Source organism: Argentina silus (assembly GCF_951799395.1).
Source record: "Argentina silus genome assembly, chromosome: 2".
NCBI lineage: Eukaryota > Metazoa > Chordata > Actinopteri > Argentiniformes > Argentinidae > Argentina > Argentina silus.
This window is the reverse complement of record NC_139656.1, coordinates 13,990,010-14,119,014: the sequence shown is the minus strand read 5'-3', so window position 1 is coordinate 14,119,014 and position 129,005 is coordinate 13,990,010. Positions and strand designations below refer to the sequence as shown.

Genomic DNA, 129,005 nt, shown 5'->3' with positions numbered 1-129,005 from the left:
TGGTCAATGGGCAAAGCTAGCGCCCACAGAGACCAGACTTCCTGGTAAACCACTGACAACAACATGGCTTAGATTTCTCACTCCAACAAACTGGCTCTCACCACTATTTGTGGTTGTGATGGCAACCAACACTTCCCAAGGATAATACCAACAAAATAATAAAAAGAACAGGTTGTCATTAACCCTCAGCTAATTCATAGTGGTGAAGACTATTTGCCCTCCCTTCTAGTGTATTAGGCTATGTGGACTGGTTATACATGCGATGTAATCTGTTTGTGGGTGTATTTTTTCTAAATTGATCTGTTTGGTTTAATTGATCCTGCATTTCAGTTTTTTTCTCATGTACAGCAGGACCTGCTTGAGATTTGTCATAGAACATTCACTGACCTAGTGACCTGTTAGGCAGAGGTTCAGTACATCTCAAAGCCAATATCACTGTATCATATAGCTTGAATCCTACACATTTAGAATGTTATTCATCACACTCTCAGTCTCTCATGAACATGCATCTTGATCATCAAGCAGCCCACAGACACACCCATCACCTTGCAGCGAAGAACTGATGAGCTGCTGATTGGCAGAGGCATTCTCACTCTGCTTCTGGGCAGCCATTAGGAAGGGACATTTCCTCCCAGAGCATAAATGTGGATGACCTTTGACCCCTAGCAAATCTGTCATGGGGAGACAGGGCAGGGCAGACCTGGTCACATAGCTGGTGGACATGGCTAGTGGCCACTGGAGCCAGAGTCTTCCAAAGGAGGCTCAATGATGGGAGGGCAGGGCAGAGGAGGATGGGCAGAAAACAGGAGGCTCTAAATCAAGAACAAACAAACAGGAAGCTAGAACATTATTTGTACCTTAATGTGTCACTGTCATAACAGAGCTGATCTCCTGTGGCTAGCCAGCATACTCCTGCTATTCAAACCAGCTGGTGGTCAAAGCCTTTTTTTATGAACATTTTAAATAATGTACTTCAAGTCTGCAGTGGTAATCACCTTGTGGTTAATATTATCCAATGCTGCTGCAAGCAAATAGGCGCCACAGCAGAGGTTGAGCCAGCTTTCTTCTCTGTCAAACTGATGAAAATCTCCCGTGGCTCTATGCCCTCAGATCATGTATTCTACAAAACAAGGGCAGGATTAGAGTGGGTTTAAAGCCTGGAGAACCTTCAGATGGTTTGAATGATTTCTCAGGTGGGCTCGGCCTGTGTGTTCTGTCTGTAAGCCCTCTCTTAAGTGTGCATTTAAACATGGGCTCAAATGCGCAGGAGGGAGATATTATCAGTCACCCACTGCTCTGGTTTGGACTTGCCTCTGTGCTTCCATTTATAACAAGCCACTGATACAGGCACAATTACATCATCAACTCTAGAATTAAGTCAGATTTTCCTATACAAAGACAAACATGTTTTTAATGTTTTTTGTTTGGTTAGGGTGAGATAGCGGGTGTCATTTAGGGCAATTGTAGTGTCATTGCTGTGTGTGTATGTAGTTATGTGTCTGTTTAGATGCCCCAACACACACTCTCACACACTCTTGATATCATCTGCTGGTCTCCTGACCTCTGCTGCTCTGTCACACTGACATGTTTAAAAAATACTGTCTGGACTAGGGGCATGAGATACTAGTACTGGGTGGGGTGGGAGCAATAAGTTGTTGTCTTTCTGGGTCGCAGTAACAAGCACTGTAATGACAAGTGTGACCAAGACTTTTTAAGATGATTTTGGTGTATTGTTTACATTCTATGCTTACTTGAGATGAACAATTAGCGGATAATTATTAATTATCATTGATGTGAAAACTATACTGATTCCTGTTTTTTCAATGTGCAATCTCAAATGTCACAATGTGCATCATCTACTTGAAGCTAAATATACAGATCATAATTTTTACATATACAATATGTACCTAGTGGACCATCAGCCGCATTGCAGTCTATTACTGTAGGCCTAGTAGAATGTACTAACAGAGAGGCATGAGGGATGGAGTCTCTCTCTCTCTCCAATCACTCCACACAAAAGCAACAAAAGGTGCGTCTGTAAATATTTCAGTTTCTTTGGCACCTCTGTAAAGTGGTGCAGCATGCTGTCTGCTGCCTCTCCGAGTGGCCCATTGTGTGGGTGAGGGAGGGCTACTTTGTCCTGTGTACTGGGCCTTGTGAGGAGGCAGCAGAGCCTGCATGCATGGAGCAGCAGCAGAGGATTAAGCCCAGGTTCTCTGTGTCTTAACTAGCTGCCATGCATGCTCTATCGCTTTGACACAGGGACACAGTGTGCCACAGTCAGCCGTTAACGGTACTTAAGTCAGCCGTGTCCCCTGATACCACCGTCACCAAGTCTTCAGGGAGAACTTTCCAATAAGAGTAATGTCCTCCCATGTGCAGCCACCATTCAACAATTTACGGGCAGATTACAGATGCTAATAAAAATATTGCAGTCTTAATTAAAGAATCTGCTCCCAATTTTATGACAGTTCAGTCCCCAATCCAATTTAATTATTCTGATGTGCATAATTAGCATGAGCTGGCCATTGTTAATCTCATTTGCATATTATATTGGATAATTGAATGAGAGCCTGATGATTAAATTAGGGGGAATGACAGATGATTCAGCTCAGTCCACGAAAAAGTTAACGGAATGACCAAGCTGGGAATAAGCTGGTTGCCTTTTGCATATTCATTTGTTCCCTGGCGCACTCTGCTAATTTAAAAAAAAATGTGCTGCTGTGAGGTGGCTAAACTTGTCTGCTGCAAGTCACAGACTGCTGTGTTCCTTCAGCCATGATTGCTCCTCATATAGAGACAACTGTGATGGCAGTGTCAGATGAAAGAAAACACATTGGTGATTTTTAACATGTTTTGAAAACCTAGCTCCATCAGTGACGCAAAACATTAACAGAATGATAAGACATTTGTACCAGTGAGGGGAAATTCATTTCTGAGCACTTTCAGAGTAAACACAGACTCCTGGTGCCTCGTAAGACACTGGCATGTCTTTATTTGATGGATGACTGGGAAATAAATGTTTGTTACCTTTATTAACTCCATCAATATTCACATTTTCAAATATTCCGATTTTGAAGTTAAACATTAATTTTGTTTTGAATAATGCATACACTTCTTAAGGCAATATCGATAGGCAAATGATATACATGTTCTATTTTTGTACCTAATTGGTCAATGTTAAAAAAGCTTCAGTACATTCATTGATATTCTTTATCATTTCCAGTATTTTATTAGTTCCTTGATCCCTCTTGTTACACCCTAGAGATGAGTCCTGGACAATGTTGGCTGGCTGGAATGTTTCCACGCTGGGTCTACACAGGATAAATGTTTAGAGGGGATATTCGGAACAGCTTTAGCCTTTCACATGCTAATGTAAGCACTGGCGGCACAAGAAAGCTGGTCTGACCCGGGGGCCATGCGGTGACACAGGCTGCTGATTCAGTGCTGGCAACCAGGGCTTTGTTTATGTGTGTGCACAAGAAATAATGCAGATCATAAAAAGGAGAACTTTGAAGGGGAACCACTACCCCAGATGATAAATGCCCCCTGCTCCAAGGGTATAAATAATTCTTCCCAATAGCACAAAAGCCATTTCAGCAGTGACTTATACACCGTCATTTGTACAATAACAGTGGGCTGTGTTTCCGTTCGGAGAGCTCATTCACTGGATGTTGAATCATCCTCTGGGAGTTTCTGAGGAGGACAGTTTGTAACAAGGTTATAACTTTTTATTTGGATGTTTTTACCTAAAATGCCTCATTTGCTACCATTTATATTTTCCCAATTACCATCATTCAGTCAATAGTTACATTAGCTGAATTGGTAAACTTAGTTACATAGGAAAATCATATCTTTTATGCCTTTATATCTCTATTACATTTCCCATGCTGTTATTTATTGAAGGTCCTGTTAGCTGCAACAGAACCATACATAAGTAATCTCTGCAGCAATTCCTGGAGAATGTGCAGTGAGTCTTTCTTCATGTTTTATGATATTGCCTGAGATATAGGTATGTATCGCTGACAAATACTGTACAGTAACAGTAGCAATAGGGTATAGATGTTTAACTGATGTAGATAAGCTCTTGTTTGTCTGTTTTCCGCAATATCTTGTGAAATGTCTTCTCTTTTCCTGGTATAGTGTACATTATTGCACAAACTGTCGTCTCTTTGTCTGAGCAGAGCCATCTCAGGGGGCAGAGGAATTTACACAGCCTTTTCTCACATCTCAGGATCTGTCAGTAGGTGGAAGGAATTGTTAAGATAAGTCCTTACAGCAGTAACTTCCTTTTCACAAGTGCTCTCATCATCTCTCAGATCTCCCAGATACGGCATGCCCTCTCTCTTATCAGTAACTTGACCGTGCCCACTTCCAGCTAATGCAAATGTTTGGAGAGAAGACGGAGATCTGCTGTGCGTTTAGGGGAGGGGGATTTTTAGCACATATGAGTTGTCAGAGTGAAGGATGCCAAGGGTGGCTAGAGAAGCCAGGTAACAGGACCTGTCCTGTAGCTCTGTGTGGGTTGATGTACTGTACTCCCAGTCTCCCTGTCTCCCACTCCCTCACAGAAAGTACAGTATTGACTCAGCTCAGCCCTCTGGGTTATTTGTATTGTGTTGCCCATAACAGTAAGCATTTGCCTCAGGCACATTTAGTTTTGTCCTGTGTGTGATATCATCGAGGAGTTGCCTTAGAATTACTGGTATATGGCAATAATATTATATTTAGTTTGGTGTGTACATTTTAGCTTGTGGCTTCACCCACTGTTCTTGAATTGGTATCATACACTACTGTAGTTGTTTATTCCTCAATATGCAACTGGACTGTATCACAGTTTTCTCAAATGTTTTGCTTAATCACCTAAATCAAGCTAAAGCTAATCCAGATTTACATCTTTAGTGCAGCCTTAACCTTAGTTCACAATCATTGTACACATAAGCTTTAAAACCAACTGGCCCATTTAGGACCCTCTGTTGACTCTCTTGAACCAGCTTGTCCGTGGCAGTGTTTATGTTTTACAAAGGTAAGTTTACACCCCCTTTGTTCTCCCAGAGTAACTTTAAGACTTGTGCAATGCTGTAAAAATAACAGTCCTGTTTGAAAACACCCGCTGTTTGTACTTCAGAAAGGGCATATCTGTCAGACAAGTCTCTTTTACGGGTGTCCCTGTAATTGAGGTGTGATTCATCAGTTCAAACGTTTGTCGCTCCTTTTATTACCGTAGGGCCTGGATAGATACGTACCTCTGTGAATGAGGTATGATTCAGTTTAGAGCTGAAGGCCTGCCTGGAACACTGAGAAGCTATGGCATTATTCTCCTCTGCTTTAGACACAAGCCCCTCGGCTCTGCCTGGCTGGCTGGTTGGCTGGCTGGTCGTGTTTTATGTCTTCCCTGCAGTGCACACTTGAGGAAGGACAATTTGTTTGGATGTTTGATGCTGCGGCGCTGGCTGGCGGAGGATTATATGAGATGGCCCAGTGATTTGTTGTGGCTTAGTTGTGTGCATTCGGTTCCAGGCCCTCGCCTTAACACAGACATCAGTTGTCCCAGGTCCTGCTTCTTCTGAATGCATACATTTATTAGGCTTGTAGTCCCACCAACCCTAAGGGTTATTCTATGTTTTTTATGGATTATTGTGTTAAATGTCCTGCTGAAAGATCGGCCTTGGCAGAGAGGAGTCATTGATTCATTCTGTGAAGCTTCACAAACTCTCAAACACAACCAAATGCTACTGTGAGGATACCCAGATCACACATGCTCAGAGGTGGAGAGAACTTAGTTGCACATCTGTAAAGAGGTTACATTCCCAGAGTGCCTTTCATTACTTCTTCAGATCATTGATAGAGAACAACTTTGTGTAATATTGTGTAGTCAGCAATATTTGAGCTTGGGAGTTCCCTTACTACTGAAGGGGATATAGAATTTACACTTTGACGATCAAATAAAAGATTCATGGATGGAATACATATCAAACTACTGGTGAGATGAAGAGAACTTTCATGATTGATACAAGATTTGTATCACTTGCTGCTTATATATTCTAGATTTCTCATTTCATTTCCTGTCACGTGTGTTTACCCTTGTGAGAGAGAATAGATGGGTGGTTATGTTTGAAATGTTTCAAAGCATCTTAAGATGATAGTCCTTCATGTGATACCACCATGTCGTCTGAGACCCTTTGAACGGTGCTGTAGAACCCAGGCCAGAAGGGCTTTACCTTTCAGATGATAAAAAAGTGAATTATTGGTTTGTTTATCATGCTCTTAAACCCCTAAAGTGCATTATTAAAGAGAGAGCGCATTAAAAGGGTATTGTTAAAAGTGTTTTAAAAATCTTGTAAATCCGGGTAATTTATGTCAGTGTAGTCGAGAAGCTTCACCCTGGCCTTCTGGTTTCAATTGGGGCTGAGCTCTGCTCTCTGGGTCTGTACCTGTTATGCTCCCTTTTTCCCAGCCACAATTTACTGACGTGACCTCCGGAGGGTCTCGATACCCTACTGACCACAAACTGCCCTACCCTGGCCTCTAGGGAGAGCCAACAATGGGTCAGAGCCATGCTGCTTTTGTATTGTCCCCCTCCTTAATCAAACTAGCTGGAGAGTGATTGGATTTTAATATTGCTGGGCCTGCCATAATGGTGTGATTGACGGGCCCTGGTGAATTGGAGCAAGATGTCAGCCTAGTGAGGGTTCCATTAATGGTATTGCTTCATTTCTTAAAGTGGCGATAACGCTGTGGGAGTAGAGGCCACCGTGGTTGGTAGAGCCTGTCTCTCTCCAGCTGTCCTGTCCTGTCCTGGGCTGTGTGGATGGATGCAGACCTCTCATGCAGAGCTGGAAACAAGGTTAATTCAGTCACGTTATCCAAGTGGTATTAGGGTTGGTTTACTGTATGATTCAGGGTTCAATTATATTTCAATTCGATGAATTCAGAAAGTGAGCTGAAATTCCTGTTGAAATTGAAAATAAAAGTAAGAACATTTTTCAATGCATGAATTAGAATTTAAATTAATCCCCTGAACAAAAATGTAATTGACCCCAACCCTGATACCATGTCTGTCAAAACATCTTTTGTATTTCAGCATTCACTATAACAGTTTGGTTTCTGTAGAAGTGGAAGTATAGGTTCACTGTGTTTTATAGCGAGTAATTGTTGAGTGGGTGGCTTTGACCTCTATTTCTCCTCTTAATGGGCGTTTGTGTGTTGTTTTTGCAGTAGATTTACGCATGGGTGGGGAGGCCTGATTTACGATGCTCTGACACTGTCGGCAGTGGGACTCAGGTGACTGACTGTGCTCTGTGTGTGTTCCAGGTGGTCCTGCAGTCTGACCACAAGCCCAGCATGTTGCACACATGCATGCATACACATCTCACCTTCCTCTCCTGCACTTTGTTGACCTGAGTCTGACCTCAATCCCGTATTCTCATCTAGGTTTGCTGTAACATTCCCTTAACAAAGTCATCTACAGTAGGATATGAATTGAACTGCTATCCATCTTCATGTAGGTATGGTCAAATGCCCAGATTGTACCATAACCATGCCAGTGTAACTTCTGTGTCACACCAAACATACTGTACACATAATATGATTTCAAATTACAGTATGTTACTTCTGAATAGAAACAGAATACATTGACTATGGTAAATTATGAAGTATATTCTGTGTTCAATAAATCATGTTGTCATAGCACATAAACCAAACCTTGAAAAAAAAAAAAAAAAAAAAGATCCACATTTGTACTTTAATAATTATTTTTGAAAGAAAGTCCTTGACCAGGGCTCCCTGCTTTTAAAGTAGCCTACTATCTGGATATTTACTTGTGGTGTCAGTTTCTCATAAAAGCTGCATCCATTCCCCAGATCAATAGAACACTAGTACCCCGGTATTACACAGAGATGTTGACACTGCCCTTTCATTATCTGTGTAACCTAAGAGTAGGGATGATTAAATTCTTGTCACTGTAAGTTAAATTGGCCATTACCGATCTAAGATAAATTGGTCCTTAAATTTCCTGTTTAAGAGACCTGACAAGAAATGGAGAAAACAAAGTGCAAATACAGTAATTTACTATTGTTGACAGATGAGTCAAAATAATCAATTTTTCTAGGAATGTGTCATGAAAAAATAGAAATACAGTACAGTACTATGAACCATTGAAAATATACTTGAATATACTTTACGTGTTAGTGTTTTGATTTATAACAATAAGAACTAATATTGTAGCTGAATATTGTAGTATGTAGCTAGTGATGGTGAAAAGTCCTCAGGGAGAGGCACATTATAAATGATTTGCATAATTACCCTCTCTTTCCCATCTGATTATAAGACAATGAGGATTTCTCATCTCTGTTCATAGATCGCATGGATAGTAACATCAACAGTTTATAATCCACTTTGACATAAGCTGTTGGGACACCCTCATTCCAAAGTTGTTTCTCCATGTGCTACCCTCCCAGTCTCTCCTCCCTCCCTCTTGTCCCTCTTTAGAAAAATAACCTGTAATCCCTGCATTAACTCAGACTGTCAAAATGCTTCCCCTGAGAGTTTGGATTTGCAACTTTTCCTCCAAGTTGACTGGTGGCCTCTCACCCTCACTCTCAACAGTGAGTGTCACACCATGAGATGAAGATCACACTTCACAACTGAGAGCAAAAGAATGTTGAATAGTACTGATGAATAGTATGTCATTATTCAACCTGTTATAACTTGATTTTACAGGTTGATACCCAGAAACGTTGAATTTTAGGATAAATTGAGATCTCATACAGTATGATAAACATCTGTTATATGTTCTATACAACAAACTACTAAGTTTTTTGACAGCCGAATACTCAAAATGCCTTCCTCCTCTGTATTTAGATTTTTATTATGGTAAGCTTAACCATTAAATCAGGCATGTACCAGTGGCCAATTTCCTAGTATAAGATCTACTAATTAGAAAACTTATGCGTCTCTAGGGCCAGATTGCGGAAGGGACCAGCCCTGGGTGGAACAGAGGACCTTCGGGGCAGGCGGGGACAAATGAAAGGTTGCTTGTCATTCCTCGCTGTGTGAGTCTGTCAGTCAGGATGGGCCTCAGTGACTGCGCTATACTGCTCAATTTAGCACTGCGCGAACAGGAAATCGCGCTGGAATACATCCAAACATGACTTGCCTATTCAATTACACAGTGTCCACCAATTACAGTGTTACATCACACCTTAATTTATGTAAATGCATGTGGTCTTATTTAATCATTCATTAAATGGCGCAATGCCTTCCAATAGCGTTCCAGGTGCACTGACTATGTAACGACCAAGTTACATTAACACCGAGTTTACTCTTGTTATCCAAGCTCAGTGTGTCTTGTCCCAACTTGGAGCACTAATGTCAAATAAAAATGTATAAATTCCATTGATTTTCTCTTTTTTTGTCTTATGGGCAAGCGTGAGAAAATGCTGCAAAGGAACTTGTCTAATTGACTACCCATTTTCTGAAAAGGCAGAGCTATTCATTCACGGGTTGCAGTGCTATACAAACGCGTTCCCGTTTGCTTAGACCATTTATTATTATATTGGTGAAATCCTGAAGTGTCTCTAGTGACGATTACTCCATTTATTTTCTTTCCCTCGCTATGAGTGCATGTGCGATCGCGACGCACCCTTGAGCGGGGATCACCACTGTTTGTTTTGGTCCTGAATTGACACACCCATTGAAAAAGCTGAGAAGATATAAGCCTATATCCCTACATGTTGCACTATCTTGCATTAGTCTCGTGCCAGATGGAAGTAACGTGCATGCTCTTCTTGAACGCTAGTCTACCTTTACTGCACAGTCGCCTTGCATGCAGTTACATTTTTTTGATTTTAGATTTTGCTGATCTAATGTGCGCGCGTCATAGCCTACCCTTATAGCCAATGTGGTCATTTGTGATTTAATCATGTGCATGCCTTAACTAGACTGACTGACAGCTCTTCGTGTGAAATATTTTGAGGGATGTTTTCTTTTAACAATTAAGTAGGCCTACTTTCGTATTCGTCCACTGCCTCAGTCGTTGCTGTCCTCAGGTGAGACAGTGCTCTGTGTGGGGGGAAAGATTTCAACTTATATCAAGTTGAAATCTATCGATATATTTGCTCTGTTATCCAAGACACACTCCCAATATAGTCTGCAGTTCATAGGCCCATAGAAGTCTAATGTAGCCTATACTGTTTTGGGGCAAGTTATGATATTTCCAACTTACGTTATTTAGCAAACTCATATGAAAAGATATACCTTGCAAATAGAGTAGGTAACACAATCTATCGTATGCATGCAACAATGAGAGTAACCTGATAGTCTGGCTTAATTTTAAGACGCCTTCAGGACAAATAAGTGGGCTATTCATATTCCAGTGCATTGCACGAAATTAGACATTATAGTATTTTTTCTGAAAATAATGACATGTATGAGACGTGTCCAAATGTAACGGTACGACATGATAGTTCACTGTGTTATTTGCGCTATTTTCTCCAGTAAAATTTAAATAATCTCTCAATTTCATTTTTGTCCAACTAGCAGTATTATCCACCCCTATATCCACATATGCAAATATCTTAAATCTGTCCTTTTAAACTTGAACTAAACTCATAGACATTTGGCAATAGCCTACTGCTGTAGGCTAATCATATCAGTCAGACAAAATCGTTACTCTTTTGTTTACATTATCGCATCTGCTTTTGCTTTGCCTTTTCGAGTGCGTTTCGAATGGCCACCATCAATTAATCCTAAAAAAAAGGATTCGATTTTTTATTAATTCATAAAAAAATTATATAGGACTACATTAAAGGATAACTATAATGGTTTTGCATAGAGGGAATTTGTTACATTCTCGACGGTGGCAAAACTGCATAGTTATTATTCAATCAGTTATCTTCTATCTCAAACAGCAATCATTGTTACCTTTAGCGTCTGAAATTGCTCAATTACACATCTATTATCTATCTTTTGTCATTCAAATTTCCGATTAAGATACAGCCTATTGTTGAGCTGAATTAAGATAACTAAGTTCCGTGGAGAACATTTTCCACAAGATTAGATGCTATGGTTTTACATCCATATATTTTGGAGATGGGCTGCCTACACAATATTTTTTAAAGAAAATTAATTAATCATAAATGTACGACTGAAACCTTTTTCACCTTTTGTTTTTTCATCATTGATCTGCTGCTGTATTTTGTGTCACTAGTCGTTATGGGCTAATAGGCTTTGGTCAGCCTACCTAAGCGTTTTATACACCGTGTTCGAGGTTGAGATTGACGTGGTCTAACGTCATTCCGTAACAACGCAATTAATTCCCTGGTATGAAAATAAACCAACAACACACCAGGGTGGGTTTACGAGCTTGTCTCTCCTCCAACTACCTCCTTTTAGAGAAGAAGTTGGTTTGTTGTGGCTTCATTCAATGTATCGTTTGCTTGCAGGAGATGCCAAACCCAGATAAGAGGCCGCCGGTGCTTGTTGGCTGTCTAGACTTGTGACTTAACCAGTGAAACTAGAAATTTACCCCGAGAAGGTAGTTGACCACGAGTCAATCCCTACTCTCTCAGCTACAGACGGTTACTATCAGCAGTTGCGATTCAACTCGATGATGTTCAAGCCTAGTCCTTAAATTGTTAGGCCAAGTGAATTTGGGTAATTTTATTATCTATTATTTGTAACTATGTTGGGTTGATAATCTATTGGGATTATTCTAGATCGATTCAACGCACGCTCTCTTAAGGTTTTTGACCTCAAATGGAGATCAATTTGTTAGCGAATGAATGATGTACACTCACCGGCCACTTTATTAGGTACACCTGTTCAACTGCTCGGTAACGCAAATATCTAATCAGCCAATCACATGGCAGCAACTCAATGCATTTAGGCATGTAGACATGGTCAAGACGACCTGCTGAAGTTCAAACCAAGCATCATAATGGGGAAGAAAGGTGATTTAAGTGACTTTGAACGTGGGATGATTGTTGGTGCCAGACGGGCTGGTCTGAGTATTTCAGAAACTGCTGATCTACTGGGATTTTCACGCACAACCATCTCTAGGGTTTACAGAGAATGGTCCGAAAAAGATAAAATATCCAGTGAGTGGCAGTTCTCTGGGCGAAAATGCCTTGTTGATGCCAGAGGTCAGAGGAGAATGGCCAGACTGGTTCGAGATGATAGAAAGGCAACAGTAACTCGTTGGTTGTAACCACTCGTTACAACCAAGGTATGCAGAAGACCATCTCTGAACGCACAACACGTCGAACCTTGAAGCAGATAAACTACAAAAGGGGGTCCAACCCAGTACTAGCAAGGTGTACCTAATAAAGTGGCCGGTGAGTGTATGCCTACGTCACCACTGCACGAGCAAGCCATAGGCCTAATCAGATAATAACAATGATGATAATCCAATTAAATCAATACCACTTTTCAATCAACAATCACAGTGCAAATTGGTTTAATTTGTAGACCTCCCAATTAAAATAATCATTTTATCCTCCAATACAGGCATATTAGGCTATCAAGTACAAAGTTATTTATTCGTTAACGATTGAATTAATTCTAAAATGTGTTTTCTGTTGCTTTAAGAAATACAGAGAGGGCTGGCAATTGGAATAGATCCTAAAGTTATATTCGCTCCGCCCCCATATGATTAAATTAATTAATTCTGAACTATGTTTGGTTTTGTTGCCAATAACGGTGTGGCCTTCAGAAATGCAGCGAAGCCATAGAGTATATGGTCCTTTAGCTATTAACTCTCTTGGGATCTTTTTTTGCAGGTACATTTTGAAAGCTTTTAAAGAATGCGCCAGTTGGACTACGCCTGACTAGGCTTTGATGGTCTTGGTTTCACGTCACGGGCTGGGTAAAAAAGGATGTGCGTTTGGAAGTTCGCCCTATTCATAAGATGCGTTTTTACAAAAAGAGTGTTCTTTAGACATAAGTATTTAACAGTTTATTTGATCAGCTATTAATTCCTTTATGAATCGTTGTCCTGACAATAAATAACAATAACTTACTTTTGTTCGATAGGCTCAAACAACCTGTCCTGATAAAATATTTAACAACAAGAATGTGTTTTATAATCCTCGGACATCATGCTCCTTAAGACAAACACAAGAGCCTCTGGACTCGATAACGAAATAAATGTATCAAAAATCACATGTTTGAAGAAACAAGACACAATATGATCACAATGAATTGCAGAATGTTCATCTTGTTCAACATCAAATGGCTCCAATTTAGTATTTAGAGGATCGGTTTGTATATCCATCAAAAGGTCTTCTATCTTCTCTCAAATTCAGTTCATGCAACGAAGTTCTGCTTTTTGTCACTGATATCCTCACAAAGCTGAGCTGTAAAGACCTATACACCGGAGTCTTGAGAAGGTCTTGTATTTCGCTTAGTGCCTTTTACGGCGATTCAGAACACGCTTTCTCCTCCATGTCAGAAACCTCTCTTCTCTGTCTTTTGGACGCTGTGGTGAGCTGGTCACATGCAGGGGACCGGGAACATGCTAGGCCTGGGACCAAGGCTGATGGCCCGGTCTCACGTCTCGACAGGACTGGGCACCATACTGTTCGGAGTGTCAGGTAACTGCGATGACAGCGAAGTCACATCGCTGCCCGAGGAGTTTCCCAGTGACCCCGATTCCGAGAAAGACACCTGAAAAATACATGTCAATAATGATGTGTCAAAGAATTAAGTTTTTCCATCCACTGAGGTTTTGAAAAAAGTAAGTATAGGCTACTGGTTGATTATTACTAGTTGATTATTCACCATTATTTGATGAAATATGCATACAGTACAAAATGTAACGTGTGTGTTTGAGTGTGTGCACGCGCGCGCGCATATCCATTGAAGTGCCTGCGTGTCACTCTTACCAATTGTTGAAAGGCTGGCTGGTCCAAGTCACTCTGCAGGGCGAACTCACTCAGGGCTTTCCACGGAGGCTGATACGTCTGTACCTCCACAAGGTTACCTTGGACCGTGTTGTCATGCCTGATTGGACTCCCAGCAACAAGAGGCGTACCTGTGAGACCCTGCAGATTCTAATAGAAGATTGAACAATAATTACATCTTAACTTGGTCTGGCAGAGGAAACGAAATAAAATGTGTCACACTGACTTTTTTCTCAGATTTTCAATACAGGTCATGGATAATTGAAGTTAAAACAGTTGATTATTTATTGACATGGAAGACAACAGCCATTTAAACACTTTAGTGTGTCATTGCAAAATTAGGTATAAGTATGATCATATTTGTTAGGATGGCGTTCAGTAAAAGTAAAAATGGCTTGATTATAGCTATGTATTTGTTGACAACAACGATTGAACAGTCTGAATGTAATGATCAAACATAAAATGAATACAAATATATATTTCGAGATCAACTTACGAAGATGCTTACAGTCTTATCACTGTGTTGCTGCTGCTGAAGTTGCTTCATGAAAATGGATCTCTTTTTGTCTTTGCATCTTTTATTCTGGAACCAAACTCGAATGACCCTTGGGCTCAGACCGGTCATTTCCACTAGTTGCTCCTTCATTAGCGCATCAGGTCGCGGATTGGCGTTGTAGCAGGTCCGTAATGTGTGAAGCTGTTTCTCATTCAAAACCGTTCTCACGCGTGTTGTCTTCTCTGATTGCTTGTGGCCGTGGTTTCGGTGCGGTGCCTGCCGAACTGTCACCGGGTCTGCTAAGGAGAGACACAATTAAAGATCATCAACCAATGTTTTGTATGTTAAGGAGCTTGATCCATTTACAGTTCACAAAACAATACATTATTATTATTATTAGTAGTAGTAGTAGTATTATTATTATTATTATTATTAATAATAATAATCATAATAACAATAATAACAAAATACTTGGCTATTATTTTTGCATTTTGTATAGGCTACATATATTATCGTTGTCTTGCGTTACAATATCGTTATAACGAAAACAAACATTTGCCTATGCCTACATGCAATAAAAACAATTGCACAAGTTATTCCACTGGACTATCTCCTGTGAAAAAGCATCACTCGTTGAGCAATAACACCGATGTCAAGGCCCCAACTCTTAACTGAGTTTTCTTCAATTAAGCCCTGTTAGGTAAATCCAACTAATTCAATTCCCATCCATGCACGTTAAAAACTGTACATTGGTAGACTACACTACACATTTTTTATGTAGATGTAGATACTGAGATCGAAATTGAAAAGACACCAACCGGCAAGATCCTCTTTATTTCTTTGTATGCGGTAGACTATATTTTCGATATGCTATGCCTATAATTATTTGTAGCCTACAGAAAGAACAGCTTCGCTTAGGTTAACGATGGCAGTCTTTACGAGATGATCCAGATAATGCCAAGTAGTTTATTTTAACCCATATAGGCCTAATTACATTAGTAGGCTATACTGTAGGCTTTAATGGTTAATCTCTGAACAACTCAAGGCATGCACTATTCAGGACAAAACATCACAAACACGCAACATTTCCCATCTTGTAAGGTCACTTAAAAAATTGACTAAATGGGATAAAGCATAGCCTAGGACAGTGATTTTTGTATCGGAGATCGAAGGTTCACTTATGATGTCATGCGTTGGCCTATTAGTTATTGATACTTTTTTAGACTTATGTTTTTCAGAATTTTAAGACATTTTAAAATACACCGTTATGATTGTGATAATTCTTATCATTAAGATACGTTTATCATTACGCATTATATTATTATTATTACTATTATTATGAATAATAATAACAATAACAACAATAATAATAATAATAATAATAATAATAATAATAATATACTATTCGCATACGAGTATTTTACGAGGTAAAACTGACCTGCCATGTGGAGTGATCTGCTGGAGTGAATATGACCGGGGCTGATGGGGCTTCCCGCGGAGCTCCGCTCCATCAGTAAGCTGTGGTCCGCCCGGCAGAGCAGCTCTTCGTCCCGCAGAGAGAACTCATCCCCCGGCAAAAGCTGCCTGCTGCACACCGAACATCGGAAACACTCGATGTGATACACGTTGTCTCGAGCTCTCATGACCAAATCGCTACTGCTGAATCCAAGGTTGCATTTCGCACACTTTATTCCGAATAACCTGCAAAGAACAATTGCAAGTTAGAAACTTAAAGAAACTGGCCTAAAATAACAGCCCCTAACAGGATTTGTTAGGCCTACATTAGCTTTTGGATAAGCTTTCCATAAGGTGTTACCAGATAGACTATAAGAAATATGTAAGATATATGTAATTACTGTGCACACCGTTTGCCAAGATCAAAGGATCAAAATGCATGTCTCAACGAATGATTATTGTGGAACTGTTTAATTTAAAGTCGCGTCTAGCGTAATTGAAATAACGCTGGCCGCGCATAGCAGTTTAACCTTCCATGCCATAGAAATTATTTGTTTTTGTTGTTTTTTCAAGAGGTAAAGGCATGTCATGATAACAATTTCATTTTTTATAATCTTTAGCCTAGCCACAACCATTTACAAACAAGTATTCCATGTAAATATGGATTTACTAGTTTTCACGTTCTCATTCCCTCAACGAAAAATTTAAATCCCTACCTTACATAATCTCGTTTGCAATAGGTCTTGCCGTCCCGGACGAAGCAAGTGCATGTCTCATCGAGGTATTGGCTGCACTCTGCACACTTCAAGCAAGCTGCGTGCCACTCCAGGTCCGGGGAGACTCTCAGTATATACTGGTCATGTATCTGACTTCCACAGCCTACACACATCGCGAATCCGGACTTCTCTGCAGAGAGTACAGCAATTGTAACCATAATGCCCTAAATCCACAGTTATCCACACCTCAGCCTTAAACCAAAAGACATACATGTGACTATCTCAATTTGCCACAATCTTTCACTGCCTATTAACTATTGTCTTGCAGGGTGGACAACTTAGAGTGTTATGTAAGATAACAAGATATTTCCAATATATGTCACTCTTCAGAACACATTCCAATTTCTGATAATGTTGTTGCGCCCAATAGTTGTATAAATGAAGAGAAAAGGCACCATTAAAATAACGTTTCCATTATGTAGCTTAGTATAATCAATGCAAATACGTTTTATATTACTTTTGCTGAAACAGGCTACAGCAACATTTTGAAAGCGATATCAGAATGAAGGATTAATTCTACAGTATAGCCTATATAACTTACACAAAACATAAACGAATAGCCTATGGCAACACATGACTTACTTTTGGAATGATCACCCATATCACCCAAGAAAGAAGAGTTGAAAATAATATCCACCATACAGGAAGGATGAGGGGATTGCGATAGATGCAGAAATGACGTGAGAAGCTGACTGGCCCGAGCCTGGCTGCCTGATAACTTTAGTCCGGACTGTCGGACGGGGAAGAGTCTGCAGTGTCCCATACGCGCTCTGACGTCACACGCAAAACTGGGCATACATTCGTCCCGTGCCTGCTCTCACTGTCTCGTCTCTTGACATTTGAAGTAGGCCTCAATGAAATATTACCTTGAAATAATACTTGATCATTAAAATGCATGTTATATTTAAGAGGTTTGGGGATTGGGGATTTCAATGTTTCTGCTTTAGATGTTAAGTGAGGCTTCTTCCTCATTGTCTCACGCATATGAGACTATCCTGCATGGTCATCAATTATCTTGCATGTCTGCACTTTGGTCGGGCATACATTTGAAGTGCAATGAGCAGGAGTATGCAGTAGCGTAAATAGGTTTTAGCATATTCTTCATGGGATAGAGAATGCAGGAGGAAAAACTCATGACATCTGACACCGCTCAGCCGGGTCAGTCCATTTATTCGAGAACAAGGACACCTACTGGAAGAAAATAAAAATTGCATTTGAATATGTTAGACCAGCGCAGTAGGTAATAGTTATATAGGCCCCACTACCTTATAGTAAACTAAGTTATACATCAAATTACAAGAAGTCACAAAACAATGTTGCAATATGTATCGATTTAATCACTTTAGGTTACTCTAAATGTTTCTCAATTTGCTATTCAGACGATATATGAATTTCAGCCTCATTATTTAAATAATAAATAATTAATACAAATAAATTCAAAATAGATGCATTAGTACAAAAATATCCTAAACAATCATTTTGTAGTTATTATTTCAATATCATTCAACGGTAGTAGCATCCATCATTTGTTATCATAATCTAAGAAGGTCGCTGGGAGGGATTACATTTTTGTTGCAGAATTAAAGTCAATGAAAAAATGTAGGCCTATGATATAAAGATAACTCCATCAAGTTTTCTAGAATGGTTGGAAATAAATAAACAAGCAGCCTTGCGCCAGTATAGACTACACACACGTAGGCTTATCAACCTAATTTGTATGTCATCATGTGTGCCCTGGTCGTTGTTTTTAACCTCTTAAATATATGGATTATATGTGTTTATGTTGATGTGGGTGTGTGTGTGTGTGTGTGTGTGTGTGTGTGTGTGTGTGTGTGTGTGTGTGTGTGTGTGTGTGTGTATGCATGCGCGCGCGTGTTGTATAGGTGATTTCAGTAAACTTTGTGTCTTGTTTTTATTTGACAATAGGTTTTCATTATTAAGACAAGTAGTAGACGCATTAGCTCAGAAAGACGCGCGAGATCATAGAACATCGCTCTCACGAGATGAGGAGAATTAACTGCGTTGCTTGCTTTCAATGGGCTTCTTCAAAATTGAATCCGACTAGAATTCAGGCTAGGCTAGGCGAGAACAGGCGGGGGCAGTGTATCTGTGCACTCAAGTTAGACTTGGAAGTGCAATTCTGACTGCACAGCTTGAAAACATGGCAGTGACAACATGACGGCTATTGAAATCCTCAATAAAATGTCTTATGAATTCGCTTTGAATAATCACCACATACTTGCAATCAATAGATCTCTCAAATGCCATAAGTCTATATCGCTGCATATAGGGCTTTTCCTGATTCAGGTACACGTGTCAAGATAACATTAATGATTGGCCATTAAAAGTGCGTCCACCATGAAGGCACTTGCTGCTTCATGCTGTCTGTGAAAAGTAACTTTGGGGATCCACTGCGCCTCGCTCTATAAACTGCGTGAGCCGTGATCTTGAGACTCCTAAATCTCAAGCAGCCAAAATGTTTTGAGCAAGTCGGACAGATTTTATCCTCATCATGCAACAGGTAGGCTATTGAAAGGCGCTGATCGGTACAGCTCAAAATTGATCCTTTCAAACACGCTCAATGGTTGCTTGACTGTTGATGCTACTGCTTGTGGATTATAGGGCAGTTAAAAGTTACATCTTCACAGCTATGTATAAAGCACTAAACAGAAGAAGTTTGGGACAATTGGTAAGTAAAACGTCAGCGTTGGTCTGTCAGTTATTCTGTTGTCAAATGCAGCAAATTCCACAGTTCTCAACCAGACCATAACGTCTAGTTGGCTAGGGAGTGAGGTCAGATGAGGATATGGCATGTCGTGAAAATGAAAATACTACTAGCCAGCTGTAAGCAAGTTATCACATCTAACTAAATAATGTTTGCAAAGGCAACTGCATTGTTAGTTGTAAAAGCAGAACACAATAAATTCACTGGCAGCTCAACTACAGTGTGTCACCTTGGATTAAGCTGGCCTTCTATTACTATAAACTTGTAATGATATGTATTAGCTAGCATGTACTTTAATGTCAGCCATATAGCATGGTTCGTTTTTGTAATAAAGAGAAGATGAGTTGGACAGAAGGGGTTAAATAATGTTATGGTTTGCTTGTTTCTTCATTGCAGCCATGTCTCCTTCAAAGGTTTCAGAGCACTTTGGTAGTGGTAGAGCACAACAATGACAAGCTGACACCAATTGAATGCTATCACTAAGGTTGCAGCTCAACCGATTTATGCAAATGCAAGGTAGTTAATATTGTAGCGAACGGCGGGGCAGAGCAGCTTGCCTTTAAGGCAAGCTACTCTACCCCGCCGTTCGCTACAATATTGTTACTGCAACTGCTACGGTATGTTGGTCATTCATGTTTATTTTTGTGTTTGATTCCTTCTTTAATAGGTTGCAGAAGAGATCAGTAAAGTGACGGGGGTCAAGAAGATTCTAGTGGCTCAACATGATTCCTACAAAGGCCTGCTACCAAGTGATGCTGGAAGGATGATTTTGGAAGTTATGTTTTTGTTGTATTCTGTCTATCATCTGTATGGGGGGACAGGAGCAACAGTTATTATGTAGGCCTATCTCTCTTTGGTTAATGGAAAAACTAAACACAGGTCTCTGTTTACTTCTTACAGAGGAGTTGACCCCTCTAATTCTTGCTACTCAGAAGCAGTTCAGCTTCACACACATCTGTGTCGAGACCTCTGCCTTTGGAAAGGTGAGTGACCTTAACACCTTCGGTAACACAGTGTTCAAAGTTTCCTCCCTCATTAGAGGAAATTATGAGATCCTTTCTTATCATAAGAAGTTTATTTTATGAAGTGTCCAGGCATGCGTGAATTATATAATATTTTATCGCCATAGCCATGTGTAGTTTATCTGATCTTGCATTTCTTAAGATTACGCTTTAATGCGTCTAAAAAAATGCGTCTTCTCCAATTTCACAAAGAGAAGATCTTCAGTAAGTGTAGCACTATCCTCAATTACTAGTCTTGCAATCTGTCATTCTGCAATAGAACTGTCAACTTGCTGATCTAATGGTATTTCAATTGAATTAGGATGCATTAAACAATATCTTATGTATTGTAATCCAACTCATATTGACTGAGGCTGGGTGGTCTCGATTTCCCTGAGTAGATGAATGCTTTACAGATGATGCATCCTAAACCATTGGATTTATTTCATTTCTTTTACTAAAAACATCAGCAATCATTTTTCAAAGATAACTGAATGAGTACCATCTTCCATCTCAGAGCAGAACTTCACATAGTTCTCTATGTGAGCACCATATTTACGTATCTTAGCAACATTTAACAATGTTAAATGACAATCTATTTCTGTCCCAAACTTCTGACAGTTTGTTTTTACCGAAGTGCCATGGTGACATTGACATCTTTTGCCTGTTTTTTTAGTGGGGACAACGTATTCATAATGCAGTTTTTGCTGTACTAAGATATGCCACGATGTTGACACAACTTCCCATTCAGAATACCCAATCCCTCCCGCTAACTTTGTATAATGCTTTGCAGAATCTCCTTCCCAGAGTGGCTGCTAAAATTGATGTTGCAACTATATAAGATGTCATTGAGGTCAAATGTCAAGACACTTTTGTCAGAACCATTTTTGCTGGCGAGGATCTCATTTTGATATCTTTGATAAAAAATTCTGTAAACAAAATCTATGCATATTATAAATATACAATTAATTCATATTATAAATATACAATTAATGTATAAAGACTACACTTTTAGCATTATTTGGTAAGCAATATCTATAATTACTGTAATTAGTGCATAGTGAATCAATATGACTAAATATCATATTAATTACAGTGTAGTTGTTTATTGATGTGGGCTTGTTCATACTGTATAGAGAAGGTCAGAGAAGGTCAAATGTTAAATCGTTACTACCTTGTTCCATATTCATTAGTAAGGTGATGAAAGAGTGCATTGCATGTAGTGTAGTTGTTTAGACCTGGTAATGAATTAGTGATCCCAGCTTTCACTCTGGCCTCCCAGAAGAAGGTCCAATCACATTCTGATTGGGCCCTTTTAAGTCATGAAATATGAATAGGTCTGACTGAAATTATTCACTTAAACTTTGGCAAGGCCTGAATGTCCCTGGTTGGAATTCAGTGGGGTTTTCATTGAACCGCATAGTTGAACATTTAACAGTGACTTTCTTATACTTGAATGTTTCAGAGTTCTTATTTGGCCCATTGCCTCTACTGTTAGTCCTAGAAGTAATTTTCAATGCATATGCCAAGAACCACTCCAGCTTGATACAGTGATAGTTGTGCCAATTTCTTCATTTGAGTGCTGTCATTGTATTTCACAGAACAGTTTTACATGTAAAACATACATTCACATTTCTTAGAAAATACTGTAGGTTAAACAACAGTACAAAAGTTGGCACTTTAGTATTAAATCACTAAATCTATCTAAACACTATACCTTTTTCTTTTTAAGACTCTTTTGCTTTATGGACATCTCCTAATGTATGCCAAGGAATCATGTTGTGGGCGATTGGGCATTTTGCTTGCTTTGCTATAGAGAATGCTCTGTGTGCAGTTAAGTGTGGTGAGAAAGTCAAGGTTTTCAAGGGGGACTTCCTTTAAAGCTTCGCCTGTGGAGGGAGGAAGTGCTACTACTGAACAGGGTAATTCACTACAGCAGAAACAGTCTGAAACTTTTTGATAATTGATTTACTATTTATTGGAAGTGACACATGATATTCAGAAGTTAATATAAAGAAGGAATATTTTTCACAGTAATTTGTCTTTTTCTCATTTGTTCTCTTGACTGTGTGTATTATTTTGTGGTCACTCCACCTTCTGCTGCGGGGCTGTCTGTATGGCTTAGGCAGAACCTGACCAAGAGCGATCGACCAGAGCTCACTAGTGCCAAAGTGGTGGTGTCCAGAGGTAAGGGCTTGGAGCACACTGTCTGCAACAATAATTTATTCAGAGAGACCCCCCCCATTCCCCGACTTCTCATTCTGCATTATGACAAAACACATGATTTCTTTGTCCAATTAGGACGAGGGCTGAAGAGCGGTGAGAACTTCAAACTGCTTTACGACCTGGCTGACAAAATGAATGCTGCAGGTAAAAATAAATAACTTTTTAAATTATCTTCAAAATAGACTTTTCAGATTCAGCCCAGAGACACAATACCTTCTCACTACGTGTGTGTGTGTGTGTGTGTGTGTGTGTGTGTGTGTGTGTGTGTGTGTGTGTGTGTGTGTGTGTGTGTGTGTGTGTGTGTGTGTGTGTGTGCACGCGTGTGTGTGTGTTTGAAGGACAGTATGTGCAACTCTTGTGGTCAGTTCCCTGTGTGTAAAAGTATGGTATGAGCAGATTTATTAATAACATCCTGTATGTTGGTGTAAGTGGGAGCTTCTAGAGCTGCTGTGGATGAATTTTGGTGTGATTTTGCTTACTTTATAGCCTATTGTGATATACAGTATTGCTTATCTTGATCAGAGAGAGACCTATTTGTCTCCTGAATTCAGTTGTGTATAGTACAGTATCTAGCCCTAGTGTGGGTGTTGATTGGTCTGGGCGCCATGCGTACCGGTTTTGCATGTTTTGGCATTGTCCACAAGACAGACTACCCCCACTGCTAAGGGAATTAACACAGACATGCATTATCCAATATTATACAAACAACATCACTGGTTGTGTGACATTCTCTGTATTGTACTGCAGTGATTGGACAGTATTTCATTATTTCAAATTGAATAAGCTTAAAAAGGTTAATTAGCCATTTTGGCTTGTAACAGGGATATCCCAGCTGTCATCATCCACACATTTGGGGCGTTTGAACCTGCTGAAATTTAGTTCATGACTGATTTAAAGTCCTAAATGATTTACCAGAGCCATTAGTGAATAGACTTTTAAGTGCTATGAGTCCACCCTGCCACCAGAATAGACAATCCTGCCAATATTGTACACAATGTAAACACTTACAGTATCATCCTAAACTAGTAAATAAACCATTAATTGCAAGTGTATTGCAATAAATAACATAAAATAAAAACGGTATATTTCTTACTGTATGTGGTAGCTGTGATGGTATGTCTGTGACAGGCCTTCAAAAACTCCTCTGGAAAAAAAAAAATCACATCCTCATGCAAGCTACTCTGAGAGGGGAACGATGTTGTGGATTTATAATTCATAATTCTTAATGCAGTATTCACATGATAATTAGTATGAATTTTTGATTGCTGCCTGCGGGCATTTCTGCATTGTTGGCTGAGGAAGCTGGGCCATTATTACCTTATTAGTGTAACTGTCAGTCGCCTGTTTTACTTTACAAATGCACGTCTTGTATTTTATTATGAACTGCATTCATCAATATAAAGCAACATTCCCATTGCTTATTAGTGGCTCTTACAAGACACCATGTCACTTTACTGAGGAGAGCAACACCTCAGCTTAACTCATTCAAAATAAAACTTTCTGACATTTCACATATGTGAAAGGATAGAGAAATACGTATTTTAATTAGTTCAAATGGGATAAGATAACAATTAAATAACAATTTTATTATAAATTTTAATTAAGAATTTAAGAATTTTGTTTAATCTGAATGTATTATTGATAAGGGAAAAGGGAAGATTTGCAGTATTCTTTTTTTGTTGTTGAGAATACTTGCTTAAATCAGGGCAGGGTTTCCTGATAACGATGGATCTTTGAGTTTCACCAACCACTTCACAAAGGACTTAGCTAACATGTGATGTAGTTTGGGGAGTGTTTCCGGCTCGTAACTCACACATTCGTGAAGTTCATCTTGAAGTACAGAGGAATATGGATCGATCAATGCATCAGATCAACTTTCTCCACTTAAATTCCGACCCAAGTATAATAGGTTACTATAGAAGACTGACACTGGACCAGTTCTTATAATAAACTTTTGTCTGTCGACATCGAGGCGTGCAACAATCTCAAAGCAGTTTCAATGCATGCTTTAGAGAATTTATGCTGTCAAAGAGTGACCATATTATGGGCTATCATAATCATGTTGATGAAGAAATGCCTGTTACACTTCACGATTCATAATGCAGGCCTACACAAAGTGCTTTATCCAAAATGTAGAATTTATGCTGAGCTATAAAAATATGCCCCACAATAAATCAACATATTCATCATTATGTCCATGTTTATGTAAAAATGTGTAAAAACTTTTTTTTGTTTTGCTTGCCAAGACCTATTTCTGAACATTGGCGAGATTTAAACTTGTAAGTTCTATGTTTGTGGTCCTTTGTCAATGTGTAAAGTGAAGCGGGAGGGCTAATAGGTACTGCTCGACCTCAACACCAGATTTTAAAGGGTTGAATTAAAACAGCGCTTTTCACTGAACATTCTGTTTCATATGATCTCATTCCTTGATTGCTACTGATTTATCATGGCCATTTAGCAATATTCTAAAGCTGAAATCTACATACTGGATCTTTAATGTTTTTTTTCTACATTTCAGGAACAGATAGTTACAGTTTTCATTCATTTCATTATTCAGTATTAAATAGAATATCATTTAATAGCCGTATTAAATGACAATACTTCTGGGGGGCAAAATAATGTTTTCACATAATTTTCTCAAAAGATTTTTTATATTACTATTCACAGAGCCAAATGAAAGACAGGCCTATGTATGATGGGACCACTTAAGAAACATTTTTGTTTCTGCTTTAGGCATTTTTCTGCTGTTTAAACTCATGATACCATCAAGCTAGTCACAGCACTTTGTATCATGAGCAACCTGTTGTCTTCTGTTTGCACACTTGCATCCTAGTATCACCTGGTTGATTAACTCGATTGTGTCACAATATGCCTGCGCTGTAGAGTGCTCGTGTTCTCACACCTGAGGAGAGCTTTGCTGTGTGAATGAGGAGGTTTCAGCATCACTTTGGGGTATTTTATTAACAGGCCAGCAGGTGCACTACTCCCTGCCTTGCTCCTCCAGCAGCTGTGTGTGTGGAGACCAAATGGCAGCCAGCAGACAACCAGAGCTCAGGGAAAACTGACCAAGCTTGGCAAATCGGCTGGCCATTTGTCTCCCCCTCTCCCTCTCCCTAGTTATACTTAACCCCCCCCAGCACGGTAGTTTGTAGTGGAAAACTTTAGAAAGCTGTTTGTACGCAGCTGGGGACTGGAGGCTAACGGGAGCTTTTCTATTTTTTTCCCGTCTCTCAAGGCCCATAGATTGACAGCGCCTTTCATACTGTATTATCCGGCCTGGCTTTTAACTCCGGGAGAACTGTGTTCACAAATTGATGCTCTGCTCCTTTGGGGCTGCAGCTGAAACATTAAATTGTACTGAAATATTCATATGTGAGTGCATTTAGCTGAAAGCAATTGATGTGCTGCTCCCCAGAGAACAGATGGAAATGTTGCAGGGCCCCACCTTACTCAGACAGACACCCCAAGCTCTGGTCAGCACAGTGATTACACTGGCTACCTGGTCAGAGTTGGTTGAAAAGGTCCAGGAGGAGTGGGCTCCTGTGTATAGTGCTGTTGGTCTCTTAGCTCTATGTCTCTTGTGGTCCGTTACCCTCTGATGGCCAAGTAATGCATTCCAATGTGTACAAACTGGTGAATACTCAGGTTAAATCAATAGTACTTTACTCCTTGTATTGTGGCCAAACATGTTAGTAATTCATTTGGTTGAGGCTGAAAGTTTTTTTTAAATGTAATTGTCTTGGATTAATCTGTTTAAACAGCACAACATTAATCTGTTTGCCGATTAATTTTAGTCCCATTGAATGAGACATTTAATAGAAGTTACAATGTTCACTGTTAAGTGCACCATAACAGCTTTACTTTTTGTACAGTATGAACAGTATAGACGTCATCGAGTCACCACATTCTCCTTCTGTACCCTCATATTACATGGGCAGGGCAATATAGAAATGATATGACGCTTAACTTAAGGCATGTTCATATAGGCCTGATACGATTTACCAGAGGCCAGATATATTAATGAAGTGTACTGCATCTGTAAATTGAAATGCTCAGGTTCTCCAAAAATACTGAAAATATTGATTATTATCTGATTGTTAACATTTGCATGGACGCTTTTGTAATACTTTTTTGTAATACTTTAATAATTATTTCATGCATAGATACATGAATACTAACTTTTACTTTACTTAATAATTTTCAGGAGCTCTACATTGTAGTTGGCATCTCTGGGGCTATTCAATATCTGGCAGGAATGAAGGACAACACTGTTCATCGCACTACACTCAAAAGACACATCAAACAAATAAATAGTCACCAAGTCACTAACTACATATGGTGATGGTGTTATTTTCCAGACTTGAGTAGAAAATACTGTTTAGTTATCATACAGATATTTCAGAAGGATTTAATTATCAAAACTTCAAACAAAATAGAGGATATATTTTGAATGTTGAATATGTACAAGGAACATGATGTCTCCCTGAAGAGTCTATTGTTGTCTGTTATGCTTTTTACTCAAAAACATTTGCTAATTTTTACAGTCGCAAGTCATGCATAACTACATATAGTTTAAGGCTTGTGCATCTGATTGCTAAGTTAATTGTGGTGTAGATTATTTTATTCAATTCTTTGGAGCTCTCCGTGTTGTAGTGTCTTGTCCCCAAGAGAACAATCTCAGTCTCACCCTCATGTTTTTCACATGATCTCAGTGTAGGAAACCGTTTATGGAATATTATAATAGACTTGCAAGCAAAGATTGAAAATGCAACATAATGATATTTTAGAATGTTGGTATTGACAAAATTCACATTATGTTGATAGCTCATTATTGTGTTTTGGAAATATATGATAATAATGTCGAGAAATCATTTGTATAGACTTATTTGACTCATTTGTATATACTTTTTTGTTTGGATGTCCTCAACATTTATCTGATATTCTAATTGGACTATCTAAATTCTAGATTCAAGTAATCTTTACTATTGGTACTGTATTTACTGTACAAATCAGAATGATCAATGGGTCCTACAACTTCACCAAATGTACCTATATACTATACAGCCATTAGCTCTTTGAGAAAAACTCGATCAATGAGGAGGAGAGTAGTATGAACTCAATTTAATTACTAGTTCCTTTTGTATCTGCTCTCCTTTTGCTGGAGTTGACCCACTTTTACAACAAGTAATGGAGGGAAGAGTTCCACTCTCCCTGGAAGAAAACTGTTTTATGTAAATGAAAACTGGAAAAACTCTTCCGTAGCCATGACAACAGTCTCCTGAATTCTGAATTCAGTCTCCTGAGTGAATTTCTTCCACCAAGCGAGCTATCTGCTTCGGGATCCCATGCACTTAAGAAGTATGTTATAAAAAGGGAACCTGAGAAGCTTTTTAAAGAATGATGTATAATTTATTTGTAGTTTTCTCCTGCTTCAGAGATTCTTGAAAGAGTGTCCTGTGCAGGATGTGTTCTGAATATGTCAGACCACCCTATTATGCAGTCATTGTCCCATATCTATGTTTTGTATGCAATATACCCGCCTTTAAATATATCCAACCGGTTGATGTCACAGAGCTGTTTTCAAAATCACTTTCATCCACTTTAAAAAAAACTCACATTCATAAATGAAACAACAAGTGTCGTTTGTTTGGACTGTAAACAAGCAATTTGGACAAGCAATTCAAAATGTCGTGAAAGCATGCTGCATAAAGACCATGAGCTGAGGGTCAGGGGATGGTCGTACATTTGTTCATAATGGTTCTCATCACAGTGAACGATATTGTCCTCATGCAGATGCTAACTCACTACTACAGTATATCTGTGAATAAACAGTTTGCATAGCAATGCACTGTTGTCATTTCGCCTCCATTATACATTGCTTAGCTAACCCTCATCATACCACTCTACATTGTGGTTCAGAGGCCAGGTTGGTACTGAAACTTAACTTTATGATTTGTGTTGTATTTACAGACAATCGTTGCCATTAACAAGGACTTATTTTCCAAGTAGCTGACTATGGTTTAGTCGCTGATCTCTTCAGGGTGTGCTTTTCAAGTGGTGAAACAGTCACATATTGAAATTGAAATAGTCAAGGTGTGAAATCACTCAATTTAAATTCACAATATGTGGGGTTTTTTTGTTTTGTTTGTATGTATTTGAAACCTACAACATTTATTTAGTTTTTGAAGATGTATGAGGGCACCTAACTCAAGAGTATCCAAGATCTTGGTTTAACCTGTATTTTACCTGTTATATCTAATTCATGACAGCATTTAAAATGTCAGTGTTCATTTCTTTGTGATCTGGGCAGTCCCGACAGATAAATTGGGGTAAAGAATCATAAGGGACATCATGGACCCAGCCATCAAAGAGCCTTGAGACATCCAACCTCTCCTCCAAGAGTAGGAAAATAATATGTATGCAACCCTTAGAAGGATTTTTATAACCATTTTCATAGGTTTATCGATCTACTCGATCCATCATGGTCACTGTCAATCTGATGTGGATTAAGACAAAATAATATAACCGTTTTTTATTTTTTATTTGAATTATCGACACCAACAAGTTTGTCTATGATTTACAAAACAAAGATTGTTTCAGTTGATTACTAAAGTAGCTACAAACTAAGTGCAAGAACAATATTATTTATGACAATAACTTTCATTGATTATGATGCTCGTAATGAAGTGAAATACGTACAGTATACAAAATGTATGAGCAAAACACATTTAAAGAGCTGATAAAGACTGTAATCTCAGATTTCCTCAGTGGTGGGATCTTCTGACAAGAATCAAAAGAGCAATCATGTAATGTTAATGCATTTAAAGTGAGTCCCTCTGAGCTGTTATTAAAAGATTTCAATTATTAAGGTATGTGTCTCATGGTCATTGTTAATTCTCTTCTGCTTATTCTCTGAGTGTGACAATGAGTACTTCCTCGTCCATCTGAGAACTCCCACAAGCAATTTCCTACTCAGAATCACCTCAAGGTCTGCTCAGTCCCAACCTGTCAAAGTTAAGCACTCATTATTAAAAGTGTTCTTGTGTTATATGTATTGAATAGAAGGTTACAAATTAATTAAAGGGACACAAGGGTTAGGGTTAGAGCATACGTTTGACCTGTTATAGACATTATTGTTGAGTTGTCAGTTTTTACACATAAAATGTGATATTGCTAAGTGTTTTCTATCCAAGAACATTTTACGTCAACATAAAACCTAAGGCATTGGGCTTCATTCAGTCTAACCCAGTAACATGGTTTCTCGGATAAGACAAGAATAGCTTTCTTCTCACAGCATAAAAGCATGTTTGAATGAGTTTCTCAATTCTCACTTTTTCAGATGGTGAACATGCATTTTTTCAGTGAAAAAAGAACAATGTGCTTCACCTTATGCCATTACATACTTTATTCTGTCTAATCAAAATGTATTGAATTATTGAACAACATTGATCATGTGTGCCCCTCCCACTCCGAGAGTAACCTCCATCCCTGAACCTAAACAGTAACTGATAGTTAACACTTGTGACTGGTGTTGGCTTTCATCTTGATTCGGTGTTCCTTTTAATTCTTCATTTACATGCTGTGTTGACTTGGGGAGGGCTCAGCACCGAACCCTGGCACTTCCACAGTTCAGTCATAAAAACAGAGGTGGCAGGGACAGATAGAGTGCCCAAGGTTTGGCGCCCACTCCATTGTGCAGAGTGAAAGCCGAGTGGCTTTTTCCATTTGTTTGGCTGTAGTTCATCATTTATTAACGTGTGCCTTGGCGTGCGATCGGTGCGGGTGTTTTAGTCAACTCTGAAGTGATGGGTATAATAATAGCCAGCAAGTCCAGAGTTGTGACTCAGTGGTTATCATCTTACTGTGTACACAGGTCTCACTTAACAGTGAAAGATAATTGGCCATGGTTGTTGTTGTTGGTGGCATTGAAAACGACTGGTATTTTCATGGGGAGCACTGTTTTTTCTTTTCTTTTTTCTTTTAGGCTGTTCCTGAGATGACGGAAGCATCGAGGAAATTATCGCTGTGATCTCGCCAAGATTGTATAATCATTATAAACTGCAAGTCAAATTATAAATACTATTTCATGGATGGGGTGCATTTGAAATATATGCTTTATGTCTAGATATAATATGTCTTTGATTGCTCAATATTTTTGTAATTATAAATTAAGTTATTAGATATGGTAAAATGCATTTCTGCTTTATTTGGATAGAGACAGTAGAGATTGACAGGAAGGATGGGTGAGAGAGAGGAGGGATGACATGCAAGATATGTCAAGGGTCAGAATCGAACCAGGAACCTTGATTATGTGGTATGTGCATTAGTGTGCTACGCCACGAAGCGCCCCAATGGGTTGGGTTTTTGTTTATGATTTGAAGTATATGATTACTATAAATTCTCTGATTTAGGTTGTCTTTTTTGGCCATGTCTCCAGCAGGATGACACAATGTTATGTATATCAGGGTGGAATACAGGTATTGGCACTGATCGAAGGACAAAGGAAATCCCTTATTTTGTAACGTATTGTATTGTCTGTTGATGAAACGCTGAGCTTAATTGCGGGACACCAAATTATTATTCCCCCTTGTCTCTCACAAACATACCAAACCTATTCTTCTGCTCAACCTTAGTAGAACTAAATATCGTATCAACATGGGCTTGGTGTACTCTTTCAGCTATAACTAAATGTCGTATCAACATGGGCTTGGTGTACTCTTTCAGCTATAACTAAATATCGTATCATGGGCTTGGTGTACTCTTTCAGCTATAACTAAATATCGTATCATGGGCTTGGTGTACTCTTTCAGCTATAACTAAATATGGTATCATGGGCTTGGTGTACTCTTTCAGCTATAACTAAATATCGTATCATGGGCTTGGTGTACTCTTTCAGCTATAACTAAATATGGTATCATGGGCTTGGTGTACTCTTTCAGCTAGAAATAAGTGCCAGGCATTTCTTAATGAAATAGGAGCCCAGGCATTTCATAATGAAACACTTATGGTTGCTTGATTGAAGCCTTGATTGTTATTAATTAACAATTAAACATCTAAATACTTGTAAACATTTGGCACGCAACAAAATGGTAGTTTATCCTCTAAATTAATGATATGATAGAAGTTAATTAGGAGGTTAAATCCAAATTGCTAGACATTTATAATTACTTAACCAATTAGTTTTTGTTGTGACAGGTCTTCCAATGTTAATAGACTTAAATAATTAACATGTTTCAGAGTGATATGCAAATAAGTAGACTGACGCTAATGCAATACTGTTGTAGGATGATGTCCCAGTCTGAAGCAATGGGAACACTCATACTTGATACAGAGCTCACATGTAGAACAGGTCATTGATATTCATCAGATTATAACAAACCAATGTGCAAACAAAAGTACTTTTCTGTATTTGCCTTGTTATTTGGAATGTACACTAATCCTACTGTAACATTTCTGTTATATTTTTTATAGTATATATAATATATATCTAATTTTCTAAATGCAACAAGAGATTTGAGAATAAATATGAAACCAAGTAAGCTACAGTACAAGTGAAAACAATGAAAAGTGATTAATACATTCTTAATTTTAGAAACTTTTATTCAAATGATAACACCAGCAGTTGGCAATGAGTTCCCCTTTATTAAGTTTACAAAAACCTCTGTAAACAGTAAAGTGCTCAGGATTGGCCTGTCATGTTCAGGGCGCAGATCTTTTAAAGGTTCATGCTACAAGCACTCCAATCTAGAGCATACCCCTACATCACCGCCCTCTCTGTAATCACACAGATACATTTTTCTCTCACTTAAACCCTTGCTTGAACCTGTCCCTGTCCAAAAACATTAGCTTAATAATGTTGATCCTCTTCAGTTTAAATATAAACATCTTTGTCTCTGTTATAGAAAGACAAAGGTAAGAAATAGTCTGTTGGCACATCTCCTCCAGTTAAACATACCCTGTGGCTGTTAGAACATTGACAACTGGACAGTTACAGTAGTTAATACAAATGAAAATGAACAAAAATACTCCCACCCACTGCCCCAACTCAGAGAAATCACATGTAAAAGCGGAGGAACACAGTTCAGTAGGATTGTTGTATAAAGGCTTGAATATGGCCCCTTGCTGGTTTCACTTCAGTTTTATTTCACATTTGGGACCCATTCAAAGTGGGAATTCCTGAAGATGGTTTCTGTCTCAGCTCACGTGTGCTCTCCTCTCTGTTGTTGTGCGATTGGGGCATTGATAGTTACCAAGATGCCTCAAGGAGGAAGAGGGCTGGCTGTGTGTTTACAGCCTCACAGAGAACGGCTAGCATGAGGAGGCTAGTGAGAGGCCAGTTCCTAGTGTCATTCAATCCTGGCATTGACGTTTGAGGCATGAGGAGTTGGAGTGAGTCAGTCCTGGCTGGAGAGGAAGAGCTAGGCTAATCCTCAGGGTTGACTATGTGTCCGGCAGGTGTCCCAGGGCTGCAGTGTCTGCAGATCCCAGGAGCCTATACTTCTCCTCCAGAGAAGGATTAGCGCTGCCCTGCAGGTGGATCAGAGGCTTAGTCTGCAGGAGGCCCCCCCGGCCCCCATCCAGACCCTGGCCCTGGCCCCGGCTCTCCTCCTGGTTCCTCATGTTGTAGATGTTGACCCTGTGCTCCAGCTCAGGGCTGACCTTGGCTGAGCCCGCGGGGCTGGGCAGCTTCAGGTTGACTGGGTCCACCAGGCCCTTCTGAGTCAGGCAGGAGTCCTCAGACAGGGAGGACAGCAGCTCCTGCACCACCTTGCTAGGGTCCCGGGGAGGGGGAGCCTGCTGCTGCTGGACCGGGCCCAGCCGGCTGCAGTACAGCGGGGGGCAGCAGTGCTGGGTGTTGTAGTCCACAGAGAGCTCTGGGTGCTGGCTGTTGTAGTCCCGTGCATTGCTGCTGCTGCAGTCAGTGGTGGACGAGTCCAGGGTGTGGCTGCTCAGGCTGTGGGGACGGGCAGTCAGGCTGCCGCTAGACCGCGACACACTGGTGGAGGTGTCACTCACGGTGCTGCACACCCGCTCCACACTAAGCAGAGGGTTAGAGTGGGCAGGGTTGGTGTTGGTGGGGAGGTGGACATCAATTGCTGCCGTGGTGATGACCCGAGCCCCCACGACTGAGACCCCCATGTCTGCAATGACACGTCTCTTATCAGACTAGGGGAGATGAACACCACATGTAGGCCTATTACTACCCATGAGTGTTTAGCACACTCAGTCACTTACCGCTGCTTGGCTCACTGTAGTACTGGCTGATATAGTTGTTCATGTCATCACGTACGACAGGATCTGCACAACAGAGCCAAGGTTAGAATATGGCATAACACAATATATAAAATATAAATTATATAATCTATATAGCTAAAAATGCTTCTTAAGACTTGCCTTAGCTCTGTGTGAAATATGATGTTTTTATCACAAATGTTCTGGATGGTTTCTATGTTGATCAGATATATGGCAAACATGCTTTCAATGCATATGTGAACTGTCAGGTGTACAGAGTACAATGATTAGTCAAACAGCCAAACTTGACTTATAGGCCTTACCCCTGCATCTGACTCTATAGGATGATTAACACATAATTCACATATCCCAGGCCACAGGTGCTTTAGTGGCATGGCCCTGGTTTGAAAATCACACCAAGCAAGCCTAGCCTAGCCAAGTGCAGTAGGAGTGAGTGTGAGAGGCGCCAGACTTTAGAGAGAGTTCTCTTTGTTCCAGCCAGTCCTCTATGGTGAATGGCTCTGCTCTGCTCGCTTGATTGGCCCTGAGCTCAGTGTCCGCTGAGTGGAGCCCAAAGTACCCTGAGTGCTAGGCCCAGTCCCCCAGGACTGCCGCAGACTCTGACGGGTAATTTCATTTATTTTTCTGCTTAAAATATTAATCTGAGGGCCACCCCTGGAGAGGAAGCATTGCACTCACTAAAACACGACCAAGACAATCACTCTGCAATTAATAACACATGAGCCTTGGAAAAGACAAGAGGCGGTTGGCGAACATAAAAGTCTCTCTGTCTCTCTCTCACATCCATAAACTTATGGGTGACATATGGGGTCATTTAGTTCATGTATACATGTGCGATATATGTGCTGTGGTGAGGTTGTCAGTACAGTGGCCACGAGGAGTGTTTCATTCAGTTTTCTTTAGATTTATATATCTGTGGCGTTATATTCAAAGGGAATTGAGGAACTCTTTGTATGATTATATCTGTGTGTGTTACAGTGTTTCAACTAGAATGGGTGGATACCTTTGGGAAATACATCTTTCAATTACACTTAATCTTAATCATCATGCGACCTCATTAAATGTAGGTGAATTAATGACCATTTGTCATCTGTCTTGTGTCTAATAAAGAAGTTATTTAAACTGCCAGCCAAAGAGCTGATCTGATCTGAACATTTCAAGTATTACTGAAACAGCAACATTTCTTGGTCAATATTCTAAAGATAGAGGATTTCATGCTCTCACAGTTCAATATACGGTGTAAGTGTCAAAACCACAAACCCCCCTGAGACCAAACTTGCAATCTCCTTGCTATCTCCTTTTGAAACAATGGTTTGGTCCCTTTGCTTTTCCAGCTCATTCTCAACAAGGAAAGAAACTAAGCAGAAGAGTGCCTCAATAAGAATGAATGACACTTTGATGGCACCCCTCGGGCAGGAGACAGAGAGAGAGCAGAGCCCCAGCAGCCCTCAGCCGTAGCCCAGGCCCCAGTCTGCCCAGTGAGGGCAGCCCTGCGGCCTAAGTGCTCCTCCCCATACCCATGTTTCAGAAAAAAGCCCTGCTTGTTCCTGACAGCCAGATTTCCCACAATCCCCTGGGGGTGCTGGCGTGGGCTGCCGTGGCTTCTCCCTGTGCCCTTTTGTGGTTTCCAGGTGAAGGGAACAGATGTTCGCAGGGGCCGACCCTCTCCTCACAACAAGGCCCAATACACAGAGCACTCTGTACCTGAAATAGCCTAGGCTGTAAGAGGAAGGAAGATGCCCATGCAAGCTGACGTGGTGTGGGGGAACATGCTTGTTTTCCCCAGGTTTCACCACATCCTAAAAGCTTTTTTGCCCTCTTATTGATCCCGCATTGCCTGCGGTCAGAGGGGTGTTGTGTGCTGATGTCGGGGTTTTAAGAGGCAAGCCTCAGAGTTGCTCCGGGCTACTGCCCCAGATTAGTTCAACACTGTTCTGGCATCCCATTCACCTGATGTTACATCGTTTGGGACTTTTTGTCCCACATGATTATGTACATATTTTATGCCATGCCTCTCTCTTTGGTATGTCAGGCTGCTTTCTCAACCAAACATACAATATACTATACATTCAAATGAGTCAAGTTCATTCTGCGTTAGTCTATGATGAAGGTGTTCACCATGAGTTTATATGCTGGATGTACAGGTCTCCTCTATCCCCGATCCCTGATTCTTAGAACAGCACTATTAACAAGAATCATCATTACTACATACAGTATTCATATTCTAGCCATTGACAATAGTTTCTACTGCAGTAGGATTTCAAAGAGGTAGTTCAGCATTATTTCCACTAACAGCAGTCTTATCCCAGTCGGTTAGAGGCTGCTGTCGGTCAGAGGTACGGTATCTCTGATGTAAAAAAGGAGTTGACAGGAGAAATGACTGATGACAGTCTGAGTGGATTCGTATTGAGTGTTAGTTATTCTATTTAGCATCATGGTACATAGTGTGGTTCTAAATCAAAGGAGGCTGGTGGAGGTAGTAATAGGAGGATGGGCTCATTGTAATGCATGGAATGGAATGAGAAAGATACCGATACCACCTCTACTGTTCTCATTGTTACACTCGAGAGTGTAGTGCTATTTATTTTTGGTGCCAGTGCACTCCTCCCAAAGATATGTTGTTATCGTAACTATAAGAGCATAAAACCTATGGGCAGAGTTATTGGCACAATAATTCATAATCATAATGTAGACAGAGGGCCTGGGAGTCCTCTCCCAGGAAAATATGGTCTTCTGGAACATTTCAGCAACATTTTTAATCAGCAGTTTACTTGCTACCTAGCCACAACACTGGGGAAAAAACCCTGCTATCCTGCGGCAATTTAGTGCCATGTATCAAGGGCTTTGAGAGAGCAGAGTCAGTGTCGCATGCATGAAATTCACATCAAGCAAGTGTTGAATTGTTCCAATGTGCCTCATTGAGCAAGCCTATAGGCACTTATATGGGGTGCAGTTCCTCAAGGGTCTCAGCTCACATGGAATGCGTTTCCCACCACTGTCATCAAATTTATTGGGGGAGCGCACGGAAGGTTGAACCTTTTGGCACAGGCTGCTGATCCCGTTTTCCCCGAAACACAGGAATATAGGGAATTTCTGGGACAGAATTTTTCACAGAAATATTTAGACGAGCTCCGTTCACCCATAAAATGCTGGTGTGTGGCACCTCCGGTTACACTACTGAGTGATCCAGGACTGTGGATGACTGTGTGTGACTGTAGTGTATTGTACCTGCGGAGGTAGTGTAGCTGCAGCACTGTGTGTAACTGTAGTGTACTTTACCTGCGGGGTTGCAGTACTGTGTGTAACCGTAGTGTACTTTACCTGCGGGGGTGCAGTACTGTGCATGACTGTAGTGTACCTGCAGGGGGAGTGTAGCTGCAGGGCTGTGTGTGACTATAGTGTACCTGCCGGGGGAGTGTAGCTGCAGGGCTGTGTGTGACTATAGTGTACCTGCCGGGGTGCGGGGCTCCCTGAGCTTCCCCTGGCCCTCATCATCAGACTCCCCCAGAGCCAGACCCTCCACCACCTGGAAGCTACTGCTCTGCTGGCCCCAAACGTGGTGGATCTGCATGGCAGCCTCACGCTCTGCTGCCAGGTCCAGATCCTGCTGGGCCAGGTGGGCCCTCAACTGTCTGATCTCAAACTGAGAGAGTGAGAGAGGTGGGGGGGATTACAGATTATGAACACACACATACAATACATTTCAGGGGGTTCACACGGTGAGTAAAAGACCTTGGTTTCAGGGTTCATTGTTACAGTATTTCTTTTAATCTAACCTCTTAGTCACAGTAAGGCCCATGTTGTTGTTTCAGCCCATTATGGAAGCTGCATTAAGTGAATCCTCTAGCTAGGATCAACGCTTTCACTGGGTCTTCTTTAGACTTTACAGCTAATATTAACACCAAGTCAAATTACAGATGGACTGTTTTCAACATTGCACTGCACAACAACAAGGTTGCATTGATGTACACTAATTCCTTCTCTCAGTATTGATGTTGAGGTCTTGAGATTTGGAAATAATGTGGTACTAAAGCTTTGCTGACAAAAAAACTATAGTATGAGTGCAGTGGCATACTGACATTGTGCTAATGGTAAAGATAAAAATAAATACAGATGGTTTTCTTTTTCCAGCATTATGAAAAATGTCTTCATACAAATGACAGAAAGCGAATTAACAATGTTGCCTACCCCAATTACTGCCAGAGTGAATGTGTACACAATACCGATGCATCTTGAATCTCCATGCATATGTGAACATGACTCTCCCCAGGCTCTTCTAAGGGTTCTCTTGAAACTTTAAAAAATAATGTGTAGACATTGAACTTATATGTGAAGTCTTACTGCCCTCCTCTGGTAAAAATTGTGATTACATTGAGTTGTTGATGTACAATTGAGTGTTTTTTGTACACACTACTATGGTGGTGAAAATGTTTATCTGATACATGTTGTTCATATTGCTGTTGGATTTGCAACAAATTATGAATTCATGTAGGGATGTAACAACACATTAAGTAGCCTTCACTGAGGCTAACGGTCAGACTAACGAAGGCTAACTGTGAGCATGTCTGTGTGCAGGCTACTCACGGCCTGCTCCTGGCAGATTTGTGTGAGGCGCTCGAGCTGTTCCTCTCTGATAGCCTTGGTCTTCTCACAATGTTGGATCTCCAGCTCCATCTCAACCTTGACCTGCAGCACGTAGGCTGGGAGAGACAGGAGGAGAGAGTGGGCAAAGGTCAATGATCCACACCCAGACACCTCCCACAACACACACACACACACACACGGGCATCAACAGACAGACACTAACATGGGCTTACTTATGTAGTTGTGTTACTCCTTACCCTGTTGGCTTACCTTACATTTCCAACACAGCTCAGTTTCTGTACTGACAGTTAAACACCATTTCAACCTTTGTGGGTGGGGAAAACAGAATAACCCAATGGTATACAGTATATCCACCATATCTGTTCCCAGTGTACAACCCAGTTCTACTACATTGTGACCCACACCTCAGCCTGCTCTAATCAGTCATCACTCATAAAGAATACGCTACTGTGCAACTCCTCAAAATAGTACTGCTAACACTCCTGAGTATAGGGCCAGATTATTGCCTCATTTTGACGGAGCTCATTAGTGGAGAAGAGAGTGAGTAACCTGGCTTTCTACAGCAGGGGCCTAGTAGCAGAACCTGTAGCCATCTCCACCCGCTTCCTCCCTCCCAGCGCCTATTTATAGAGCTGTTGACGTGAACATGCCAGAGGGAGGGTGAGAGCAGAGGGGGCAGGCACAGCAGAATTCACACTCAGCATGGGAAGCCCAAGTGGAGAATTATCTTCCCAATTTGTGCATGGTAATAATAAGCATGTCAAAGACGACGTTTGTGTGTGTGTGTGTGTGTGTGTGTGTGTGTGTGTGTGTGTGTGTGTGTGTGTGTGTGTGTGTGGACATGGGGAGCGGTGTAATTCACACCATGGCTGATTCCAAGAGCCTGTTTTACTCTCTCAGCTCAGGCCAAGTGCAAAGCCCCTAGCAGATAGCCCTCCTCCTCCACATGACACACTCTCTCACCAGCTGCCTGGAGAGGAGGGGCCTAACTCAGCGCTAAAGTTGTCCAATGTCACTCAATAAGATGAACCTGATACAAAAATACAGCACAATAAGTTATGTACAGAAGTGCTGGGTACTTTTAATTGTTTGTGTTTTGCCAAGAATAATTAGCAAATACTATATTACTGCATGTGTTTACTGATCTGGTACTTTCCTCTGATTGCCAAAATGAAAATATGTATTCTCAGTCTGTCTTGGTGTGTAATTGTAAGTTGCTCTCCAGCTGTAATTGTATTGTTTTTTTGTTAGATGTTCTTGCCGAGTGTGCTGGCTGCCTAACTAGCCACCTCAATCACTCAAACACATCAAAACAAACAGGTTGAAATGGGCAGAGAAAATCAAGTGTTCCTGCCCTGGAGACAGAGTAGAGAGAATTTGAAGGACCGTGGTGTTCTGAGGTGATTGGACTACTGCTGTTTATGTTGCTGTAGAATGAATCGATGCCGTGGTTCCTTTTACTGAGGTCAAAAAAATGACTTGATATATTACATTTTTAGCACTTGTAATTGTAACTTCTCCAGTGAAAGGCTCAGTTGGAAATCATCGACGCAAACATGCATAATTGTCAGAAACTATAAGCCGGTTTTCTTAGTGAAATTAATACATTAGATAATATCAATGATTAATCAAATGCAGAGCCTCTTACAGTTGATTTCACCTGGGATGAATAAATACTTATGTATTTCTATTGTAGATGCTATGTAGTTCTCATGTAGGCATCATCAAAACTGAATAGCTGCTGTATAAGTGTTAGAGTTGGAGCTCCTCTGGGGTCTGATTGGGTTGAGCATGCAGAGCTCTAGGTGAGGGTGACCTCCATGTAGAGATTGATCCTGCCCACATTAGCATAAGGGAGAACAGCCAGTATATTCATTATGGCCTTTCTGAATCTGTTTAACGAGGGCTTACGATCAATACCAGTTTAAGTAGGGGAATGGTGGCAATTTACTCTGAGGTCCGATCGATAACTATTTTGTTCTGAATAGTAAATAATTTGTATAATCATGGGAGAGAATAGGGTTGTGTTGTCATTGCAAGATTGATTTGCCAATCATGCATTGCATTAATCTATATCACTCTATGTTAAGGTATGGTGCTTTCTAGTTCAGTGGATCTTAAAGAGATTTAGCTATCCTAAGGCTGCTATACTGCAGTTTAAATCACATAAAATCATACCTGCAGTGGAAGTTAAACCAAGCGTGAGTAATACATGACTATTCTTCCCTGTGCAATAGAAAACTCAGAGAAGCCCTTGACTGTGAGATGATGATGACTGGACAGTGACTCTAGGAAGATGGTAAGCAGCTTCTTGTCTGGCAACCCTCACCGTCGATGATTCTCTTGACCCTCCAGATGCGCAGAGTGATGATGAGGCTGATGGCGTCCCAGGGACTGCTGGGGCCGTTGGCCACCGTGGAAGCCACCATGGGAGCCAAGGAGAGGACGATGACGGCCCCATCAAACACCTGCAGAGGGCACAGACCAGACCACACTGTTACCATCACACCAAAATCACCATTTGATGATCACCGATGTTTTGTTTTTTTCAATGATGAAACTTCTGAAAAAGTGATCTCATCGTGTTCTCTCCTCCATGGCACTACTGGAATCTTACCTCAACTTTGTTCTCAATGTAATCCCAGATCCCAAGGACTACAATCCTGAACACAGTCTGTGTGAGAGAGAACAAAAGATGTACTGTATACTCATATACACACAAACTGTATATTTCAAGAGCCAAGAGGAGGGGGAAATGCTAGCCTTTCTCACAGCATTTATAATGTTCTCACTTTCCTGAGGTTTCAACACCCTTTCAACACATTCTTATGACTAATTTAAATATAGACTGAAAAGACTGAACGTTACTGTGTCTTTTTTATATACAGTGCACTGCATAAGTAATAGGGCAGTGAAGCATTTTTTCTTCTTTTGTCTCTATACTCCAAAATGTTGGATTTGAAATCAAACAATTATATGAGTAGAGAGCTTTTATTTTAGGGTATTTGTGTACATTTAGAAATGACAACATGTTTATACATAGTCCCCCTATTTCAGGGCAACAAAAGTAAAGGGACAATTGGCTTGACAGGTGTTTCTGGTAAGTCAGGTGTGTTCCGTCACATCATTTATGCAGGCATAAGAGAGCTGTTAATGTCTAGTATTGATTCTAGGCTTTGCGTTTGCCTTTGGAGTCTACTATTGGTGTCTGTCAACATGAGGACCAAAGAGGTGTCAAGGAAAGTCAAAGAAGCCATTATTAAGGTGAAATATCTGAAAATAAGCTGAAACATAGCTGAAACCTTATGTTTACCAAAATCAACAGTTGGAACATTGTTAAAAATAAGAAAAAAAATCAGTGGTGAGCTCAGCAATCACAAATGGGCTGGTTGGCCAAGGAATACTTCTATAGTGGATGACTGAAAAATGTTCACCATAATTTCGAAAAACCCCAAAACAACTGTCCCACAGATCAGGAACACTCAGGAGGTAGGTTCAAATATGTTTGAGACTACCATCCGCAGAATACGTCACCAGTGGAACTACAGAGGCTACGTAAACCAAACTACAGACACTAATAGCTATCGCATAGTACTGACACTCACTCAGTGGGATGGTGGGTCTGGGTGTGGGAGCTGAACTACGCAGCGACCCAGTCCCACCACTGTCAGAGACAACACTCACTACGATACAGGGGGGGAGGGGTGATGTCTTGAGTATGTTTAATGTTTATTGAATGTATTGTATGTATGTAAAATAAGTAAATAAAATAAATATATAAAATATTGTCCAAAATGGATCTGCAACAGCTGGGGAGGTGGGAATCTTGATCCTGAACCATAAGAAATTACCCTCCTTCATTGTATTCTGATCTTACCTGTTCAAATTCACCTTTACTGTCTAGATTCAGTAACACATAGTTTGGGGTTGTAAACCTTTGTTTAACAAGTTAATTGATTTACATTTCAATTAGAATGAAGGTGTTATGTCAAATAGCCCCTGTCTCAATTCATCAACCTGAATGCTCTGTGATTGTTGGACAGGGAGGAGATGGTGACAGGGTAGTGTGGTGGAAGCCTAGGATTTACCACTCTGTACTTTAGCTCTTCGGAGGTAAGAATCAAGAAACAAGTCCTGAGTAGCCACAATATCTGAGTCCGGTATTTATTGCTTGCAAACAAGAGCGTAACAGCAGCCCAGCGTAGAACCGGGGGTCCGTTCAGCACAAGTCTAAAGAGACAATGATCAGGTTCGTCTTTTATACAGTTTAAACATAATACAGGCGCTGCCAAGGCTATCGGCTGATGGGCTTGTGCTTACGTGAGAAAGGGCGGGAGAGAATGAACAGTGGTGAGACTCTTACTGATCAATCAGCGCTTTCTTACTGCTTAATCGCTGTTCAACATTTCACACCTATCGGCAGGATGCGCCTGTCCCCCCATTATTGCTCTCTCTGACCACTCCCTCAGAGATCACCGCTGTTCATATGGTAAATCATACAGTGCTTCTCAGAACAATGGCTATAGAACCCTAGAGGTGTGGCAAGAGAAAATGTAATCACAGTAGTTACACAAGTTTATCAGTCATATGAAAGTGTATAACCTGAAAATAGTTCTATGAATGTATTTTCCATAACAGTAGGTCCATCTAGCAGACCTCCCATCTGACACCATCATCTATAGTGTCAGGGAGGGTGGTGTTGGCTGGATCATATCACTGTAACCTCATCTCACCCCTCATTTTCCACATCTTTAATTATTACTCCTGCCTGCTCGTGGTAATTAATGCTTAAAGCTAGATCACTGTGGTTGATGCTGTCAGTGGGATTAGTCTCTGCTGTGGTACAGTAACATGTGATCAGTCGCTCTCACCTCCGAGAAGAACAGGGACAGAATGATAAGGCTGATCCAATGGATGATGCTGGCAAACTGGAAAGCATTGGCAACTGGAAAGAAATAGCATAAAGAGATACATAGAAAATGCTGTTCAGATTAAGATCAAACCCTTATGTATAAGACGTTGTAAGGACTAAATAAAAAGACCATAGAGACGGCTTGGGGTAAACACAATTCCCTAAGTAGGCTTTATGGCCTACATGTAGCTATTCGCTATTCTTTGCACTCATGTTGCCCCTGAAAAGCAGTTTGCATCAGTAAGAGTGGTACCAAACCTCCTTCTCCCAGCTCCTAATACAACACTAACTACCCGTATCTTTCAGTGCTGTGCATGTAGCCTCATGGCCTTTCCACTCCTCCTCCCCTGATCTGTCCATCAGCCCATCTATCCCTCCCCATATCTCTGTCTATTAATCCCTGTGCCAACCTGTATCTCTCCATCTCTTGCTCCACTAATCTCTCTCCTGCCCTCCTGCCCATGCCTCCATTTGTCTTGCAGGACTGGCAACAGCCAGAGTAAAGCGTCATCCATCTGAAGTGACTGCTGTCCTGTAGTCCCTGGAGCGAGACTCAGCTATCATTAAAACCCTGTCTCCTGGCCTCCATCCCATAATCGATGAAGACATCTGCCCAGTGCCATGGAGACGAGGCTAGTTATTACCTCTCTATATCTTAGTCATTTGCTATCCCCAACTGTTCCAAGAGACAGTGTTAATGACAGGGAGGGAGGCGTGTAAGAGGGAGGACTCTTTCATGTACAAGCATGTGTCTACGATTGTCTATTTTTTACATAATCAATCATACACAAAACAGTTGTATGTAAGATAGGATAAGAAAATGCTGATGTAGGATTATTATAACATATTGTTATTGAACCATACACTGACCCGTAACCCTACAATTACCAACAAAAAACATGTCCCCAACAAATCCAAACCATTTTATTTGGTGTCTAAGTATTATTTTGGTATTCTGAAATATGTTATGGCTTCAGGCAAAAGGTGAAAGGTGAAGATAGTTACATTGTAGAAGCTTGGTGTCTATGAGGAGTTCCAGGGTTAGAAATACCACCACCAGGATGACACAGGCCACAAGGACACAGTTGAAGCCTGCACTGAGCAGACAGACCTGCCACAGGGCTACCCTCCGACCACAGCAGGGCCTCAGCCAGTTAGACCTGGGGAGCGGAGGAGGAGAAGGACACACACAGTCAGAGCTTGCATAGATGACCAAAGACAGAAAGAAAGCACAGAGACAGACCTGCTAGATATGCTTTATTAGACCTGCTGGATAAGGCTTCATTAGAGGTTTGTGGATATCAAAGTAATTGCCTGTAGGCTAACACATTTGTGACAGAGTTGTTAAGTGCAATGCTGTTCCCATGTTTGTGTTCACTACTCGTTCATTTCACTATTCATTCGTTTCTTTGTTGAACTTCATGCTTTATTGTGATAGTTATTCTGTACAATTTGATGTTCCTTCCAATTACCAGCAGAGGGTGCTAGTTTACACTATAGTCATGTAAAGGAGTTGTCCAGTTTCTCATCTAGACTGGGTTTGGAGGGCTGAGGGAGAGTGAGTGTGAACAGAGGCTGTATTAAGAGAGAAAGACACTGAGACTCTTTGATTTGGAGGGCAGTTAATCAGGCATATCTGTGAGAGGAATAATAAAACATCCCCTTTTAGAGGGCAATAAAGGGGTGTCTCTGTAGAAAACACTACAATAGTAAAGGATTTCAAGCTGTTGAAAAGAAAACATTAAATCTCATACCTAGATACAATTATGATAATTATGTTTATGTACTTACAGTATATGTATTTGTATGGTGGCTTATTAAATCATTCTGAAAGATGATACAGACCAGATTATTTGCAGTGAAAGGGTCTTTAGTCGGTCATTGTCTTTTATGATATTATCTCAGACCCACTGCTGCCTACTGTACGCTGGCTGTGGGAGACAGGAGAAAGCATGTCCCTTTACCAGCCCTCCAGCTGGAATGGAAAGTTGGCAGTCTCCACCACACCTTTCTCTCCTCCCCATGCACTGCCAATGGCACGCAGGGAACTTGGCAGACTACACCACTTCAGTGATCATGTCATCATTCCCTAGCATGGTGCTAATTTGTTGCTACGGCAGTAGTGGAATGAAGCTGTGTTTTCATCAGTCAGACAGGAGTGATCATTGGACTGCCACTGATAGGCCCATGGCATGGAAGCGGACCTGAGGATGGGTGCGTGGATATCAGCTATTCCAAGGGTAAAGATTGTATGTGTTATGTCCTTATTTGAGGCAATTGCAGTGAATAAGGCCTGACTGGAGTGGCTTTAGATGGGATCATTTATTTAGTGTGTGAATATATGTGTGCCATGTATTAAATAGGAACATGGGACTGCACAGCACTAGGTAGGACAATACACCATTGACACCAATGACATAATAAGTCTTTCTGATGAGTTAATATTTCCCACTATTCAGATTCAACCCTGAGTAACATGTTTATGAGGCAGTACTAATCAGGGTGCTCTTAGCAGCTGCTGAGTTGCTCACTGTGCCTTCCTATCAGTCTCTCAGAGGGGAGGTGTTAGATACACTTGGCACGGGCAAACCCACAAGCCTGTAAACAATACTAGGCTAATCTAATAAAGGCATAATCACGCTGTTAGCAATCATCTTTCTGGCGCTCGCTGGGGCTTGAGTCTGTGCGCTCCAGATGGTGTTGACTCTGCTCTACAGAGCCTCAGCGAGACTCACAGGATGCAGTTAGTTTCCACATACGTACGCCAGCCTGGGCATCGTAGCTTCCACATACGTACGCCAGCCTGGGCATTGTAGTTTCCACATACGTACGCCAGCCTGGGCATTGTAGTTTCCACATACGCATGCCAGCCTGGGCATCGTAGTTTCCACATATGTACGCCAGCCTGGGCATCTTAGTTTCCACATACGTACGCCAGCCTGGGCATCTTAGTTTCCACGTACATACGCCAGCCAGGGCACCTTAGTTTCCATGTACGTACTGTACACCAGCCTGGGCACCTCAGTTAGTTTCCACATATGTACACCAGCCTGTGCACCTTGTCTCCTCGTCAACACATGGGACAGAGAAAGTAAAAAGCATACTGCCACATTTGACTCATGTTGTGATACCAACCGGTATTAGAATGCATTATGTGGGAATCAATCTGTGAATCAGATAACGCAACTCCACTAACTGTTGTTCTTACTGAGTTTGTTCACTGCATAGTCAATAAGATAACATTAACATGCCTGATCCCCTGACTTCTAATAAGAATACACAACAAACACTGGCATTGATGGATGGATCCACCTGGTAAATGTTGGTAAATGTAAAAGAAAAAGAAAAAAAGGAAAAAAAAGTACAACCCAGATGAACCAGCGCTATCCAACCATCTCCCTCAGGCCTCTCCACCAAGACTCCACATTTTATCATACTAGAGGGGGATTTCTTTTCTTTGAGCAAACACAAGCTGCTAGATCCCTGTTTACCCTCAAGACGATGAGATGGCAAAAAGGCAAACCCTAAGAGACACGGAGCAATTACACTAATATTAGTGAGATCTTAACATCAATTCTCCTATATTCGTCATCACAGGGATAAGAGAGTTTATACGTTAATGATCTGTTAATAATCAATCATGTGATTGAAGGATATGGGAATAAAAGAGTACAATGTAATTGACTCCATTTACCAAAGCAGAATGGCTCCAGTATGGCTACTTAACAGCTGTGTTTAGGGGGAAAAATTATGGATTTTCATTAATCTATGGATATTAACAGCATCGTGTTAAACCCGTGATGACTTCACATGGCAGTTGAAGGAGGAGTTGCTTTGGGATTTTATGCAGTCAGATTCTCCATTAAAATGCATCTCAGGTCATATGATTTCATAGTTCATTAAAACTGGCCTCTGAAGAGAGGTAAAAATATGATAATTTCACGAAGAACAATAAAAAGCTCTGGGTGGGGGTAGTAAAAACACGTAGTAAAGATAAATGACTCTCTTCACCAGCATAATGTAGTGAAAACCTCTTTAAGCCTAGCTCCTAGAGGAGTAAGCATTGTAAAACACACCAGATCATAATTACTTATGTTCAACAAAACAGTGTATGTTATAACACCCAGTGGGTTTATGTGGTTGACAGAGCGTCAAGGGAAGTATCATGGCAGAGATCAAAGCAGCCATCTGAGGATATTAAGAATGAGTCAACAGACAATAAAGCCATCAGGACAGGTCTAATCCACAATGTCACAGGCTGGGGCCTGGGGACGTCGATGCGTCACACACAGTCAGAGGAGTCAACAGTGACACACAAGACTCACAGCCTAGCCTGATTGTGGAGAGGAGAGCACTTGTGGCCTTAGCTCATGTGATGTCTACACTGGCCACCCCAAAGGCACACACGCAGACATTGTGATGACAGAGTGTATGGAAATGGGAGCTCTAAAGACGGCAATCTGAGAGAGCAGTGCTTCCCTAGTCCAGCCCAGAGTGACAGATAGCCCCACCTGGTCTTACTCACTGGCCTCCTCTGGAGCGCTCCAGTGCTATGGCAATTTCACCTGTTACTGGTGACACAAATTGCCAATACGCCTGCGTTTGGACTGAAAATAGAGCCCTAAGCATCTATATACTTCATCTCTCTTTCTTTATCTCTCTCTTCCTCCCTCTCACCCTCTCCACATCTGTATTGTTATCTCTCATTCTCTCTCATTCACTCTCATCCCTCTCTCCCTTGTACGTGTGGGCAGGTTGATATAGCCATCAGTGGAGCCTGCCATGGAGGAGACTGAAGCGAGCTGAACAGGGAAACAGAGGAGGTAGATTAAATCATGACACTGATCAATACCAGCAAGCTGGGAAGTGTGCGGCCAAACAGCAACCAGACAATATCCCTCAGAGCCCAGATGGACCCAGATAAAGAACTCCCACCAACAACTGCACTAGACCATGGCTGATAGCCTAAAACGGCACTTAACTGCTTGCTCAGTTGTGCTCCAAATATTGAGAGTATCATCAGATAGGTACTTGTTCAATATATGATGTTACACTGAAAGCAGCTCTTTGGTCTCTTTCACCAGGCACAGATTAGAACAGGCTTATCAGCCAAGCATAGATGAGCTGTATTACACAGTCTATTTGCTCAAGCATCTCACACTGATAAGGGCTTCCTCCAAATATGTCATCTGAGTCTCTGCTGCTGAAACACATCAGGACCTGACCTTTTAGAACATTCCAGGAAATATGGAACCCCCACTCCTGTGTGAAGAGTTACAGGGTTCATTATGTGAGAAAAAAGGGGAGAGAAATTTGTAATTGAGGACCAAACTGCTTGTGGGATAGATTGGAAGCACTAACAGACGTATATGGCATTGGGATTCATAAACAATCCTTCCACCAAGTCCAAACAATAGACAAAGCACAAATCCCATTGCTGTGGCTGGGCCTTTGATAATTTATTGTGACCCAGGGGATTGATCCCTCTATTACTTTTTTACAGCGCAGTGAGTCCCATGTCTGACAAACTCTACTCCGTCAATAATCAGATTCCTGGCAACAGGGCAGCATTACTGCACAGATCAATCAGAGAAGCAGTTTCCCTGGGTTGTAATGAACTGGGCCTGCACACTTATAGCTTTCTCTGTTTGGCTTGAATTCCATAATATCAGAATAGTGAGAGTGGTTATTCTTGGGGTGAGAAGAAGTGCGGCCATGAATGTGCAGCAGTGAGTTCAAGTTGGCAGCTTTCTCTGATCACTTTGTAAGGTCACCACATACGTAAAAAGGATATAAAAAAAGACATGCATGTGAAAAAGAAATGGAATGTGAACATGTATTTATTGGTATAGTGATTTGTACCCCATCTAGTGGTATTCTCTAGAAGGTTCAAAATGGTACCTGTGTCTTTAAATAGACAGACAGGTGTACAAGAAAAGAGAGTAATGGAGGAGAACAAAATGGCCACAGTGTGAGAACAAAGGAAGAATGTTTTCAGTAATTAGTTCAGAAGTTGTATTGTGTTTTACCTTTTCCATGGGATTACTAGCCTGGTTCAAGGGAATTACTGAACTTCTCACATAAGGACTTCCTCTGATCTTCAGATACTGGTGTGTGTATCAGATTACATTTGTGAATTGCTGATTGACTCTTATTGGATTATAATTTCTATTTTTTGGGATTTAATTTTCTTTGGGAACTACATTTTGAGTTGAACTATTTTTGGGATTCTGGATTTGGAGGACATTTGGATACTTTTTTGAGTATAGCTGGATCTCATGAATGACTTTGAACATTTGAACTTTTGGGACTATGGACTGGGTGGACTTTTGGACTTTAACTTGATTTGATTTGAGTGTTTTATCCATCCAATACAAAAAACCTTATTGCATACTATTTTGAGTTTGTTATGTATTTTCTGGTTATGCTTTGACATTGACAATTATAATGGCGAGTTGAAGGGTGTTTGCCAGGTTGTGAGTGTGCATATTTATCCTGAGTGTTGCAAAGAGGTCTAGGGTTCAAACTATATGCTGCACGGTTCCCACTCCTTGTTTTGTATAACACATCCTATTGAAGAAAGGATAGGTGACTGTTATAACTTCATCTCTAATGGTATATGGTTTTATCCATCTCTATTCGAAGGGAAGACACAACAGGGAGACACAGGTAGAAAAGAAAGAGATGCCCAGCAAAAGCAGACACTTGATGTTTTACAGACAATGCAATTGCAAGAATAACACACACAAAGCAGCCAATAATGTTATCATAGTGTTTTAAATTGTAACATTTCTGAATAACTTTTGATGGCTTCCTGTATGTCATTGCTTAACACCATTTAAAACATGTCAGAGCTCATTGGCCTCATCCTGCGTTTGACAGTTTGCAGGTTTTAATTACACACTGTATACTCATTAATATGTTCTACCATTAGGAAGGACACTTAACTGCATCAGCAGCTTACAAAATTGATAACGAAATTGATTTATTTCATATGCAATAATTTAGGTGATCTATGATGGTACTGTATGTATGTACATCTGATTCATACAAATGTTTGAAAACCTCTATCCTCTGCTTCTAGATTTCATTGAATATGAGAAAAGCAGTGGACTAAAACTCTCCATTAATGACAATCCATCCAGTGCTGATGGAAAATTCAATCTCACCTGACAAATATGAACAGTCAGACACCATAGCAGTATCCAGTGCTGTATGCAAAACGTGAGTGTGAGTGTGTATCCAAAACCCCCCTAGAACAAATGTGCCGGCAGGTTCCACTGTTCGGCACGCACACACACACACACACACACACACACACACACACACACACACACACACACACACACACACACACACACACACACACACACACACACACACACACACACACACACACACAGTTTCATGCTAAAGCATGCATGGAAAAGGGAATACCGACTAAGCACAAAATATATGCTGAGTATCACTGATGTTGTGAGATCGCAGGTAATTAATTTTACATTTGAAAGGTTCCCCATTACAAATGCCTGTGCACCATTGATCACAAAACATCTGCCCAAAACTGGCAAACAGTACATAACTCTAACAGAGTTTTCATGAAACCAGTGGAAATTCTAAAAGGGTTATTTCAAATGCTATTGGTCAGCTTTTTGTTGGTTGTAGCAGGGACTTAGTCAGAGACAGAAATATGAATTTGTTAACCAAATTTAACATGCCTTTTTGTTTTAAATGGCCTCAGTTACAATTCTGTAATTATTACATTAGTATCTATAGAGAGGATTCCCCAATGTTAAGGTCTGATAGACAGTTTTGCATGCCTGAGTCAGATAAGCTAGACACCAGTGCCAGTGTACTGTATGTACAGTAGTTCCCCCTCTGTAATCCTGTTACTCTTATTAACTCCACTGGTATCTTTTCAACAGTGTCCCAAGGAGTTCTGTTTGTTACCATAACACCCTTCATACAAGTAGAACAATAACGACTCCTCAGAAGACATGCTACCACTACAATCAAAAATAATGATTAGGGTTGATAGATCAATGGCCTCTCTTCTCTGCTATAGATAACAATGAAACAGTGATGGAAACATCATGATAACTGTATGGCCTTTACTACCAGGGGAACTGGTGTTATGCGGTTTGTTTTACAATCCCTCTGACTTATCTCCAAAGGGCTCCGGCAACACCCAGGATGTTGCCTCATTTGAACATTGGAGGAGGGAATTACAGGTCAGTCTGTCTACACACAAACTGGAGTGAGCTCAAAGAAGGATGTCTTTTTGGTTCCATGGGTTAGTTAGTAGACTCAGCCTCATTTAAGATTCAGAATATACATTTAAAAATTGCATTTTACGTAAACTACTTATTGAATAAGATTATAGTTGAGGGAGGGCAGAGATTCCTGTGTGAGATGAGGTAGGTAGAGTGGTGGAATAAAACACAGAGAATGGCTTAGAAGATCTGTACTGAGAAACTACTACTGGTTTCATATTTTCCATAGCACTAGTAGATTAATTGTGGATAGCTGTCCAAACATTACATGTTGATGATGTATAAACCAGACGTCCCTCCCCTTTATCAAACTTTACCAAGTCCTGATTCCTCTCAATCCTCAATACACACTTTGCCCATAAGTTTAAAATTCAAGTTGTTCTTTGCCAGAGGAATTGCCTTTTAATACAGGGTAAATGGAGATAGATCTACCTACATCTGCAGAGAGGCTGACAACCTGGTCTCCACTAATAGGTTTTTCCCAGGACACTTGATCTCTTTCCCTCTTAGCCAGAAAAGCAATCTCACACTTTGCATGTCTGTGAATATTAACCACCCTGCCATGGCTCTCCTCTCCTCTGAAGGTGATCCCATCTGTGTGTATATGGGGGCTGAGTGTGGGCATTGGGCACAGAGCAGAGGGCTGTACTGATGTTACACATCACCACATGTAAATAAGGTGTCAACCATAAACTGAGAATCTCTGAAACACTGCCTTCTCTGTCATGTCCTGAAAGATGTCCTGTCTACAATTGCGGAGCTAGAAGCCTCAGGAAAACAAAAGTCAAGTAAAGTTTGATCGGATATAGATTACAGTAGGTGTAACATCTAATCTATTTGGTCAGGCGGGATCATGAACTGTCACTGAACTTGTAAACTTTCCAGTGAGGGGTAATGGCGGGTGAATCATAGGTGTGTTGGTACTACCGTGTGAACCCAAAACAAATTATTTGAATAGTGTTTTAATATAAATGGAGGGGACTACTGTACCTTACTTAGGTCCATCATCTCTCCTGATGGCTTAAATGAGAGAGAGAGAGAGAGAGAGAGAGAATGTTTGACAAATACAATCAAAGATCCTCAGTAGCCGTTTTCCCGGCACCCGGAGCCTTCCCTCTGGCAGACTGATTAAGGCATCCAGGAGATAAGACGGAGGCCTGTGATTCCCAGGTCGCTCCCAGACAACTTCCCTTTGCTTTCTAATTAAATCTGTTTAAATTGGTGGGCTCCATCTAGCCTCCCGAGAATGCATAATTCCACAGCAGAGCAGTGCTTTAACATTGGCCTCACCCTCTCTGCTGTGTTACAGTTGGAGAACAGCTTTCAAAGACAAACACAATTATGGATTTGAGTAACCATTCAAGATTGAATGCAGTTTGTGGTAGGACTTCTGGAAATAGGTACTCAATGGGTCAATTGCAACCAAAATTCAAAACAAGATGACCATGAGATGGTCTCTTGTTAAATCAGATAAAGGTGTGAAAGAGATTATTCTAATTGCAACCAAGATTCCCCCTGCGACTACAGCATCAATTAGTATACACCTGGGGCTCATCTTCTTATTAGATAATCCAATCGCTACCAAACATTTGCAAGCGAGATGCTCCCTCCAGAGGACACTCCAACAGGCCTACATTTAAATCTGCCTTTTGACCAGGTGCCTTTCATCATAGTTGAGAAAATCCTCTGGCCATTTTCATAAATTTCATTAAATACAATTCGAAAATTACAATTCAAGATAACTATGATAATGATTTTTAGTTTTTTCAATAATTGAAAATGAAAACTATACAGATTTTTGCTATGCAATTTCAATTTCTAATTTAACAACACTGAAAGTGAATTAATGAATGTTCTCCATCAACTATGGCCTAAGCTTACTTCATTGCGGTGAATTGGCTTCATTTATGGCCTTGCAGGGCAATAGCCAAAGTTATATCATGGAGCTGTAAATTTGTGAATTAAATCTGATATACAATTTGACGATACCATTTTGCCTCTCAATACTGCCTCAGCTGCTGAGAGCACAAGAGGGAGGGGAACACGCCGGAGTCGTAGAACGATCAGAGAAGCGATATTATTTAGATTTTCGCCTATTGATGGAACAGCCTGTCTGTCTATTCAATCACTTTACATTGTAGATAATAATGTTTCTTATTTGTTTGTGCGCAGAACCACTGCGGATAGCATATTTTTCAAGCCAATTTCATTTCACATCTGGGACAAAATACACGGTATTACACCGTGTTACTTACTGCCCGTTAGCTATCTGCTAACCTCGCACAGCACACATAAGCCTGGAATAACAATGGCTCAAACCTGGCCTTTGTGGGAATGAATTCACTGAGTAAAGTATTTGTTATTATTTGATTTCAGGGAATCAGATGGCTGCGAGGCGTAGCTCCTAATCAGAAATGTGTGGCGTGGGGGGTGAGCTGTGGGAGATGATTGATGCAATGTAAAGCCAATGGCTATGCGCCGTCTGTTTTCGACGCTCTTTCTATTGGCTTAATGAAGGCCAAGTTTGTCGTGTTGGTCCATGCAAACATTTTACAATAATGTTGTTGCCATTTGATCAACCTTCTGTTTGAATAAAAGCCTAAACCATTGTTGATCAACCTCATTCATTCATCTTATTTCGTCCTTAGGAATTATTTCACAAGTGAGAAACGATTACAACAAGTACAAGGATTCTTTTACTATCAGAGATATGAACTTAATTCAACTTTAGCTGGGTGACCTCTGTGACTTCTGATTGGTTGATCATTTTGATGGGTGGCCTCAGACACGGTGTTTCCCGCCATCTGCTATCAAAGCAAACTTACACGCCAATACCAAGCAGACTGGTTGATCCCTAGCAAAAGTTTAGCAGCTTTTTGGTTGCAAGTGAGTTAAATTTTTTACGCTGCTGATGGTCATCACCCATGATGTCCTGCTAATTGGCAGCTAATCGTTAAGTCAGATCGTTTGGTTGCAATGGGCCCTGCAAGACTAATGGAATCAATAGAAGTCCACAGAAGTGGGTTAAATTGGTGCACAGAGCCATATTATTTAGTCTCTCTCTGACAAATGACTGACAAATGTGAAAATGGGCCAATGGCTATTTCCAAAATGGAATTGTTGTTCCCTTGGCCAATGACTGGGTGGGTGGCTTCCTCCTCCTCTTCCTTCTATCTCGCTAGGAGGACGCAGCCTTAGATGAGCCATCTGGTCTTGGTGCAGTGCTGTCCCACCCTGAGCTCACACATTAGGAGCAGAGAGATCAGCGGCATATGCTTCTGTCTCTGTGTCTGGCAGCCGCACACTGACCAGGGAGCTGGGAGGTGACATCATTCTGCTGAGGTCATGTGGTTCTCCCAGGGTGTGTCTGTGTGTGTGTGTGTGTGTGTGTGTGTGTGTGTGTGGGGGGGGGGGCAGCAGCAGAGAAGCACATTCCTGAACCTGTTCAGGTATGCTTAAGAGCAGGCCAGATCAGAGATTTCTGGCAACCTGGGGGGCTGATTATGAACAGTCAGTCACTGACTCAGATGAGATATTTGTGGTTTGGGTTTAAGGCCTTCAGACAGACAGAGCCAGTGACCATGGTGGACAGCAAAGTGCTGTCTATCCTCATGCTATGGCTTTGATATGTCTCTGTTTCTTAACCACTATTGAAATTCTCTCTCCATATGATTGCAACTATGGAAAAGGTTGGTGAGGCCTTGCTCTAATTGTATTTTAGATCCATACCCATACTTTTCGTCCATACTCTACAAAATACTCAGTTTCCACTGACCTCCCACAAAGGAGCTGAAATAAAAAGCTGAAATGCAAAAAAAAAGAAAAACACCTACCAAATAAATAAACAAACAAAGCCAGCTTGATGACGAGAGAGAGTGGGCGGCCATGAAAGTGCTGAACACAAACCCACACCACCTTGGGCCTTGGCGTTTCCTGGACAGGAAGATGGATGGTCTGAACTCTATTAATAACTGCACTCCACTTACCATGGCGCCAAAACTGCTAACACTGCAAGTGCCCCCTGATGCTAGCTAGAACAACCACCTCCCACAATGTCGCCCACTCCTGCTGATAGACATGCTACATTAGGCAACACAGCAAAAGTGTGCTTAAAGTCTCCAGCATGTGCCTTTTCACTTTCCTCCCCAGAAACATGGACTAGAGCACACCAAAAGTTCCTGGTTCCTCTGTTGCCTTTTGTCAGAATTAGAGAGAGAATGAGAGAAGAGGCCCTAGTGAAGGAGCACTGCTCGTCCTAATGAGATGTGACAGCTAGGCATAAACTTGAATATGAAGTGAACCATGATTACAGACGATTAGATAACAATCACTACGCAGTGCAGAGCTTTTGTGCTGCCCTCTCTCTCTCTCTCTCTCTGACTGCTTTGCCTTCCTCTGAATCCCCATGTGGAGTGGGGGCAGTGTGTACAAGAGATAAGAGAAAGGTCAGCTCCACCTTCACAATGCTACAGGCTATGATATGCAAACATGGCTGATGGTGGGTGCTTCATCATACAGGCAGGTTGACATGAGAGCCTTTCACTTGATTAATCCCCACTGCTTCATTCCCACTAGATGGTCAGAAGTACACACCAGCCACTGATAAAATAGACTCTTTGTTTATCAAACAACATCATCATGCATTCCCATGCTCCATTATCAAGTCAACAATAGATTAATGGTTAGGCTGTCAAGTTATGTACTGCATATCTAGTCCTGCTTTCTAGATCATGGGTTTCAGTACATGCGTCATCTGTGAAAATAGACTATTGCCTATCGAACCTCAATCACTTGACATTAAACAACGAAAGTGATTTGACACTGACATTGTCACTGATTCACATCTAACATACAGTAAGTATTTCCTCTGCGTTGAGTAGAGTTATCAAACAGAAAACAATGAGATTCCAAGTCAAACCGGTGGGCTACTGAGTATGAACGTATTGTGTCTCAGTAAATGAACCATCCCTATGTTGATGACATACCGTATTGTGTTGTGCAATTCTCATTCTAAAGTAAACCCTGTCTCGTAAGTGCGTTATGTCTGTGACTTCCCTCCCGTTCGATGCATAATATGGTCTTCTCCATAACAATCACACTCCCTCACTCTCTCAGGGAGCAAATGAGCCACCTAATGCAAGCTGGGAAGGCAATCCACTTTTCTGGGGAGAGTCAGTGGAGCAAACCGCACATTCCTCTCAGATACATTATCATTTTGATGGCCATGGATTTCCATTCCCTGCCAGCCTCTCTCAACTCTCTCTCTCTCTCTCTCTCTCTCTATTCCTTCACTTCATCATTCAGTACAGCAATAAAACAGGTTCATTTCATTTCCCATTTCCTAAAGGTGAGTTCTCTCTTCATGATATTGCCTAGTATCCCTACAGGGCCCAACACCTAGGATCTCCACTCCAACACTGAGCTCATGTAAGGGTCTCATCAAAGGAAACCTCCTGAAAAGTCAAATACCAGAGTGACCACTATGGACAGTGAGTGTGCTGGCCGCTGCAATATCCCATAGTAAACATGATGATACTGCGCTAGTGTTACTGCATGTCATTGAGAGGAAGCCGATCGATACAGTAATGAGGAGACGGAAGCACGTGCGTAAGCATTCAGGACAGCAGTGCTGATATCAACAGAATACACAGTGTCAAGGTGTGGAGTACACTGATTGACTAACATCCAGACATCCATCCATCAGCTCTCCTTCTCTATCCCACAATCTTCCATGACTAGGAGCCACTGTTATATCCTAATGAACGTATTCAGGGAGAGGCTGAACGGAGGAATGATAATGATGACTAATGCAAAGGATTAGTGTACCATTTAAGGTAGTGGAGATGTGACAAGATATGCACTAACTGGAGTTCATGCCTCATGGAGTTTAATGGAATTTCATTAAACTTTAAGGAGAGAATGACGACTTTGCTGCCAGGATTTTTACAAGCTATGAAATCGTGACCCTACTGACCCACTGTAAGTGTTACTAATACACAGGTGAAGTTATCTTTAAAACCCTGAAGAAGGCAGCTTGCTACCTTTCTTTCTTTGAAGTTATCTTTAAACTAACAAGTGGAAACTTGGGGCCATGCACATTGCTACTGCACATATGTGCTACATACTTTGTGTTATTTCATACTTCATGTACTTCATGCATTATCCATTCTTATACACCCACCATCTTAGAGCAGACAGCATTTCAAAACCAGTGTTGGGAAAGCTCCTCTGAAAATGTATTTAACTAGATTACCAATTACTTTACAAGGAAAGAAATTTAACTACACTAAAGCTACCCTTGAGAGGAATATAGTTTGTCAAACTAAAGCTACTTTGAAAAATTAGTTCACTACATCGAAACTACATCATCCAACACAGGACAGTCAGTTACTGAAAGATGACCAGTCCATGTGACAGAAAGTATGTGACTGAAATCACTGGGAGAGAAAAAGGTGGAGCAAAGTTGGGAGATCGGAGGCAGTAAGAGAAGAAATAGAAGGGAAAGTTCATGGGCTGGAATAATAGTTAAATTCCACTTTTTTTGTTTTCTTGTGGAAAAAAATTGAGAGTAGTGACAGTACCTTACTACACGGCTACGTGGCAAAAAAGTAGTTAACTACAGGAAAAACTACTAAGATTTGAATTTAGTTTAACTACCTACCACCAAGCTACTGCAAAATGCAATTAAACTGTAGTGTGTGTGAGCGCTCGCTGTGATAACAGTAATGCCCACTGTTGACGGTGCGTCTATAAAATCCGTCTGCTCTGGCCATGGCTGGCCAACAGTGAACCCAGTGGAGTGAGACCTGATTTGGTGTCAAACGGAGCACTTGGCAGGGAAGGTGTGCTGGACCCTGCACTAAAGCTTCTGGTGTTTTATCTGTTTCCTGTGGAGGACTCACAGTACGAGAGAGGCCTGAGTCACTATTACTGGACAGGCCGACTGTACACTGACCAAAGTACATCGGAAATAAAAAATCTGATAATATGGTAACGCCAACCTTGTATATCACAGAACATCCCCCACTGTCAGTGGCAGAGTTTAAATTACCCATAGCTGATACAATATAGATGACTGAGGAGAGAATGGAGGGCATATGCTGGAGTTCAGGTATATGCTGGAGTTATGGAGTTATCCTACAGTGTGAGTGCTTGAACCATCAAGAGAAATGTATCCCCAATAACAATTACGTGTTTTGACAACAAGTTCATAAAAGGCACAGTCTTTTAACAACGTGCATGTCTGTAAATATGTGTACAGGCTGAGAATGATCTTTGGACCAATGATTTTGGGACTTTACACCTCGGAAATAACAATCTCAAATTGTCCACTGAACCGACCTACTTCTGGGTTGCAAATTGTGAGACATGATGTAGTTGAATATGGTGTCATGTATAATTAGGTAGTACTGTACATCAAGCCAGAGTGTGAAGGCTGGGGTATTCTCTGCCGTGCTGAGCTGAGGATCATGTCATGTTACAGTGTCAATTATGCTAATTATGTAATTGCCCAACGCAGGGGGAGAGGCGCTGGTGTTCAATCTCACATGATTAATTGATCCCGCTTAACTTATGGGCACTGTACAACCCCAGAGGTTGTCAGTTATTGATTAATGCCCCCATTATACAATTGTGGCAAGTGGAGCTAGACCACTAAGTCAAGGACTCGGAGAGGGGCAGTCCATATGAGTAACATACTAACTTCACAATGAACCGTAGTAATGACCCTACCTCTCTATATGCACACTTTTTTTTATTCATACTGTTTATACATACATATTATGGTGTGGTATGATAGTGTGGTGAGTGTTATGTACATAGCAGGTCAGGGGCCCGTCTTTAGAACATTACAGTACATATAGAACATAGCAGTGCCTAGCTGTGTTGAAAGAGCAGGTGTTTTAGGTGTTTCTTAAGCGTGCACTCTCACCCCTCCCTGTTGTCGTCCTCGTCCAGGTTAGACAAGAGCTGGGAACCAGCCAGGGAGAGGTCCAGGGCAGCCAGGGGCAAGTCTCTGTAGCCAAAGCTGACCAGCTGCACCGGGGCCATGCAGGGGTTGTCCTCCTCCACTGGCTGAGAGATGATCTCCAGGTCGGAGAGGCCCGGCTGTTCCACCACCTCCCTGCACACGCACACACACACAGAGGGATAGGGGTTCACTCTAGTCCATACTGTAGACAGGGAAGGGTTGGCCGATATAGACAGTGTTAGTGGCTAAAACAGATATGGACTGGGATGGATAGTATGATAAACTGATGTAGAGATGGATACAATTACTCTATAATAATTCATTAATTACTATATCAATGTTATGACAAAGTCTGAGGATCAAACACTATAAGGTGAAGATATTCATTTGTAACTACAGTATGAGCCAGACATAAAGGGGACAGGGCAGAATAGATTGGGGTCTATTGAAGAACTGTGGAGGCCCAGATATTTGCTTAAGACAGGGAATAAACTGAACACATTGCATCAGGGAGGTCTGCTTCATAGCATAGATAACAGACTAGTGTATACCTGACCCTGTTGTGCTGGGGAGCACCAGAGCAGAATGACAACAGAACACACTGGGCACATCCAATTATTTGACGGATTATTGATATGCATGAATACTTCTGTTTGGTGGAACAAAAGTTGAAATGATACAAACACAGACTGTTATGGAATAAAATGTCTTCATTTATATTATTTTTGCCACAACTTTTAATCAAACAAACCAACTGAAGTTCAGGTGTTACATCAATAACTACATTCCCTGATTATGCAGAAACACTGAAGATTACTATTACTATTATTCTGAGAATCGTCAAACTGACAAGAATTGCAACAGACTCAATTCATCCTTGAGGTCTTGTCTCCTTCCATAGCAACACACCTCTGTACCTCCCTGTCAGCAACACCTCCAGACTACTGTGGGAGTGTATCAGGAGGAGGTATTGTGGGCCTGTAGCAGCGGATAACTCAATAGAGCATGGAGGTGGAAACAAATGTGGCCCTGCACTGAGTGCAGCTGCCGACTTTGTGCCCTGTGGTGCTTATTTTTAGACCAGAGCAGATGCTGGTGTGTGTCAACCGTTGCCGTGACGTCGGTCGCCTCCCATCATCAGCTGAGTGGATCGGTGCTCTCCCATACAGTAAACGTGAAGGAATGAGGAGGAGGAGGAGGAGGAGGAGGAAAATAAGGAAGCGAGAGAGGCGGAAGATGAGGAGAGAGAAAAGAGGTCAGAAGGTTGTAATACAAGCAGCCTCCCACTGACTCTCAGTCAATGATTGGCCTTGCTCTGTATGTCAGAGATGCGCTCTCAGCTGGCCTGTGCTGGGCTTTGCTGGGCTGGGCTAGACTGTGCTGGGCTGGGCTAGGCTGGGCTGGGCTGGGCTGGGCTAGGCTGGGCTAGGCTGGGCTGTGAAGTGATGTGCCTTTAGGTAGTGTAATTATGAGACTACACAGGGCTGTGGGGCCTTGGTTTATCAGGTCAGAGAGTGCTCCAGTTCTGACTGTCCTGTACTCTCAGACTTCTCTTAGCTAAGTCTCTATCTCTGAAGAGGAGACAGACGAAAAGAGGAAAAAGAAGAGAGTCAGTTCAGAGATGATGGTTGTGGTGCTGAGGGTAATTATCATGAGGATATTCCTTGCAGACATCTCTATAAACATAATTATTCCCCTTCGTCTTCTCCTCCTCCTCATCCTCCTGCTAATTGTTACGAAACAACACTGGAAGACCTTAAACAATCTTCCAGTTTCCAATCTTTAAAATAATTTAAAAAGTTACCAAAAAGAGACCAAAAACCATCAAAGGACGGCCCTTTTGTAGCTTTAAGTAATCAGAGATAAGTGAACAGTAATGGTATTTTGATGGGATCAGGAGCGACCTGTACTGTTGGAGGGTACCATCAGCAGAGAGACAGTGAGTGGCTGAGGGGAGTCATGTGAACTCAGAGGCCTCCCAGGCACCCAGGCCCTATCTGATCTCACACTGACTCACTAACCTTCACAAGGACGCCGGGACGCTGGGAGCAAACCACACCAGGAGCACTGGGGCTTCTACACACACACACTCAAGTATTCAGACATACACACATATGTGCACGCAAGAAATACTGAATCCGCACATACCCCACTGTATACACATGACATGCATATACACACGCAGGTGGTCTCACTCACACAAGAAAGGGTTAAGGCTATTTAACATGGATTTTTCTAAGGAAATGCTCAGCCTACCATTAAGAGTCGGTCTTGTGAAACATAGGTTAAATGGCACACATAATTTGTGAAGAAAGCCAAATTGCTCTCTTATGAGCTCACATGCACCATCCCCAGTTGACCCCCACTCTGAAATGTTAATGTGGTCTGTGTTTGAAAGTAAGCAAGGCTTTATTTTAGGCTTATGACTAATCCCTACTTAATATGCTCCCCTACAACATAATTTTATTTTTCCAAGCACACAGAAACCTCTAGGATGAAATGTCAGGTACTGTAGTGGCTTTATTTACTCTACATTTTGTGGGTATATATATCTACAGTGTGCGTGTGTATATATATGTGTGTGTCTGATTGAGACACAGAGCTGAACTTACAACATGATTGTGTGACCCTCAAGATTGCCAGTGGGTTTGTCAACATGAGACAATGATGTCAATAGAACAACACACAAGGACAGTGTGAAATCCTCTGAAGGTAAAACCCCAGCAGAAAGTTCAGGATTTAAAAAAATAAAAAAAGATATAGCTTAGTCGAAATGTTAGCCAAGTCAATTGGCTAATGCTCACTATTCCCAAGGTCTGAAGAGTAACAGAAAAGGGGGAGGGGGTTGTTAGAAACATCACTTCTGCTCAGAGCCAATGAAAATGTGACCGTTCGCAGGCCGCGCTCCTTTGAAATGCACTTTCAGAATTTGAGGTTTGACAATGCCAGACTATGACAGACACCAGCTGTTCAGAACCCCTACACCACATTCCTGAACAACTGCATGCACAGATGGGGTCCTGTGCTGTGGCTGCCAGTGGTAGTATGGCCAGTACTGTGGGCTAGGACTTTGCCTGCATGCCTCTGAAAAAGCCACAGTTATGCTTTTGAGGGGGGGAGACAGCGGCCCATTTGAAGGACTTGAACCAACACATACAGTAGCCTGTCCCTTCAGCAAAATAATTCAAAGTGTTGTGGGCCAAGTAGGAATGGTTATTATGTGGCATAATTGGCTTATCCACTGACCATACAAAGGTCACGTAACTAGGAAGCAATAGCACAGAGAAGCACACTGGTCCTGACAGCAGTAACTGCTAACCCTCAGCCTGTTGGACATATACTGTATAATACACTCACACTCAACCACTAGAGATGCAATGATTTTAGCAATGCTAAAATCAGTTTTAGCACAGAACTCATAACATAACATATATCCTATAGTCAACTGTTTTTTTTAATAAATGAAACAATAGTGTTTTATATTCCAAAAAAACACATAAAATAGCAAGACATGAAGCAGATAGTCAGAATGTAATAGTGTATCAATGACATAGAAAAGAATAACCTATACAAGACGTTATTCATCACCTCAACTGAACCAGCAGGGTCCACACCTCAACAGTACAGATGATACTAGTATGCAACTATATCATCATCTAGTATCACCTGAAAGTCCCCTTTTTGACTGCTTTGAAATAAAAATGTATAATAGCAAAGGAAATGGATTTCTGCCTGAGCACATTGTATTCTGAATCGTACAGAGCATGGAGGCTTGGCAGGACTATATGATCAACACACACCTTAAAGTGGCCAGGCTGTGGAACGCCTGAAGAGCTAAACACGTCCAACCTTGTCCAGAGAAATAACATCCACCAGAGCAGCTGTCCACCACTCCCACCAGCTGCTGTGGAGAACATATGAGGAACTAACCATCAGTGTGAGTTAGTGAAAGATACACACAGGTATGCTCCATCCTACAATCTCTGGACACCTAGTGTAGATATACCTAATTCAATCAAACACATACACAATTGCCCATACACACTCTTTCCTATCCTAACACAAAGATACATTTACCCTATCTACGTCCTACAGAGCCTACATCCTACCCACTTATCTAAGTACCCTCACCTCAACTCCTTAGCCATTGTCCTCTATCAGTCGGTTCAAGCAAACCGTTGAAAATGTCTCATATAAGTCAGAAACATGTACAGCTTTTATAAGAATTTCTCAAACTGAGCTCTCCACATTGCAAAAAGTGACTGAGGAAGGTATATGTATAGGGGCACACTACACAAGCACAGCAGTAACTCAATGCAGAGAGTGTTAAACATGATGAATGTGTGAGGGGAACAATAAGCTGCTCCAGGCATGCTGGGACCAGTCTCACCTGACCTTTAGAGCGGCTGGTGCTGGGAGACACTGTGATGTGAAGCCCCCCTGGGGAAACGCCAGGGCTGGACAGTGTGATGTGAAGCCCCCCTGGGGAAACGCCAGGGCTGGACAGTGTGATGTGAAGCCCCCCTGGGGAAACGCCAGGGCTGGACAGTGTGATGTGAAGCCCCCCTGGGGAAACGCCAGGGCTGGACAGTGTGATGTGAAGCCCCCCTGGGGAAACGCCAGGGCTGGACAGTGTGATGTGAAGCCCCCCTGGGGAAACGCCAGGGCTGGACAGTGTGATGTGAAGCCCCCCTGGGGAAACGCCAGGGCTGGACAGTGTGATGTGAAGCCCCCCTGGGGAAACGCCAGGGCTGGACAGTGTGATGTGAAGCCCCCCTGGGGAAACGCCAGGGCTGGACAGTGTGATGTGAAGCCCCCCTGGGGAAACGCCAGGGCTGGACAGTGTGATGTGAAGCCCCCCTGGGGAAACGCCAGGGCTGGACAGTGTGATGTGAAGCCCCCCTGGGGAAACGCCAGGGCTGGACAGTGTGATGTGAAGCCCCCCTGGGGAAACGCCAGGGCTGGACAGTGTGATGTGAAGCCCCCCTGGGGAAATGCCAGGGCTGGACAGTGTGATGTGAAGCCCCCCTGGGGAAACGCCAGGGCTGGACAGTGTGATGTGAAGCCCCCCTGGGGAAACGCCAGGGCTGGACAGTGTGATGTGAAGCCCCCCTGGGGAAACGCCAGGGCTGGACAGTGGAAGTGTTCCTAATCTAGATTCTGTTGTTTGTCTGAGGTTATCTGAGCCTTAACTGCAGATAGGAATGATGATGTTATGAAGAATAAATTCCATTTTTGGATGAATAGATTTATAACTTGTTAGAGAAAAATACTTACTGTAACTGTTGGGTTTTCTAAGCAGACAATCATCAGGAATTGGGGAAATTACAGTTACAGACCAGGACATTTGCAAAAAACACCAACGACTTATGAAACTGCTCAGTTTTCAGAAAAAAAAGATAGGTCTTAAACCTTGATGCATGTAATAGAGATTTCCCTACCAGATTCCTTATTATCTTCTATAATAGATAAACCAACCAGAGCATCCCTGTGTTATGCTTCTGAAAGGACCCAATTACAGGAATATTAGCCTGCTCATGGAGTGCTTTTATTCAGGCAGACAGACACCATGTGCTTGTCAACTCCTGCATGCTGAACAAAAGAGGCATAGCCTTCCAACCTCCCCACCCTCCTGTTGGCATTGAATAAACAACGGGGTAAACAGCGACGTGGAGAGAAAGATGAATGGTGCTGTCCTGCACTGAGAGCCCTTCAGAATCTTAAACACACGGCCTACAGATATGCCATTGCCACTGAGCTCTGTGTATAGGACCAACAGGACACAGGATCAGTCCACTCCTCTGTCACACCAACCGAGCATGGTAAAGGCTTTTCATTTACCTCACGTTTGGAAAATCAACAGGCCAGGGTGGATATAGCCTGAGGAAGACAAATTAAAAAGTTGCTAGGTGATTGTCAATTAGTTGAGTAAGTTTTCTAGAGGAAATATTGACCTACCTTGTTTTTCACTTGTACACTCACATGTGTGCACACACACACACACACACACACACACACACACACGTGCACACACACACACACACACACACACACACACACACACACACACACACACACATATACACGCTCAATAAATCAACCATTTAAAGACTTGCAGAGAAAATAGCATGGTAAGAGCAATTTGTGAAAGAGGAGAGGAAAGTGAAGAGTTCTTCTTCTTCCTCTGTGATACAACTGTGCTTTGCCTGTGACATGGTAAGATGGCCGCTCTCTGGGACCAGCGTTGTGTGTCCATATTTGGTATTATTCAGGAGAGAGGTGAGCAGAGGTCAGAGATGCCTGGCCCATGGGGACTTTTCTATGAGCACAGGTCATGTAATGGGGGAGGAGAGAGGGAGGGAAGGTGGGTGGTGTGCACTGTACTTACTGAGGTTTGGCCATATTGATGGAGGATGATGGAGAGAAAATAGGAGAGGAGAGGTGGTCTTCCTTCACACAGTTCCCACTCAGTTTTGACTTTTTTTTAGCTCCTGAGTTCACCACACCAGATACACACTACATTCATGTTGAACCTAGAGAATAATATAAAAAATAATCAATAAGGCTACATGTGACATTTATTACACTCAGACTATATGTATTCAAATACAGTGCAACAAAGTGACATTACATCAGAAACAGCATGATCATGTGAGAGACAGATATAATGTACAGTACAGTGAGACTTTCTGTGTTGCACATCATGAGATTTTAGGTGATGGGGAGGTAGAATGAGAGATGACTGACCTATACTGACTACTGAGATAGTATGTTGTGAGATTGTCAGTACATCCCAACCTATATGTACAGTAGCTGTAAAAGCCTGAGAATTGCTAAATTGATTCCTCTAATAGACTGTTCAATAGAATACAACACAAAAGATCAAGTGGGGCTCAAGTTGACAACAAGCCAGAATCAGCCCAATCCTCTTTAGAGCCTTCCATGGGTGTCAAACAGCTCATTGAAAAGTGAAGTCGCCTAGAACGTCCAAAGTGTCCCAGTTACAACTTTGCTTTATCCGTCTACTCTCATCTCACTTCTCTTCTTTTTTTTTACAAGGCCTTTCAGTGGCATTACAACACATTCAAAGCACAAACGCCTCAAACCCGACAGGTAGCCTGACATGCAAATGTGTTTGTACTATAGGTCTACCCAATAGGAAGTAGTAATTGAATCCGACAAAGCCCTGCATTAATCTATGTTTAGACTATATTTAGTTGTTGTATGACCTGAATATAGCAGGAGAATCTGGGATAGTAGTGCGTAAAGTGGGGGCTGTCCCAATTCTACGCGTGGGTGAGCCCCTACAAAGTATAACTAATCAATTATTAATTTGTACCAAATAACCTACCTGTCTTGATTTACATTGTTGACAGCCTAATCGTGGCTCCCGTTGCCCCCGTGCTGATGATAATGTCTCCCTTGCTGATGATCACCGTGAGTGAGGCTCTGGGCTCGCAATGTGTAGGCTGCTATCCTTAGCACTTTCACATTGGACAAGCACCCCTGTCGCTGCTTCTGCGTCTGCTTAGAATCCAGTGCAAAACGAAAAGACTGGAGCTCAAATGCAAGCATCGTCATTGAGCAAGCTCGTATTAGGTGTCATTGACAGACCAAATAACAAGCTAACTGCATCATTGAGACTGGAGAAGGTTTTGTGCACGCCGCTCTACATTTGCTTGTGAGGGTTTCCCCCGCGGTCGCAGCAGGGACTCCTGCTGTCGAATATAGACCTCAAGGAGCTGTCCAGGTGCTGAAATTGTCATAAGCGGGTTCAGGTTTGAACCGCGCTGTGATACCCCTCTCACCGACGAGAGGAGTAATCCAAACCAAACGCCATCAAAACATTGCCGTTTTCATGCGAGTGGCACTAGATATTCGTATTCCTACGGTCACGACAGCACACGTTGTGTGGATTCAGTGTGGAGTTCTGGTTCTCGATGACCATAAATGAAAGCTCGGTTACAATCACTCGATCACCTCGCTTGTTTTTTTAGCGTTATGCCTAGTAGGTTGCCACTCCATGTCCATAGGCGTTTTTTATGATTTCCTAAAATAAAGATAATATGGGAATATAAATTGTCTTTTTACCAATTGGTTTAAACGTTTGTCATTCAACAGGATTAGCCAGTCGATGGGTAAAGCGCACATCAATCAATGTTATAGCGTGTTCGTAGCTTTTATTCAAGCAAGCCTGTTCGTGGGCTGCAGGGAGTCAGTGTGCGTGCGAAAAGGAAGAAAATGGTCGATCTGAATTAACTGTTTTTTAAATTAAAGGAATTAGGCCTATGACATGTTTGTCTCTTATAGATGGGACAATACATGGATTTTAATCCCGAGTAACGGCATTCAAAGATTGATTATGTGGGGGAAAAAAGGAAAAAAAAACTATTTAGGATTGTATTGAAGATACCCAATAAAAAATAAACTTGACCTTTTGACTGTTGGTGCTGAATTCTACTCCTTTCCTATTGCCATGCTTCCTGACAAAATGTGTGTGCATGTGTGCAGACAACGCAAATGATGTTCTGAAATGTATGTAAGCCTAAACTAAAGATTTGGGAAACACTCCCACTCTTACCCCTCCCTTAACAATTTAACATGTCAAATGAACAACCTGCCAAGAGACTTTTCTGGCTCCAAAAAAACATCAATGGCAGCCCTGGGAAACGGGTCACTACCAGGGCTGATCAATGTCTACAGCAGGTGCTACTCCAATGGGAAATACATTCTTTCTTAGGGGAATGAGTCTTGACATGGTTTTCAAACTGAGTCATCTGGTCTGCATGTTATCTTTCAGAAAAAAATAGAACAATTGCATCTAAACAACTCCTATTTATTGAGAACATGAAAAGTAAATTAAATCATAACAGATATAATTTGGCACATACTACAGAAAAGTGCATGTTACCTCTAACACTTTGTTCAATGCATTAAAAAGAAAAGAAAAAGCCTGTTCCTAAAACAAGTTATGCTATAAAAAGTAACATTATTTTTCCAGAGTGACATATCATAGATGTACCTTACAGTTGCTTATAAACACAAAACAGAGAACCATTAAACCATTCAGCCCAACATAGATGGGTTAGTAAATTGCACATTCATCTCCAAAGACATTTTTTAAATTGTGTTTAAGAGGGGAAAAAAGTATTTAAAAGTCTAAAAAAAATGATTCCACTTGAAAAATAAAATTACAGAAATTAATATGGATAAATCTAGCAAACCTTGAGAAAAAAACAACATAATTCAGTTGTCTGTGAAAGGTGCAAGTCTAAAGGCTTGTGACAGAGGGCACTCTCGTACAAAACCTCTTGAAAATGAAAGTCAGTATCTCAATTACATGTGCAAGTAGGACTTCAGTCTTATTATGTGACACAATCAAGACTTTCAACAACCTTCAATACACAAAAACACCCCAGACTCAAACATAATGTAATTTCCATGCAGACTCAAGCTAATTATTCAGAATCATGTTGGTTAATGTAATGCATTAGCTACAGTAAGCATGATATTTCACAACAGGCCTTGTTTGTACTGATCAGGTTCCCCTCTATATACTGCCACTTGATAGTGATCACATTACTATGGAATACCCCAGACAGTAGAACCTGTGAAGGGAAGAATCTTAAAACCATCAATTCCAAGGTAGCAGAAAATGTGAGCTAATAAGTTCACATGACAAAAGGAACGTAGAGAAATTGGGTGAGATCCTATCAGTAATCACAGCCCCCATTTGAAAAAAAATGGTGGATAGCTTGTGAAATGAGTCTTATTAGGTAGGAGGAATAGGTTGAAATGCATTTCTAAACGCTTTCTGCATGTAACACAATAGGGATGTGTTAAAGCATTGAGAGGGGGAAACATTCAAATCAAGACATACTTGATTTGTGCAAAGGTTCAGAACACATTCCTTTGCTAAAGCTCCCAACTAAAAAGTGCCTGATCTGTAATCTCAACAATTACATTAGTTTGGGAGACATAAGTGTTGATAACTTACTCCATCACTAGGCAAAACAACCCTGGTTGAGGTTAGTTGAATATTCAGGTTCAATAGCTGCATAACATTTGGGGAAGAATATATATGCATATATATTTTTACATGGGGAAGTCCAGCATAATATCAAATAGTGATGAGATGGATGTATTTTAAGTATTGTCTTCACTAACATATCAAGGACAATTCTTATTCAAGTTTCAAACTGATCAATACAATAATTAAAATCAAGAATTTCACTCACAGCAGTTAAAACACTGTTTTCCTCAAAATGGACAAGACTTGCATTACATTTTGACTTGTGGGCAATGTGACACTGAACAGAGAAAGGCATTTACATGCTATGATACACTTACAGCACCATCATATACCCAAGGCAGAGTGGTACCATGACACTAGCCCTGGAATGTTGTTGCTCCTGATTGCTTTGCCTGATACAGTAGGTGCTCAGTCAGCTGAGCTGGGTTCAACATTGGTTGCTTGCCAAGACACAAGGGATCCTCCAGGGTCAACCCAGATGAACCAGGGTCATAACAGTGGTGTACCCGTGCTGCAGACTGTCCGTGTCCGTGTCACACAGGGTGTAGTCTTCCTTGACGATGCGGTCGCAGCCTATCTCCCCGTTGCCGAAGAAGCCGAAGAGGGGGGTGTTGGGGAAGACCTTGCGGAAGGTGTTGGCCTCCACGTTGGGCTGGTTGTTGTAGTAGTTGTGGCCCCGGCCTACGCATGCGAACATGAAGCCCACGGTGTTCCTTTCAGGAAGGTTGGCGGCCTTCAGCCTCTGGATGGTGGCCTCGGCTGCCTTGGGACTGCTCACATCCTGCTCAAGAAGAACGGAGGCCCCTTGGACCCTGGAGCCACTCAGGGCCAGGCCCACCACGCCGTACGAGCCCCGGCCACAACTGCAGGCATACACAGAGGGACACACTACTGTCATAGGGTAATACTCCTACAGGGTGCACTGTATACAACAGTACTGCCTTCAGCATCTACTAGCAACTAACATTGTGACACAATGCAGAACAGAACCTAAGAGCAGAGCACATACAATACTCCATAGTATTTTCTCTATCCACCCTAACAATTTGTTCCTGCAGTGATAAAGAGCATTACAGTGTAACTCACCAGTCTCTAGAAGGGGAGAAGACATTCTCCACGTGACCTCCAACAATGAGGGCCTTGCTCTTGGCCAGCGGCTCCAGCACCTGATTGAGGAAGCGAGCAGCTCCAGACTTGTAGGCCTCATAACCAAACAGCAGGACCACACGCAGGTCTGGGTTCCCCACCAGTCCTGTGGAAGGAAGGAATGACAACAGAATGCTAGGGATGAATATGATGACTAGGGCTAGCCAGGGAGGTCTACTTAGCATAAGAAATGCTGCCTTCTCAGCAGTAGACATTGCTCATTTTGACTCTCATAAAAGGGTATCAGACAAACATGAGATTAGCAATTGCCATGAATGCTGCCAGTTGGCAAAATGGATTACTGTGGGATACAGTAGACAGATGTGTTTCTTCAATAGGAAACTTCAATAGGAAACACAGACCTGCTTCTTCCAGGGCTGTCTGGGAGATGGTCTGCTTGCAGAAGTGGAAGGGGCGGATGTTGACTCCATCCATATTAGGGAACATGATGGCATAGCCTGCCTCTCCCTCCTGGTGCTCTTGTGGGGCACCAGAGTGGCAGCCACTGGGGGTTACTGGAAAAGACAGAAAAGAAGACATGTCAATATCAACAAATGGCCAATTATTCCTTTATATTAGCATGCATTTGATGTACAGACAACTGATATCAAAAGATGGAGATTGGTATCAGTTTCCATTAGAGAGAGGGAAGGAGTTGACCCTGCTGTGAACTTGATCTGTCATAAGTTAGTGTAGTGTTATCATAAACAGCACTTTCTGTCATGAGCCCTGATCAAAAATTAGCACAGATACTGTATAATGTAATGAGAAATAAGGAGACCAGATCTTTCAGCCTTCATTCCTGAAAGACTACCCTATCTATCAGGCTAACAGCCCCACTGCCTCCCACCAGCAGAGCATACTAACAGGGAAAGGGGAAGATTAATTTAGAGCAGGTATGGCTGGTAGGAGACCCATTCCTCTCTGAAGTGAACTGGTTAACATTCAAATACTCTGCTAAATGAGACTGCATTACTCAGCAACAAAATTCAAACAACTTCAATGTCATGAACTGACAACAGCCTCTGCTCTGAATTACAGCACAGAAGCTCTGGGATTCATGGTAAGTTTAGGTATATGTAGTGAAATATGAAGGTTCTGGGCTACACAGGTTTTGCCATCCCAAAGGGTAAATAAAATAACAAGGCATATTGTGGGAGTGCATCTTTAGGTGTGCAGAGAGTTATGGGACAAGCAGTCAATGAAAATACGAAGTGGTAGAATCATGGGAACAAGGACGCACGGTAAATAAAGAAGCTTGTTTATAAAGTTCAGTACTAAGTCCAGGTTGTCTTCAATCCAGATACAAACATCACCATTTCTGTTACATTTATTATCAAATGAACAAGGCAGGTTGGACAGGATTGGTGCATTGGAGTCAGAGGGATGAGAGGAGATGGAGACAGTTTGATACATAGACGGATTAAGGCAGTCAAACAATTGTTCATAATCATTCATTTACACTACTGCTATTGGATAATGTTTATCTACTTGAAAATAAAGTTGATTTTTTTCCTTCTAAAATGTATATATTAAAAAGGTTATGGTGGTCGTTTTGTTTTTCAAAGATGTCGTTGTATAACTGGTGGTTTATACATCTACCGTGCCAGCCCTAGTGATCACAGCCCATGTTAAAGATTACACTGCATGATGGTGTTCTGATAATTAGGAGTGGGAATATATAAACACTTACAAACAACCCCAGGTGTGGCAATGCCCATGATGTCACAGCCTGTGGGGAACAGCCGACTCAGCTCCTCCACTGAGTCTGTGCTGTGATGGCTCTTCCGTGCTGCATGGGGATTAAGGTAAAAACAAAACAAAAACAGCATGAGCTGTATATATAACATTACAATATAATAATAATAATACAATCACATCTGAAATCCATTTCTACCTCTGATAAAACTAAGCAGGGTTTAATGCATTATCAAGAATAACCAAGCAAAAATGAAGCCAAGAGGTCACTGCACTTCTTACAACACGTCAACATAAGAGGGAACTCACACATGGAATCTTTCATTCCCCCAATTCAGTAGAGTACACACTATAACAGTAACAGCATACTTTACCTTTTTTCTGCCTGTAGCAACAGTCTTGTCCATTGAAGGTCTCGCTGTCCACTATAACCAGGACTGTTTTAGGCAGCAGGTATACATGCTGTTGATATAGAAACAGAGATACAGTATTCACACCAAATGTACACAAAACGTATGCTGCAAGCCAAATGCAATCTTTCAACTCTCTTCATGGTAGGTAGCCTAATTGTCAATTTTGCTTCACCATTATGAATGTAGATGCTCTCTGAAGAAGTCAACCACGCATCTACTACTTCAGCCCGGCAACTAGCTGACGAGGTGCTGAAAGCCTAGAGTCACCCTTACCTCCACTTCTTCAGCCAGGTTATTGCAAAGAACATGACCCTCACAGTTGGACGGCCCAGAGGCAGAAACCCACGTCAATTTCTGCTGGGTCCTCAATACTCTGCGTGCACAGTTTCTCCAGAGCCTACAAACACTGCACAACAGCAGGCGACATTTGTTAGCAAGTTGCACGCTAGCTCCATCTGTTCCAGTTGGTATATTCACATCCCTAGTATATTAACAATGTGAATATACGATGTGAACAGATGGTGTTAAGCCATAGCTGCATAATAACGTAAATTAACAACATGGCTAATGGAAGTTAGCTAGCTATCTCTTTACAGCCAATTACCTCGCGATTTGGAGCAGGGATTTAGTTGGTACAAATGTCAAAATTCTCTCAACCACTTCTGCAACATTACTGAGAATGTATTCCGCCTTGCTTTCTTGTAAACCACCTGACAAATCTGGATTTTCATCCATATTTCCTTCTCAAGATGTCTTTACCTACAACTAGCTAAGAGTACTTTCACCTTCTACGCAATTTACGTAAACATCGGAAGCGTAGACTATTGGCAAGGAAGGACGAGTACTGCCACCTAGCGATGAGTAACCATTCCCGCCAAGATTACACATTAATTAAGTGTTTCTTATGTTGGTTGTATAAGGCATTTGTCAATATTCAGTTATATGCAAACATTGAATTTCTCCTTAAATAACTAACATAATGTAATACATAGTAATACATATAAAGATGCATTTGCTCTCTTCACTGAAAAATAAAAATAATGTTGCCAATATTTCTTTATTGATTAATTAAATATGTTAATGTAGTACAGTAGTATTAACTGGACAGCAGGACACAATGACCATGGTGTAGTACCTCGTACCAACATTAGAGTGCAGTCTTCACACACAGCATGCCAACAGATCTCTGGAGGTGACACTGGATAAATGCTAAATACAGTGCACTCCAAAAGTGCATTCTAAAAGTATTGGAAAGTATTTTGTCTTCTTTCAGCTCTATATTCTAACAGTTTTGAAATCAAACAATTACTATGAGGACAAAGTAGAGATTCTCAGCTTTAATTCAATGGAGTTTTTTCAGATTGGGTTCATCATTTAGAAAATACACCAGACGCTGGGTATATTCTCTGGTGATGCTCTGCCAAGCCTGTACTGCATCTTCAGTTTTTGTTTGTTTTGAAGTATTTTTGCATAAAATATCATCATCAAGAAATTAAAGGCATGTTCAATTGGATTTAAATCTGAAGATTGTCTTGGCCAGTCAGGAACTTTCTGCTTTTTGGCCCATAGTTGCCATGGCAGTATGTTTGGGGTCATTATCTTACTCATTATCAAGGTTCAAGGTTTCTTTATTATCGGCTAGGGGAAATTAGTTTTGCAGCCAAGGTTCACAAAGACAGAATATAAAAAAGGCAACATCAACACAATAAATTGCAGACATTCACACGCATACTTGAATGTTTGGGGATAGTAGTAACTATCCAACTATCCAGTAACTCCAGGCCAAATTCACAATAATAGTCGAAAGTAGAAGGTAAAAAATATCAATTTCTGAATGAACTAAAAAAAAAAAAAAAAAAGTAGGACATAAAGGGGACAGGATCGGACTCACATGGACACTTAGAAACAACCTTTTAAAACAAAAACAAATGACACAACACGAGAAACACTCACTACAGCGCTCATATCTCTTACTGTATGAAGAAGCACCATCCAATTAATTTGGAGGCATATACTTGTACTTGTGCAGACAATATGTTTCTGTACACTTCAGAATACATTCTACTGCTGCAGTAACATCATCAATTAAGACAAGTTAGCCAGTTCTTGTGGCAGCTATACATGCTCAAACCATAGCACCCCCTCCACCATGTTTCACAGATGAGGTGGTATGCTGTAAATCTTGGGCAGTTTCTTTCAACTTTCCTCTTGCAATCACACATGATAAAATCATACATGATAATATTCATCATATCTGTCCACAAGACCATTTTCCAGACCTCTGCAGGCTTTTTAGGTACTTTTTAAACAAACTGTAACCTGACCATCCTTTTTGAGGATAACTAGTAGTTTGCACCTTGCAGTGAAGCCTCTGGTGGTTCGTAGTTCGGCTGGTGGTATTCTGCCACATTCATGCCTACCTCCTGGAGAGTGTTCCTGATCTGTGGGACAGTTTTTTTTTTTTTTCTTAATTATGGTGAGCATTCTTCAGTTATATACTGTAGAAGTCTTCCTTGGCCTACCAGCCCATTTGCGATTGCTGAGCTCACCAGTGCTTCTTTATTTTTTAATGATGTTACAAGCTGTTGATTTTGGTAAGACTAAGGTTTTGGCTATGTTTCTGACAGATTTTTCTGATATTTCAGCCTCATAATGGCTTCCTTGATGTCTCTTTGGTCCTCATGTTGACAGATGCCAATAGCAGACTCCAAAGGCAAATGCAAAGCCTAGAATCAATACTAGACATTGACAGGTCTCTTATGCCTGCACAAATGATGTGACGGAACACACCTGACTAACCAGAAACACCTGTCAAGCCAATCTTCCAATACGTTTGGTGCCCTGAAACAGGGGGACTATGTATAAAAAGGGTTGTAATTTCTGAAAAAAGAAAACTTTGACTTAAAGCTGAGAATCTCTACCAAAACCTCATAGTAATTGTTTGATTTCAAATCCAAACTGTTAGGAGTATACAGCTAAAAGAAGACAAAATGCTTCCTCTTTCCAATACTTATGAAGTGCACTGTAACTACTAAGTGCCACTGTAATGTCAAAACATGAACATGCGTCATGAACATGGAGTGTCTTTCATGTATTTACAAAAGAAAAATCGGCGGATCTAAGTTGATTGTGGGTTTTTATTTGTAAGCAACATTTACAGCAGTAACAAATCAATATAGATATGAAACAGAATAAAAACATTCCAGACATAAGGTTTAAACATGACATGAAATGATCCAGGGTAACTAATGTGTATTTGAGATGAGGTGCATGCTTATTCCTTCGACTTGACTGAATATTGTGTTCAAGTGAGCGTTCTGCTGAGCTAGGCTACTGCATTCTACTCACAACAATGTTAGGGATATACAGGATATTGTGTTTCTTTTAAGTTGAAACTTAAAAGCAGCATGGAATAACTTACAGAAAATACATGAACAATAACTGCAAAAACAAGTTAGAAAAGTTTGTATAAATAATAAAAAGTTTCAGTGTAAAACCTTAAGTTATGGCTTGGTCAACATTTATCATGTGCAGTAGAAATCTTCAAGTGCAAATTCCGCCAACTAATATTGAGACTTTATAAAAGGCTTATGTAAGGCCCCAAGGTAGCACCATGGTGACTGTCTCAGGCAGTCAGATGAGTGGAGCTAAGATGGACCTGGCTGTCACATACTATTGATCTCCAAAAGAGTCTGATCCAACATCTGCCTCATGCTGAGGTTCTCTTCTTTAGTGCGAGAGAGCTCATCTGTTAATATACCATTAAACATGTTAAAATCATGAGGGATTATAAACAGCATGCAGCATGTAGCATGCAGACGATTACTATAAGCCTTGACCACAATGGGTTAAAACATAAATTGTGAAACAATTTTTAACCAAGAGGACCACAAGTGTGCTAAATATTGAATGCACACTAATGTTACAACAAAGGGCTTATTTGGGGTAAAAAGGTGGTCCCTAAACCCATTAACCACAATCAGTGGCCATTATTTACAATGCACACATAAGTTCATACATTCTGTGCCAGTTTCACTGACCCAGTTTAGGCCCACATAACCTTTATTATGATCATACTATGATACATTTTCATCAATATGCAATACAAGGTCAGTCTGTATTTGTGAAATCACACTTAGATTTGATTCAGGCCTTCTCATAAGAGTCAATGAAACCTTTTACTTGCAACGTGAGCATGCATTTCATTATGTGAACATGCATTTCTCTGATGCACTGCAACTACAGTAAAATTGACCTTCTTCATTAAATATAATTCATTTGTACTTTTTCAGAGACACAATAACCAGAATTTTCCATCACAGCATCAGACAAATGTCTATGGTCAAAGCTAAATACACTGCATCTTGTCATGGTTCAATCCTCATTCAAGGCTACTCTTAGTTCATTGGAAAGAAGGCGGTTTTTATCAAGCTGCTTGTAAAGATGGTCTTGACAGTCAGAGAGCACATTAGGAGAAAATAGAGAAGAAAACAAGAAAGAGCTTAGTTAGTACAGGGAAGTATTGTGTATTGTACAACAGCTGATATTCCACCCTCATACAGTATGTGATCACATTCTATGTGGCAGCAAAATGAACTACCCCCACATCTTCATATGGCAATGGTGTGAAATGACTGCATGCTATAGTGACAGGACCTAATTTGGCTCTGAGCCTGTTGGTGGAGCACTCCATACTGCGCAGGTGGAACCCTAGAGAGAGCATTGCAAACTGCGGTTGGAGAGCATGTATGTTCTCATCCTGGATTGAATAGGCCTTGGTTGAATTTGTCATTGGTTGCAAGCTAATAGAAGGAAGTTGGCTTCTGACGGGCACACCATGTCCAATGAAAACAGAGAAACAAATACCTAGACTTGTGTGGTGTGTAAGATTACTTGAACAGTAAGCACTTGTATTGCTGCTACTGAGTCCAATACCAAACTAGACTATATTGAGATGGCACAACATATCAGTGTCAATGAACATGTGCAAAGATTACTTCCATAGGGGCGCTCAGTGGCGTAGCACACGAAGGCGCATACCATATCATCGCAAGTTCCCTGGTTCGATTCCGGCCATCGACATATCCTGCATGTCATCCCTCCTCTCTCTCACCCATCCTTCCTGTCAATCTCTACTATCTCTATCCCAATAAAAAGCAGAAATGCCCTAAAAAAATATATTTAAAGATTACTTCCATAGTCAAATGAAGCAGGTTAGAAGAAGAAGAGAGAAGCTGTGTGTCAGAGGCTAAGGCAAAATACCAAAATGGCAAAAAGATTATGGCCAGGTGATTGTGTATGAAAATACTACCACTACCACATACAGTAGGATCACAGTGCTGACCACAATTCTTCCCAAAACAAAAATAAACATGGAATTGTGAGAGGAGCTTTTGGATTTTATTCAAGCTACTCAACAATAAATTAAACAGAGAACTCAAATGACAGAGAAATGAAGACAGGGAGAGGAGAAGAGTGGAACGGCTGACATAGATGCAAGAATGTTTATTTTACAGAGAGCAAAATTACTCAAAGTTCTGTACAAGAGGTGGGCTATGTGAGGGCAGCAGCATAGGCCCAACACACAGTGCTGTGGTCAAGAGACGCATAGACAAAGGGGACAGGAGGTTGGGCCATGCTGCACAGTAGAAAGATGCCGCTCAACCAGCGGGAGGCGTCTGTGATGGTGAGATGTAAACAATTTATCTGGGGAGGAGAGAGGGGAGAAACAGAATGTGTTGGAGGGAGAATAGGAAGGTGACTAGCATGCAGTATGTATGAAAAACCACAGCAAATAGCAAAGGGAAGAGCCAGAGTCAAAAAAGTGTTGAAGTTTGAAGAAATAATTATCTCTATGGCTATACATGTATGTGATAAAGCAAAGTGATGTGTAGTTGTAGAATTCAATGAGCTGTGAAACTAAAACTACAATGATCAGATCCATGTGCTGTCTAACAGCTGCAGTGGGTTATTATACAGTACATCAGATGAAATTTTAGGGACATGCCATGAGAGATAGTTGTAGTGAAATGAGTCAGATGAGGGGAGACACACGCAGACACAGGCAGGTGATAAATTACATGGAGGTCATGTCGTTGAGGGCGTGGTCCAGCTCCTCGCTGATGGCCTTGTACTTCAGTTTCTGGGCATACAACTCATCTAGTGTGTGGTTTCACAGGACAACAGAGTGGTGGAGAGGATAGGAGTGATAGTGAAGGAGATTATTAGTGGAGAAGGAGGGGAAAAGTAGGGAAAACAATAGACTGTCAGAGAACAGAACTGAACAAAAGAAAACAGAATGTCAAACAGAAAAGAACGGGTTAAAATAGGATGGGCACTGGTGCTGATGACGTGTCAAATTCCTCACACCCAGCGGGAAATGGCATCACAAGCTCCACTCTAATGATACAGAACTCCTTCATGCTGGTTTTTCCCTCTACAGCTACCAGTCTCACTCACTAACAGCAGCATGTGAAATGTCTTTCATCCACCATAACGATTATTGAAGGTCTCTGTGGAATGCTGCACTTGCATAGTTTGTCAATTACACATCTGACTGAGCAGATATTTGTCATGGAAAAAACATCTGCCCTACAGTGCTGACTAAGTAAATCATACAACACAACAGAGGAGGTAATGGGAGAGGTTGGACTTGATTTTGTACCAGAAATCAGTCTTTGTTAGGAAAACGAACTGAGAAACAATGTTAAATAGGACCTATAGCTAAAGTGTTTGTGCTAATTGCACATCAAAATACTATTTTACCATTATACCTCACATTTTTGCAGAGAGCTGTCACTCTCATTCCACCCATGTTCACAATATATAGAATGAAGTGAAGAAGATTCATACCCTCCAGATCATCAATGGTCTTCTCAAGCTTGGCGACTGATCTCTCAGCGAACTCAGCACGGGTCTCAGCCTGTGGCACAAGAGGCAGACATGATGAGTCTCTCCCATAATCACACCAAAAACTATGTCCCATGATATCCAAGACCCAGTGGCTAGAGTGTCAAAGCTAAAGTAAACTCACCTCCTTCAGCTTGTCTGTGAGGACCTTGATCTCCTCTTCATACTTGTCTTCCTTCTGTGAGTACTGTAGTGACGAAGGAGAGAATGTGTTAGACAGGCATTTCAACACTGCTGGCATTAACTGGTAAAATGAACAGTACAATAATTACAACAGACACTGACTCATTCCCAATGGCTATAGCTATTGCCATTAGGCAGAAGTTTAGAAAGTCTCTCATCATAATAAGATATCTGACGTAGACATTCGCAACCGCTTGCTTGATTGTTAATCTGAAACAATCAAAGCAGAGCAGTTGAGGTATAGTTTCAAGGGGAGGGGGAGGGAGAGAGGACTTGCTCATACAGTCACAATCAAGCAAGCGATTGCGAATGTCTATGTCAGCTTGCAACTGGAGCAAACAGACCTGTGTAAACAAATCTCACTTTTGGTGCGTCTCTATTCACAGATTTCAATCAAAGTTACGGCAGATGTATGATTGATGGAGGAGGCTAATCTTTTCCATTACAATGAGTGTGAGAGAATGGGAGGGGAATACAGCAGAGCGTCTCCAAAACCAGGGGTGCATTTTTTTGTATTCCAATGTGCCCCTCCAAAATAGACAATGGCATTATGATAAAAAATGTGTGCACAAAACAAGATTATATTATTTTATTTTTTCCATGTTTTAATGAAAATCGTGATTTAGTCTACTGGTGATAGAGAACAACTATGACAACTGACAACAAGTCTCACTTTTGGTGCGTCTCTTTTCACAGACTTCAGTCAAACAGCTGTACTGTACAGTGGGAGGCCTTATGCATTGCGCCACGGTCCCTGCATGCCTCCTTTCCCCTCTATTTGTATTAATTTGCATTTTGAGAGCCTTAGGTATTCAGTAGTCATTGCAAGTTCAAAAGGTTGTTTGTATCTGTGGTAATATGGAATGAGCAAAACCAAGTCATCATAAAATGTCCATTCCAGTCGGCTATACAAAAAAAAGACACGCCTCTGCTGTGGAAGACATTGAAGAGAGAAGTGGCCAAATTAGTGTCCTATTCATCACCAAACATATGTGACTCCTAAAATCTAGTGTGACTGGAGCGATATGTGTTTTTGTGATTGTTTTATTGTTAAATGTTTCCAAGCCAGCCAGGAGTTGCAAGTTTAATCTCAGGATTAACAATTAGGAATCTGTAGCAGATAATGAGGCGAACCCCTAACTGTGTCCACATGAGCAGACATACACCCACCTTCTCTGCCTGGGCCTCCAGAGACTTCAAGTTGTTGGTCACAGTCTTCAACTCTTCCTCAAGCTCAGCACATTTGCTGGTATTTTAGATATAGATGAAGGACAGAGGAAGGACAGACGGGAGAGGAAAACAAGAAACAGTTATGACCGGGTCAGTCAAAAAGCAGCAAAGTGTGCTGTTTCCAGTTTGTCAAAGTCTTTACCCCTCAGACAGCTCAGCGCGCTCTTCTGTACGTTCCAGATCACTCTCAATGATCACCAGCTTACGGGCCACCTGGAGTTTCAGCACACAAGTATGTTTAGTTTACAACAATACCAGAACAACATATCGAAATACTGTTGATACACATATGCCATATGGTGTTAAACAAATACATGTACAGCATGTCATATTGTTCTTATTGAGCTATTGATATTGACCAGAGGAGTTGTGAGTGTAATGGAGTTATGAATGTAATATAATATAATCTCTGTCTGAGAGACTCACCTCCTCGTATTTGCGGTCAGCCTCCTCAGCAATGTGCTTAGCCTCCTTCAGCTGGATCTCCTGCAACTCCATCTTCTCCTCATCCTTCGATGCCCTATTCTCAATAACCTTCATGCCTCTGGAGGAGGGGAGACAGGGGGGAACATACTGTATGTCAGGACATGGCTCTGCTGCAGCCCAACAATGAGAGTAAATTTATAATGAACAGGTTTGGCAACACTGAAGACTTGTATGGTATGCAACAGAGAGAGAGAGTATTTACTGATATGTGACATAACACTGAGAATGGAATGACATTATTACGGTCACCATGATCACAGACTTTGCCTGTAAGACATGCCCACCTCTCACTCTCATCAGCAGCCTTCTCAGCCTCCTCCAGCTTCGTCAGAGCTGTGGCCAGACGCTCCTGAGCACGATCCAACTCCTCCTCAACCAGCTGGATACGTCTGTTCAGGGAAGCTACATCAGCCTCAGCCTAAAGGAGCACAACAGAGACCAGAGTCAACCTGAGGCACACTTCAGTCACTCACATACAGTACATAACGCACATCAGGTAGTTGGGGAGATTCAATGTAGGTTCATGTAGGTAGTATCATTTTTGGACAACTTTTTTAAATAATGTTTTATAGGATAGAGGAGGCTGACAAGACACTGACCAAGCTGTATGTATTTCCTAAGAGATGTCATATAGCCTACACTATATAAAAGCCTGAAACGTACAGGCATTTGAATAGAAGAGGCAGTGTGACCAAAACGCACAAAAATCTATCTATGATCTAAAGACGATCTATCAGACTAGAGCGTGCTGGAACTGCAGTAGCCTAATTGTGTGTTTATTTTGGAGCGTGGCAATTCCCTGTCACATTATTTGTCCATAATATTATGCGCACCACATGACAAAAAAACGGATAGAATTTTTTTAGCGTAAAAACATCCATATTATGTCTATTGTGCTAACTACCTAGCTTGTTCACCAGATTTGTACTAATACTGTCGGAAGCCTGCAGACTAATTGTCTTAAATTATTAGCAATGGCTTACTGATTCCCTCGCATCCCTCTCCAGACCGAGTTCTCTCTGTAGCCTCTCTGCTTGCTCCTCTGCACCGTCCGCCTGCTCTTGCAACGATTTGATTTTCCTTTTTACAGCTTCCAACGACGTTAACCCAGCCATCTCTTGTTTACAACCTATTTCCTTTACGCCTTGTTTTGACAGGTCTCAGGGCATTAACGCGCTCAGGGATGCCGAACGCCTGATCCTTGCCCTGTTTCTACAGCTGCTGTGGAAGGTGGGACGTGCGCTTTAAACACCGGAAGTAACTCATTTGACACATTGACTAACCCTAACCCAAAATTGCCTCAATATTTCCATTATTTGTTGTTCTTAACAGGTAGTGTTATTGCCTTTTAATGAGGTAATGGGATTATCTCATGACCATTTAGTAAACCCGCTGTCGCTGTGCGCTGGTTAGCAAAAGGTTCGTTTGTAGAGCATCCCTTATTGGTTGGCTCACGGCTGATTGCGCGTCATTTGTAGACCTAATTAATTTATTATTTAAATAATGTACTCATAATGTACTTATAGGGTTAGGGTTAGAATATACATTTAAAATTATTTGAAATGTATTTAGTTTAGGTTAAAAAATAGTCTTATATAGAGGGCCTAAAATGCTGATGATTACCCACCATTGACAAATATAGACCTAGAAATGTGGTATAATAAATATTATTTATTATTATTATTATTATTATTATTATTATTATTATTATTATTATTATTAACATCACTATATTTATGTAACTTGAAATTATTGGTGGCCCCAATAATATCGTGTAAAAGAAATCGATTGATTGTAGCATAATAGTTTGGAAAAACGTGCACTACAATTCACACCATTAAAGTCAATTTGTAGAACTATAAAATAAATAACTTCCATCAAAATATTTTACTGAAATTCTAGACGACTCTTCAGCCAGTGAGTTTTAACTTCACCATATAAAGCACGGAGCTAAATTTAACCATCCAGACCATTTACATCTTCGGCAAGGATGGCACACAACGCAATTTTGTGTTCATACATCCTGCCACCCTCAGTCTCCTATTTAGCTTTCATGCACACTTTGCGATATCCAATGTGATAAAACGTCGGCCTAGCATTAATGTGTCATGAAATCATAATAGCTGAATACGAATGAAATAATATTGCTACGTATTTCTTGCCTTTTATGTTTATATTATAAGCTTGTGGTTAAATGTTAGCAAAAGATGTTATGGGCCTCTGTCACCCACACTTCAACTGGGACCGAAGTCGGAGTGGTCTGATATGTGCCACCCTAAACTTACATCTGTGGCTTTCTTCTCAGCGAGCTCCAGTTTCTCCTGGGCATCCTTAAGGGCCTCAGAGTACTTGTCCAGCTCATCCTCAGTCCCCTTCAGCTTCTTCTGCAGAGCTACCAGGTCATCATCAAGCTGATAGTCGTAGAGGGAAATCGTTAAATTGGAGTGTGCACAGACGCGCGGTGGCAGACAGACAGACAGACAGACAGACACAGACGGTGAAGAAATAAAGAGTTATGCAACAATAACTTAAACATTTAAATGTATTTGGATGCACTTATTTATTTTACATCTTGGAATGTTTCCCCGTCTCTTTGATTTAATCCAGCACAATATTTGGATATGAATGAGTGTCATATAAGTCTATCATTAGACCTATAGGTCTAACACTTTGTATTTTCAAAGACTAATCATTTACAGCATATTATCAATAATGTCGTGTAATTTAATCGGCCAAACTACATTTAATTGCCCAAACAGTAAAATTGCTGTAACATCCGGGAGTCCAAGAATAAAACGTGGTCACTCCCAAAAACAATAAATCCCAATACGATTAAATAAATAGATTTCTATTAATCCTCAAACTCTTGATCCTCTGAGAAATAACAATCCAGATGGAGAGGAAGTTCCACAGACTCTTGATGCACAATGCCCCCCAACTTTTGGCGCACTGTGCCATTGGCAGACGTGCGCAACAAGACCGAAGCCGGTGTCCCTATCGATGCCGACCTGTTTGCTCCTGTCCTCTGCTGCTTTTTTATCTCCCTCAGCCTGCTCTGCTCTGTCCAAGGCGTTCTCCTTGTCGAGCTTAAGCATCTGCATCTTCTTCTTGATGGCGTCCATGGCTGCTTAATGTTGGGTGGCCGCACCAACTGTGAAAAAGGAACTGAATGGAAGGGTGAGATGCTCCGCGCGTCTGAACCACACTGAACGCCAAGCTGGAGTGCAAGCTCGCACCGACTGTAGGCTGTCAAATATGTACTTTCGAAGAGGAGTTACTGGATCCCTTTGGATACCCAATACTTTTTTGGAAACAACTCCAGCTGCTCTCCTCCGCCGACCCAGTCTTTTTTATGGATCTCGTCGCCGATTCGTTGCTCCAAGACATTTGACCACTTATATGACTATACAAGGGGTATGAGCGTCGACAAGGAGGCACTCCCCACCACCAAAGATGTCTGTTCCTATTTCTAACATTGCTCAACCACAGATAAGTTGAGGAGGGGGCTCAGTTAAATCACAGGGAAGTAGGCTACTGAAGTGGTATACAGGAGAACAATAACTAAATAACTTTGACACATTTATCACCAAGTAAAGCTTTATATATATATATACTGTATATTCATAGAAATAAATTAAAGGTGTGGCTGTGGCTCCACCTCACCAATAACAATAAATATTGCAGGTATATCATCAAGTTTGTCCCACTCCTCTGTGAGCTCATAAGTGCATCAGAGTTATCTCAAATTGTCCTCAGTGAAAGATATGATGGCACTGACAGAACCCAAGACATTCTGTGATAGGCTGTATTCCCTACCCTGAACTTCACTATTCCTTCAATGATTAGGCTACTGCAAACTGCATAGCACATATAATGTGGGGAAAGACTATTAAAAAAATGGGACATCCCAAGAGAAATTGCCTATCTATAGTATTCATATATATGGACATTGTATTACATGACACGAGTGGAAGTATAGCCTATACTCTTCTGGCCCTATGGGCACATTTGCAAACAGGAACAGCAGATTTCACTCTGATCTGTGTTCTCTGAACTCCAATAAACTTCATCTAGCTCCATTAAGACTTCTGGTTTCGCTTTTCGCTGTTTTCGCAGCTTCAAAATAAAAGCGTGAGTTAAAAGATGAGTAGAAAGTGATGGGATCACAGTAGTGGAACTCCGCCCACCTACTTCCGGTCAATGTAAATGTAGTGAATTAGGATTTCTTCAAAATAAAAGCGCCCAAATTAAACTTTATTTTGCATGCATTTAAACATGATAAATAGGGATTAAGAAACCACAGACAATATGCTAATAATCTTAACAAATATATATATCAATCATAACCATGAACCAAAAATGAGTAACTAAAGCAGCATATTAGTTACTATGGGCGGACATTTTTAATTTACAACTGAAATTAAAATCGCTTCATGAGGTCCTCCATATGAGGTCCTCAGAGATAACAGCTGTGTGTGATGTGTCTGTTTAGCCACTGGGTGCTGCATGGCTGTGCTGGTTATGTCATCACTGTGTCATCTTCCCTCTATAGCAGGGATGTATGCCAAGGAGTTGGGGCCAGGGTGGCTTCCTCAAGAGGCAGCACAGAACAGACAATTCTGGTGGATACCGTATACCGTAATTTCAAGAGGGGCAGCCCTTTGTATATTCAGTGTCCTGTGAGACTGTGCAGTTTCAGTCATTTATAGATACAGTATTTGAAATGAACATCTTACTGTGTAGTCTACTCTGGAAACCAGTGGTCTCCTCTCCTAGGTCCTATCCCTACTAGTCCCCGTTCCCAGACACTTTCGCCCGAATGTAGAAAAGTTATAACAAGGTTATATCCCTACTGCTCGCTGATCCTAAAGGGCTGGAGTGAAAGCAATGTCATTTAGAATTGTTGGTTTTGTTTATTTTACCATTTTAAAATCAAGCACACATACTATAATACAAAATACTCCTTGTACATGAATAAAATCATCCAGATCCAGGACTTATTTCCATTGTGGTTCTCTTACAAAATAAAGCAAGGGCTCTTCCATTTTGCTTTCACCTATCCAGTGCTTATAGTGGGTATATAGTACTGAAGGCAATGAAACATAAGAAAGAAAGCCACATTAAAGTATTGAGATCCACCCATGGTCTTATAACAGGGTTTAATCCTGCCCCAGGAGCAGCTGTGCCAGTGGAATTGACATTGCCTCCTCAGATTTTAGAGCCACCAAATATTAGCACAGGTCTCAGCTCAATATAGCACAGGGCTCAGTGCTGACTCAGAGATACCATCTCACCCTTACAGTCCACTGACAGACGATCCACTTAAAGGGACCCTGCTGCCTGAAACAGGTTGCCTCACAGCATTACATCAGAAGTAACAGACTGATGAGACTACTGGCCCAGTCCTGTCATAGCTGTAACAATGTATGACTTTGCAAAAGGAGGTTACTATTATAGGATGAAAAACACATCAGAGAACAAGAAGCTGTTGTTCCTCTCAACTTTATACTACAAACCCATACAGCCACATGATCCCGTTTTAAAAATTAAAAGTCTGATTTTTGGTGTTGGATTTGTATGCACTCGGATGTGTGTGCAGTTGGATTTGTGGTAATCATGACCACAAGTTCTCAGTGCTGGCTGTCTTCTCACATGCTTGATGTGGTTACATATTTTAATTAATTTGTTGGGATGGGAGAAATTCATAGCTCACTATATACTTGGCACCAGTTCTAACTTAGTGGGGAAAATGGTAAAAAAATAGAGTGGAGACCTTGACGATATGAGTCACAAGTGTGAGACAGTGTGATCTGCTACTCTGTGTGAATACTGTACCAACCACTTACTCACTGACAAACATGTCAGTAGCACAAAAATGGTCATGTCTGACTTGAGGCCCAGCTTTAGTGTTCCCCCTTGTCTGAAACAGAGTAGAGCAAAGCTGTGGATAAGTCTAGGCTGCTGGGATCAAGCACTATGTTAGCCTGTCCTACCAGGAAGAACCCAACCATTACTGTAACACTCTTGTAGTGTGTGTGTACAGTCCTTACTAACAGAACAATGAGACACAGGGCAGAGACAAGGCCTGATGCAGGGATCAGAGCTCCAAAGCTGTCTGCCCTGATAACACACAGGTTTCCATTGATCTTTAATGGTGAAGATGAGCAATGGATTATGTGTTTAATACAGCTTTGTGCATTCTAAACAGTACAACAATGACAACACAAAAAGAACAAAACTCTGGAGGCCATACATTACTTTGAAACCCTTTATTTCAGTGAATACAAAAAATATTTTTTATTGTGGCCAGATAAATAGTTTACATACTGTACGTCATCACTTCATATCTATCTTTACTGGAGTAATGTCAATCATTTAATTCTGTTAAGGGAAAACATACAAGTATGAACAGTTTCTCCAAATATTATTGAAATGCACCACACTACATCTGATCAGTGACAGAATACATCTTAATATCCATATCACATTTATCATTCAAAAAAACTATTCATAGTGGCTTAAAAGTAAAGAAAGAAGAAATAAAGTAAATCCATTAAACTTCAGTGATTTTACTTACTTGTAACATACAATTACCGGCTGACAGACTTGTAGATCAGAAGCATCAAGGTGCATGCCCATGGAATGCAGTACAAAAATGTGTCATCATATATATAATATACATACTTATATATATACTGATGGTACTTTTTACACAGTCACACATTTTTCTTTGACTGACGGACAGTTGCTCTGTCCCCCAGAAGGATGGGGTGCAGAGCTTACGGGACAGGACAGTTGTATGGATGTGATGTTGCTATTGAGGAATCTGACCACTGACCACTCTTCTATGTCCAGTACCTCCCATCGACAGGGGAGGCAAAGCTGTCACTTTAGCAGACCAGACACTATATGTATGGGCTACAGACTAAGGCACTAATATACTACACAGACCAAGATGAGTGGACCGACACAGAAACCAGTGTATTAAAGCAACTCTGAATGGTAGAGCCCACTATCACACAAATAAAAAAAATAACAATGTCTAACATGGACTGTTTGGGCAGTTTGTTTGGGTTATCTGGCTGGTTTCAAAATATGAATATCAGTGCTTCCTACAGGTTTATTTCTGTTCTGAAAGAAAGAGTAGAGCTACAAAGCCATGCATATGACAACTTGACCTCACAATATGCTTAGTTCACACTAAGCTGTCCATGAGATGAAGGAACGAAACACTGCTACCAAACATGGCAAACAAAAAGGTAAATATACTGCAATAGCACATCCCACTAGAGTCGTACAGAGCACCATTAGATTAAGAGAGTAACAAAGAACATGTGAACAACAGGGGAAGGAGATACACTGTTACAATCCAGTAGCACTGGAACCAGTGTTCTTTAAGAACTGCCTGGTTCTAGATGGGGGTAAGGGGGAACCTGCCCTGGAGAAAACTGCAGGGAAGAGGAACCTTCAGAAGAGCACAGTACATGTGCATAGTCAATTAAGAGGTACCGCATTGCATTCATTCAAGAAGTCTTAGGTGTTACAGAGCAGTCTATAGTTTGCATTATGAGTGGTAGAACTCCTACACATTAAAATCAAGCTCTGTTGAAACAGATGATTCACATTAACTGTATTCATCTAATCAATCAATCAAATCAATTCCAACTTAAACTGTAAGAACGTATCAAGACCACCAGTCGTTTCCTATACTCCTAGTGTTTCTCTCTATAGTAGCATGTTCTGTACGGTGTTTCAGAGATTGGGAAAGTTCCGATATGTAGTATTTGAGCAGGGTAAGCAAGAGGGAGTCTTCTGTGACATGAGGCAGAGGAAAACAAGACTGCCCCCTAAAGCACTGTCAGTGTTATTGCATCATGTTATTCAGTTCTTGCTGAATGGCTCAATATGAACTGCATGTATACTAGTGAGAAAGAGGAAGGAAAATCAGTTTAACTGACGTTCTGTGGTCCAGTATGGTTTTGGCAGCGCTATGAGAAGGGCCAGGAGTTGTTTCTGACCACATAACCTGACCACATAACCTGTTTTGCATTGTGAAGTTGCTAAAACTGCTCAAGAGCAACAAACATATTCCTTCTATAGTAACTCTGAATTCTAGGTGAGCAAAGCATTCACAGGAGTAATACATTGTAATACATCCTATAATAGAGGTTGTCATCAATCTTAAGTCACACACAATGACACTCATGTTTGAGGTCTCATCAAAACCTAGCATATTCTAATCTTGCATCCAAACAATAGGGATGCTTGATGTCTTCAGCACATCTATATGTATCTATAAGTATCTACACAAGCTAAACAGTCATTGTTGTAGAACTGGAAGTATTTCCATAAAACAAGATGCATAGACTATTCTTCAAAGATTCCATATGGTCCAAATACCTCAACATCCTAAATAAAACCAGTCAGGAGTGTAGTAGCCACTGGGAGGTAACAACACACCGCTGAAAAAGCATTTTAAGACACTGAGGAGTGTCATCCGGGCATTTAGGTCTGAATTTCAGTTTGAGTAGTATTTATCAAAGGCTATCATTTCTGTCTCAAAAAACGAAATGAATAGCAAATGTATGCATGCTAAACATGATGACATGTCTACTGTACTATTATGCACCAAGCATATCACATTCCCTCCTCCTTTACTAAAGAAAACTCGGTCAGAAGGTTTAAGACCATGCTTAAGACCATACATTTTGAAATAAATTATCAAATGTCAACACTGGTAAGGACAAATATAGATCCACAGACACCATTCATAGTATTTAGGAAATACATTGGGACATATTTTCAGCTGTTCAATCTTTACAAACGCATTACTTATTACTGGATGGTGACGCAAGAGTAGTAGCCTGTTACAGTCTGGAAGTAAAGATCAATGCCAACTCCAGTAGTTATGGACAATTCTTAATAGTTAAAGATCATTGCAAATGTAGTTAAAATGGACTATTCAGACTCAATTCTTCAGGAACTGAAAGCTTGCTAACTTAGCCTTGTTGCTGAGGATTCAGGCCACCACCTGTGTGTGTGTGGTAAAAGAGATACTGTACACATGTACCCACATGCACACAGAGATGCCTGCCTGCCTCCCCCCCCCCCCACAAGCACGCACGCACGCAGGCAGTGAGGTTTACAGTAGCAGCTTGGTAGAGCCTAGTTTTCGTCCTCACGTAGCTCGCTGGGTAAGAACTTGTACTGTTGCTGTCTGATCTGAGCCAGCTTCTTCCTGGCCTCCTCCAGCTCCCTCTCCTTCCTCAGCATCTCCTCCTGGGCTGCAATGATCTGGACACACAACAACAGGAACCAGTCACTTCAAAACACCTCGTTGTGTCAAACCATTCATAACACAAAAACTAATTCAAACAAGCCTGTCAGTTAAGAACAGCTACAGAGTAACTTATAGTAGTGCTAAAGCATCAATATCAGGATGATTCCACACTTATGTGAATTGACATCATTTGAAAGAACTGAAAGGTTCAATCATATGCAATTACTGCTTGAATGGAAAGTCAACTAGGGCTGGGCGATAAAACGATTTTACACGATAACGATGAAGACGTAATGGATGTTATTGCGATAAGGTACATTTTGCGTCCTGTGTCCCCTCTCCATGTTGACATCTGATGGCAGGACACATAAAAAGCATGAGAGAGAGAGTGCAATTTATTTTCTCCCTGTGCATAGGTTACTGGAGCCGTGGACACACGCCACCCGACAATACATGTTTCAGAGGAGCGCAGCAGACTGCTGTTAGCGGGAAAAAACGGAAAACAGAAGAGAGGATCTGTGCACAGACACATCTTACAGATCTTCTCTGCACAAAAACCTATTTCAAAACAATGTGTGGTCTTCACGCAGCTTTTGCATATACAGTAGCCTGCGGTCAGGATTTTGTTTGGTTTCGGTTAGTAATAAAGACCTAGGCTTAACTGACACATGTAACTGTATTTACTTTCATAGAAAAAATGGTGTGCTTGCTTCAGCTATCTATGTTGTTAGGTCAAAACTCAAAACAAGGTAGGCTAGCCTCTCATAGAAATAAACTGTAATTGTACAGTATATTCCTTCCTTATTTCAGGTAAATATTTCAGACTTTCTTTGAGTAAGAAGTGTATTTGAACACTACAGGAAAGAAATACATAATATGGAGATCGCCCATATGTCTGAAAATATTGAGATATGAACTTTAAGCCATATCGCCCAGCCCTATAGTCAACATGTCGCTGAGAACGCCAAAGTCTCACCTGAGCGATTCCACCCACAAACTTGGTTTTGACCACCACATTGTCATCATCTGCCTTGTCAAACGCTGCCTTCTGGGCCGCCCTCACCAGGTTGTCAGATGCCCGCTTTACCGCGTTACCAGCAGCCTTTAGAAAGAGGGCCGACCATCAGCAACATACCAGATCAACAGATATCAAGATGTCTTCATATAGGATGGTCAATATGAGAGCATTTGATCAGTGGATTCTGTGAAACCTGTAAGAACAAAATTAATCTGGCACAGAGTATTTGTGCTCCGAAGAGGTGTTATTGTTTCTTGTCCAGACAATGCATTCCAAGTTTTGGAGCAGCACATTCATAGATGTTCATCTAGCCTTTGTCAAGTGTAAGTGTACCTGTAGTCTCCTCATGGCCTCAGAGTCCTGGTCAGCCTTGACCTTGCAGGCCACCAGTAGCTGGGCCGTGGAGGCAGCCACCTGCTTGGCTGAGGAGATGAGCTTCTCCTCACTGGCTTGGCCCTGTACTGAAGCATTAGCTGCCTCACACAGGTTGCTGGTGGCTGCGGCAACCATCCTGGCCTGTAGTGGAGATGACATGCACACACAGGTTTATTCATCACTCAGGTTAACTGTGAGGTATGGCTGTGTGTGTACTCACCGCTGAGATGAGGCCCTGGGACCACTGGCCATCATCCACTGCGTTGGCTGGGATGGAGCCCACCTGGAGGGCAGGACATGGCATTACATGTGGATATCAATCATGCTGAAGCAATATTACAAACCCCAGATGATGTACAGTACACAAGACCTTCATCTAAAGGCTAATGCATTTCTATGATATGACCCTCTACTGTATCCTCCGTAACAATTATTTTAGTTTTTTCCTCTGTGTCCTTGTAAATACCACCTTTTTGACATAATATCTGTATTGCTCAGTATGACTAAACCCTAAGACAGTATGTTACCATGGGTCATATAGTGACTGGCTGTGAGGTTCTGTCTGGGTGACTACCTCAGTGTGTGTACTGACCTTGCCCTGTGCTACCAGCTCTCTCTGGGCTGCCGATGCAGATTTCACCAGGGCACTGGTTGCCGCGGCAATGGATTTGGCCGCCTCCAGGATCTGTTCCTCGAAGTCCAACGTCTCATCTGCTTGCTAAGGGGAGATGAGATAGTCAGCCATGTGATACAGTTCTCTAGAGATGTTTAGAAGCTTCCATGACGACTGGCCATAACAGACAAAGATAGAATTGAAATCCTGTACAGAATTGAGAGATAAGAAGAACAGCAGCTTCAAAAGCATTCTCAAAATCAGAAAATCTGCACACAATTATTGCCCTGCAATGAGCAACTCCTCAATACAATAACAGGGCAAGCAAAGGAATAAACACTGTAAAATCTAGCATGGGATAGTTCTCAGATGCAATGCCACACACACACACACACACACACACACACACACACACACACCTGTAGACAGGGCGGGACACTGTAGGAATATGTTTGATATATAGTTGGATTGAATAACAACCTAATATATCAAACATATCAGACAGAGCCCTGCAGAGAAGGCTTCCAGGGGTTTAACTGTGATCAAGAGGAGTGCTACAGTGGGACATGCTATGACTAAAGCTACAGGAGGAAACACCAAAGAGAGGAGGAGGGGGCAGGAAGGTCAGAGTCAGACCGGGGTTGGGGGTTTCCTCCTGAACAATGTTAATATTATCAGTTACAGACAGACTGATAAGGACATACAGACAGACCAAGGTACATGAGGTCAATAGAAATATGAAGATGGCATACAAATACAATCCACATGGTAAGTAATTAGGATAAGGTAAACATCCAAATCCTTCATGCATCCACTATGCATGTCACCACTATTGGTCACCATGTCATCTTATTCTCAACTGATGACACTGTCTCACCACAGACATCCAAAACACACAACACATACAGAAATATGCAGACCATCAACAGACACAACGGCAACAAAACGACAACTAAGACAAATACTGACAGGTTTATTGCTTGCTAGAAGACAACTTTCATCCCTAAGTAAGCTACACTTGATATACAGTTTTTGGCAGGGTGCAAGTAAGGTGCATTGTGGGTGGTGTTGTCTCCTACCCTGGGCTTGGCTCTAGGTTTCAGCTGCTCCAGTTTCTTAGCTGCCGCTTCGATGGACGCCGCCGCCCCCAACAGCTCAGTTTCTGCTATTACAGTAGGGTCCTCAGGGTCCACCCACTCTGTACCTGAAACGCACACATGCAGAGTTACCACATACATACACACAGCTATTTTTTAACAGAGCATGCCTCTTAAAACATAGACACAGAGCCACACATGACACGGCATGCACAGTAGATGAAGGCCACACTGCGACGAACATGACGTCACTTCATATTTCTGTCATAATGGTGAGATGGATAGTGAAGTAAAGAGCATAGCTGGATGATATTGTCACTCTCTTGACTTTGATGTGCCTGTAAAGAGTGAGGGATGGAATGGATGGTTAAAGATGGAATGAAGCATGGCCGACCAAGGGAGGATGGCCTCCCCAGTGAATCACAACACAGGCTGCATTCCCTACTTACCTCCATCTGTGGCAAAGAGAGGAAAGACAAGGGTATTACTAAAGTGTACTAAAGAGGCCCAGGGGTAGAGTACTCGTAACATCTTATTCAAATTATTAGTTGCACTACTATCATTAAAGGTAACTTTATCTTCTAAAAAGCATATAGTAGATATACACAACACTCCAGTGTTTCTCCATTGTGGTTCCACTGGCTCGTATCACCTACACTCAGTAAGGTGCTTGCAAAAGCAGAGTTGGGTTTGATTACTGCATAAGCCACATACATGTATTGTAAACTGGATGTGTGTTTACTGTATGTTTACAAATGTAACACATACAAGTGTCTGTATTGTTATCATCAATTGTGTACTGTGGGGGGTAGTGTTTGTGTAGTGTCCTCTCACCTTTCATGGCCTCTGCTGCCTGGATGAGCTCAGTCACGGCGCCTGCCACACGTTTAGAGTAGACCACCAGCTGCTGCTTCTGCTCAGGAGTGGGCCGCTGTAGGACCTGGGTACACGCACATGCACAGGGGTGTCAGGGAAACATGTAGACCCAATCATGACTATACTCTATGACTCTATGTGCACTCACACACACACAAACGGTTATATGTCAGTATGTTGTGTGTGTGTTGTAACCTACCAGTAGTACATGCTCCAGTAGGTCAATGTAGCCCGTGGTACACTCTGTCCCAAAGAGCAGGGCCCTGCTCCGCACATCCTCACTAACCTCCTGGTGGTAGGCTGCTTGCTGAGGGACACATACACACACAGTCATAAAGTGTTGGTGTGTGTGAGCAAGACTTAGTAGTCAGTATAAATGCGGGTGTAGGAAACAGTGCATAGAACAGAACCTTGCAGGTGGTTAGCATGTCGGAGATGGCCTTGCGACTAAGGTTGGCAGTGGAGATCACATCCTCCTGTCGCACAGAGTTCCCTGCTGCCACTGCTTTGGCAGTTGCCGTGGTGATGCCCTTTGTCATGCGGATGAACTCTTCAGGTGTGGTCGACTTCTCAGGGACGTCCCTAGACTGGAACACCTGCACCACAGAAATATACCTTATTAGAAACTTCACATCCTCTCCATAGGCCTTAGCCAAAATGTATTATATGATCACTAAAATTATAGAAGAAAGAGAGCCACACACTCTTGCACAGGGTAGAGAATAGGGGTCCTGTTCTCTACACTGTTTGAGTAAACAGTGACAGTCTCAGAGAGAGGTGAATGAGTGAGTGAGAACACAAGGCCCAGTGAATCTAGCAACTGGTGCTGTGAATAGTGCAAGTTACAATGTCATGGTCCAATGCATTTGGCAGTTGATGATTGAATGTTCATTGCATTAGTCTCTTATCTTATCAAATAGACTATTCAAAAACAATACCGTCAACTCTTGCTTGATGCACTCGATAGTGGCCTCCAGCGCTCTCGTCCCTCTGGTGGCCTCGTCCTCCACTGCCTTGACAGTCTTCAGGAGTGACGTCACGTTGGTCACCATCACCTGGGTTACCACAGGGGGAAGAATGACAGTGAGATTGGGTTATCTATTTCATCTGTTTTTGTCAGGGTTCAATGGGGCAAGGAGACCCCAAAAATAACTAGACTGGTAATGTTATATAAACTGCAGGTTAATCAATAAATGTGTGTGAATGTGAGGGTCCGGTGAAATGGCGAGAGGAAGGACAAAATCTTCTAAACAGATGACAGTGAGTTGTGTGTGAGAGTGGCCATGTATATTTAATCATTTGCACATTTGCATGATGAAACATATACAGCACTGTAGTTATATATAACTGAAAGACAGGGGGAGCACAACACCCATCAAAATGGACCACAGCACTCAGTCAGTAGTTGGAGTTGAACCTAGAAATGCCATACAGTACCTGTTTTATCTCAGGGGTGGGTTATGGGACTGGCCTCATTACCATGAGTCTCCTATATCACATGCAGTAACAAGCAGCTAGCATACTGTACCTCACTGCCATTTTACTTGACTGGGTCATTGACTTGCCAATGAGATTAGAGAGCGTGCGGATAGTCGGAGAGGTATTGATTAATGGCTATATGCCTACAGGGGGAGGATGTCTGCTAAGCACACATCAAGGCATGCCATTGTCTAAGCGCTCACCAGAACACCATTAACGCACAAATCAGAGCTAGGAGGAATCCCATGTTCTGTTGCCATGTCTCTGAAGGATAACTGGGCGTACAGTAGATTACAGTATGTAACAGTACATGCACATGTTCAACAATAGATAACAATTTCCTTTTTTTTTTTTTATTACTGCACATAAGCCATTTACAGCTACAGTCCACAGGAACATGGATAAACATACAGCTCACCAGTGTACAGTCCTGTATGGATGTGCCCTACCTTGGCAGCACTCTTCAGCTGGTACATGGAGGGGTCGTCGGCTGCCTTCCCTGCTGCACACTTAGTAGCTCCGATGAGCTCAGCCAGGGCCTTGGCCACGTCTTTCACTGCGTTGATCAGAACCACCTACAGCAGGACGGACACACACACACACAGATGCACACACACAAATATTAGGAGCCAACTTGGAAAGGAAAGGTGCCCAATAACCCATAGTTCTATGTAAATACTGTTATATTCTTATATATACTGTATATATAACCTCTGGAGAAAGGACAAATACAAAGCCACAGAAAAGAAAATATGAAAGGTAACTTAAAGAGTGATGGGTAACCTGTGTCTCTGGGTCGTCTGAGCCAATACTAGCAGCACCCATCTTGACCACGTCAGTAAGCTGGGTGATGGTTTTGGCAGAAGACTGGGCGGCCTGAGCCAGCTTGTCCTGACCAGAGGCAGCGCCTGACACCAGCATCTTAGTATCCTCCACCAGAGCCTTGGCTGTCTTCAAGATGTTCTCCCTGAGAGAGACAGACGAATGTATGGCAGAAAACCTAATTTAACAGTTGTCTTTTCCCCACCAGTCACTCATCACAAGGATAAGAAAAGGTTTGGCCACTACAAAGTCTGTCACTCCAGCACGGCTGACACCTGGGTCACGTTAAGGAGTAATAAACGGGAGAATACAACAGAAAACACAGAGCATTTGTAAAGAAAGTTCAGGTATTCTCCCGCTTTAAGCCCACTCAACAGGATTTTGTATACACACACACAAACACATAATTGTAGCTGCGTGCATGTACATGTTTGTGACAGAGAGATAAATTGAGCCGTCTTTCAAATGTACTTAACAGTCAGGGTTCATGACGCAATGAAACAACCAGCATTGAAAAGGTTTTAACTTTTAATCTTGATATGAAAGGAATGAAGTGAACCTCCATACAAAGACAGATGTTGCTTTCTTGGTTATAAGCACCCTCAAAATGACTATTTGTGACCTCATCATTGCATGGCTACTTTAATTTCAAAGGCGAGCCTTTATCAAAGAGTTGGGACTAGAGTAAGCTACACACTCACCGGCCACTTTATTAGGTACACTTGTTCAACTGGTCGTTAACGCAAATATCTAAAGGTGTGGGCAATATTTTCTTGGCACACTTTGGGCCCCTTAGTACCAATTGAGCATCGTTTAAACGCCACAGCCTATCTGAGTATTGTCGCTGACCATGTCCATCCCTCTATGACCAGTGTACCCATCTTCTGATGGCTACTTCCAGCAGGATAACGCGCCATGTCACAAAGCTCACATCATCTCAAACTGGTTTCTTGAACATGACAATGAGTACTCACTGTACTCCAATGGCCTCCACAGTCACCAGATCTAAATCCAATAGCACCAAGAGCACCTTTGGGATGTGGTGGAACGGGAGATTTGCATCATGGATGTGCAGCCGACAAAACTGCAGCAATGATGCTATCATGTCAATATGGACCAAAATCTCTGAGGAATGTTTCCAGCACCTTGTTGAATCTATGCCACAAAGAATTAAGGCAGTTCTGAAGGCAAAAGGGGGTCCAACCCGGTATTAGCAAGGTGTGCCTAATAAAGTGGCCGGTGAGTGTATGACTGAAGTGTTTGTCTTTAAGAGCTGAGGGAGAGGGTGCTTCTCCTCCTCTCCTCCAGGCATGAGGGTGATTTGTAGCTACTGACTCCAGACATTTCCTCTTCTCTGATCACTAGGTAATACATCTTCCTGTCACTGAGTGGAGGGGGCAGAGTTGTCCCTGGGGCCTGATTCCTCTTCACTACACACACATACACATACACACACCTGTGGTCTGCAAAGGACTCTTCATCTTCGGCGTTGAGTGTGCCTGCGGAGGCGAACATGATGGTGGTGTCCAGGTCAGCAATGATGCCAGAGACAGCACTGGCAGCCGTGATGCAGGCCTGTGTACCCTTGTTACCTGCCTGCAGGGCAGACAGTACCATGGACACCTGAGGAGGCATGAGCAGACAAACACACTCAGGTGAGGGGGCACAACTGTGTCTACTGTTTTGGCAATGTAAGTCATGGTTGAGTACAAAATCTACCAAACTCTCTCTCTGCTGCTTTAAAGTTCAGGAGGAAAAGCAGCACACCTAACTTAACCATGTAGAATATTGAAGTCCCCCTTTCCACATTTCTTTCATTACATTGTTCGAAGATTGACTGTCTCAGTGTTTTACAGTAAATCAGATGAAAACAACAGTCTCTCCAAACCAGGCAAGTCAGACTGACAGCACAATAGCATGTTTCTATACAACACAATTCAGATCAGCCAATATTTAGGAAATCAGCCGTGACTCAATTTGTTTAGACTCGTGAATGTCTGTGAAAACATATTTACGTGAGCTTCAAGGACTACTTCTCGTTCCACACAAGTTTATAGTACAAACAAAGGCTTTTGATAGGCCTGAGACTAGGTACAGTCAGTGATGGGCATGAATAATGTCAGAGAGCCGTGGAGATGAAGGGAGACTGGGAGAACATTACAGTTGACGGGTCACTGAGGAAACCCCACCCCTGCATGCAAATGTCAAGCAAAACTAATCAAACACATTCAGACAAACGCTTCACAACAACAACACATTCTGTAAGGAGGATGATTTTTGATAATTACAATGAAGCTACATATTGTGGTATATTCACAACACTCCTCTACCACAGGCATTTTAGAATCAGCTCATTTGTTTACTATTTTAAACAACAAATAGATTTTAGATTTTATGACTGTGGAATACTTATTATGCATTATTAAAAGACTTCTAGCCCTCTAGCCAAGGCTATAAATCAAATAGTAGTAGTAATGGAAGGAATAATGTAGTTGCTGATCCCTTAGGCAGACATGGATACAGGAGTGTACTGTATATTCAGACAGGTAAATTGGAATGTTTGTCTGTTCCTCCAGTACCTTCTCAGTGACGGTGCGGGCACACTCAATGAGCTCTCTCTTGGTGAAGCTGTCAGAGGGGGTGACCTGGACTGCTCCAGCCTTCTGGACCAGGTAGATACAGCCATGACCCAGCTCCTGGACACGGGTCTTGATCTGGAAGCCAATCTGCAGGGAACACAGCCAGCACGTCATATCATAGTCCTTACCATGAAGTTGTGTGTGTGTGTGTGTGTAGCGGTTAGTAGTGGTTTCCTCAGGCTCTGCAGTGTGTGTGTGTGTGTGTGTGTGTATGTGCGCATGCAGTAGTAGTTACCTCCTCAGGCTCTGCGGTGTGTGTGTGTGCGCATGCAGTAGTAGTTACCTCCTCAGGCTCTGCGGTGTGTGCGGCCAGTCGTCCCTGTATTGCCAGCTGACTGTAGTCCATAGTCACCTGAGAGGCCAGTCCCCCCAGCTCGTCTGGACACGTCACTGACTTAGTCATCTGGTGGACAGATGCACCACTGACAGTTAATACAGTACAAAACCTCCAGAGACCAGACATTACATTTTCATGACAATAAAAAGTATGATATGGTATATGTGTGACTCCTCTCACCATCTCCTGAGCAGTGACCGCAATGGCCTTTGAGTACTTCACCATGGTGGTCTGGTAGTCCACAAACGAGCCATCTGGTTCAGATGGAGTCCCCTCATCCAGCTGAGGAGAGAAGATACAGTCAAAGTCTGTGTAAACTGACGTCTTCCTGGAAAAACAACCAATTCACCTTCATTTGTGAAAATACATACATCTAGCTTTCAATTAGGCGATTAATTAAAATAGACATTATGGGCATAAGTATGCAAATTTGCTCTCACTGATTAGACACCTGTCACTATGATACAAGCCACTGTATCATGTCTAACACTTAATAAACACACACATTATAATTTTATATTCAGATACATACAGGGAAATTACCCTCTAAATGCAGTAATAACAGCACAGAAATGGTCCTTTATGCCAGCTCCTTTGTCTTCCCAGAATATGTACTTTACTGTGGTGGTGGTAACAGTATTATCGAATGTGATCCACTAATGCTGTCCTTTAATTTACCTCCACTATAGATCCAGATGAGTGCTGGATTAGCTCTCTGGATAATCTCCATTTAATCACACCAGACACACACTCAGATAATGTAATAAATAATGAATACATTAATAAATACATCAACTGCAGAGAGATGCATCTTACTCAGAGCAACATATTGAGAAAAACACTGCTCTTTGCTTTGCCAGTCTACTCACCTTGCCTATGGCCTCAGCGATGGAGTCCACCATGCCACCAACCATGCCCACCTCGCTGGCAGCCTCGTTTAAGGTCACCATGATGTCATCGACTGCCTCTTTCATTAGCTGAGCAGCCTCCGCTATGGCATCATGGGTATGGGACGCCTGCACAGAGAGCATATCTATTTGCCATCTTTGGCTTCAATAATGAAAGAAAGACACCAACCCATAACCATTAATGAGCTCAATACGAAGCATTTTATATCAGCTACTACCCCTTTCATGGAACCATATACTGCATAATCCTGTGTTGCAGTGGGGGCTTTCAGATGTGATGCTTCTGTACCTTGGGATTTCCTCCGCCCTCCTTGGCAGCATAGAGCATCTGCAGGGCAGACTCTGCCAGGGTCTTAGTCTGGTCCAGGAAGGTCATCTGCTGCTGGTGGTCGTGCAGCTTGGAGGCCACGCCCACTGAGGCCACTATTAGGGGCTCAAAGTAGCTAGCCAGCTGAGTCACCTGGGACAGACGGGTCAGAGGTTATAGAACTAGGGTGTATTCAGTGAGGTAACATTCAGCACGTTGCAGATAAAACTGTAATTTATAGAGCTGATATGTCTCCCTTCTTTGACAGGACACTGTACCTCTTCTACACAGCACATTTCTATCTGAACATTCTGTAACATTCCAATCTACTGAATGGGTACATAAGTGTTAGTCCCAGTGCAACTAGACACCTTGTGTCCCAGTTGGGCAGCCTCCCCCCTGGCGGCGGTGAAGATGGGGTCGATCAGGTAGCCAATCTCCTGCACTGTGGACGTCAACTGCTCTTGCAAAGCCTGATGGGATTGGTCAGATTTAAAACAGTCAATCTCTGTTGATTAGCAGTAGAACTGACCATAGATCCGCAACCCACAAATGGAGAGGGAGAGGGAAAGACATGGATTTTGGCCAGTGGAGCATGATCAGTGGTTGTTGATAGTTACCTCCAGTGAGATGTCGTCCCTGCTGGGCAAATTCTGGCTGACTGCAGCGAGAGAAGCCTGCTCGATGTGCCTGATACATCTGTTGATTTTATCAATGGCGTAGTCACACTCCCTCTGGCCTGGAGCCTTGTCCCTGAGAGAGAGAGAGCACGAGAGAGAGAGAGAGAGAGAGAAGACACACACCTCAAGGAAGGAAGGAGTTTGACATCTATTTCCATGCAAGACCAAACCCTGCTTGAAAGCTATCCCTCCTTCTGAGAGGGGTGAAGTGGAGTGGAATCAAATTCAGGGTTGTAGTGCTAAATAGAATTTATGTTGAAGACCCTAAATATGTTTCTTAGAGATTTTTGCAATGAATGAGCAAAAAGGCCTGTATGCCAGGGCCAGTAGGGGGCACGATGCTGACCTGATGGCAGTGATCAGACCCTTGATGGAGTCCGACACAGTGCGAGAGTGGCTAGCCAGGACGGACCAGGTGGGCGGGTCTTTAGGGTTAATGACCAGTGAGCGTGCTGTCTTGAGTAGGTGGGTGGAGCTATCCAACATGGAGCAGGCTGAATGGAGAATGGGCTCCTGAGCAGCAGAGCCCTAAACACAAACATAAGCTAGATGAGCATCCCAAAGGCAATCATAAAATACAAACAAACACTGCTTAAAGAGGGGCATTGGCTGATTTCACCTTGATTTTCCTCCTCCTCATTTAAAAAAAATTAGACAAGACTTGTTTCTTGGAGGTGTGGTTTGATGTACCAGCCAAAGCCCAACCTTCAAATTGTTCAGGGTAATTTGAGACGTAACAATTCACAGAAAAAAAAGAAAAAAAGTTGTCTAAACCTTCCATTTTCTCTCACGTTGAATCAAGCATTATGTTCATTCATGGCAGCTCGACTGTGGAGACAGTGTCTAACAAACAGTATTCACAGTCGTCGTACCTCATTGCTAATCTGAGCAGGGATGCTGGCAAACTCTGGGTTGGATGCAAATGCTGTCAGGTTCTCTACAGCCTCAATGAGTGGAGCTGTGGCAAAATGACACTTGTTCCTGTTCTCCTCAGAGAAATCTCCATCTAGAGCCTAGAGAGAGAGAGACAAAAAGAGAAATACACATTAACACGCACAATGGTCAGTCTGTCAACTCATATCACTCATAACATTTCACAATAGTGACATGTACTGCATGTCTTACCTTTATTGTTTTGACAAGGTTAGCTGTGCTGTTGGCCACCTCTTTGGCAGACTGGACAAAGTGCCTCTTGGCCACAGGGTTGGCTGTTTTGGAGGAGGCCAGGCGGCAGGCATTGCACAGAGCCGAGGTGTGCTTTGCAACTATGGTGGCTGATGAGAGCACCTAGATGCCCAACAACACAACACCAGATGAGATAACTCCATACAACTCCAGGATGCACTTCTGAGAGTAGATGAGGTTAGCATTACAAGTTAGCCACTGATAGCTAAGGTCAACAAAAGCATGTTAACGGAGTCCATATTCACCAGACTAACAGTATGAAGCACCAGCTGACCTGTGATGGGCTGCTATCAGGATCCACCAGGTTCTGACAGGCCATCTGAATGGCCTGATTGGCTCGTGCAAACTGGATAGGGTCCACCAGCCCCTGATGTCCCGCCTGACTGTTGGGGTCAGACACACCCACCAGGTAGGAAGCCTGTGGGTAGAGGAGGGATATGAGCACACTCTACAGTGCTATAGAAGACACATCTTACGGTACCAGCTAGTATCATATAGGTAGGAGGAGTCCCATAGATGCTGAGGACATTATCCGAGCCACACACAAATGAGACTTACTGGTTGTGGCAAAAGTGGAGAGCCCCTAAACTTCGGATATGGTATATCTGTGTAGACGCTTGCTAGCTGAAGCAGACAGCATTATGACATATTTAATAATAGTTCCAGAGGTGTTCTATGTGTCCCAGGCCTCAGTAACAGTAGGCCAACAGCCTCACCTGTCCTGCTGCCTCAGTGAGGCCACACAGGGCTTTGGACGCCACTCCCACACACTCCCCGAACGCCGGCACGTCCCCAGTCTTACAGTTCTGAGAAATGCCTGCCATGGACTCTCCCAGGACCTTGGCAACCAGAGGAAGAAAGGAAGGGATTAGAAGTTAAGCTGTGCATTCCTCAACCAGGTCACCTCTCTTTCTCTCCCATCGGGTGCAGGGGAGGTTGTGTTTTGATTGTTAGGCAGCGATCTGGCTCATGGCCCTTACCTTGGAGTTCTCCATCACACTTTCGATGCAGTCGAAGTAGGAGAGGTCGCTGACTGGCTCATTGGGGTTGTCCAACATTCCTTTCACTGCCTGGGCACACAAACACAAACACACAGACACAGAATATATCATTTTAAAACCAAGAGAAGTGGAAGTCAGAGTACTATTGTATATAAAGCAACATTGAAATACTGTACATTAGCACTGAAAGACAAACCTTCTAAAACACTACCACAATCCATCACACTGAATATTAAAACAAATCAAGCATTTTTAATACTACTACCATAACATCTACTGTAACTACAGGACCATGAAAGACAATACTTCTGTCACTAAGACTGACTGCCAACAATACCACTGCTACTCCTACCACAACTGCAGTTATCAGTAAAGCTAATGTTATTGATGTGGATGGTGATGGTACCTCCAGCTCTCGGAGGGCATTGTCACACTCCTTCTGTCCTGGGGCCTGCTGTGTGCATAGTGTGATGAGCTGGTTAATGCTGTCTGTCACCGCTCTAAAACACAAGGGAGGGAGGAGGGGGGCACTTAGATCCAGCATAGACCCAGCGTTCAGCTTCACTACACAAACACAAGAGGCCAGGCTCCATTTGCTCCAAATCTAATAAGGTGCTCTGGGTCCTCTCGTCTCGTCTTGTAACTCGCCTCCTCAGCAGAGACTTCCAGCAGGCTTCAGTGAGCCCAGACATTCCACAGTCACACGCCTCTTAACGGTCCAATTACCCAAACAGGAAATGAACAGACTTCCAGAAGCCTGGAGGAGACAGGCTCTCCCACCTGGGGTTGAACGCACTGTGAAGTGCGGTTACACTGAGGTGTGAGAATGAGGTGAGCGTGTGCCACATCAAAGGCCTTCCCACCATTGAAAGCGTCTACAAAACTTATGTATGGTAGAGGCCAGTGTAGTGTAGGTTCGATCCCAGCAAGCGGTTACACTCGTACTTTACCTTGCTGCTCCAGCCAGTAGGTTCTTGGCGTTGGCCGCCCCAGGGTCCACAGAGAGGGACTTGGCTGCCAGGAGCAGTTTGCTGGAGGCCATGGAAATGTTCTTCAGGTTGCCTATCACCTGGATCTGGTCATCCTTCCTCTACAATGACATGGCAACAATTAGCAGTCAGAACTACACTCACTGAACACTTTATTAGGAACACCTGTACACCTTCTCATGGTGGAGGTGGTGTAATGGTGTGGGGAATGTTTTCTTGGCATACTTTTTTGGAATGTTTTCTTGGCATCGCTTGAATGCCACAGCCTATTTGAGTATTGTTGCTGACCATGTGCATCCCTTCATGGCCACAATTTACCCATCTTCTAATAGCTACTTCCAGCATGATAGTGTACCATGTCACAAAGAAAAAGTTGTCTCAAACTGATTTTATCAACATGACATTGAGTTCAGTGTTCTTCGGTGCCCTTCCCAGTCACCGGATCTGAATCCAATAGAACGCCTTTAGGATGTGGTAGAACAGGAGATTCACAGCTTGAAAGTGCAACTGAAAAATCTGCAAGAATTGCGTGATGCAATCATGTCATCATGGACCAGAATCTCAAAGGAATGTTTCCAACATCTTGTGGAATCAATGCCACGAAGAATTGAGGCTGTTTTGAGAGCAAAGGGAGGCCCTACCCAGTATTAGTATAGTGTTCCTAATAAAGTGTTCAGTGAGTGTATTATAGCAAAACACAGTGGGAAAACCTTTACTCGTTGAGAAGCTGAAAGGACCTCAAATAGCCTAGCCACCCAGCAATCGTTCTGGACAGAGGCTTGTGTCATGAAGCACTAGGACAACTTTAATCAGTACTGAATAGAGCAACTCTCATACCCTGGTCACCGTGCTAAAGATGGGTCAGATGAAGTGGTGAATGGCTTCTCTGTTCCTCTCTACTCCATGTTAAGACTGTCTATTGTTCCTGTCTAAACCCTGCTGCTGGCAATAGGCTACTGTGGTCACCTGGGACTGATTTGGTAATCTGTGTCACACCACACACATTTCCTGCTCAGGTGATCAATCAACATTCATAAGCAATGCAGCCCAGAAAGAGACCTTTAGCTGTGATCTTATTTGGACTTAATTTGACTATAAATTGCTTTGAGGCAATCATCCACATAAAATGAAATAGGGGAAAGTTAAATCAACATCCTGCCATTTCAAACATACAGCAGTTGGGATACTGTGTCAAGTTATTTATATCAAGGTCAATTGGTGAATTCTTCATCCTCCATATGCTCTCATATCAGCCTTGATGAATAATGACACACTGTAGACTACATTAGGACTTAGAGCAGCCACAGGCCTTTTAACAGTGCAGTATAGGGCCTGGACTTGTTCATAATGTGCAGATAGACCACTGTATTTTTTCCATTTTTGTATATATTTCCACATTATTTTATTCTTTATTTTGGCATTCTTGGTCCTTTGTAGCACTGTACCTGGGTATGTCCTGCCATCTCGATGCCCGCGTCCAGGAACTCGTCAAAGTCCTCGCCGAACTTCCCAGAAGCTTCTGCCAACTGGCTGCTGGAGCCCCGGGAGGCGTGGACCACGTCCCCTGCAGACTGGTTGAGGTCTGCAGCAGTCTGGGTCAGCCCACTCTGGGCTTCCAGGAACGACTTGGTGGACAGTGGAAGCTGCACACACAGACACACAGACACACACAGACACACACACACACACACACACACACACACACACACACAAACCTCAGGTTGATGTTGTGATGTAATATATTTTCAGTGCTCATACAGTATTTGGTCCTAGCATCTAGGATTTTCTAATCAATAAAGTGGTGTTTAACGCTGAGCCAAATTGCAGCTTTACTTGACCCTTAAATCAATAACTGCAAAAGCACCTGGAATGCTATCAAGATCTTCGAATACTCACCATCAATGGCCTACAGTGCACTCTACTTTCCTGCTAACACTCCACTGAGGTATGTGCACTCACAGTGTCCACCAGGAGTTTCTTGCTGGCTTCTCCGATGCTCTTGAGGGCCAGGTCCACATCCTTCTGTCCAGGCAGGCAGTTGACACAGTTATTCAGGGAGTGGGACACCGCCTTGGCCACCTGAAACAGAGAGCAGGTGTGTGTGAGATAGTGAGTCAACTGAAGCGTTACGCATGGTGGTCGTGTTGAGCTACAATCCCAATCTAAAATGCTAATGAGCCAAGAAGCCGAGTGGAGTAATTGATGTTACTAATTTGCACTTCTGTTTGCAACATATGCCAACCAATATGTTTGTGTCCCTTTGGGCAGGCGATGGAACACAAGTCGTGCTGCTGCATTACCGAGTGCTAAAACAGGAGCACCTGAACACATGAAAGGGACACAGTTGGAGCCTGTTGGTGAGATTTGAAAGAGCTAATCATTAAAAGAGCAACGTGCTGGCTGGCTCACAGTTGATTTAATTAATACATTTCACATCCAAACCAATTTCTGACAGCATTGAAAATAGGTTTCCCTCTCATTAGCAAAGGGACACATTTTTGTCCAGTCCCTTGTTCATTTATCTACAGTACCATCTAGAAATGCATAATTTATTCATCTTGAGGGACGGATATGGGGAGGACTAGGCATGAATTTTTGATATGCACGAAGGTGGAAAATATGCTGCAGAGGTGCTGTATCTGAGAGGTGTTCAGTTTCAAGACCAGCTAGGCAGATGTATTCAGACAATGTACCCATCTCATTCTTTGTCCATAAAGGAAAACTTCAATTGATCTTCTTTTCCACATCAAGCTAAAAGACTGAATCTGTAAGAGCACTACTACAACAGATTCCTTAAACTTGACCTTCACCAAACACAAGAAAGTCTGTCAAATGGATTTGTGAGAGGAGTGACTTTAAAACACAAGTAGACTTAAAATGTATACTGCAACTACTGCGACTTTAAAAAGTCATGACCATTCCAGTCAGACTTTAACAAACTCTCTTAGCTCTAGTTTATTCAAAGCAAGTTGATGACAAAGTAAAAAAAACAACAACTAGGGCTTCACTCTCCTCTCACCTGAGCGAGCCTCTGCTGGCTCTCAGCATCGCCAGGGGCGACCAGAGCCTGCTTGGCCTCGTGGATCAGCATGGCTGAGCCCTCCATGACGTCGCGGGCAGAGTCCAACATGGCACCCGCAGACTGGGGGTCAGATGTGGAGGCCGCCACACCTCGAGCAGCCTGGGCCAGAGTCTTCAGAGCCTGGGCAGTCTCCCTGGCTGCCACCCCTGTAGAGTGACAACAGTGGGAGTGAGAGGGGCTTCTGCTGTTTTACCGAGGAGTTATTGGGGAATAAGCACCATACTGTGTATGCTGTATGTAGTTATAATTTTGAAACATGATTGCTCCTCAAAGCAATTGTTCAAAGAAATGTCAGTAACAGAAAAACATCAGTCTAACATCCCAATACATTTGGGACATTAAATAAGCCTTAATACATCAAGCTTGTGTTGACAGTGTGACCTATGAGCAGGAAGGGCTGACTTGGGTTTAATAGGGTCCAATTGGCTGGCTGCTCCATAGGCAGTAACTAATAATCACAGTCTCAGGGGAATGTGACATTTCACATTCAACACTACACTTGGAGGACTGGAGTAAATTGAATCATCGTTCATGTAGACAAGATTACTGGAGGAATGTAACATCTATTACAGCACAAATAGGGGTTCTGGCTGAACTGAGTGCAAGTTTCAATAGAGATGGGGAGCTAATAGGCGGACTCCGGTCCAGATCCGGACCGAGCAAAGGCTCAATACGGACCGAACAGTACCGGTCTTGGTGATACCGAAGTCAATGGTAGCGGGCAGTGTTTCCCATCACTGGAGTATCTCTCTTGCTCTCAGAGTGTGGAAGTAAACCCGGCCTCTAGAGTCGTGTCTGATCGAATCGCGTGAAAATATGCAAATATTGTAATTTCCGAACAACAGCAAGAAGACAGGCAGACGGAGACGGACGTACCTCCCGCTATCTGAGATGACTTCTAAAAGTTTTGAAGCATATGTTAGTTATCTCATGGACTTTTCCAGAAAATGTGCACTTCAGTTTTATTTCAGGACATGCAAGGCTCAAAGTGACCATTACATGTATATTATATTTGCATAAATATGACAATGCAACCATTTTTGTTCTTCTGCAACGCCGTCACAAATGTGCACTTTATTTACATAATTTGGTAAAGATATAATTTATTCATCCTTTTTGTTGGACTCATTACTTAGATTTATTTTAAGATGGCCTGGCAAATAGAAGGTTTGTAGCCTACTACAGTGTTTGCACAGAAACTTTTCAGTTTAAGAAGTTGGTTGGAAATCATTCAATTGCATCCAATTTGTTTCATTCAAGGTTTTATCAGTATTTCCCAAAACATTTGATAGAAAAACATCATAAGAAGTCATAATATGCACAACTGTGGTGTGTTACTACACCGCTCTACGGTATGATAATTACGACATGCATCCGGACCTTTTGCCACCTAGGAAATTTTGTGACTGGACCTTCACAAATTGTAATTGAGTACCCCTGCAATAGAAGACATCTATTGACCTTGGTAGCTGTTCTAAACTGTACCACTACAGTCAACATATCCTGATTGTAGTGTAGACTGATAGTTGAGTGGCGCTCTGTGAGTAGATTGGGAGTACCAGACCAGATGCTACTGTACCTGTTGGTAGATTGGGAGTACTGGGCCAGAAGTTACTGTACCTGTGTAGTGTTGGTTGCCCTGAGCAGCGCAGGTCAGCAGCTGAGCCATGGAGGAGCCCACAGACTTGGAGGTGCTGCCCAGGTCCTGAGCACACTTCTCCAACTGCACCATGAAGGCAATAACAGAAACCAGAAAAACAGACGTATTAACACACAAAGGGTCATTAATAAAAGTAAACAAAGATTACAAATAATTCAATGAATCATAGGATCTAAAACAACCCTGACCGATTCTCCAGGTAGTGGTCTAAGCTGCCCGTCAACGGCGGCCAGCTTGGCGTCTTGGAGCTCACTCTTCAATGTTTGGACGGCTGTGAGCGCTGAGTCTATCTCCATGGGACCACAGGCTTCGCGGGCCTACAGAGTGGGGCCAGACAGCCTTTTATCAACCTAACCAGGCATCTAGTGTTACTGTCATCAGATGCCAGCAAGGCCCAACAACATAGGGTATAGGTGCACAAGCACTGTGCCAGGGGTGAGTTGGAGGCAGGGCTCTGTGTGTGTGTGTGTATATATATATATATATATATACCTTCTGTGCAGAGGTCCTCAGCTCTGCCAGGCTGGTGGCCAAGTTTTTGGCAGACTGACCCAGCTGCATGGCAGCAGCCTGGTCCGTCACCGTGGGAACAGAAGACTTTGCAGATGTCACCATCTTACTGCCAGGCTTCCAAGGAAAAAGACAAATGTCAACATCTTCCCAAGAGAAGAAGAGGGTTATGTACCTAATATTATATTAGAATGACTGTAAAATAGGAGCACTGCCTTGCATTTTTGGGAACCACAACTTCATTATCATTAGCTAGATATGTAACCTGGTTGAATTGGTAAACTCACTCAAAGTTAAAATACTGCCCACCTGTGCCATCAAAACTAGAAATGTTAGAACCAATGTACATAGGAGTCTCTGATTCTATGCTTTGTGAGCTCTGGAGCCATACTGAGACAGTACCTGGAGGAAGTTCTGGCTGGCAATGATGAGGACTAGCTGTGAACTCTGGTCCTCTGGCTGGGCCTGGCTGCCCCTCACCCCCTGCACCAACTGGGGAATGTGGTCTGCCACTGCCTACACACAGACACACAGAGACACATCAGATCAACTATGGGAAGTGGTGTAGACAGGGAACACAGTTCTGGCCCTAAACCAGTCCCTGTCCACATAGATTAAAGCGATAGTTCAGTACTTTGTCTTGTAGTGAACTACAAGACAAAGTCTTTTTATCTTGTTACCTTGCAGCTCTGCACCAGTTGCTGGTGAGCAGCTGTGTTCTTGTTGGAGGCTGCAGCATTCTGTGAGGCAGCAATGGTCTGTGTGGCTGCAGCTGCAGCTTGCTTGGCGGCATTCTGAGGAATGTAAACACACACATTACAGTCATGTACAGAATCACAGGGTTGCAAAAACACACACAATCTGCTTTTAGAGATGAGGCTTCCTAGGTCATTTTGGGGTGTATCTGCTGTAAGTTCAACTAATAGTCTTTAATGTTCCTGACAAAAACATCTGAGAATGTTATTGTATATTATTCCTTTATTCCATATGAGGGGAAAACTAGGAATGTAAACATGGAAGGGAAAGAGAAACTGTTTACTCTACAGTAGAATGCACAGCAAGATTAGCGTTAACACTAGTGGTCCTGGAAAATTAATAATATGAAAATAACAATTTATAATGTAACACTTCTCCAAACAAATTCAATGCTGCATATTCCTGACTGTCCCGGCATGGTTTTAGTAAAAGGAATGGCATGTTATGATGATATAGCCAAATTCAACTACAATACTGTAGCCTTTCCCCCAAAGTCTTGTGTTAAAAGTAAAGATGGTAAAGTAAAGTAAAGATGGACTAAGGTGCATGTAGAGTGTGATGTGTCATGAGGAGCAGTGAGAGGAAGTGACATGCTTGTCCAGATGGTTCCCACTGACCTCAAGCCTGCTGATGAGCTTCTTCTTGATGGCGTTCTGAGCCGCGGCGTTAGTCGCCACACGCAGCCCCTCCGCCGCCTCCCTCAACCTCTGCTGTTGGTCCTCATTCTCTGGGTATGCCGCCGCCCCCTGTACCACACACACCCACCCACCCACAAACCATCAGACTGGAGCAGCAAAGGGTTCACATACAGCAGACTGCAAGGCAGCCAGGGTAATCTAAATATTTCTAACTCGTACAGTAGGATTGAAACGCCATTTTTGACTCCTGTTGATGATTAAATGTCAAGATGCCTTATTCATACAGTACATTCCGCTGGCTCTAGCTCTTCATCCAGCAGCTCCCTTTATCTCCCTGTTTGGGTTTCTCCGGCTAGCAGGGCACTGCAAGTTACTGGGTTCACACAAACCAATATCCCTAAGAGCTTGGGCAGCCTATTGTTGTTCTGTGTGGGAATGGAGGCTCAGCGCTCTGCCATTTAGTTAATTAACTGGCAGCTGGGTGGGTTCACCTGCTGCTGCATGTACTGTAGCAGCAATCATATATGGACTAGAAAGCAGGCTACAAATACACACTGCCACAAGGTGATGTTTATATTCAGCCCACACTAATGGAGGGTGGCATTGACACATTCTGCCATACTGCATCTTACAGTCAATAACAGTAGGGTGTGGAGTGTGGGGGGAATAATGACTTAAAGACATGGAGTGTGTCCAAATACAGTCAGGTTTCCTAAAAAGCCCAAGTATAACAATCATGAATCATATTCTAAAAATAACAATTTAACAGTTTTGACCTAAATCAAATCACATCACATGGCTTAAGTCCACACTTCTAAGGACACAGCTACAGTGTGAAAGCCTAGGAAATGTCCCCCTTTCAGCTGTTTGACTGTCGACCCAACATAATCCCTTCTCTTCATGCCTCAGCATAACCATCTCACCCCTCTGGCGAGGGTTACTAAAAAGAGTCCCTTTTCTGACAGTTACGAGGGGAACCTTTCAGGAAAGGTCTCCTCCTCCATTGATAAAGATCGAGACAGCTGTGATGGTGATGAATGGGACTCACATCAAAGGCATCTAACCAGCTGGAAGCTATGGCCTCATTTAACATTCATGATGGGAGAGCCATTACTATATCTGTGATGCTGAGGAGAGATGAAGAATCATCTTGACTGTCATCTTGACACATTGGTAGCTCTGCAAATTACAACCTGCTATTTTCACAACAGAAAAGCCAAAATTAAATTTTTGGAGAGAATGCATGACTTGGAAACAAGCCAAGATCCTCCACTGTACAGTGAGAACCTCTGTCACTTGGTCTCTGGGTGGTTGTTTAAGTGGAGGGGCCACCATAGCGAGTCACAGTGCTACAATCAGTGGTACCCAGAGGTCAGCGGGGGCAAGAGTGATAATGTCACTCTGCTGTGGAGGAGCATGCTGAACTGAGCACATCGGGGGACGCTGCCATACACGGCTCTGAGCCTCTCTGTGATTCACACACACACTCCTCTTTTCTATCCTTGTGTAGGAGTGTGTCGGGAAAACAACCGGCACATATCAGTTCATATTGTGAGGGTGTTAATTGAGGAATGTCTACTCTGATTCAATACTCGACAAATCAGTACAAATCCTCTTTTGATAAATAACCTCTTTCTATATAAAATATCATTATGCCTTAATCCTGCCATGAGTACAGTACCTTCGCAGCCTCCACCATCCTGGCTGTAGCATCTGCCAGCAATTTGGCGGCGGCGAGCAGCTTCTTAGAGTTGTCAACATCAATCTCAGCCTCTGCATCAGATCTCATGGCATTGACCAGATCAGAGGTGGCCTGAGCCAAGACCCTGGCCTGTCTTACCATCTCCCCTGAGAGAGAGCGAGAGTGAGAGAAAGACAAAGAGAAGAGAGAGAAAGAGAAAGATGGGGACAACAAGCCTCTAGAATCCAAGTGAATGTGCCAACAGATCTGCCAACACTCCCCTGGTAAAGGAATTATTGTTTTTCCTACCCATTTTAATACTCAACTGAGGTTTATGTCAAGTGTAACATTTGTTTTTGGTTGCATGCCCTATTCTTCTACTGGTGTACAGCATCATGTCAAACAATATCAAAACATTTTGTTTTTCAATGTTGTATCTTATCTCATACTTTCAATATTCTGAGAAGTATTTCACAAGGAACCTGCATTTAACATTTGGTTAGGTACAGTATTTGAAGTTTCTCGGAATAGTAGACAACAACTCCAACTTGCCAACCAGGAAATCTACCATCCCGACCACTGACTCACCTGCGTCTCCCATGGAGCTGAAGATACTTTCTGTGACGGTCATGATGGTGTCAGTGGCCTGGTCGTAACGTCCGATTGGCTCACCCCGGGACGCGTACTGTCTGACATGCTGCAACAGGTCTCCCAGGGCTTGGCTCACCGTGCTGGCCGCTGTGCTCACCTGCTTCAGCAGCTCCCCGTCGTCTGTGGCCGAAAGGCAGGCCTGGACACAGCCCTCCACCGAGCGGTCCACCAGCTTACCTGCCTCAATCAACTGCTCCTGGCACACCGGGGAACTGATGGTGGGGCTCACCACCTGGAGGGGAGGGGGGAGGATGAATGATTGGGGGAGAGAGAGAGTGAGGAAAAAAGGAGAGGGAGAGAGAAGGAGTGAAAATGCAGAGAAAAGAGCAAGGCAGCACAAGGCTCTGTTTACACACTGCAATGCAGGGAGAGGGAGAATAGAGCTTAGTGCAGTTATCCATGTAGACAGGAGTTAGGGCACGCTAACTAACAAGGTGCTCAAATAATTAATTTGCCCTGCTATAATGTAAATATGTGTACGGGCATAAAGCACCGTCTAATCCCAAAACTAATTTTACACTCAAAAACCCTCTTCATACTTTCTGGAACATAGAAGTGAACAGCACAGTACATACAGGCCTCAGATTATTCCTTAATCAGAGTCAGAGGAGTAGCTGGTCTGATTTTCAATGTTCCCTCTTAATACAAATCTGTGGTGCAGACAATTCTAAACTGTGTAAAGGGTGTTCTGTGGTAGTAGTAGAGACTAATAATGCTATGCTGCCGTACCTTGGCACAAGCTACCAGCTGGGAGGTGGAGAGGGCACACTGGGTGGCAGCAGCGATGACCCTGTTCTGTAGCACTGTGTCCTCTGCCACCTGCGCCACATTCTTGGCCTTCAGGACCATCATGGCCGCCGCATTGGCAACCGCCTTGGCCAGGTTCATCAAGACATCCTGAAGTAGACAAAGTCCATCTATTTGTCTAAGACAAATTTGTTTCTAGCTTACACATTTAACATGATTTGACATTCTTATTAAGAGATGGTTTACAGAGGGAGAGTAAATAGACCAATACTGTACCTGGAACCTCTCGTCTGTCTCACTTTCTCCGATCTGGCGCAGGAGGTCCCCACTGGCCTGGCCTATACTGCCTGCTGCAGTCAGCACAGTCTGGCGAGGCTGCAAGATGTGTGTGACACACACACAGACACAGACACACACAGACACCTGAAACAGGGCAGAGGAGACTTGGGGCCTAACCAGATCAAGTCTACAGACTATCAGATGACATATGGTTGTATACTATATATCATGACAGGAGACACACATACTCATCACAGATCAAACTGCAAACCAGACCCCTTCGGTACAGTATAAACGATATGCTTCTGAATCTGAATTCCTCTACAATATCAGGACAAAACAACTCACAAAATCAACAGGCGAGAACAATATAATCTCAACAGGGTCTGAGGAGAACATGGTGAACTGGATACGCAGGTGGACGTGTAGAATACGTCCTTATTCTTCAGGACAGTTATGAATGATACACGACAGTGCTGTCCTCACAAATGTTCAAAGTTTTGTTCTCGCTGAACAAAACATAGCAAAAAATAAATAATAATGTCTTTGTGTCTGTTCACATCTTTGTTCAGACATGCAGGAAGGAAAATAATAGACTCCCACCACCTGACAGTCAAACAGAGGGAAATATCACACTAAGGTTTGTAGCTGGGACTGGGACAACTGCCCTGTTATTAAGTAGAGCTCAGAATACATTACTTCATGATGCCAAAGTCAAGTACAAAGACTTCCATTCAATCAGTACTGTAGCTAATCTAATGCACTCAACAGCCTACTGTAAACCTCCCCTTATAGTCAATTAGAAAGGATGTACATCCTCTTGTTTTTTTATTCTTATTTTTTAAGAATTATGTCAGAAACAACTCAATGTAAGATTCAAGCAAGACTAGGTCTACCCAGATGTGTCATTGAATCATCTGTCTATTACTTATTAGAGATAATTGATGCGAAGAAAAGCCAATGACGATGCGCCGTCCGTTTTCAACGGTCTTTCTATTGGCCTAATAAAGGAACGAGAATAAGCGTTCATAGACTTCCTAAAGTATCTTTATTCATTTCTATGAACAAGCGTCTACCTCCTCCTTGCCCTCCCCACTCACCTCTCCAGAGGCGGGCTCCACAGCCATCAGCAGGTCAGAGACAGCGCCAGCCAGGGTCCTGGCGGCCCTCATCAGGTCCTGTCCCCCACCCATGTCGTCCTCTATCAGGGCGGCCAGCAGCTTCACCCCCTTGGACATCTCCGTCAGGTTGGAAGAGATGGTGGTGATGGCACAGCCCACAGCTGTGTAGTCTGTGTCTGTGGGATCACCTAGAATGGGGGGGGGGGGGGGGGGGGGGGGGTGAGGGTGAGAGAGAGAGATCAATCAACCATTCCATATGCCTCTGGTCAACCCTCTGGCCACCCAGCAGAGCTCAGTGGACCCTTTAAAAGGCCAAGTTAGTCACTGTTGTCACAACAAGATTTACAAATGTCACTTCAGCATGGCACATTAGATCAGTTTGTCGAGACATGTGATTGGACGGTGGAAATGACCACAGGTCCCCATTAGAGGACAGGCTAGGAGAGGGGTCAAACGCCAAAGGAAAGTACACTAACAACATGGTTGAATTACTTATTTTGACTTGGCAGGGCTCAGCATGGCACCAGACCAATGGATACGGAGACACGGCCATCAGTACAATTTACCAATTAGATTTCTGATCTGATTTCCAGTTAATGAAAAACAGATCCATGGAAAGCCTGGACTTGAAATTCTGTAATTGGGTGAATCATTTTAATCCGCAAGAAAAAAAACAAAAAACTGAAACAAACCCCCATACAACTGTGAGTAAAAACAGCAGCTCAAAACTAGTTACACTGTCTTCCACATAAATGGCTCCCAACGATATGAATACAAATGTCAACTAACGTCACAGCAACACTTAGCTCTGTGACTGAATAGGATTCATTGACTGCATGCAAATGTCTGTGACTGTGTGCATCTAATTTCCCAGAGTTTATCCTGCAACACTCACCAGCTGTGAGGTTGACCACGGAGGCAGTGCCAGCGGTGATGGCGTCCACCTGGGAGTGGATCTCATGTTTGGACTCATCCATCTTGTTCTGGATCCACACCCTGGAAGCCTGGGGGGGGGGGGGCAAATACATGACACTCAACTCTGTCTCAAACACTCCAAATGGGGTAGGTACTATAACATCATGGAATTAACATAGTTAAATGGATGGTTCACCCATATCACTTTAAGAGCATCTCACTATGGAGATAATATTGTAAATATGTACTGTATGCCTCAATGCATCACACTGTGTGATAATGCTGGAGTGTACCATGTCCTGTCCCAGAGGGGGCAGGTTGTCCACCTCCCCCAGGTCAGCCTGGGCCTGCTGCACCGCCTGCATACTACTGTTGATGGTGCCCATCAGGGCCTGCTGGGCTGAGCTCTGAGGAGACAATACACACAAACCTCATCTACACACACTCATACAGAACTGGCATTGTCTAGGTGTGGGGGACTGTATCAGTGAGAGTATGAGGGAGTGGGTGTAGATGACAGTAAGCTTCTATATACCAGTGGATGTGTACAGTGTGTGTGGTGTATTATGTGTGTGTGTGTGTGTGTGTGGCATTCCTGCTCTCACCAGTGGGGGCATGTGTCCTCGGTGCATCTGGCCCATGGTGACCTGTTGCTGGGCAGAGGGCATGGTGCCCATGCTGAGGGACTCTGTGCCAATGGAGCCCGAGCGGATCACCCCTGGTAGAGCCACAGAGCCATGCTCCACACGCCCCACACGGTTAAACTGCTGCTGCAGGATAGTGGACCTGGAGGACGGTCAGACAGCAACTGAATACAATGTCTCCATAACCTGTCACAGCCATGAAGGTGTCATCGAGAAAACCTGATACTATTGAAGTATCACAAACTATTCAGATTTCTAATGGCACCAGCTGAGCACACAATTACACAAAGGTAAGAAACCTCAGCCATTTAAACAGTGTTTCACAACAATTCTGTGACAATGTGCATGATTCATAAACAGCTTGAGTGATACTCAACATTAAATCACACAGTATTTCTGATGACAGCTGATGGTCTCTCATCCTCGTTCTGTGATAGTTGGACCACCACTGCCTATCAAAGGAGCGGTGTGCCAGGCGGAAAGTATGAGTGAGTGTGTGAGGCTCTAACGTGAACCAGAGGCTATAAGACTCATTGTGTGCTTCCAGGAACAAGGCTTTTTTTGTTATTCTTTAGATGAAGCCTTCCAGATTTAGTTTCCTGTGTGTTTGCAGTATTAATGTTTCTGCCTTAGGCCCTACACACTGGCCCAGATAGGAGAAAAAAACAAGGCCAATATTCCCTCGGAACAGGAAAAGCAATATCAATTGAGACTAGACAGGAAAACAGCTTCCGTTATTTAATGAGAGCTACAGTACATCTAGATAAATGGACTAATACACATCTCATTACAAATGTCCAGATAGAGCCTTTGTTTATCCAGCTAGCTTGCATTTCCTCTGTTGGGTTTTCTCCAGAGGATAATTCCATACAAAGGGAGAAGTGTTCATGTGGGTAACTGAGGTGAAGTGATAATTTAAGCAAAAGTAATCTCAAACTGGTTTCATGAATATGACAATGAGTTCAGTGAGTGACTCACTGAACACTTTATTAGGAACACTATACTAATACTGGGTAGGGCCTCCCTTTGCTCTCAAAACAGCCTCAATTCTTCGTGGCATTGATTCCACAAGATGTTGGAAACATTCCTTTGAGATTCTGGTCCATGATGACATGATTTCATCACGCAATTCCTGCAGATTTTTCAGTTCAAGCTGTGAATCTCCCCTTCTACCACATCCTAAAGGCGTTCTATTGGATTCAGATCCGGTGACTGGGAAGGCCACTGAAGAACACTGAACTCATTGTCATTTGTGGCCATGAAGGGATGCACATGGTCAGCAACAATACTCAAATAGGCTGTGGCATTCAAGCGATGATTGATTGGTATTTGAAGGGCCCAAAGTATGCCAAGAAAACATTCTCCACACCATTACACCACCTCCACCATGAGAAGGTGTACGGTGTATCATTTGAGAAGGCCTGTGAGTTTGCAGGAATTCAGGCTCAGATCCAGTTTGGACCGCACACAGAACACAAACACAAGCCGGGATTTCTAGAGTAAGTCTCACTTAGATAGATAGATAGATAGAGATATGTGTGTGTGTGTGTGTGTGTGTGTGTATACACACACTGTGTATATGTACAGTATATTGTAGTATTGGTGCAACAGAAATGGAACTGAAGCCAGGTCTGTTGCAGTCCGTCTGTATTTCTGTGTTCTCGGTCTGTGCTTTTAGGGACTCAGTTCACATACTTCTTAGGGGAGACGGTATCTTCCAACATAGTGGATTCTTCATCCCCTTCTAAACCGAAGCGGTCCTTACTTTGCTTCTACAGAAAGAAAAGATTGCCACTGTGAAAATGGATATAAGCACAGCTTGACATCTAGCATCATGCAGAATATTCTATTACAATCTTTGAAAAGCAATTTCAACTCCTAACAAAGTATATAAAAAGTAAATGTAAACGGAATTGATTGCCAGTTAGATATGGCTGTAGGTTGAGACAAATGATACAGATCTTCCGTGGGGCGGTGGTCCTTACCTTTTTGAGGATGATGTCGATGTATCCTGCGATGAGCTGAGAAATCTGTTCGCCCTCAGTGGTCTGGACACAGTAGTAGCTCTCCTGGTACTCTCCGAAATCCTACAACAGACACATACACAGGCTCATGTGAATTGCAGCAAGGAACCCACCACTGCAGTGACCGTCCTGGGTACACAATAATGCAAATCTATAGATAGTTCTAAGATTGTGTTGTATGACATCAAACTGCAGACTGAAGTCAGTGTCAGATTAAACCAATTACATGTTATTCAACTGTAAGATGCTGTGTTGGGTAAAAATGTGGTAGATTTTCCCTGTCATATTTCCCATTTCCCTGTCATATTTCTAAAGTGAAATATCATATTGGACCCTGCCAGCAGCCATCTGAAAATGGATAAAAATGTTAGCAACAAAGCAATATGCATGATTGGTTAAATGGGAAAATCTAAATTCTATGAATATATTTCAAAGCAGTCGACTTTCACCAAAAGGCAGAGCTTAACTTCAAAGCCTCCCTCTGTATCAACATGGGGAGAGAGAGGAAGAGAGAGAGGGGGGGGATTAATTCAATTGAGTGTTGGTAAAGACTGCATGTCTACAAGAACAGATCTACTCGATTAAGTCTCTTTTGCTCATTGACTCTTAGTAAAACCACAAAGGAGAGCCATTGACAGAAGACAAAAGGAGGTTGTTCAGTAAATTAAGTGAATAATTGAATGAATTATTGAATGACTGAAGACAAAAAAGCTCTATAGTGATTGTTGATCATTACAAAGAAACCTTTAATTTACTAAGAGTCAGTCTGGTCTGCGTCATTACTACTAGTGAAACTCTATCCACCCACATGTATATTAGCACAAAGACATGTAGCTGAACAAATACGGATTGGGGGGGTGGGGGGGGGTTCTCACCAGGGTGAAGCTCTTGGGCGAGGCGGCCCACCTCTTTACGGTGGTCAGGGGCCACTCCTGCACCACATCTTTGGTCTTCTCTTCCACACGCATCACAGACTCTTTGGTTATCCCCAGCAGCCGAGGGACTAGCTTATTCTTACTCTTCATCTTCTCCTACAAGGTCATTGGAGAATAATGGAGAGAAAGCAAAACAAGCTCATTAGACTGCTATGCCAAATAAGCAACAAAAATCCTCTGTGACCAGGACCCGATAACTTGTTGCCATATTTGAAAACGTATAAATTGTCAAACAGGTGGATTCCTCCCTGTCCTACGCTTCCACAAGGAGCTGCCCTGCTGAAGGATGCAATCTTGTATCCTCATGCAGAAGAGTTTGTGGGATTTCTGCTTACTTGTAACATCCACACCCCCGTTTTACCAGACTGGACTCTGGAAAGGTGCAACACAAATGCATGTCTGTCCACATAACAGTCCACACGGGCGATTAATTGAAAAGAGTAGGGTACAGCATAATAGCCTAAACAAATAGACAATTTCTACAATGGCGGTGCCATTAGGGCCAGGACCTGCTCGTCAGAGGAGCTGAGAGACAGCAAGCGGGCACTAACTCCCTGGGCCCAGGTCTGCCCTCTCTTACTCTCCCTCCTCTCCCACTCAGTCATCCCCCTCACTCTGAAATAATCATTTACGCTCCACTCCACTGCACAGGCACACAGTTGGGCTCCTTCTACGAACACACTGAACTCCCCACAGATGAGGTGACAGAGGGATTGTTCCAGTTTGTTGTTCAGTCTGTGTGTGACTACACTTCTACCATTCTATAGTGCCCCTTAACAATATTAATTGGCCATGCATCTCTCTTTGAGGTGTTTTTATTAAAAGGTTTATTGCTTGCTTGGAATATGATTTATTTTGTATTGCTTAGTCTAGCACAGTGTCAATATCCTGAAATGAAACATTCATGAAACACCTTTGTTTAAGTCAAGTTCTAAGACAAAGGGCCTTGCTAAAAAGTATGAAACTTGCAATATTCAGTGTAAAACCATTCAAATAATGTAACATTGCCTTTTGTTGCAATGCCCACTCAACAAGGCAGGTGTGCCTCCAATCTTCTGATCTGATATGTGGGACGCCGACGACGACTCTATCCAACTCTTACTACATGTCTTTTGGTATAAGCCAGATGAAAAATGTTCCTACATCTGGTAGGCCTTAACTGTAATGCTCAGGTGGAATTGTAGTACTTTCGTGAGCTTTTCTTAATATGAGAGGAATTTCTCCCCTCTTGAACAGAGGCCAACATGAAGGCCCTGGTGTAAGAACATTCAGATTTAACGATTCAGATGTTCAGTTGTAACAGACTAATTTCAGCACCTGATAGTACTTTAGAACAGTCGTCTTACCTTCACCAGGAAGAAGGAGACTCCGTATGTTCGCAGAGACCTGGCCAGCTTCACATACTTCACTTTTGCCTCAATCTCCGTCATTTCACCACAGTTTTTGTGGTCCTGCGGGTTTGAATATGTAGTAGTTCGAATTTGTCAGCATATGTGGTTTGGAGAATCATATCACAAATGGTCTCAACACGGCTAATTAGTTCTGGATTAAGCAAGTGATTTGAGGGAGAAAGAGAGAGAGATATTTCCATTGATTTAAGACAGACCTGAAAGATTTTCTTCTCAGACCCTCTCTGCTTGATGTATTCTTTAGGTAGAAACTCCTTGAGGCTAGAAGCAATAAAATTAAATGGAAGTACAAGTTGAGAGTTCAAACATAACACCATGAGGTCCCTGTTCCTCATCTCTTCCTCCAATCAAAAACAAAACAAAAACCTATTTTATGTGCAGGGATTTTGTAATATGAATACATATAGCAAAGGAGAACGCAAAAACCAATAATTCAAATAGTTAAAACCATGACAGGTCAAACTGGCTCATCTGACTTAAATCTGTTTCTCTTAAAATTACTGATATAAACTGTTATATCAGCACTCTAGAAATAATATTATACATTCCTTCAAGCTATCTATCTGCAACCATCTTCAAAAAGAGCAAGCTCTGAAATGTCTGTCTATGGTTATACAAAGCATCACATTCATAAGGAAGTTCTCAATGTAACAACAAAGTTGTCCAACATATGAAGTAAATGAGACTTACTCTAGAAATCCCGGCTTGTGTTTGTGTTCTGTGTGCGGTCCAAACTGGATCTGAGCCTGAATTCCTGCAAACTCACAGGCCTTCTCAAATGACACAGGGTGAGAGCCGTTCAGGATGTCATCTCGTGCCTGGAGGAGAAATATAGACACACAATCAATATCATCACCATACAGTACCAGTGAACACCTCTCAATATTCTCCCAACACAAGGAGGATGTAATGCGTAATTTTCAAACATCCTGACATGACGGTTGCTAACCATTTCATATATTCCCATACTATGGTAAATGGGACCACTTAAAACTGGTCTCCCCTCATTAGCCGTGATCCTTTAATGATCAGTACAACCCATCGACAGCTTGTTGAGAACAGTCTACACAGGGAGCTGCTGAGTCTCATCGACCTGCTAATTGAAACAGGCCTCTATCTGGCCTCCCATCTCACACAGCCATTTACTGAAGAGAACAGGGCTTTTATCCTGAGGAGGAATAGCAGAGGTCAGAGGACAGAAGTGTGTGTGTGTTAAAAACTTGACAGGACCACTAAGGCTACCTTAGCCACACACACACAGCTACCCCGTTGTCTGTCTGTCAGTTAGAGGGTGGGAAACTACCAGCCCGATTGGACAGTCAAAGAGGACACTGTCAGTAGATAAGACAATGAGGTAACATCATGACTTGGTTTAGTGTGACGATTACATGAATCAATGTCAGCACCATGAATCAATATTTGTAATAATACAATTTTGTAATAATTATATTTGTAATAATACATCACAATAAAAATGCACGCAGGCGCAACACACACACACGCACACACCTTGAGGCAGTAATGCTATGATGATAATGAGACATCAGAGTGTGTGTGTGTGTGTGTGTGTGTGTGTGTGTGTGTAGCAGGAATAATGCTGGCCCTGAGAGTTAGGCAGCAGAGCTGGCAGAACCACCTCATTAATAGCAACTCCATTTGTTAAGGGCTCCTCCAGCATCATTTCACTGCCTCTGTAATAGCCTTGAGAGGACACAACACTGAGCATCTGATTATGCTCTGCTAAATGAGGAATAACACCACAAGCTTTTCAAACCATCCAACATCCATCCGTTATACTGTAGTATGTTCTGGTAATTGCCTTTTACTCCACTGGGCATTTATAGAGATGGATAATATTCCCATAGGAGTACACCTAGAGTACACCCATAATGCTTACATTGATGAAAAACAACATGGACGTCTACCAAGACATGAGGTAGAAATGCCAAAACCACTGTGCACAGATATCAAATGTTCCCACAGGCTGGGGTTGTAGCATCTCAGTTTTGGGATTGATGGCTCATGGCTAGTGATTTTTAATGACTTCATTTGACTAAGAATGAAGAGGTGCTTCCAGACACACCCCTTTTAAGCTTGCTGCGGCCTAGAAGCGTCAGCTTCTTTTCACCAACGCTACCATTGAGGTGACTGATTAATGAAGGATTTCATCTCTGACCACTGGAGTCATTACATGTGTATCATGTAGAAAAACATAAAAAGGGTGAGGGAGACAGAGGCAGGAGTGAGAAAGAGAGAGAGGATTGAGAGAGTGAGACAAAAAGAGGGAATGAGAGGGGCAGAGAGGAGATGGCTGAGGGTGTCAGACCTGTACGTAGAGAAGGTTGAGTTGGACGGGGTCTCGTGAGTCCACGTTCTGGTCAGAGTAGAAAAACTTCCTCCTGAGCAGTAGCGTCTCGCTCTCTTCCACCCCCTGCTCACGGAACGTCCGGCTGTGGTCCAGCCAGTTCACTGACACACACACACACACACACACACAATGTGCTGATACGTTTCCAACACACTCAAGCGTACACTGAACATGAATCAACTATTTCAAATCAAATCTTAATTCCATGTCATATTCCACCCATGCAATATGATCAGTGAACTGGTTAAATCTATATTTCATAAAACACTTCCCCTTAGGGGTGTGTGATCATGTCAACAGTGCAGTGAAACTGCACATCATGTTGACGGATAGAGACAATATCCTGGGGCTGTTGAGGAGTTGGCCTGTCCATGGCCTACAGTATAGAAATCAGACTGGTGCTAGCGGGCAGACAGATGCTTACTGCAAAAGGGAAGTGGACAATTTGTTGTGGAGAAGGGAGGTAAATAGGATCATTTGAGACATAGCTCCCACCCCCAACCTCCATCTACAATAATGTCTTTACTCACAATTGGCTGTGAATGATGACACAATGTAGCTTCTCATATGAAACTGATGTATTAAAATAGTTTTACAGCAGACAATGCATTATAGTGCATCCAAATATACTTTAATTTGATTAATAAACTAAATCAATCTGAACCCCAATGGTCCTTATTTTGACCGAAATTCGGATGTCTTTGACTCAAATGACCACATCATACTGTACCATCATTTCATCAGAACCACATCACAAAAAAAAAAAAAAATCACAGCCCATTGGAAGGGCTTTAGCCTGAACTCACAGTCGTCGTCTGTGTGAAGCTTGGCTTTCAGTTTCTCCATCTTCCTCTCGTCTCGGAGCAGAGTCCTGTCCTTCTTCAGGGTGCCCATCCCGTCTTCCTTCTTCTCCTCCACTACTTCCTGGATCACAGAGTACTCCTCGTAGTTTGTAATGCCTGGAATCACAGGGGAACAGTTGAGATACAACCTCAGCCTTCCTACGGGAGTTGTAGTCTCAAGTCATGTCACCAAGATCTGATGTGAAAATAACATCTAACCAACAACGTAGTAAAAGGGAGTCTGTTTGTCCACTCACCTATTCTACTGCATATAGTCACTAGGAGCTCTCCCACTGTTTTAGAGTCGTCCACCATGATGGTTTTCACAGCACCGTCCAGCATCTTGATCTTCTGTGGCCTCTGTTTCTTCTTGTATTCAAGGATGTCCTGAGCAGAGACAGAGAGACATGCATTCAGTCGACAAGGAAAGAGGAATGAATGTAGGGCAGAAAACCTCATTTAACGGTTGCCTATTCCCCATCAGTCACTCATCACAAGGATAAGAAAAGGTTTGGCCACTACACAGTCTGTCACTCCAGCACAGCTGACACCTGGGTCACGTTCAGGAGTAATGAATGGATAGGAGAATACAACAGACAACACAAATGAGCATTCTTAAAGAAAGTTCAGGTAGTACGCACCGTAATACTGCAATGTATTCTCCCGCTTTATGCCCACTCAACAGGATTTTGTATACACACAATCTGGAGAGGACTGTAAGTGTGTGTGTGTGCAAAACATGGGTGGTACCTATGAAATGTGTCAACATTATTCACACACCCTCTCCACTCTGGGTGTGTGTTTGATCTTGAAGGACTGACTTCAATGAAAAGCAGGACATGTGAAGAGTGTGTGTGCGGTGTGTAAAACAGTACAGTATGTGTGGTACCTACTGTATGAGATCTGCCAACATTATTCACACTCTCCCTCTCTCCATGGCAACTACTACAAAGAGGCCTGCCTGTACACCAGATAAGTGGGAAGGTCTGTATATGATATGACGTATTTTACCCCATTCCGGAGCATGTAGTAATCCAGAGTTCTCCCAGATTCCAGCCAGATCCCTTTCCTGGGGTCTTCATCAGAAAGGAATAGCCCATAGTCAGAGGCTGGAAAACAAAGGCAACACCGGTTAACAATAGAATACACAGCATATGCAACAGTCCACAGCGGTGTGTGTGTGTGTGTGGTCTGACTCTGACCTTGTCCGGTCTGGGCTTCGGGGACCCTCTCTCTGATAATCCTGCAGGCATCGTAGACGGCCGTGGAGGGCTCAAACTGCATGGTCTTCACCACATTGCACTGGCGCACACAGATCTTCAACGACAAGGCCACCATCTTGGCAGGTGGTTTGGGGGTGTGTGGCTACACCTGTGGATGACAGGGGATGAGAGTTCTGTATAGAATATGGAAATAAGCCAAAAACATGCATCAATTTAAGAGACTGCATCAAGACTATCAAAGACTGACTTGAAGCACATTAGGGAGGACAGGGAATGGCAAGGACTACCACACACACACACAACCATTTATAGCCACAACACACGTGCATGCATGTATGTATGTACGTACATACGTACATGTGCACATATACAATACACACACTGAATCTGACACCGAACCATAAACAAGTGGGGCTGGGAGGTGGTGATGTATCCAGTGAATTTTCCCAGTGCCACGTATTCTATTGATGAATTAGAGTGCAGTTGATGAGGTGCTTCAAAATGTAGGCTGGGATTTCAACCAGATATTATTAAAAACATTATTATTATTTTTTAAATGCACACTGCTCATCTGCAATGCATGCAAGTTGGATTGTAAACATATGGCAGGGCGGAACAGGAGGAGCATTGGGAGAGTCTCATCCAAAAACGTTATGGGGGTGGAGACTTGCTGACACTTTCCCGTCCCCCGTGTTTACTTCATGCACTCAATCAAGAGATGAGATTATCTCCACCATGCAACCATTTCATATACTGTTCTTCGCAGAATGAATTCTTATCAGTTACAGCCAATTTACACATTTTCAAATACTGTCCATCTGTTGTGTGAGAGAACAAAGTGAGTGCACTGCTGTCACTGAGCAGCTTGGGCACTCAGACAGCCTGAAGGATATCCACAGACCAGACAGACATAAGATCATGCCAACAGAGAGATGAGGGCTCAAGTTTGGACTCAACAGCATGTACTGTACTGCATGTCTACACACAGAGAAATAAACAACTTGAAAAGCAGCCTCCTAAACTGATACTCCACTGTAAGAATCAGCACAGGTGACAAAAGCACACTCTCTCAGCACATGGGACACCACAGACAACAGTGCTTGGTTTAGAAAGGAAGGAAGGAGAAGGAGCCTTGAATGTCTGACCTGTCCAACAGAGCGCTCCTGTCCTGGCCCTACAGGAACACAAGGCCTCCCTCTGTACAAGGGGTCAGAGGTCAGCTATGGAAGAAGTAGACATTCCCTGCCCCCATCAGAACCTTATATCCCAAACCCCCCTGCCCTCTCATTCATAGCAGTGTACAGAATGTGGCTCCTGGGTGAGATGTGCTCAAGTTCAGCGGTGAATATGTTCGTGAAAAGGCTAAAAGAAACGTTGTGAGAGCACTACGGTAATAACCTCCATTGTGAATATTAGCAGGTCTTAGTCAAGTGAGTCATTGATTAGTATGAAGCACAATTGCATAATGGTCCCTATGAATCCCCACAATGTAAAGATTATTATAGGCCATAACTAGGTTCATAACAGGGATACTGCATAGGCTGTCTGCTGGTCAGCTTTGGTAGTATTTACCACATGCTTAATGCCTCCCCCTTCTAAGCCAATAGAGTCTCTCTTCAGTCCCCATGTTGACAGCAATTGGAGGCAAGACAAACATTTACCTTTCACTTGGCTATCAATCAAAATGTCACAGACATAACCCAGCTAAACCAGAGCCACCATGAACTTGGGGACGGCTACAGAACCACCCAGAATAACATTAAAGAGGGGAGGAGAAGAGAGAGTAAAAACAATGATTGGTTGAAATGATAACGTTGATGTACCATTAAAGCAGGCTACTACAAAAACCCCAGGAGAGTGTCATAGTCCAACCAGGGGCTGAGGAAGGAAACACACAACATTATGGAGTTTATCTTCAGGTCACTGGTGTGAATCAATGGCATGCTCGCAATGAATTCACACCAGCTCCTCAGAGAAACCACACTTGTCTGAATGCGGGACCTTGAGGTCCAATCGATTTTACAGGTAGGTTCGGCTTTGACAATACTGTTTCTCTTTGAAATTTTGCGCTTTGGTCTGTTCTTCACTTGACATGACTCAACTACACAACTTGATTATCAATTCTGACACATGAAGGCCTAAGGTACAGCATCAAACTGCAGAACTGGCATGTCCCTGCCAAATATCAATTGTGGTTTCAAAGACATACTAAGTAATTCCGAGC

General features: G+C 42.3%; 5 protein-coding genes across 11 annotated transcripts; all 5 read right to left on the bottom strand.

Annotated features, from left to right (window-relative positions):
• Window positions 1-13,548: 13,548 nt before the first annotated feature.
• On the bottom strand, window positions 13,549-17,268 carry LOC310801444 (insulin gene enhancer protein ISL-3; the record flags this gene model as incomplete). 2 transcript variants are annotated; one of them, XM_083665482.1, is made up of 6 exons in its annotated part: window positions 13,549-13,665; window positions 13,884-14,051; window positions 14,410-14,696; window positions 15,836-16,098; window positions 16,569-16,758; window positions 17,211-17,268. In XM_083665482.1, 6 exons carry the CDS (start codon window positions 17,266-17,268, stop codon window positions 13,549-13,551), a joined length of 1,083 nt encoding a protein of 360 aa, XP_083521608.1. The 2 variants fall into 2 exon arrangements, with proteins under 2 accessions (XP_083521608.1, XP_083521609.1); XM_083665483.1 differs by having other exon boundaries at window positions 14,410-14,693.
• A 15,752-nt stretch (window positions 17,269-33,020) lies between these two features.
• On the bottom strand, window positions 33,021-63,740 carry LOC310801171 (transmembrane protein 266-like; the record flags this gene model as incomplete). The annotated part of the gene is made up of 10 exons (XM_083665166.1): window positions 33,021-33,721; window positions 33,816-33,878; window positions 37,284-37,476; window positions 38,418-38,533; window positions 40,768-40,906; window positions 41,056-41,112; window positions 43,310-43,383; window positions 44,356-44,510; window positions 59,554-59,745; window positions 63,724-63,740. The coding sequence occupies 10 exons, from the start codon at window positions 63,738-63,740 to the stop codon at window positions 33,021-33,023; spliced, it is 1,707 nt and encodes a 568-aa protein (XP_083521292.1).
• A 4,674-nt stretch (window positions 63,741-68,414) lies between these two features.
• Window positions 68,415-73,652, bottom strand: fbxo22 (F-box protein 22). Its single transcript, XM_083690237.1, has 7 exons — window positions 73,487-73,652; window positions 73,156-73,288; window positions 72,844-72,931; window positions 72,465-72,563; window positions 71,134-71,286; window positions 70,712-70,877; window positions 68,415-70,488 (listed from the first exon to the last, which is right to left on the bottom strand). Exons 1-7 carry the CDS (start codon window positions 73,615-73,617, stop codon window positions 70,095-70,097), a joined length of 1,164 nt encoding a protein of 387 aa, XP_083546363.1. The 5' UTR covers window positions 73,618-73,652; the 3' UTR covers window positions 68,415-70,094.
• A 2,895-nt stretch (window positions 73,653-76,547) lies between these two features.
• On the bottom strand, window positions 76,548-84,812 carry LOC310815378 (tropomyosin alpha-1 chain; the record flags this gene model as incomplete). 5 transcript variants are annotated; one of them, XM_083685115.1, is made up of 10 exons in its annotated part: window positions 78,484-78,588; window positions 78,963-79,041; window positions 79,735-79,804; window positions 79,916-79,978; window positions 81,145-81,220; window positions 81,347-81,417; window positions 81,631-81,748; window positions 81,975-82,108; window positions 83,976-84,101; window positions 84,699-84,812. In XM_083685115.1, the coding sequence occupies 10 exons, from the start codon at window positions 84,810-84,812 to the stop codon at window positions 78,585-78,587; spliced, it is 855 nt and encodes a 284-aa protein (XP_083541241.1). The 5 variants fall into 5 exon arrangements, with proteins under 5 accessions (XP_083541242.1, XP_083541244.1, XP_083541241.1 ...); XM_083685116.1 differs by lacking the exons at window positions 78,484-78,588; window positions 78,963-79,041 and adding an exon at window positions 76,548-76,630; XM_083685118.1 differs by lacking the exons at window positions 78,484-78,588; window positions 78,963-79,041; window positions 83,976-84,101; window positions 84,699-84,812 and adding exons at window positions 76,548-76,630; window positions 82,674-82,805.
• A 4,999-nt stretch (window positions 84,813-89,811) lies between these two features.
• Window positions 89,812-126,902, bottom strand: LOC310818095 (talin-2; the record flags this gene model as incomplete). Of its 2 annotated transcripts, none has more annotated exons than XM_083688862.1 (56): window positions 89,812-90,984; window positions 91,947-92,072; window positions 92,322-92,504; window positions 92,584-92,646; window positions 92,956-93,081; window positions 94,056-94,180; window positions 94,908-95,013; window positions 95,149-95,256; window positions 95,360-95,545; window positions 95,888-96,004; window positions 96,878-97,003; window positions 97,212-97,395; window positions 98,707-98,873; window positions 99,830-99,976; window positions 100,173-100,292; window positions 100,407-100,508; window positions 101,096-101,242; window positions 101,424-101,594; window positions 101,813-101,914; window positions 102,062-102,194; window positions 102,468-102,649; window positions 102,994-103,134; window positions 103,247-103,408; window positions 103,581-103,724; window positions 104,023-104,145; window positions 104,287-104,376; window positions 104,714-104,807; window positions 105,258-105,397; window positions 106,742-106,939; window positions 107,256-107,375; window positions 108,316-108,524; window positions 109,999-110,101; window positions 110,227-110,355; window positions 110,531-110,665; window positions 110,951-111,064; window positions 111,229-111,342; window positions 111,922-112,050; window positions 113,624-113,790; window positions 114,212-114,506; window positions 115,004-115,171; window positions 115,298-115,396; window positions 116,401-116,609; window positions 117,317-117,425; window positions 117,630-117,743; window positions 117,942-118,122; window positions 119,676-119,752; window positions 119,966-120,067; window positions 120,880-121,035; window positions 122,286-122,390; window positions 122,546-122,609; window positions 123,039-123,166; window positions 124,675-124,817; window positions 125,523-125,675; window positions 125,816-125,945; window positions 126,570-126,667; window positions 126,761-126,902. In XM_083688862.1, the coding sequence occupies 56 exons, from the start codon at window positions 126,894-126,896 to the stop codon at window positions 90,856-90,858; spliced, it is 7,629 nt and encodes a 2,542-aa protein (XP_083544988.1). In that variant the 3' UTR covers window positions 89,812-90,855. The 2 variants fall into 2 exon arrangements, with proteins under 2 accessions (XP_083544988.1, XP_083544987.1); XM_083688861.1 differs by having other exon boundaries at window positions 108,316-108,562; window positions 109,953-110,101; window positions 126,761-126,896.
• Window positions 126,903-129,005: the final 2,103 nt, after the last annotated feature.

Bases quoted from the DNA above. Each gene is read 5' to 3' on its own strand.
- fbxo22 (XM_083690237.1), bottom strand. From the start codon at position 73,617: ATGGATGAAAATCCAGATTTGTCAGGTGGTTTACAAGAAAGCAAGGCG. The intron at 71,287-72,464 runs GTAAGTGTTTAT...TGTCTTTTCCAG, and splicing joins TGCCACACCTGGGGTTGTTT to TAACCCCCAGTGGCTGCCAC. The intron at 70,878-71,133 runs GTCTGTGTTTCC...TTCCTTCCACAG, and splicing joins GACAGCCCTGGAAGAAGCAG to GACTGGTGGGGAACCCAGAC.